Here is a 140,834-nt window from a genome sequence, read left to right as displayed (position 1 = left end):
ATGATAAACATGAAGCTGTTGCTTGTTGAGGAACATTGTTCTTTAACCACATAGTGACAGGCCTCAACCTTTACTCCTTTTGGAACATTGTGGAACCTGTGTCTTCATGCAACAAGAAAAAATGTACTTCAGTATGTTGTTTTTGATTTGATAGGGATTCTTCAGAAAAATTGGGATGATTCCTTAGAAACATGTCTGTGTTGAATAGATTCGATCTTTACCTCCCTCTCACTCCCTCCAACAGGCAGGAGGCAACAGCAGATCAAACTTGTCAAAATATTCTTTGCAGGTTTGGAACTTCACATGCGTGTGACTCAGTCAAGGCCAGGGCACAGCACAGCCTTGACCTCCAGGCTTCCCACATTCCAACAAAACAACAGCAATCAACGCACACCGAAATACACACATACACCTGTGTGTGGGGTGGGGTTGTTGGCAGCACCTGTCAGAAAGTGACAGAAGAGAGTGGGCGTCTGTGTTTGTGCGCTTGCATGAGTGTGTGATTGTGGTTGGAGGGGGAGGGCTTGGGTGTCTGAAGTTTGTCTCCAACTCTAAAAGGTTTTCCCCTACAGGCCTTCAACAACTGCACAGCTTAAGAACCCGGGGAAAATGAGGAGAAGTCTTCTGCATGACTTAGCCTCGCTCCGACATAAAATCCCATAATGTGCCTTTTTTTTCCTTCTTCATGCTTCATCAGCAGGCTAAATTAAGAAGCATTCTCTGGTACAAACTCAAAGTGGATTAGCGGATAATTGCAGCAAATTGAATTTATGTCACCCGCCTATTTTTTTTACAGCCTACTCCAGCCTAAAAGGAACTGTACTCTGCACCCAGCACTTGGCACTCGACACGCCAACAGCAACGTCAGCGAGGTTTTTTTTTAAGCCTGAATTTTTTGCTGCCCTTTCCTTCACATCTTCAAAATTAGCCTCTGGCACACTGGCTATTTCCATTGGCCATTACGACTCTGGATTGGTGGTCACATTTTTTTACACAATTAGGTTCCTATGGAAACCACCAGCTCAGAAAGGAAGATGGACAATTAGCAATGCTGCACACAGCAGATTCATTCAGGTATTGCTGGGTCTCCAGCAGTGTGGAGGCAGATGGGGGCTGAGAGGGCACTGAGGAGGCTCGTCCTTTAAGAGTGAAAATAACTCAGAAGCTCGAGTGCTGCATCATACTTGGCGTGGGGAGCTTTAGCCAAGGATTTTAAAGAGCCACTGTTCTTGCTTTTTTTTTCTTTTTTCAGCAGCAAAACCCACGCAGGCAACCCCTCTGACAATTTATAAAACATGAAATAAAAAATGATCCAACCACATTCAATGCAGCACAAGCTAGAGATGGACTGCCTGCTGTCACTGACGTACCCAGCTGAGCTGAGTGAATCGTGTCTCAGAGAGTGCTTGAGTGACAGGCTGATGGCTCAATCATGTTTTACATTTTCTCCCCAGTTTTATTCTATACTATTTAGGCACTGCTCCCCCAGTTATACGATGTTGCCAAGCTGAGAGAGTCAAGGCTAACACATGCTTACTCCAATATATGTGAAGTCAACCACAGCTTTTTTTCAAACTACTGCTAACTCAATAACATTCATTCATTCATTCTCTGTAAGCGCTTATCCAATTCAGGGTCGCGGTGGGTCCAGAGCCTACCTGGAATCATTGGGCGCAAGGTGGGAATACACCCTGGAAGGGGCGCCAGTCCTTCACAGGGCAACACAGACACACACACGCACACACATTCACTCACACCTACGGACACTTTTGAGTCGCCAATCCACCTACCAACGTGTGTTTTTGGACTGTGGGAGGAAACCGGAGCACCCGGAGGAAACCCCACGCGGACACGGGGAGAACACACCACACTCCTCACAGACAGTCACCCGGAGGAAACCCACGTGGACACGGGGAAAACACACCACACTCCTCACAGACAGTCACCCGGAGCGGGAATCGAACCCACAACCTCCAGGCCCCTGGAGCTGTGTGACTGCGAAACTAACCTGCTGCGCCACTGTGCCACCTAACTCAATAACAGCTGATCATATTATGTTAGACAACAGACATAAGGCACAGACTAGCACTGCATTGGAGTGATGGATTAAGTTCCTCCTTACCACACCAAGAAAGTGATGCTATGCTGTTGTTTCACTTTTGACTGCTTCTGTAAGGGATCATCCACAGTGGATCATGCACCAACCCGGCTAATGATCCACACAGAGGGCTTTTTCATTGAATGCCTTTCCTAACACAACCTTCTCATTCCATCCAGGCTTGGGATTGGAACCTTAGTCTCAGTGGCTGAGCAGCAGCAGCCCAGTGAAGATGTGAATAGCATATTATTAACCGTCCTACTTTTATGATGCGAAACACATCGTGAATATATTTGTAACTCACTCACATTCAGCAGGACTAAGGTTCTACACAAGGGGGCGCCATTAGCACTCAAAAAGATTTCTTCAAAGTATTATACTTGACGTCAACAAAAGCATCAGATGATTCAAGTCAACAAAAGAGGGTGATTATGATGATGGTGATGTCAGTAATTGTGGTAATGTACGTGCCCTGTGTGAAAGTCTGAGTATGTTGTTGCATGGCCAATATCAGAGGTGAGTACAGGTGAGTGTTTTGTGATGAAGACACCCTGAAACTTACAGACGTATAGAATGTATGAGAGAAAAAGACAGAAGGGGAAATAAGGATAGTGAATTGGGGGGGGGGGTATTTACTTTGGAACCTTTGTATGTCTTTAAAGAGCAGCGTATTAAAAAGCTATTTTTTGGTTACAAAGAATGAATGAATGAATGAATGAAAGTTTTACTATAATCAGAAATATCTGTGAAAAGCAAGGCATCTGCTAGTGAGACTTGCTAATTCAGAAGCTAATGTAAATGGCTACATACAAGAGACATTATAGTTCTAGGTACAGCATGAGAATACTGTATGACATTAATGATATTTGCAGATGCATACATCCAACGCACTTCCTCAGTCATTTTGGCTGAGCGTAGGCCTGCTGTGGATGAGCAAACATCACAGGATTGTTGCTCACATTATTGCGAAGGTGAAAGAGGACTGTGAAATGCTGGCACATTTAAAATCCCGGATGCTGTCTAGAAGCCAATATTTCTCACCGCTCAATAGCGTTTAGGCTCATTTTGCCATTGGCTCTGCGGTTTAGCTGTCACACGTTGAGGTCCAGCAGTGATTATTCCAAAGTGCCACAGGCTGGCTCCATAGGCGTGAAATACGTCGCTCCGTTTGGCTTGTAACAACTGTTGTTTGGAAGGTCGGCCAAAAGCTACCAATTCAGCGGGAGATCTGACAATGCATAAATATAGAAGGAAAAATGAGAAGAGCTTCTCAAACTTCAAAGCAGACAAGAACAGAATTACAATTCGATACTGTGTGTCAAATTCAGACAGATTTTCAAATCCACTTTGTATTTGGCATTTCTAAGCCACATTCTTGATAGTATCTGTCTGCTTCTGAAAACTATGTAAAACACAACAACAAACAGTTGTAACCCCAACGGAAGACTTGTGGAAAGGCAAACAAACGGGGCTTGTTACAGCGAGAGTGAAGACGGTGCTGAACATTTTGAAATGAAAGTGCATTAAAAGGTGAATTTAAGAAGAACAGCTATTAGGAAAATGCCCTTAAAACAGAATATTAAGCAAAGCTGAGGTGTACAAGGATTTTAAGAGATTTTGCAGGCTCCTGAAGGTTTACAAAAGTACATTTCATAAGGAAGGGATCAAATAACGTGTTTCTGCATTTTTAAAAATGTTTTAATTTAATACAAGTTCCACAGAATGAACAAATCACAGCTTTAAGTTGTTTTTCTTTTTTTTTTTTTTATCATTTGACATACTGTCCCCAGTCTTCTGGCTCTGGGTTTGTATGTGCTGCAAAGTGTGTGACACTTGGATGTTTCCTTAGGAAGAAAATTAAATGGCTGCCTTAGCTTGTCGTAATCTGCCAAAAAGCGTCGCCCAAACCATTCCTCTTAAACCCCATAATTAGTCACGGTATTTGTTATGGGTGTTAAGCAGAACAGAGAATGTTTTCCCTTGTCAGCTTATTAGCGTGCAGTGAGCTAATGTCACGATTCAAACACCCCTGGCTCGTGGTTATACTGCGTGGGCTAAATATGACACTCAACCTGATGTGAACTCATTTTTTAAAGGCGGGGATTTCTGAGGAAGGACACCCACTCCTGATGCTTGGGATCTGTTGCTGAAGCTGTTGTATCTTCCAGGGCAACAGGGGGCACCACCAGCATGAAGCATTGCAGGGATTAGGCTACAGTTACAACATTTTTGGCAGGCTAGCAAAGCCCTGCTTTTCTGAACAATGCCTCAGGCGCCTGATGATAAAACCAAACAAATGATCTGTGCTGTGTGCTCTGAAAGTTTAACCCTTCATTCACCTGCTTCAAGAACAGAAGTCATTTCTGAGGTCAAAAACTAACCTCAGCACAAAAACAGTGCACTGTATGCTAGTTAGTGGGTTGTGCAGCTTAAGGCAAAAACATAAATTGCTTCCTGCGAGATATATACAGTTCACTATTTGAGTTTAGAAGTTATTTTGTTACCTGCCTAAGAAGTAGCAAGTCATTTGAGATTCCACACATTGATATTCTGTCAAAATTAATAGTGCAGGTTAGCGCTGTTATCCGCTTGGTACTGGGGCAAATTGGTGTGGGGATGTGACAAGAGTTGATTTATACGTCCACTCCTTATTAATTATCATCACATTTAGCTTTTGGGAGTATTTTAGGCTCTAAACCCACTGTAACTGTGATCAAGATTAAATAGCTACAGCAGATGAACCAGTGACTGAATATATCACTGTCATGGTCTGAAAAATAAATAAATAAATACATTATCTTCATTTTCATGAATATTTAGTTCACTACATCATTTGAACACATAAACAGTCCTTCACATTATGTGAAGATTTCAGGATAAATGGACCAATAGGAATGCTCCAAAATTACTCTTTGAGTTATTTTTCTCTTCTCCTATAAAGTTACTGTTTTGAAGATACATGTTTTAACTGGGTGGCACGGTGGCGCAGCAGGTAGTGTCGCAGTCACACAGCTCCAGGGGCTTGGACACAGGTCCCTGTGTCCGCGTGGGTTTCCTCCGGGTGACTGTCTGTGAGGAGTGTGGTGTGTTCTCCCTGTGTCTGCGTGGGTTTCCTCCAAGTGACTGTCTGTGAGGAGTGTGGTGTGTTCTCCCTGTGTCCGTGTGGGTTTCCTCCAGGTGACTGTCTGTGAGGAGTGTGGTGTGTTCTCCCTGTGTCCGCATAGGTTTCCTCCAGGTGCTCCGGTTTCCTCCCACAGTCCAAAAACACACATTGGTGCCCCCTCCAGGGTGTATTCCTTCCTTGCGCTCAATGATTCCAGGTAGGCTCTGGACCCACTGCGACCCTGAACTGTATAAGCGGTTACAGATAATGGATGAATTAATTAATGTTTTAGCTATGGACTGCAGAGAAATCAATCAGAATTTTAGTGACACAAGAAACAAATGCCATTGTGACTGAATCTCTACACAAAGTTGTGTGATGAATGTGTTTGCATTTGGCTTTTAATATTAGCAACATGAAATTTCCTTATAGTGTATTTTCTTTTTTAGTTTTAATGACTATATATTCACAATGGCCTCCTGGAGTTGGTCCGCAGCCTTGTCAAATTGAATTCTCACCTCTGGCCAGTGTTGCTGCACTAATTTCTGTGTTGTCAAATGTTCCTAAATCTGTACGTAAGGACAGGTGGTGCTGGATGGTGTTATTATTTCCTGAAATCTTACAGTACAGATGCTGCTGTATTCTTCTGCACTGATAATTCCAGCTCCTTTCAGTGAGTCACACTAATTGGCTCAGTTTTCTAATATGTGCTGGCTCTTCCGGCTCCCAAATGCCTCTTCTTTTAGTAGCACTGCCAGTTTTTTTTTCTGACAGAGTTAGTGATTGACTGTTAATCCCTTAAACTTATTAACAACATAATATCATTTTGCATAATATTTGCATTTTTTTTTACCCATGGAGTCTGGGATGGTGCTCCAAGACACCATAGGAATCAAATATGCAAATAGGATTACGAATAATATTTTGTTAATTTGTTCATTAGAATGAATTCAAGGGATTTACGGTCAATTATTGCTAATTATGTTGGATAAAATATGAATGCATGAAATTAAATGGGACATTTTGGACATCTGGACAGCTACCACAGAGCTGTTTACAACTAGAAGCTGTTCCTGCAGCAAAGTGGGAACTCCCTACTGATAAAATTAATTTCAGAAGAAACTTGACTGAAGGGGCGGCACGGTGGTGCAGCAGGTTAGTGTCGCAGTCACACAGCTCCAGGGACCTGGAGGTTGTGGGTTCAATTCCTGCTCCTGGTGACTGTCTGTAAGGAGTGTGGTGTGTTCTCCCTGTGTCTGCGTGGGTTTCCTCCGGGTGACTGTCTGTGAGGAGTGTGGTGTGTTCTCCCTGTGTCTGCATGGGTTTCCTCCGGGTGACTGTCTGTGAGGAGTGTGGTGTGTTCTCCCTGTGTCTGCATGGGTTTCCTCCGGGTGACTGTCTGTGAGGAGTGTGGTGTGTTCTCCCTGTTTCTGCGTGGGTTTCCTCCCGGTGCTCCGGTTTCCTCCCACAGTCCAAAAACACACATTGGTAGTTGAATTGGCGACTCAAAAGTGTCCGTGTGTGTGTGTGTCTGTGTTGCCCTGTGAAGGACTGGCACCCCCTCCAAGGTGTATTCCAACCTTGCGCCCAATGATTCCAAGTAGGCTCTGGACCCACTGCGACCCTGAACTAGATAAGTGAACTGAAATGAATGAATTAACTTGACTGAAGGCAGCATTGTTCATATATCATGATATATTAAGTTAGCTTCCATTGTTCATCTAAAAGCAGTGTCCTGAATTCCTACCCTTCGTATCAAACTCTCAGCTGTAATCAAAACACTCCTAGTTTTTACCAGGTAACTTATCTAAGGAAAGACTCATCAAAAGTCTGACCCTCCAGAGTCGTGACTCTCGCAGGAAAACATTTATTTAACTGTTTCTCAGAAGTGCTGAGCAGAGCAGGAGCAGAGAGAGAAACAAAGCAGAGCTGACTGCTAGTTCAGGATTAGCGTGCGTAGGTGAGCGAAAGCAAAGATTGCCGTTTATTATCTCCGTTTCAGATTTGACTTTGAGGGGAACTTTTTATTCTGGCAAACTGTCTGCTCAAGTGAATAAGTGCATTAATTGGCAAACAAACATATACAAGATACTTTTTGCGCAGTTAATAACAAAGGCATCACTACATGTCGTGTAGCTATTATAGCTAGCTATGAGTAATGGGTGTGTAGTTGTGCAAATAGCGATACAAAGTATCAAGTCAAAAAACATATACCTGACCCAGAGACCCCTTGGTGAAATTTTGGGGCATTCAGTGAATTTATACACACCTGTGGACAGGCATGTTCAGTTGTGCACACACTGCTTATATAATCAGCATGGTGCAGCTGCACATGAGCCCAAGGTCACCATGCCCAATGCTAATTGAGGGGTAGAAAGAAAGGCCTTCCACTGTTGGGCTGTGGAGCAGTCTTCTGGAGGTATATAGAGAATATAGCTCCAGATAATACCTTTGGGATAAATTTGAGTCGCTTATGTGATTCAGAATTCATTGTCCAACATCAGTACCTGGCCTCACTAATGTTTATGTGGCTAAATGCTATCAAATCTTCACAGCAGTGTGCTTAAATCTACTTTCCAGACCTGTAGAGGCTGTTTCTACAGCAAAGAGGTGCAAACTACCCTCTGATCCCCTTCACTTCAGAAGACAATATTGGATTTCTAGGTGTCCATAAGTCTTTGGCCATAGAGTGTAGCTACTAATAGCATTAGTAGTGATATAAAGGGTATAATGGAGACTAAGGGCCTCACTGAGACTGTCTCATCAGCACTCCTGCTATTAAAGACAGTTATATTGTGCTTTTGTTAATTACCTAATCATTTTCATATGGAAATCCTTTGTTTATTTTTGCCCATAAGGTCCTAGTTATGCAAATGCTTGCAAGAATTTATCAGGTCCCAGTTTAGTACCTTATCTCTGCTGTTTTTCTTCACACACTGTAGCCCAGAACATCTCAAATAAGCGCCGACAGCAGAGCTCAGTCATTTAGGCCAAAGCAAGTCTTCCTCTAATGATAAGGTCTATGACAATTGCTACTCTCCAGTTGGTGGGTTATGCAGCTGAAGGCGTCCTATTGTTCTGCTGGAGGAGAGAGCACTTAGATAGGCCACGTCAGCCCAGCCAACTCTAAATCCATCTGACAGATATTCCACTTTCATTCAGTCTGGACGGTTTCTTTTATGCACAGTCATATGCGGAATGGCAAATAGATTCTTCAGACACTTTTGTAAGTGTTTACGTCCAGTTTGGCAGGGACAGGGGGCCAGAAATTAGGTTATCTATGGGCAACCGAGGGCACTGTAGCTCATACATAGCATTGTTTACTGTGGGATAGGCTATTTCAATGAATAAAGCACAAGTCCAATGTCATTTTGTTCTAAAATAATGTATTGTTTCTATCAGTATTCACTCCATTCAAAAAGCCATTCTTTTATTGCCTTTCGGCTGTTTATTTGACCTTCTATTGTGTGCGGTGGGTCAATCCATTGTTTAAAATTAGTGTCTGTGCAAAACATGCATCATGTGCTATTTGTGGTTGAGCCTTAGGTGGCCAAAAGCATGCCATTAGCTTAGCGTGAGGACCAAACCTCCCACACAGTTGCTCAAATGTGCTGTACGTCCAAGTGTTAGTATTTTGTGATGTTCATTCATTGTGTACACCCACTATAATCTCCACAAAGAAGCATGGAAGGAAATGGAATTCTCTGGAGCACCTCTACATGAGTCTGAGGTCACCATGCTCAATGCTATATGTCAGCTAGAAAGGTATAATGGCCATAGGCAATGGGCTGGGGGACAGGGGAAGTGTGTTCTATGGAATGAGGGAGCTGGAGTGATGTTTATAATCAAGACCGAATAGCTGATTGCTATGAAGTCCTCACAGAAATGTTCCAACATATAGTCTAAAGCCCAGAAGAGCAGTGGTGGGATAAAATACCTGTTTTTACCCTTAATACTGAATGAGCAGGTGTCCAGTAATGTTTGGCCATGTAGTGTATCTCGTATGATATCATATAGCCCATTAGCAAAGATAACAGATCGCAAACTCGTGTCCTTCATGGGTAATCATGCTATTTGAATATGCCGTTTCTTCATGCTGAAATAATGCTCCAATTTGGTCTAACAAGAGCAGGCAGTCCAGATAACAGACTGAGATTGAACATTTCCATGGAAACAGAGAATGCACAGAGTCCAGCTAAAATAACATCTGACCCCTTTTCAGTCATTTGTACAGTTCATGCAGGGCCACAAATAGCCCTGAGTCACCACAGCCGGACTCGGTGGGGTTTTAATTAACCCTAGGCTTTCTGAGGATAACAATAGAGCCAGTTAAGGTCAGCAGGGCAGACATGTCAGACATGCTATTAAAGGGTCCCAACAGCTAATGCTCCACAGGGGAATTGATGAAGCGCATGTTAGAGGTGCCGGCAGGCCGGCTCATTATTAGTCATTAGGTGAAACACTGGCAGAAATGGATGTGGAGCTTGATTAAATGCCACACAGAAAAAAAAGTACTAATTCGCTGGGCACCACTTTGTGAAATGGAAGCTTTCTGAAGCTGTTGGACCAGGCTCTGTGATGTGTCTCCCTCTACTGGACAGAACTGTGCTTACAGACAGGCTTAAAAAAATTAAAAATGTAAATAAATAAATTTTATTGTAAATTTTACCTTAATAATTCATTGTCTGTGTTATATTAATCAGAATTAATAAAAACATTTTCATTTTTATAATTTTCAATTGTAATGACTTTTAACCATTTCTAAAATTATGTTCGCTCCCAATTCAATGCAGAACATACAAAGCTTTTTAGCTGATGGTGCAGTGTTGGAAATAATAACCATGGCATTCTAATAAATAGTGTTAAAAATGACCCAGAACAAGTTCTGTCCACATGAGAATACCAGCGGGAAGCCCTCGGGGCCTTCCAGGCATTCAGTAGCTGCATTGAAGGCCTACCAGGTTAACCAACAACATATTTTGGAACTGAAAATGGAATGGGTAGAACCAGTTTTGCAAAGAAAAAAAAAACTAGAGGTTGTACAGACTGACTTGAAATATGAATGTTAGCCAGTGTATTTCATTCAGTTGTTTGAAAAAAAAAATGACAGTGTCTCTGTGCTAAAGCTCTCAAGTCACTTTTAAACTGCTTTATATAAAATATATTTTTGAATTTTTGAATATAAATTGAAAACAGTTCATGTATTTTACATATTATCTTCAAAGTTTCACGTTGCTTCTAGAATGTAATGCCAAATTGCTAATATTAATCATGCTAACATACTGCTTGAATTCCCGTAGAGATGCTAGCAGATTAGCATAACCATAGAGGCAGTGGTTTTAACATTTATCAGGCCCTTATTGCCTGGTTCACCACTGGATCCTACATGTTTTAGCTAGCAAAACAAACCGTAACCAACAGTCAGTGCTGTTTTTGCATCTTCTACTGAATATTCTGGACTCACTAATGTCCCTGCCTGCTTTAGGACATGTATAAGTGGCTTTGTAGCTATGTATATATGCCACTTTATAATTACAGCCTCTTAATTTTCTGCTACTCTATGTCACACCCGCATATTATGGAGGCTTTGCGCCAGCCCACAAATAAGGCATCTAGCTCAGACCGCATACTGTACCTTATAAAGCTTTTACAATACCATGAATGGCCTGTACATTTTGAACATTTTTGTTTTCTTCCCTTCCGTGTCATCTTTGCTAGCCTGCTAAGAGGACAACAAGCTTCTACCTGAGTATGTTACTCTTAGCTTTAAGCATCTTTCAGTTTCAGACAATTACACAGAAGCCACAAGGACTACAAATAGTATCATCTTTTTTCAGTATTCAGTGTCCACACTTTGCCTTTATTAAAGCCTCCATTCACTATTCTTAGTAACAGTTTCTTGACAGCTGCACATCATTTTGGACACAGAGTATTGAGATCTGAACTCACAGTGGAAGTACAGACAGAAACACCTGTTGATTTTTTCACATCTGAAGCCAGTAAGGATCTTGAGTTTCTCCTGTTTTTCAAAGATGACACTCGGACAGGTTTGGTGGTTGCCCAGTATTGCATGGTTGTTAGGGGTTCCGTGTTCTCCATATCTTTGAAACATTTAACTTCTAAGCCTTACAGAGCAAAGCAGCTTTACTTGTGATTCTCAGGAACAATGTTGTCACTATGATATACATCTTAATGTTCAGTGCTAAAATAAGTCTCATCTCATCTCATTTTCTTTTCCGCTTTTCCATTTCAGGGTCATGATGGCAACAGGGGGACATTGCACCGCACGCCCACATGATCATCCCACGTTGCCATTTCGGGCTGAGCCCGGCAGGGTTACGTGGGCTGCCCAGCCACCAGGCGCTCACCGTCGGACACTACCCCCAAGCCTGGCTCCAGGGGTAGGTCCCGGTAACCCACTCCCGGGCAGGGTACACTGAGTTTTAATGTGTACTCATAGGGATGCTTTTGGATCATGTTTGTCTGGATCTTCACTCCAGATCTGTTTGACATGGGAGACCCTACTGGGAGCTAACAGCTCCCGACGACATAGCCCTGGAGGTCATGAGACCACACAAGCCCTTCTGCCACGACAAGGCCCTGATCCAGGAAGGGGCTAAAATAAGTGCACTACAAAATCTCAGTACAGTGCTGTTCTTTCAGTGTGCATGTCTACAGCATTCATATTGTCATCAGCCTCAGACAGGTTTCAATCCAAAAGCTTGTGATTAATAGATACTAGCATTTTAGCTGATTCTCGTTGTTGGGTTTCTCACTAAGGCACAACATAGAGCATTAACGCTGTACCACTCACAGCCTCCAGGTGTCCTTCTTTTCTGTAATGACATGCTGAAGTATTTGTCATATTCACAGCTGTTGTTTTCACCAGTAAAATGACAGTGAGTTTGTTTAAGAATTATGAGCACTTCCACTTTAATCTAGCCAGTGTCTTCTCTGTGAAAAACACTAAAACTGTGCCCAAGTGACTCTTCCCAGCTTTGTGGCCATATCTGAAAAGCAGTCAACAAATAAATCAATTGAACAAATGTAGTAACACTTTTATTACACACTCGTAAACTCACAATACACAGACGTGACGATTTCTAAAATTGAAAACATTTAAAAACAAGTGACTCCAGGATAAAAAAAAGAAAAAAGAACAAACACCGAACAGTTCACAATCGACATAAGAGAATATAAGACATTGTGTGAATAGCTGTATACAAAATAGATAAGGTCATTGGGTAATAAGTGCTCATAGACAAATAAGGCTTTACACATGAGGAGTGCATGCATGACAATCTGTGTTTGGTTGCACCCATTGAGCTTGTCTCGCAGAGATCATGCAAAACACTGCTGTTTTTAGTCGTCCTCCTGTGTCCCAAAGAGGTTTGAAAGTCAGAGTAGTGTTCTTTCCAACAGAGGGTCCATATAAATCCAAAATCAATTGCTACAAAACCGTGTAAACATAGTAAAAACCCATTTTTACATCAGCACCAAAATAGGGTGGGTTTGGACATCCTGGGCCATCTGGAAACAAAATGGGTCATATTCTGAAGCTCTTGTTTTAGTCCAGTTTCAGCTGATGCTTACTATTCTTTCTCAATGCTCCCTATTCCCTAGGTAGTGCACTACATAAGTAATCATACAATGACTACTACACTAACTACATGTTAGTTAACGACATATGGTATGTCATTCAGCTTTTGCTGTATACATATGGCTTTCTATTACACATAGTGTGCACTACTTAAGTGCACTTATTTCATGACCTACATATGGTTAAGGAAGTCATTTTAGATTCAGACAGAGTTTGCAAATTCATTTTTAGTGGGTTGCTGTGTAAAATGTTTGGGCGCTCCTGGTCAGATGACATGTTGTTGATTTTAATATGTAGTTCACCGGCTGAATTTATCCTATTGGGGGAAAACATGTGAGGTTTCATATTTTTCCAATTTGTAATCTCTACAGATCAATAGAACTAGTTGAGATGAAGTCACGGTTATGTTTATGTTTCTTAGCTGTGGATGGTATGTTACTAATGTTTTTTTACATGTAAAATCAACAACACATGCCATTTTACTACGGATGCACAGAATTAGGTATAAACCACTATTTGGTTAAAGAAGCTTAGTTATTTCATAGTCAACACAGTGCTCTACACAGGTCATTCGAGATTGAGCTTCAGTGAGGAGTTTTATGTGAAACTGAGAAAAAGATTGGCTTTACCACTGGCATACAATCATGTACAATAGTTTGGGTACACCTAGTCAGATGTCATGTTCTGTTTTGTTGAAATGAAAGTAAGTCCACAGCTTATAAAGAGGACTCATTCCACCACACTGTAATGGACATTTTGTGTATATTACGCCCTAGGACTGGCGCCCCCTCCAGGGTGTGTTCCTGCCTTGTGCCCAGTGATTCCGGGTGGGCTCCAGACCCACCGTGACCCTGAACTGGATAAGTGTTTGCAGACAATGAATTAATGTTGCTCTTGGGCCTCCCTTTAATGTGTTTCATTTTTACAGCACTGTACTGAAATCCATGGAGGGGTGCTTTCCTACCCTCCTCCAAAAATGACATAGTGCAGTTTCTGCAATGCTGAGCCCAGAGTAGCTAGGGCAGATGCTATATTCTCCCTGTTACAGTGATGCATCACAATGGTTTTGAAGCTGTAATTTTAATGTAAATATATTACACTGTTCCCTTAAATAAAACAAAAGATAAAAGTCATATTTATGGCATATTTAATATTTATATCCTGTTGGTTAAACAAAAAGGACCTAAAAAGGGAAGTGTATTCTCTGTAAAGTACGTGTTCCCTTACTTTCACTTAAAAGGATCAATAAAACATGAAATTTGACCAAAAGTACCCAAGCTTCTGCTGAACATGCCCCCCCCAATCCACACAGCCTCATGTCACCTGAAGCCCCCAAACCTGGATCCCACCCTAAAAGTGCCCCCTCAGTTTTTTGGTAGTGGCTCTGGGAGCCCGTGTCTTTCTGCTGTAAGTCAGTAGATCAGTAAGCCTGAACCTGGGTGGGCAGCAGCTGGCAGCCGTTATTGACGTGGTTCAGGACCCTCTGCTTGAGCTGCGCCACCTGCTCGCGGAGGACACTGGCGGTGGACGCGAGCTCCGTGTTCTGGCTCTTTAGCGTCTTCACCTTGTCCTCGAGTCGCGAAATACGCTCCAGCTTGCGCTTGCGGCACTTGGACGCAGCGATGCGGTTGCGCAGCTTTTTGCGCTCGGCCTTGATGCGCTCCTGAGTGTCCATGTCGATGGGTGACAGCGGCGGGCTTTCCCCGAAACTCTGCACGTCAGGAACCGTCTGCGGCTCGTCCTTCAGCGGCTCGGCGGATGGGGCCGGCGGCGGTGGAGGTGGAGGTTGATGCGGTGGCGGGGGGAACGGGATTGTGTCCGTGCTGTAGTTCACCGTCGTGCCGTACGTGCTCAAGTTCGTGTACACGGGCAGGTCCAAGCCCGCGCTGCTCGTTAGCAGCCTCCCGCCTAGCGCGCCGGCTCCGTTTAGCTGGTTCTGCTTGTGGAGATCCTCTAGAGCCTTCACGAAGCCCTCGGCGAACTCCTGCTCCTCGCTGACGGGTTTGTTAACGTTGCTGTACGGGAACTGCGGTGGCGTGGGCGTCGTGGACTGTGCTATGAGCCGCTCCAGCTCCGGGGATGCGAGTTTCAGAAGCCCCAGTTCTGCGGAAGCGAGCATGGCCTCGCCGTCCCTAAGCTCGGGCTTCAGCTCGGAGCCAGCGCTCTGCTCGTCCGCGTTTAGGCTCATTTCTTTCTTCATTTCGGCGCGTCGTGTGTCTTTGTTGTGGTCTTTGGGGTGTCCCTCTCCTCCTCCCTTTAACCCTCCGTGTATCTCTCAGAAGCTCTCCTGGACGGAGGGTTTGTTTTTATTCCCCACTGGACTTCCTCAGAAGCGGGGAAATGAGCTCGTTGTCCATTTAGCCTTCTCCGAGTCAGAGAACGGCACAAACATTACAAAACTGGAACAGAAACGAGTTTCTGCCTTCCTTCTCTCCGGCTTGAAAACAAACCTTTCGAAGCTCCTTTCCCCGTCCTTTCACTCGGTTCGTGACTGGCTCGTGTTCACTGAGACGCGCTGCTCTCTCCGCCGTCTCCTCGCTCTCAGCCTGGGCGGAAAAATAAGGCATTTGCAAGTTTTTCTCGTTCACGAGAAAAAAATTTCCATTATGTCACTTCGGAGCGCGCAGATTGGACCAAGATGACGTTTTCCTCCCGCCTCATTTGCCTAAGAGGGCGTGGCTCGAGTCCCGTCGCTACGGAGACGGGCACAAACTTCAAAACAGTGCGGGGCATTGTGGGGTGATGTCATAAAGGAACGTAGAACGCGCGAGGGTGGGGCTAGCGCTAAAAGGTACACTTTTTTTCCAGTGTGTCGGATCGATTGACTCGGCTCATCAATAAGAATAGATTCTTTCAGCTCCTGCTTGTTGTAGCGCTGCAGGTTGTTGTTTTTGAAGTTTGTAAAACTATTAACAACCTACAATGGTAAAACTAACACACACACACACATAACCATATGGCTTTGATGACTTCATTTCAGATGATTCTGTACTGACTGAGACATATCCCAATACAGTAAGTAAATTAGTATGTTGAAAGTAAAACTATGTAAGATTTTGTATTTTTGCTTCTGGGCTCCACGTATAGTTGCAGAAAGCAATACAGCACTTTCTTTAAATCAAGGGAGAAGGTTTCCTGCCTGTATCCAGATGTTACCTAGCGCAGTTATGCAGTGCTGAGTAGCAACAACAGCAGCAAATTATGCGGCTCCATTCTGGGTCAGTTGCAAGGGCCTGATGGTATGCATAGGAAGACCAACTAGAAGGGAGCTGCAGTAGTGAAGCCTTGAAATGGTGAAAGACTAAACAAGCACTTTGTTAGCCTCGCTAGAGAGAATAGGTCAAATCCTTTGAATGCTGTAAAATAGAAAAATGCATGAAAGTGTCAGGTTTGCAACACAATTCAAGAATTATAGCTACATAAAATGTAACTTGCATACTTAATTTGGAGTAAAGCTGAATTAAATTAACACAACACGTAATATAATAAAAGAATCGATTCAAAGAATCGACTCGTTCGCAAATGGCTCATCACTAGGTAGGAGGGGCGAGAAACCATGTCTGGATGGAAACGTTCCTATATTCCAACATGTGGAGGTTTTTGGACGTCTGCAAATGAAAAGAGAGGGGGAGGAGGCACATAAAGTGGCGGAGGAGAGAGAAGGAAGGGCAGAAAGAGTTGTCTGGTTGGAAATGTTACACTTATTCCATAATTGTGAAGGTTTTAGGCGTCTGAAACTAAACTCCCCACAATGGTTTCATTTCTAAGAACACAAGTGCACACGAAAACCCAAATTGATCTGTTAATAGCTACATTAACACCTACCTATTCCTGACATCAGCCTTCAGTGGAATTGCCAGTAGAGTGAAATGCTCTGGAGAATCTGCCATTCTCAATACCAAGCATGGGCTAGAAGAGTAGCCCCACCCCTATCCCAGCACTGGGCTGTGGAGCAGTGCAACTGTGTTCTCTGGAGTGATGGAGCTCTACATCTGGGATTAGTTGGAGTGAGTTTGTGATCCAGAACTAATCATACAACAGTTGCATTTTAGGAGGCTTTACAATTAGCACCCATACATTTTAGCATTAGGTTTAATCTGAACTTTACACCTGTCAGACGTAGCATGTTTAGGTGGAATCTTATAGCTCTTCCACTGTGTGAATGTGATAGTTATTAAAATGAACTGTAAGGAAGATTAATCTCAGTAGTATTCATTACAGTGCTGGCAAAACATTTACACATGTTTTAAAGAGAATTATCACTACTAATTGCATTAATAAATTAAAATGAGATATAGACAAAAACATATATATATATAATTGCACTGTGTGATGTCCTGCATTGCGCCCAATGATTCCAGGAATGTTCCAGACCCACCAGAGCCCTGATTACAATGAAGCAGTTACAGAACATGAATAAATGAACAAATGTTCCACAACCTTGACATTACATTTTTTTCAGATACTTAGTGTCACTTTCAGTGGGAGCATCATATGTGCTATCGCCAGGTGAACTGCACTTAATGCTGTCGTCTCTGAGAGATAGGAGAAAATCAAGCTCCAATCCTTTCCAGTCAAACCTGTATTCACAGACAAAAGACACGGGGAGAATACACTGAACTCCCGAGAGCTGTGCAGCAGCTATATCAGTGTGTTGCAGCAGAGGTGAAAAAGTCTGATATTATATTTAGTTAATGGATTTGGTGCAGTTTTCCATTTAACAAAATACATGTGTATATTTTTCCCCTCCTTGACTGTTTACTTTCTATTAACGATAAAAATCTGTGTGGCTAGAGTTCGCCTGGGGCATCAAATTTCCCATATTTGCAGGTGCAGAAACTGAAACACACCTACTGATATTTATCAATGGGGACTCAGCCATGACACCTTGAAGATGTGAATGAATCACACTGCTTGCCGTGCTTGCCTCTTTCAGTTTCCATAAATAACCGTGCAGTCGGGGAAAGTAGTGGAGGGCGGGAGGAGGGGGCTGATGTGACGTCAGGAAACAGTGACGTCCGTGGACCGTCTGCAACCGAGAGGTGCCAGCATCATCTGTTGCTATGGTAATGCTGACATCGGGTCTGACGCAGGGGAAGCAGGTGAATGGTGCGGAGGAGGGAGAGATGAAAGGAAGAGGGAGGAGGAGGGGGAAGGAGGACAGGAGCAGAGGATGTGGGAGACTGTAGAGAAAGAGGATGCGTAGGTGGCAGAAAACTGATATTTTTCCCCCCGCTGGCATCATTTTAGCCTTGGAAATTATAGTGCGTAGGTGTAAGGGGAAAAAGGGAACAGAGGAACGGTTTCGAAATATAAAAATGCAGCAGTTCCGATGCCCAGATAGTGAAAGTCTGTTCATGCATGATGACACTTAATGTCACAATATGTACACTGATGAACCAAAACATTAAGATACTACAAGTGAGATGGAGATTACATTGAAAACTGGAAGTATACGTTACGTTTGTCCGTCTGTGAATTTCAAGTTAAACCTTTTCTTATTATGATTATTATTATTACTTCATCCAATTTTCTGCTTAGTTTTGTCTTTGCTAACTCCACCTGTTAGCTTGTTCTCCCCAGTTTCACGGTTGTGTTTTAAGCTAGCAGGTCAAAGGCTAGCACTTGCTTCATTTGAGATACCGGAATCCAAGCAGCTTCTAGAATCTGCTGCTAACACAATCATAGAGCAGCTGCTGAAAATGCTTGGAAGAAACCACTATCTGCTATCAGCCACTATCACTATCAGAAACTAATTTCAGTTGTGGTAGCTAACACGATGACTGATTAAGGTGGAGATACAACACAGGCCAGTGGTGCTCTCTTGAACTCTCAGATTCAGTAGATGAGGCATCACTGGAAATCAAACTCTGATTCTTGGCCAAACACTTTGACATCTGTGCCACTCTGTAGCATGTTTCCTGTTACTTTCCTAAGCTTGAGGAACCATTTCAAATGGTATGCCTGTGGTAATTGCATATTGCAGATGCTTCAGATAGAAACTAGTTTTACAAACCTAAAGTATGCCTTTAATCCTGCAGGTCAGAGTCAACAGCCTGTTTCCATTAGACCTTGTGTCTGCAGCTGGATGAAACCAAAGTGTTCAGTGTAACACTGTTAGCCCTCTCTCTGGCCCCCTCTGAGCTTATGGCCCCACTTTTTTTCGCCAGTTTTCAAAATGACTCACACATACACACACACAAGGCCTGAGGCCAAAAAGCACAGAGGTGATTATATTCTGTGAATACCACAATGGGAAGCCATTTCCCTAAAAAATGAATTTACACAGGGCCACGGGGCTCCGGAGACCAGCAAACACAAACAAGTTAGAACCAGATCTCTGCTGAGTGTTGTCATTAGGGCCAGCGGCTCATGATTTTGATGATCTGCCTCTGCCACTCACATCAGGTCGTTGCATGTTTTTCAGATTTGTGGTTGGAAGGAGCTGAGGGATATTTATTGCCAATCATTCTAGCTAGAATAAACAGTTCTCTATGTTCCTGCTGACATTTTATTTCAGCTGCATTCCCACGTAGGTCATTTGTTTTTGTTTATCTTCTAATGACGCCCACCAAAATATATTTGCTCATTAACACCGATAAGATCAGTGGCCTATGGAAAAATAACTTTTAATTACTTCTATAGAATAGCTTTCCTTCATGATATGACCTCTGAAATCTAAGCAAGGAATATGCAAATTTAGCTCCCTGTAATGTTAGCCTCTGGGTAAGTATTAACAGGGCCATATCTACGTTTTCCTGTTTGTTATCCGCTGGGGTCAGCTTCTTGGATTTGTAGTTTTATGGAACAAACACAGTTATACAATCTCTCGGTGTCTCTTACCCTGTCAGATAAAGGTATGTCAGAGGTACGTTATTGGTCACTAAAGGTACAAACAGTGAAAATGTACCTTTAAACGTTCAAACAATGTAAACATACTATTAAAGGCACAGCAGTTGTTTGAAAGTCCACTCGTGTTCCCTAAATGTACATTAAATTCTCTTTCATCACAGAACTGTGTAAAATAAAGAACATAATATTAGTCCTGTGTTCTCCCTGTGTCCGCGTGGGTTTCCTCCGGGTGCTCCAGTTTCCTCCCACAGTCTAAAAACACACGTTGGTAGGTGGATTGGCGACTCAAAAGTGTCCGTAGGTGTGAGTGTGTGAATGAATGTGTGTGTGTGTGTGTTGCCCTGTGAAGGACCAGCGCCCCCTCCAGGTGTATTCATGCCTTGCGCCCAATGATTCCAAGTAGGCTCTGGACCCACCGTGACCCTGAACTGGATAAGCGGTTACAGATAATGGATGGATGGATATTAGTCCTGGAGATAAAATGGTGAGTATGAAATCAACACAATTGTAAAATCTACAAGTAAAATAGAATAAGGTACAACTAAGTTCCCTAATTAAAGCTATAGAATATGTAACCTTGAGGGTACCACCTCAGTGATAGTGTAGAATTAAACAGCTTTTTTTTTTTGTTCCAGTGTATTTTAATATACTGATGTGTCGTTTCCTGAGCTGCAGCAGCTGTTGTTGTGGTACAGTTGTGTAGTATATAGTATGTGTGCAATTATTTGTCATTCTACAACGTACAAGGAATCTTATCTTCCGCATTTAACCCATCAGTGGCAGCGAACACATACACACACTAGTGCACTAGGGGCTGTGAACACACACCCAGAGCGATCGGCAGCCATCTCCGGCGCCCGGGGAGCATTTGGGGGTTCAGTGCCTTGCTCAAGGGCACTTCAGCCATGGATGTTCCCACCGGTCCTGGGGAATGAACCTTCCGGTACCAAGCCCCGTCCTCTAACCATTAGGACAAGGCTGCTTTAATGTTGTGTAGTGTAGTGTCTCTGCCTGATACATATTGTGATAGGTGTTTGGGGGCAGGCGCAGCAGGTAGTGTCGCAGTCACACAGCTCCAGGGGCCTGGAGGTTGTGGGTTCGATTCCCGCTCCGGGTGACTGTCTGTGAGGAGTTGGTGTGTTCTCCCCGTGTCCACGTGGGTTTCCTCCGGGTGCTCCGGTTTCCTCCCACAGTCCAAAAACACACGTTGCAGGTGGATTGGTGACTCGAAAGTGTCCGTAGGTGTGAGTGTGTGAGTGAATGTGTGTGTGTCTGTGTTGCCCTGTGAAGGACTGGCGTCCCCTCCAGGGTGTATTCCCGCCTTGCGCCCGATGATTCCAGGTAGGCTCTGGACCCCCCGCGACCCTAAATTGGATAAGCAGTTACAGATAATGGATGGATGGATGGATGTTTGGGGGCAGTGTAGAGTAGTGTACTGTGGGGTTCAGTGTTGTAAGATATAATTTACTAGTAGTGTAGTGTCTCTGCTTATGCTGCAGGGGAAGCCATGTGGTGCCGTGTGCTGTGGGGTGGTGTAGCGTAGTGTAGAATTTTGTTTTATAGTTCACAGTATAGTGCAGCGTAATACACTAAAATGAAGTGTAGTGTCATTACTCTCCTTGAGTGGCTGTTAGGTGTGTTTTGGGTTAAAGTTATGTCAGAGACAAATGTTACGGACAATTAACTTCACATATGCATCTCATCTGGGTAAAGTCCAGGGACGTTCTGGGGTTACTGTGCATGTGAAAGGGGCTTAATTTTGACCATTTATTGTTAAATGGTGTGGTGTATTGTTGTCTAGTGTATTATAGTGTAGTGTTGTTTGGTGTAGTGTATTGTTGTCTAGTGTATTATGGTGTAGTGTTGTGTAGTGTACTGTTGTGTTGTCGAGTGTGGTGTAGTGTATTGTTGTCTAGTGTATTATAGTGTAGTGTTGTGTTGTCGAGTGTGGTATAGTGTAGTGTTGTCTAGTGTATCATAGTGTAGTGTCGTGTAGTGTACTGTTGTGTTGTCGAGTTTGTTGTAGTGTATTGTTGTCTAGTGTATTATAGTGTAGTGCTGTGTGGTGTAGTGTATTGTTGTCTAGTGTATTATAGTGTAGTGTTGTCTAGTGTATTATAGTGTAGTGTTGTGTGGTGTAGTGTATTGTTGTCTAGTGTATTATAGTGTAGTGTTGTGTAGTGTACTGTTGTGTTGTCGAGTTTGTTTTAGTGTATTGTTGTGTGGTGTAGTGTATTGTTGTCTAGTGTATTATGGTGTGGGGTTGTGTAGTGTACTGTTGTGTTGTCGAGTTTGTTGTAGTGTATTGTTGTGTGGTGTAGTGTATTGTTGTCTAGTGTATTATAGTGTAGTGTTGTGTAGTGTACTGTTGTGTTGTCGAGTTTGTTGTAGTGTATTGTTGTCTAGTGTATTATGGTGTGGGGTTGTGTAGTGTACTGTTGTGTTGTCGAGTTTGTTGTAGTGTATTGTTGTGTGGTGTAGTGTATTGTTGTCTAGTGTATTATAGTGTAGTGTTGTGTAGTGCACTGTTGTGTTGTCGAGTTTGTTGTAGTGTATTGCTGTCTAGTGTATTATGGTGTGGGGTTGTGTAGTGTACTGTTGTGTTGTCGAGTTTGTTGTAGTGTATTGTTGTGTGGTGTAGTGTATTGTTGTGTGGTGTAGTGTATTGTTGTCTAGTGTATTATAGTGTAGTGTTGTGTAGTGGACTGTTGTGTTGTCGAGTGTGGTGTAGTGTATTGTTGTCTAGTGTATTATAGTGTATTGTTGTATAGCGTACTGTGGAATGCTATATACTGTAATGTGGTGTAGTGTCTCTGCCTGAGCCGCAGGGGGCGCTGCTGTGGTGTCTTCTATGGGGCGGAGTGTGGAGGAAGAGTAGCAGGAGGAGTTGATGGGAGTTGTATTGTTTACAGAGCTTCGCTTCGCCGCTGCTCTTCTCTGTTGAACTTAATGAACCGCTGTCTTTTCTCTGAAAAATAAACTCCCCGCGGCTCGGCATGGCGGAGAAGAGGACGGTGGTGGTGACCGGTAAAGACAGCAGTTTTGTTGGGGTTTTCCCGTGAAACTCTTGAAAGGAGCTGAGTGAGAAAACAAAAGACTGACTTGGTGCAGCTCTATTTTCTCCAGAGGAGCTGGTAGTTTAATGACAACTGTCTCTCTGCCATTGGCTGTTTCTGAGGGTTTTTTTTTTTTGTGGTTTAGCATAAGTACGTGGATTATTATTGTAGAGATTTGCTGTAAGAACTGCTGAAGAAAGAAAGCCTTATTTACACTTTAAATATTTAAAGCAATCGGATTTATTAGTTGTAGTTGCTGACACTTGCTGTTGTTGAATTAACAGTTCCGTGTTTTGTCGATTTTCCAAATGAGTTAACACCTCCTCTACAGGGAAGAAACTTAAATGTAAAATGTCGGTTTATTTGCTGTGTTTTACACAGTGGAATTTGTGGAATGTGTGTAAAAGGTACACTACCAGAAAGACAGCTCACACAATGACATTATACACTCATTGTCCCATTATCGGCTCTTCTCACCATGTAAGTGAACTTAGTAGTTCTACAATTACGAATTGTAATACATTATTTGCTCTGCATACTTTGTTGGATGTGGACCCATCCATCCATCCATTATCTGTAACCGCTTATCCAATTTAGGGTCACGGGGGTCCAGAGCCTACCTGGAATCATCGGGCGCAAGGCGGGAATACACCCTGGAGGGGGCGCCAGTCCTTCACAGGGCAACACATTCACGGACACTTTCGAATCGCCAATCCACCTGCAACGTGTGTTTTTTTGGACTGTGGGAGGAAACCGGAGCACCCGGAGGAAACCCACGCGGACACGGGGAGAACACACCAACTCCTCACAGACAGTCACCCGGAGCAGGAATCGAACCCACAACCTCCAAGTCCCTGGAGCTGTGTGACTGCGACACTACCTGCTGCGCCACCGTCCCACTACTCAGGACCCTCACATTACAACAAACAGGTTCTATACAGTAATTGTATCATCTGGAATTATGTTTGGGGATCAATAATTTATCATTTTTATCTAATTGTGCATTACGGTGGTTGTAGAAGTTTAGAAAAAAACAATAAATTCAGTAAACAACCAGAAAACGCTTAGAAAATCAACAAAGCACATCATTTGGCCAGGGGCATGCAGATCATTCCACACCACTTCATGTGATTAACCTTCGTTCAATTAAAAGTTACTGATTAAATCTGTGCTGGAGGCTGGTTAAGATATCGCTCTGCAGACTGTAAGGGGACAGAAATGTTCAAAAAACGTGTTGTGTGTTTTTGGAGTTTATACAATACAATATACTGTCTGTAAGGTTTATTTTCTGCTTCTGAACTTTGAACTTTGCACTTTTACACATCAGTTTGCACACAATGAGCAAGACACTTCTCTAAAGATCACTCAAAAACATAATGTGAAAGTGCTTCCCTGAATTCCTTGCCTCCTTTAGCCCATCCTCTTGCACTTGCACTACTGTGAGCATTACATTCTATGAATATTTACAGGTACTTTTATGAGTACTTCCATTCTACAAGTACTTATATATACGTACTGATGTGTGCTTACATTCTATGAGTACTTATGTGTACTTCTAGGAGTACCTACATTCTACAAGTACTTAATTTTATGTGTACTCGCATTCTGTGGTAATGCATGTAACCTCCTAATTCCACGGTACATATCAGTACTTTTATGCACTTCTCTGAGTATTTACATTCTAACAGCTCCTTTGTATGTAGGTTTATGAGTACTTGCATTCATGTATACTCTTCAATGTATTGTATTGCTAGGGAAAGATTAAAGAAAAAAAATACAGATTAAAATATAGTTCAGTGTGAGAGCCTTTCTTTACTGTATATATGACAACAACCCTTGAACTTTGATTCAATGTATAGCACTAACAACAACTCATATTTTTTGCAGGTTTTGAGCCATTTGGAGAGCATGCTGTTAATGCAAGTTGGGTAGCAGTGAAGGTATGAAGAAACAGCAGAAGTAAACAGTGTTCAAGAACCATGTATTATGAACCAAGAAGTGTCTTTCTGCAGCTTGGACCCATATACTATAAGAATGATATACTCTAGATTATTTTTCCCTGAGGTTGTAGGGTTATTTGTAGCGCTAAATTGCTTTAACAAGATCGTTTTTAAAGTTTGCCAGATAATATTTTCACCGGGCCAGAAATGAAGATGATACAAAAGGCAAGGGGGCCTTTCTTTTAAACCGTGTATTTACTTGTGAATATTTGTTTCAGATCACTCTGGGTAAAGGTAGTTAAAATGTCTGGTATAGGATGTGGTGTAAGTTATATTTTAAACATACATACATAAAGTCTGTGTGGCAGAAAATGCTTGCAACTGGGTTGTAAGGAAGAGAAGTAGAACAATTTAAAATATGCATTGTCATGCAAACTCTGTGTAATTGTGACACATGCAGATGGGACGTGCATATTTTGCTCAAATGACAGTTTACAGTGTCAAGTATTTTAGAACTTACAGAAAATTGTCTGAATATTTTGCATATTACTGCCTTCTTTGAAGCGTTTGTATGTGTGTTTGTCTGTGTTGGCCTCAGGAGCTGGAGAAACTGGGTTTGGGGCAGCATGTGGACCTGCATATCAGTGAGGTTCCTGTGGAGTACCAGGCCGTCCAGAATCTTCTGCCATCGCTATGGAAAAAATACCACCCAAAGGTGCCGGCCCACCCATGTGATGGACACTTTCACTCAGTGCATTTAACTCTGTCAATAGGCAAACTATTGATTTCACATTCACATACCTAATCTATCTGACATGTTTATGCAGAGGGAGGATATGTTTAGTCTGGAAATATTTGAAAACTGTTATAAGCTGGTATTCTGTACTTTGGTCTCATAGCGTTCCACTTCAAATCTAAATGATTTATAAAAACAAAACTAAAAATACCCGTGAACCGCACTGCATACATTTCTATTTTTAACTTTACCAACTCTCACTTTTGTGCTCCAAAGTTAGTCGTACATGTCGGCGTTTCTGGAATGGCTACCACGGTAACACTCGAAAAATGTGGGCATAACCATGGTTACAGCCGCCGTGACAACTGCAGCTTCTATCCTGAGTCGCAGTGCTGCATGGAGGGAGGACCGGACTGCATCCACTCTGTCATAGACATGGACTCTGTCTGTAAGAGAGTCAACTCCTCAGGCCTCGGAGTCACTGTGTCTGTCTCGAAGGACGCAGGCAGGTATGGAGTCAATGCCAAAGCTGTTAAATTCTTAAACTGTATCCACAACCTTTAATTCCCTTATGCTTATAACTACACATCTTATACACTGAACGATCACTGGATTAGGAACACCTACCTTGTATCTAAACTCATTGTCCATTTTATCATTTTCACAGTCCATACAGGAGCTCTTTGTAGTTCTCCAATTACAGACTGTAGTACAAAGTAGGTGTTCCTAAACCAGTGATTGTAGTAAAAGAAATAGCATTAGTTACTTAATAATTAAAATTAAAGTGGAGATACTGTACCCCTTTTCTTAACACCGTTCTCTGGATCTTAATAAATCATCTATTAGGCTTTTTTTAAATGACCACAAATGAGAATGGGTTGGTAGGTTCCTGATCCTCAATTCAATATGAACATGTACTGAACAAGTGATTTGTCTCATATTATATCCTCTTAAACAACAGCTTTAACTACAGAGTCTGATTGGTTGGAAATCTTTCACCACTGAACAGTAATGAAAAGCATTTAACCTGTGTTGTTTTATCTAAAAAGACTATTTATCGGTTAGCCAAACACTTGTTTCTAAGCAGATTACCACTGCAGTTTAGTAACAAATTGCTTAGACAAATTTGTCAAAGGGTTAAGAGGTTAAACTAAAAAAAAAATAATGTTTTCTCTTTGATCTACTGCTGTAATGCTCCAGACACACATCTCTGTCTGGAACCTCTATCTGATGTCTGCTCTATTTTCCTCAGGTACCTGTGTGACTACACCTATTACACATCTCTGTACCTGGGTCAGGGCAGGTCAGCCTTTGTTCACGTGCCTCCTCTGGGGAAGCCCTACAGTGCAGAGAAACTAGCCCAGGCTCTCAGAGCTGTGGTGCTGGAAATGCTGGAACTGATGGAGCACAATACAGAGAAGCATCTTTGCCAGCACAGTCAATGAGGGAACAATGAGGGTGGGTCCCAAACAGCTCACTCACTCACTCTGTAGTGTCTGTGCACAGGCAGGAGGTTCGACTGTGTTTGATGTCAATATCTCACACTACATTGAGAGTGCTGGGTTGATTTTGACACAGCCCACACACCGAAGCTTACTGTTGCTGTGGCCAAATGAGGGCAAACGGCACTTTATGGGGTGTAATCAAAAGATGCTGAGATGCGGTGCTATGTATAAAAATAATTTTTGAATCAACGTGAATGGAGAAACAGAACAACTTTTCAACCCACGTACATTATGTATATAACATTCACTCCTCTGCAGCTTTTAAATATACCCCAGTCACAACCTGGACATTTTGGAGCTTCTTTGCATATATTTTTGCTGTCAAATCCAAACCTTGTATTACCAGTTGTTTTAAACCCAGTAAAATTAGAAGTAATTTATGATGATATATTTCAGAGTGAAATGGTATTAGAGGTGCTCTCTAAGCTAGCTGAAAATTTTACTTGATAATAGATGATTGTGGTTCTGGGAGAAATTTTTTGATTAATGTTATTTTACCACTCAGAAACTTACTATCTGTATTGAACCCATCTGTGGCAGTGAACCCACACACACAAACACACGGGAACCAAGCACAACCCCACACATGGATACCTTGGGGTTAGGTGCCTTGCTTAAGGGCAGCCATGGATGTTGAGGGAGGTGAACGCCCTGTTTCTTCAATCATTTGCCCCCATTTCTTCTGCTGTCAGGAACCTTACAGTTCCATGCTTGGTTCTCTAGCCTCAAGTACCCCATAAAGTCCATATAAAGTCCATGTCTTTTTGGCATAAGCTGCTTTGTGATGTCACAGATACTCAGTAATTACAAAAATGCCCCTAGTATAAGTGGTTTTGTTTACAACTTAATGATTATGCAGAAAATTTGAAAATATGTGAAATTCTCTGTGCTACTTTCTGAAAAGTACAAATCTATTCTACGTCCCCTTAAACCTTGAGAGAAAATATGGAGATTAAAGGTTTTATGACAGCCGCTGTACAAGTGTGGCATGGTGTTTTCACGCCGCATACTATATTAGTAGCAATGCTAACACAATGTGAAAGAAAATGTTGCATTTAGATTAAATAACCTAACACGTTTGTGTACTCTTGCTCATAGGGCAGAAATACTAGATTGTACAGAGTCTATGTTAACATTACAATATGATTATATCTGTCTATAGTGTAGCTGTAGCATTTAAAAAAAAATAATGTTTTACAAATGATACCTAAATAGTTATTTGTAATCAAAGCACACACTTTGAAAATACTGTTGCCTTCTGAATATCAAGGTCTTCTGCCAACATTATGAACAGCTATCTCTTCAGGACTATTTTCCCAGTCAGACAGCTTTCTGTGAAAAATGATACTGTGAAATCAGGGTTGAAAATATATAACACATATAATCCTTTTTTTTGTCGTCTCTCACTGAACATTTCCAGAGATGATGTCTCTAGGTCATATTCTACAGCATGTTATCACTGTTTGATCTCTGACAGTAACGCAATAGAAGAACACCAGCCTAGAGTTCTGAGTAACATTTATACTTTTCCTTTCTTGATATCCAGCCAAACTGGACATTAAGTACAACTTATTAATTTTCAGGAGATATATAGCAAATAGGTTACTAATATAGTAATAAAAATAGTAGGCAAAGTAATGGTAAGCGTAAGAATTCTAAAGATTTATGAAAATCTGACTATAAATATCCACACATTGTAAAGACTAAACTTTGGAATTGTGAGAAAATTTCTCTGCAGGTTTTCTTCCAAAACTCCGCAATCCTCCCAAAAAGAAAAGATGCTTTAATCAGTGTGAGCAGAGTAATACTAAAAAAAAAGTGCATTATGCTTAGCCCTTTAGGCTTGTGTGTAACTTTCTGTTTGATGTGTGTTTTTCTGTGATTTTTTAAAATTTTTTTAATCCCATTTTCACTGAAAATGAAACAAAGGAAGGTGGTCTCTGATTTTGCACAGTACTGTACGTGGATGTGAAAAGACAGTGACAGTATGACAGGACTGTAGGCCTGTAGTGTGCCTGATATCAAATTTTATAAATATATAATACTTCTGGAACTTAGAGTTAAAAGAAACACTTTAAGTGGGATCATTTAATTGTCTTTTTTTTTTAAGTTTTTTTTGTTTTGTTTTTGTTTGTTTGTTTGTTTTTTCCTTAAATAAACACTGGACCAGTCAGGTGCTGCGAAACCGATTGCTCTACTTTATGATGTCTGTCTACAGTTTTTCACATCATTTCATGATTAACCTGTAGAGTGGTTAGTCATGTATAGCTGAATGAGAAGCTTCACTCAATTATCTGGATTTCTGCAGGTGAAAAATGTGATCCAATCTTCATCTACTACATGAATGAATAAAAACACTTATATAATGAGTACTACAGCTTTTTTATTAAGGAACTTCAATTTACAACGGTAATAATTCTACTCTTCACAACACAAGCTGACTTAAAAGTTCTATTACTTGGGAATTAGTTTTCTTTACGTTAATTAAATGGATCCTGGAATTAGCCGTTCATAAATCCTGAAGTGTTGCATTATGAATATATTTTTCAGTGTTTATTAATGCGTTTTGTTGTCCCTGTGTAGTCAACTTGCGAATAAAAATATATTGGCATTTGTCTTTGGTTACACAGGACCTCCTGACATAGTAGTTTACAGAAGACCAACTTATAGCTAAAATTATTGACCATTAAAAAATAATAATAATAAATAAAAATTGATAATGGCCTGAATTTTTATGTGCTATTTTATAAACCTGGAAATCATACGTGTGATTGACTTTGCTTTTAAATTATAGCTACATTTGGATAAATGAGTTTAATATTTATGGTAGAAGAGTAATAAGAATATTTTATAGTCTTCATTTAGATGCTAAACTTCTCTTCTTAAAAATAGCTTAGACGCAACCACACCTTGGCTTTCATTCAGTGTGAATGTGTGAAAAAAGTGTTAATGCTTTGAATGCTTATTCTGTTCTTCTAGCTTATAAACAATACCACAAGGACGTGTTAAGAAGGTTAAACACTTTATTTTACCCCGGAGGAGTGTTTAACGGTAACCCGTATTTTTTAGTAAATAGAAATTGATTCTAAGAGATTTTTCCCTGTTCTCTCCTGTGGATTTATATTCGGTCGAAGAAACTAATTGTATCACCCATCAACTTCTTTCAAAAAAACGTGTGCAGGTTTGTGCGGACGTCACTCCCGATCTGCGCTCCACGTGTGCGACTCCTGTGCTGCTTGGTGCGCACGTCACCGATTCGAGTGGGAGTTGAAGCGAATGTGCTTTCATTTGAGAACCGTCGCTTGCGACCGAGTTTTATACGAAAACAAGATCCGCGAACGGTTACGGATTCTGTGATTTTTCGGAGCATTTTCACGGCGTTTGTCGTTAAGAGACTGATCCGGAGGGCAGCCGTGGGCCGTTGGGGATTATAAACAGAAAAGAAGATGAGTGTAGAGGCGTACGGGCCGAGCTCGCAGACGCTCACCTTTCTAGACACGGAGGAAGCGGAGCTGCTGGGAGCCGACACTCAGGGCTCGGAGTTCGAGTTCACGGACTTCACTCTGCCGAGCCAAACCCAAACCCAGGGCCAGACCCAGAGCCAGCTCGATAACCAGGTCATTCTCATGCATTTCTGCATTCTATAGACACATAATTCGCTCCCCATTTTAACCCGTAGCATGCTGAAGCTAACGTTAAAGTTGGCGTCTTAGAATGTTGCTTTCCACCTTAAATAGCACAGCAGTCGTGGGCGCTAGAACGGAACCGCTGCCTTGTTTAAGGTGGAACTGAAAATTCCAACTTCAGCTTCACAGGTAGCAACAAGCTAACCAGGGTAACTTGGGTCTTGATCAAAAATAAAACGCAACCTCAGAAACAGGCATCAGTAAACTATTTTTGTATTCGTTTATATAAGCAAATATATTTGGAAGATGACGATTAATCAGGCAACGTGAGCTTCTCCAACGCTGGCTTATCTTGTTTATTTTACTGTGTGTTAAAATACAGCGGTTTTAGCTAAGCAGCGAAGCTACAGGCTAATAGCTAAGCCAAGCGGTGCCAGTGGCTCGATCACAAATCGCTCCCACCTCACCTCGGAGTGCGCTGTGTGGGAGAGTGGGGTTATTTTGATCGTCATCGTGATATCAATTATTTTGATAAGGTTGTATTAATTTTCATGGCATTCTCCAGTTTCGGTAACTTCATATTTAATTAAATATTATTGGATGTAGTTCACTGTATAACAACATAAATCATGTTTATTTTTTTACACCATTTTCTCCATTGTATGTCTATGTATACACCAAATCAGCCATAACATTATGATCCCCTTCTTGTTTTTACATTTACTGTCTGTATTATCTCTCAGGATAATATTGTACTTCTATAATGACAGCCAGTAAGCCACCTGCTGCTCTGTATACTTTGTTTGCATCCTTTCAGCCAGTCCTTCAATGGTCAGGACCACTACAGAGCTGGTATGATTTGGATGGTGGGACATTCTCAGCTGTAGTGAGACTGATGTTGTGGTGTTGTGCTGGTATAAATAGATCAGACACAGCAGTCCTGCTGGAGCTTTTCAACACATTGTCCACCCCCTGTCCACCCTGACAGTCGCACACAGCTTGTAGATGTTATAGTCAAAGCCAAAGTAGCTCATCTGTTGCTGCACGGTTTGTGTTGGTCGTTCTCAAGACCTTCATTGGACACAGGAGGCTGTTGGCTGGATGTTTTTGGTTGCTAGACTATTCTCAGTCCAGCAGTGACACGGGGGTGTATAAAAACTCCAGCAGCACTGTTGTGTCTGATCCAGTCCGACCAGTACAGATCACACTAACACACCATGGTTGTGTCAGTTTCTCTGTAGTGCTGAGAATGATCCATCACCCAAATCCTACCATAGACGAACAGGGTGATGGGATAAACAAGGGATGCAGAGCAACAGATGGATTACACTCTGTTACAGTATAACTACAAAGTGCTCATGTATGATCAGTGGAGCTGCAGGGAATTTACAGTGAGCGTAGACATCAGGAGGTGGTTGTAATGTTATGGCTAACCTGGATGCACAGATATTGATTATATTGGTATCGGCAGTTACGTTAGTTCAGCAGTTCAACGTTAAAATAATTTCTATTGCTGATACTGTTTCTACATACTTCTGTCCACAGTGCTACAATATCGGCATTTCATCTGTTCTACTGCTTTTATAACATTTCTGCAAATACATATCTGTTCCCATGTGGTTTTCATATATATTTTCAAATATATACGTTAAATATTTGTATAATTTCTTTGCAGATGTATGGGCAGCCCTTGTCATGATATGTTGACTTTCAAAGTGAAAATCTGCTGAATCTTCTTTATTTCTAATGTTGGCTGAATTGAACACGCTGGAGTTGTGTACATTTTAAATGTCCAGTTACACAAATTGAGTTCATGTATATAAATTGTAGGGATATTATTATTATTATTTTAATATATTATTTACAAAAAACAAATTAAGGTTGTTTCCTGGAAAAGAAAGTTGACGTGTGTGTAGAAGTCAGTTTCACGACCTACTACGCAGTGCACTTATGTAGGGAGTAGGGGACAGGGATCCATGTGAAAGATTAAGATTGAGCCAAGGTAAATGGCGTAGCTAACGCACTTAGCCTCGCCAAGCACAATATCAGACAGAAACACAGCTGTAGTTCCATTATTCTCACCGATGTTACTGACAACCGCCTGCTTCCTTTTCTGCTTTAAGCCTTGTGCCTTTTGAATGTGTTTATTTATCAGTCACTTTGGTGAAAGTTAACAAAACAACCACTGCTCAAGCTGAGTAGCGCACTGAACCAGTCACACTGAGCTATATCTTTAAAATATCCACGTATTTGTGCATTTTTTGGAGCCTTGGTTTAACATTCCCTTCTCTTTGAAGGTGAACGGACCAGATGGGGTCCTGCAGAACGGGGAGGATGCTGTGGGTAAAGCCAGTCAACTCTTGGCTGAGCTGAATTTTGAAGAAGATGAAGAGGACACTTATTACACCAAGGATCTGCCTGTGCATGCCTGCAGGTAGACAGCACTATAACTATATAACAGCTTCCCCTTCTCATAGATTTACTGTAAGAAGGCTTTTGTTGTAAATCTAAATGAGTTATGTTTGAACTTGTAATTTTACACTAAGCTTTAGTTCGTCTCCACTCTTTTGATTTAAAGACACTGTTCCCTATTTTGTTAGTATATAAATATTTAAATCTTGGATATACCACGGGATAAGCATTTACAAATGTTATATTGTTATAAGTAAAAATGTTTTTATAAAATAGGAACTTTACAGAAGGAGGTGAAAACTTAATTAACCTTCAGTGAACGTTATTGTTAAAAGATGTTGTTCTAATTTATTTTGAAGCATTCTATTCTGTTGTTCAAATATTGTAGAAAACTAAATATCAACAGAACGGAGGTACACGTTTGTTGGTTTGGTTATTTATTTATTTATTTATTTATTTAGAGACAGTGAGGATAGCTAATGTATATTTATTTGGTAATGCTGTACACTAGAAATTAAATGCTACAAAAAGTACAAGCTGCTGCCTGCCTCCTCACAGGCATTGTTCATTGTGACGAGTAAGTAGCATTATCAGGTCAAAACTAACCCTATGTCTATTGTGGCAACGTATATTTATTTCTGTCTCTGATTGGTTCTTTGGCAGACCTGACATTACATAAGTCTAGGTTGTGCCCAACTCAAATCAATCAAGGAATTTTTTTTATGATCACTCTGCATTTTTCTTTTTCTGACACTTCAGAGCAAATATATTACAAAAGGTATTGATAATTGTGAGAACTTAATTATAAAAGTGAGTGAACAGTTGGCTTTAAATATTGCCCTAGAGATTGTAAGAATGCATTATAAACACCGTCCAGCTGTGTATAGATTTATTATGGGATAGAGTGGACCTGTGAGCAGTAAGAGGTTGTCATAATTTTACGAACACCTGTAGAGTAGTGCTAACACGCTCTCTAACACTGGAGTTATGCGACAGAGAAATAAGAACTTTTGTTTACATTTGAACTGGCTTGGATGGTCCTGAATTGTTAATTGTCACTGAAAGACGTTACGTCTAGGATGAGAGATCTTAGGGTTAAACCTTCACCACCAAAACAAACTCTGTCCAAAAGTTTGTACACGCTGCTTCTAAATTAGTGGATTCAGGTACTGACAGGTGTTGAGGTGTGCAAACCTGGCTTTTAGTTAATCTCTGTAGAAAACCCTGGAAGCAGCCACATGAGTCGCCATGCCTAATGCCAAGTGTCTGCTGGAAGGTGTTAAAACCCCCAGCATTAGGCTGTGAAGTAATAGTGCTGGAGGGACTTTGTGAATAATTCTTTTATGACTAAATGCAGTTTAATTGTTCCAGCAAGTTCCCCCATCTGGTTTAAAGATTTCTGAAAGAGCAGAGTCTGTTGCTGCAGCAAAGGGAGGCTAGATTTGTGAAAGTGTTCACAATTTTTTATTTATTTATTTTTCTGAATATATATTTTGGATTTTTACTCCTGCGTTTTTTTATTTATTAAAATCGATACACACTTCCCTACTGGTTTATTATTTAAAGTTAATTATTTCTGACTCTCCTCTCTTATGGTATACATTGACTCATGGGTTCATTAGACTTTCTATTCTCCTCACAGTTATTGTGGTATCCATGATCCTGCTTGTGTAGTGTATTGCAACACCAGCAAGAAATGGTTCTGCAATGGTCGCGGCAACACCTCTGGCAGGTAAGCTGATAAGTTATTTGAGTCACTGTTATACATAAATGTTATCAGATTTCACGGCTGTATAGTATTCCATATCTTATTTATTTCTGTTCGATTCATCTACGTCCATTCTTTTATAACAGCCATATTGTCAATCACTTGGTGAGGGCCAAATGTAAGGAAGTGACCCTGCATAAAGATGGGCCTCTTGGGGAGACTGTGTTGGAGTGTTACAACTGTGGCTGTCGCAATGTCTTCCTCCTGGGCTTCATCCCTGCCAAGGCTGATTCGGTTGTGGTGCTGCTCTGCAGGTAAGATTATTGGCATCCTTTTTTTTTTTTTTAATTAATTAAACAGTTTTAAGTTATTGCAGTAAGGTCATTTGATTTATAGCTTATAACCTTTCAGCTTTAACACTGATGGAAATAAGGTCTCTTATAACAGTGTTATGTTTTGCTCAGTGTAAAGAAGAGGTAGAGGACGGATCAACGGCTGTTCACCTTTAAACGTCTCGTTTTTAAAATAAATCGATTTTGACCCAAAGTGATGACGAGTTTCATAGGTGGTTATTTATTTGTTTAGGCAGCCTTGTGCTAGTCAGAGCAGCCTGAAGGACATTAACTGGGACAGTTCCCAGTGGCAGCCCCTGATCCAGGACCGCTGCTTTCTGTCCTGGCTGGTGAAGATCCCATCTGAACAGGAGCAACTGAGGGCACGCCAGATCACTGCTCAGCAGATCAACAAACTAGAGGAACTCTGGAAGGTACAGGAGGCTTCCATCCACAGCTGTTGGGGAGGAGCGTGTATTTAAAGTGTTTCTAATCAAACTAAGTTTCCAGAAATTATGCCCAGAGATTTGGGGTGAAGATCTCCTCTGTATGTCACTGATGTGTTTTTGAGAAATATCATTAGCATCTGCTGATGTATGTGGTGTATTTGAGTGATCGATTTGAACTGGAGATAAGAATTTCATGATTGATTAGGAAGAACATCTCATTGAAGTCTTTGTGGCGCAGCTAGGTTCTTAGTAGTGATTTCATTCAAATTTATTAATTCATAATTCAAGGCTTTGATATATTAATAATCATTACTTCCTTTTTAAGTGGTTACATTTTGTCTGACTTACAGGAAAACCCTACAGCAACTCTTGAGGATTTGGAGAAACCTGGTGTGGATGAGGAGCCTCAGCATGTGCTGCTGCGCTACGAGGACGCCTACCAGTACCAGAACATATTTGGTCCACTCGTAAAACTGGAGGCAGATTATGACAAGAAGCTCAAAGAGTCCCAGGTTTACAAATAACTGCCTACGCTAGATAATCTTACCACATTAATCGTTAATTTGCTTATAAAACTGTTGTAGTATACGTTTTTGAGGAGAGAATGGTTAACAGTTAATTAATCAGAGTGAGTAACGTGTTAATTTCATGTCGTCTTTTTTTTTTTTTTCTTTTTAGACCCAAGACAATATAACTGTCAGGTGGGACTTGGGACTGAATAAAAAGAGGATTGCTTATTTCACACTTCCCAAGACGGATTCAGGTGGTAATATTTACTTTCTTCATCCTCTGTGTCTACCAGTGGTTCATATCCATCCCATCCCCAACTCCGTGCCCCATGCATCCTTCATCGATGTATGCACGGATGCGTCCACTCGTGTGTGTTTTTGTGTGCGCGTGCGAGACAGCACACCTGTTAGTGTTTGTATGAATGGGTTTTTGTAAATATTTGTTGTCACTGTGTATGTGATGGATATAAGATCATTTTTGTGGTAACTATAAAATAGAAAACATAATCTAAGTTAAAATTCTTTTCTAATTAAATGTACTGTATATGTACAGATATGCGACTGATGCAAGGGGATGAAATCTGCCTGCGATACAAGGGAGACATGGCGCCTTTGTGGAAGGGAATTGGACATGTTATCAAGGTCCCAGACAGTATCCTTTCTGTGTATTCCATCAGAGAAAGCCACTGAATTTGCAACAGAACATGGCTCATGCAGAAGTATTCAAACTAGTACTGGGCGATAAAAAGATATAGATATGTTTCATGATTAATATTTGCCAGATAACGATGATAAGCTTTGGGTAATAGAGCTCAATAAACCTTCATTTCTATTCCCAGGTAACACAGCCAGCTGCACACAATCAGACGCGTATACTCATGCTATTACAGTAAATGAACAGGCAACTGCATGAACGTGAGAATTATAGGTGTAAATTTATTTATATATATTCATTCATTCATTCATTATCTGTAACCGCTTATCCAATTTCATTCTCACCATTTCATCTCCAGGACTAATATCCATCCATCCATTATCTGTAAGCGCTTTTCCAGTTCAGGGTCGCAGTGGGTCCAGAGCCTACATGGAATCAGTGGGCGCAAGGCAGGAATATACCCTGGAGGGGGCGCCAGTCCTTCACAGGGCAACACACACTCTCACACATTCACTCACACACTCACGGACACCTTTGAGTCGCCAATCCACCTGCAACGTGTGTTTTTGGACTGTGGGAGGAAACCCATGCGGACACAGGGAGAACACACCAACTCCTCACAGACAGTAACCCAGAGTGGGAATCGAACTACCTGCTGCGCCACTGTGCCGCCTTTATATATATTATATTTATTTATTTAATATACATACAAGCGCAGAAACTTTCTGTCGTGTGCAGAGAGAACCCACTGTTTTTCTTCACTCGGTATATTTTCCTCCTGGGAAATGTTTTCCCGTTACGAGAGCACTGTTCATTGCCTGGCGTTTTACACAAAATTATTTTCTCCACTTGCAAATTTTTTATTGGTTTCAATGCCATAGATCAGGCTGCTTCTCTTAAATAAACACTCCCAAGGGTGGAACTTTTTCAGCTTTGCACTCAGTGATTCTGGATAGGCTCTGGACCCACCGTGACTCTGAACTGGATAAGTGGTTAAAGACAATGCTTTCCAACTGTTACAAGCACTGATCTAAGCTTTCAAATGAGTTAAATGCAATATGTTTATAGTTCAGCACTTGGGAGTGTTTATTTATGAATCTATTATTTTACACTCTTCTTAACTTATCTTTTTACTCTTTCTGCTTCTTTAAACACCTGAGGTGGTAATGCCCTAAGAATGTTTTCATGACACAAGACATAGATATCATTACTTTTTTGTGGTAAGAAAATGTTCCAGTGAAATCTTTGCTTGTGAATTTGAGTAATGTGCATATTGTATAATGAACATTTGGTGTATTCAGTCTACATGTTTAGAAGGATGTCCTTTTGTCACCATGTGACAAAATGTTAATATTGTAATTGAATTTGGAGATTGATCAATACAGAAAAACGTATCGTGATAACATTTTTGGCCGTATCACCCAGCTCTAATCCAAACTGTGGGGCATGCCCTGCATGTACAGTGTAAAGGAATTGCTGTGGGTCACAGGTGAGATTCGAGATCACGATCAAACAATCAAATGAAGTGTGTTTTCTTAAGAATAATTTTGAATACCCCTGGGTTAGTGAGTTATTTGTGCTTCCAAAGAGGTCCTTATTAGTGCTGAACTCTATACTCCCAAAATAACTAAAGGAAAAATAATTGGAGTGAGGCAAAGGGGGAGAAAAATAAAACAACCGTACTCATTATAGGCTGAATGTCAGAAACAATTGCCTTTAATTGGCAAATGTGTTTCTAAGTTTCCTTAAACAGCTGTTCTCAGACTATGGAGATGAGATTGCCATTGAACTGAGGAGCAGTGCAGGAGCTCCTGTGGAGGTGCCCCACAACTTCCAGGTGGATTTTGTCTGGAAATCAACTTCCTTTGACCGGTTAGTAGGAAATATGATGATGATGATTTAGGGTAAAATATATTTGGATTTATATTATTATTATTATTATTATTTTAAACTGTTCTGTGTTCTGGTGTCTTATCAAGATTTTTCCACAGCTTTTTATATTCTGTTTAATTCGTCAAATGAATGTGCCTTTTATAAATATAAAATATTTATCACATTTTTTTGGTAGCATCATTGGTCATCAGTGGTCCTTTCCCAAGCAAATGTTTACTTTGTGTTATAGCATGCAGAGCGCCTTGAAAACATTTGCAGTGGATGAGACCTCCGTGTCTGGCTACATCTACCACAAGCTGCTTGGCCATGAAGTGGAGGATGTGATTATTAAGTGCCAGCTTCCCAAGCGCTTCACTGCCCAAGGCCTGCCTGACCTCAACCACTCGCAGGTAGCCACCAGTATATACCTTATATACTCAATATACCTTCATTTACTTTCAGTGTTCGAATGAAAGGCAATTTAAGAACAACTGACCTTTTACTACATTGTCTAGCTCTACGTGAAAACAGATGTGCTACATATAGAGGAGTTCTGTATATCATTTATCCTTAATCCAATTAGACCTTTCTGTCCCTGATAGTGAAACAATAATGTTTGTTTTGTTTAGGTGTATGCTGTGAAGACTGTGCTGCAGCGTCCTCTCAGTCTGATTCAGGGTCCTCCAGGAACTGGCAAAACTGTCACCTCTGCGACCATTGTTTACCACCTGGCCAGACAGGGCAATGGGTAAGTCAAATAGCCAATGGCAGGAGACTGTACTTAAGTGTACATATAAAGGTGATTGTTATACATTAATTTTTAGACTCCTGTTAAGTTTTCTGGACTTACAAGCTGCAAGTTCAATGATGCACTTCACTCATCATTCAGTAAATGCATGATTAACCAAGAGTACACGGTAAAGTGAATTGGTGCTCTTAAAATAGAAAGTGAAACTACCACCTGTTTGTGTTATTTAAGACGGGCTGTACATTTAAAATGCTAACCAGTGGTTTATTTCTATTTACCAAAAAAGAATTATAAAATGGCTGTTTGTCTCTGTATATATAAATGTAAAAAAATTCAGAAATATATCAAACTTTTTAAGATGGCAAATATTTATAAATATTCTTGATTATATAAATTGTGATCACTACTTTGCTTTCTGGTTTTCAGACAAACTTGATCCCATTATCTTGTGTCTGAAGCTGTTGTAGTCTGCTTGCTAAGCTATCTTACTACATATGGCTAACAGATGTTAGCAAAACACAAAACAATAATTATTTTGACAAATAGTTTTTTGTTATATACTTTTTTTTTTTCTTTTTTTTCTTGTGGCAGGCCAGTGCTGGTATGTGCTCCCAGTAACATCGCTGTGGATCAGCTGACTGAGAAGATCCACCAGACTGGGTTGAAGGTAGTGCGTCTGTGTGCTAAAAGTAGGGAGGCTATTGATTCTCCAGTCTCCTTCCTTGCCTTGCACAACCAGATTAGGAACATGGACAGGTAAAAACGAATAAAGCTAACCTCTTTATGATAACTGAGATAAAATGTCAGTCTCTTGGAACTCTGTTTCTGAAAAAGGTGCAAAACAGACATTAACAAGGACATATTTGTTGTTGATAGATCAATTAGAAACGCAAATGCTACCAACAAAAGTGTTTGTATAGCCCTGCTTCTGTTGTAAGGAGAGTATAGTCGCAGACCTAATAAAGTAGTTTGTCTATGCAGTATGCCAGAACTGCAGAAGCTGCAGCAGCTGAAGGACGAGACTGGAGAGCTGTCATCCTCTGATGAGAAACGCTACAGAGCCCTGAAACGTGCGGCTGAAAGAGAGTTGCTCATGGTACTTTTCATTCCTCGTATGGACTCATTCTTCTCTAAGTAACACATGCCAGTGGTCTGAGACAAGAATGAAATTTAGCACTGACAATGTAAAGAATGCAGCACAGAAACAATGTAATCTATGTATTTTAATGATACTTTTCTTGTCGTTTCATAACAAGTGAATTTATTTGAGATAAACCAATATTCTACTAAACAGAAAATGAGTCAGGTGGTAGTTGGCGAGGTGTTTGTCCTTGTAAGCATTGTGTTCTTGTATTCTCAGACAAGGCACAATAGAAACAGGGCCACCTTTTATTTCTCTTGACTGTTGCTCTTTCTTTCTGTTTTGCAGAATGCAGATGTTATCTGCTGCACATGTGTTGGTGCAGGTGATCCTCGCCTGGCTAAGATGCAGTTCCGCTCCATCCTGATAGATGAGAGCACCCAGGCCACTGAGCCAGAATGCATGGTGCCTGTAGTGCTGGGGGCTAAGCAGGTACTACCCCAAGGTGTCCATTCATGTAATGCTGAGTAACCCTGGCTTGGCGAAACCTTTTTAAATTGTGTTCAATTTAAAGAAACTTCCACTTATTTTATTTTCACAAATTTTCATCTTCAGCTGATCCTGGTGGGAGACCACTGCCAGTTGGGCCCAGTGGTGATGTGTAAGAAGGCAGCTAAAGCAGGCCTGTCACAGTCTCTTTTTGAGAGGCTTGTTGTGCTGGGCATCCGGCCCATTCGTCTTCAAGTGCAGTACCGTATGCACCCTGCTCTCAGCGCCTTCCCCTCCAATATTTTCTATGAGGGATCCCTACAGAACGGAGTCACTGCCGGTATGTGCGCTTTTTAGGTGGTTAATGTTTTGATGCTTCTCGCATCTGTTGAATGTCTGTAATTTTATACTGTCTTCCCTTTCCACCAGCTGATCGCATCAAGAAAGGCTTTGATTTCCAGTGGCCTCAGCCAGATAAGCCCATGTTCTTTTATGTGACCCAGGGCCAAGAGGAAATTGCCAGTTCAGGCACCTCCTACCTCAACAGGTACACCATTAGCCTTATTTGCTCTTAAAAAGAAAAGCAATGCCTAACTGGAGAGGTGGTGCTGACAACATATTTTTTAGGACTATTTCTGAACAGTAGTTGAAATTTCGGTTGAGGATGAAAATGCACATGTGCCCTGTCTATTTAATATCTATTCTAATCTATCTAATGTCTGGAGAAAATAGAACTACTATTATACGTAATATATCAAACACCATACAAGATGCACATGCCTTCTGAGAACTTGTAACAAGATATGAGTTTGTGTGGGTTGTTCTGTGCAGGACTGAGGCTGCAAATGTGGAAAAGATCACCACTCGCTTGCTGAAGGCTGGAGCCAAACCTGACCAAATTGGCATCATCACACCATACGAGGGTCAGCGTTCCTATCTGGTGCAGTACATGCAGTTCAGTGGCTCACTGCACACCAAGCTTTATCAGGTACATGCAGACCTTGCATGAGGACTTACTTATTGAACTCCTTCATAGTTTACAACAGGAGTATCTATGTGATACTTCGTAATCTTATTTTGTCAAAATAATCCCCCATCCTGCCATTTAAAAACAATTCTTCAGAATTAATCAGGTATTGTTTGTAATGGTAGATGTCAGAAAGCATTATGCTTTTACCTTGATTCCTGGCAAGCAGCAGCATATTTGTACAATTATTACTGACTGGTCCCATTTGTTTTATGTTTCTGTAGGAGGTTGAGATTGCCAGCGTGGATGCTTTTCAAGGTAGAGAGAAGGACTTCATCATCCTCTCCTGCGTCAGGGCCAACGAGCATCAGGGCATTGGCTTCCTTAATGACCCACGTAGGCTTAACGTAGCCCTCACAAGGGCCAGGTAACACTTTACCCAATGACACTAATAACTGACCCATTGTTTTCAAATATTTTTAGTTTTAAATAACATTTGCCTGTATGTTTCTGTGCTATTAGGTATGGTGTGATTATTGTGGGGAATCCTAAAGCTCTGTCCAAGCAGCCACTCTGGAACCATCTTCTGAACTACTACAAGGAACAGAAAGTTCTTGTGGAAGGACCCCTCAACAACCTGAGAGAGAGTCTGATGCAGTTCAGCAAACCTCGCAAGCTTGTCAACACCATCAACCCTGTGAGTATCAATTTACAGATTTGCATCCGCACCAAGCAGTTCAGCAACTTTTGTGCCTTGTGTGAATTGATTCGTTTTCACTCTGGAAACACACTAGTTGAATTTTGCTCAGGGAATGTTTATTTTCAGCTGTTATAGATTTACACACCACTTCATTCAATACGTCGGGTGCAATCGAGCGACTTGCACAGGGCAAAATCATTTTCCACCTTAATATATGTAAACCTTATAACCCTTAGTAGGTTGCTCTTCTTACAAACCCAGAATGTGGAAGTGTGTTGCCCTTAGAAGTCGTCTTATCTGCATCTGTGTTTTTCATGTAATTCAGGGAGCACGGTTCATGAGCACTGCCATGTACGACGCCAGAGAAGCTATGATACCTGGCTCAGTGTACGATCGCAGCAACACCGGTAAGGAAGTTCATGTTCATTTCACATTTTCATTCCAGCATTGAACCCTTTTGATGCTAATAGTGCATTAATACCCTCTCACAATCCCAATCATTCTGTTCTCATTTTGGTCTTTTGTTTGGCCCTTATCTCGCTCTAATGCAAAATAAACAAGTTTATGTTGGAGTTTAAACAAGTGTGTTTTTTTTTTTTTTTTTTCTCAATTTATTTACTTTTTGTCTTTATAGGACGCCCATCAAACATGTACTTCCAGACTCATGACCAGATTGGGATGATTGGTGCTGGGCCAAACCCCATGGCTTCCATGAACATCCCCATTCCGTTCAACCTCGTCATGCCCCCCATGCCCCCACCAGGCTACCTGGGCCAGGTTAATGGCCCTGCTGCTGGTAAGACAGTAAACACAACACAAACAAGCAAACTATTTACATTTTTTCCCCATGTATGAGTGAGTTACATGGCTATTCTATGAGGAACTTCACATCTAAAACCAAAGGGCAGAATATCCACAAGTGCAAAAAGGTTTCTAGGTCTCAAAATAAGGCAGTGAATCTTTCTCCAGGTATTGTTCTTTAATAATAATTTAATAGCCTTTTTAAAATTGAAACATTTAGCATGTTAATACTATAGAAATCGAGATGCAGCTGTCTTTTACTAAATAATAAATTATTTTGAGTCACTGTAATTTTATTGCTGATGTGAATTTTTCAAAAATTACTACTACTTTTTTCTGTTTAGGTCGTGGAACTCCAAAGGGAAAGACTGGCGGACGTGGAGGCCGTCAGAGGAACCGCGGAGTGGGGAACCATGGCAGTGGACAGACCAACATGACTAGCAGCCAGGCCAGCCAGGATCTGGTGTCTCAGCCCTTCTCCCAGGGTCCTCTAACCCAGGGGTATATCACCATGAGCCAGCCCTCTCAGATGAGCCAACCAGGCCTGTCCCAGCCTGAACTCTCCCAGGTATGCAAAATAATTCTAGTACGTTTTCCAGGAGAATGTGTGTGTACAGTGTACACCAGTATGTTTTTTCCCCAACATGTTAAGATGAAGAACTATTCATTGTCTATTAACATGTGCAGAAGTGAGTTATATTTAGAGAATTTTAACTTGTTTTGACTTGCAAACCATCAACAAAACTTGACTGAGGGGACACATTTTTACATCAGACCGTGTAGATGGGCATGAGTTTGTATTGACAAACATGCTATATTTTTCCATACAGGACTATTCTGAGAATAATGATTTTTGTCTCATGGTCTCTTGCTTCTTCTTTGCTTAACAGGACAGTTACCTGGGTGATGAGTTCAAGTCGCAGATGGATGTGGCACTGTCCCAGGATTCTACTTACCAGGGTGAACGGGCATACCAACATGGAGGAGTTACTGGACTCTCTCAGTACTAGAGTGTAAGAGAGTGCAAAATAATCTACCAATTTAATGGATTAATAATCTCATAGAGGAGATAAGATGAATGAATAATATAAAGCCTGATTTTAGATTACGAATTTCAAACTAATTTGATGTAACTGAACACTTTACTTTGGGAAGCTGTGCGAAATGTAAATAAAAGCAGGATGCAATGATGTGCAAAGTATTTAATAGCTATATTTACAGGAACACCCATTAAGTATTTTTACCTTAAAATTACAGCGTCATTGCTCCACTGAGCTGTAATAGGGAGAATAGAGCCTTTGTCATTATTTCTCCGGGCTCAACGCTGCACTGTGTAACTTTTGGAGGACAGTGCTGTTGTAATCCATGCACATTTGTGGATTGGCGTTGTTTTGTTTTGCTAAAATAAGCAAGGCCTTCCCTGAAAATGACAAGTCTTAATGGCAGCATGTTGCTCCATAATCTGTAAATATTGTTCAGCATTAACGGTGCCTTTACAGCTGTTGAAGTTGCCCATGCCATGTGCACTGATGCACCCCTGTCACAATCACTGAGCTTTTAACAAGCCAGAAGGTCTCTCCCCTCTTTAGCCAGGAGGCTGCAGCCATGATTCTTAAAAGGAATTAAAATTTTTACTTGTTCGGTCCAGAGATGGCGAATCTGCATCCTGTTTATATTTGGCTTATTCTTTGCATAATAGAGTTTTATTTCACGTTTGTGAATGCGAAAGTGAACTTTGTTTACCAACAGTGATTTTGGGGGGGCTTTCTGAGCCCATGTAGTGATTTCCGCTACAGAATCGTGTCTGTTGTCAATGTTTAATTCGCTGCAGCTGAGGGCATGAAGATCATGGCCAGCCAGTATTGGTTTTGGGCCTTGTTCCTTGCATATATAGATTTCTCCAGATTCTGACATCTTTACTCTTGAAAGACTCAGCCTCTCTGAGATTCTCACTTTAAACCCAGTAATTGGCATATCATTGCATTCTGCTTGCTTTTACACTTTGTATTGCATCTGGACTTCTTTGGAACTGGGATTTGTATAATGCAAAGTCTGAGAAACTTTTGTTTGACACGCCTGGTTTGGAGGGAACTTAATACCTATTTATGATATCACTGTATACTGTGTAGTGTAAGTGGACTGGAATGTTTCTGGCCCATGCTGTTAACGGGGCTTGTTGAAGCCTTTTCTTTTTGAAGTCATGAATTTGATAATGATTGTTATATTAATCACATGCTCACCGTGTATGTCAAGGTGAAGTTGCTGATGAAACTCTTATTGTGTCTTCAGGTTGTTGGAACGGGAGCTAGGCCTGTGCTGAGCTTAGTTCGTCAGCATTTTAAATCTGGGTAAATATAAAAAAAGAACAAACATGGATGCCCGTTTTCCACTGTTACAACTGAAGCACCATGGTGTGAGAGCAACAGGAGAGAATCAAACCAATCACATGAGTGAAAAAAGAGGGAGAAAAGCAGGACAGGAAGAGAGAACGAGAGTGAGTGGATGAGGTAAATCACCTCGCCACTCGCTAAGGCTGGGGAAGGAGGAGAGAGGAGGAGACGCAGCGTAGGAGGAGACGATGTGGGAGGGATAACAAACGAGATCTTCGATCTGCAACTCCGCAAAGTCGAGGCGCCTCCTGGGGAGCAGGGGTCCCTCCCCTGCCTTCTCTCGCGCGCTGCCAGGCTGCAGCCGGCCGCCGCAGACCTCGCTCTGCCACCCGTGACGGAGAGAAGACGAAGTTCTCTTATAAAACTACCTGCAAAAAATACCAAGCTTGCTCTGTCGTCTCCAAAAGCTGAAAGAAGGGGGTGACGCCTTTAAAAAAAAAAATAATAAAAATGATTTACAAAAAAAAAAACGCTTTATAAGCAGCTGATCCTGGGAAAATTTTCCCTTCAAAGTTGAGATCTGACGTTCAAGTACTGCCACCGGACATCTTTAAGAGAATGGGGAAATATTCAGCGGAGAAAGGAATTGTGGTGTTTTTTTTTTTTTGTTTGTTTTTTTTTTTATTAAAATATGGCTTTGTGTTTAACTTTTTTTTTCCCCCTCCCCCCCTTTTTGTGTGTGGTGGTGGTCTCATCTCTGAAAATGGTGCTAGTAGTCACTGAGCAAGATTCAACTTAACTTTGAGGAAAGTTTTCTGCCTGAAATCTGTGGAGTAGTGGTTCAGAAATCCAGAACCTGTGAGAGATGCCACATGCTCTCTGCTGCGAGGCTCTGCTCTAGGTGGTTCTCAAATGGAAGGGGGTCTCTAACAAATGGCTTTGGGATTTATTTTTTTTTTTCTTTTAATAAACAAAGACTAAAGGTTTGTATATGGAGAGTAGAAATGGAAGGGCTACAAGATCTGAAGCTTTCTTTTCTTCCCCCCTTCATTTTAAGTGTTTATTTGTTGAAGTCATGCAGTTGAACAGCGTTTGTTAACCTGCCGGGTTTAGACGTGGCGACTGAGCAGCTTGTTGATTTCTCCATAATGGGATCACATAGCAAACTTGCAGTCACAGGTCCACCAGAATACGAGCCAAAAAAATATGCATAAAGCCTGAGTGAAAGCCGCCAAGGATTCACCTCTCGCCCAGACACCCCTCGCTGGAGTGCAGTAAACCGAAGTCAGGGAGGTAAAAGAGTTTGAGAAACATTTAGAGAGGGATCTGAAGCTAAGGAGATACAGAACTTTGCTGTAGTATGCAAATGAAGTTATGGCAGCTGGTCCTCATCGTGTTCTGTTAGGGCTTCAGGACTGTGCCAAAAGGCGGTATGCTTCCTCCACAGGCGAAATTGCTTAAAATGATCATTTTAATTTCCTCCCCTCCTTAATCACCCTTCCTGCTTCATGAGATATAGATTAACAGATGTTAATATCTTGCCATTGGATTGAACTGCTTGTGTAGAGCCACGTTTGTGAATTGGCCCGTGATGGCTGAGAGAAAGTGGGAAATGAAGCCCAGAAATGCAGCGTTTGCGGTTTGTTAAAGGAGACGTTGAACGAGCAGACAGGTGAGATTCTCTCTGTTTGTGTGTGTTTCCCACAAGCAGACTGAAAAGAGGCTGCTGCACTCTTGTCTCTTGCTTAAATTTGGATGCCAGTGTGCATAGACAGTAGTGTACTGCTACGGAGGTGTTGTGTATACCTCCTTATTAACTGTCCCTCTTTTGTTTCGTGATTAGTAGTAGTTTTATCATTATTGTTCTGTTTCTTGAAGTTCCTCTTTATTTCCTCTTCCCCGCCCAGTCTTTGATTTGTTAGCACAGTGCGCTTATTTCATTCTGTACAGTCTTTCTGAATGTGAGGTGTATGGCATAGGCTCCTCTCACCTGTTAGAATTCCTCACAGTCCACGAGAAATTTTCTTTTTGTTTTTCTTTCTTTTATAAAGTTCTACTCAATTAAATCTTTGCTGCAGTTCGACTGCAACAACCCTCAATGGTCACCTTGTCATCCTACAGAAACCAGGAATGGTCATTCCATGCTTAGTAACATGTTTTCATTTACTTTACTTCAAAACCCCTGAACAGGAAAACTTTACTTCATTGTTCATTTTAAACTTTTCCAGTTTTCTTTGCCTGAGAATAAATAACCAGTTTCACTATTTGCAAAAAAAAAAAAGGTTTTAGCATCTAAGTTTTTCACAGCTTGTGTGCCTAGTGCTTTTGTCTTATTGATAGTTAGTACAAATGGGGAAACTTGCTATCTACCCTCAATGTAGACTGTAAATCCGAAAGATCAGGATATTGAATATCCGGGAAACTGAATGTCCTAAATATGCCTTTCTCACATTCTTTTAAAGAAACCATTTCCTTTCGTAGGATTGAATTAGTCTGGATTCCTTTATTTGTGTTCTTTTGGCTCTGAAAAATTTTGTGAACATGTCAGTAATTCAATGAAATTTCTTCATATGACATGGAATACAGCTAAAATATAAATATTATATTTATATATTTACAAGATGAGAACCCCATCGACAATAGTGGTTGTTAATTTATTTGGGTGAAGGAGACTATTTGTTCACCTGGATGTGATGCATCTTGTAGCTGTGAGGTGACTGGCTGATGTTCCGAGAAATTCAGACTGAAAGGACAAACACTGAGGGTCCTAGCACTCACCCGAAAGGCAAATTACCAGTGACAATTAATTAGAGGTTATAACTCAAGAGAGACAAGATTTTGTTTGATGGAAGGGTTTTGTCCCCCTGAAAATGTGTAATTCTTGCAATGCTACAAAAAATAAATGTTGCTTAATTTTACACAAAGACTGGTTGAGTCACTTCATGTAGTTTCTAACACGCACTTATTGTTAAAGCAGAAATGTAAAGGTTTCTGTTTTTGAGAAGAGAATGGTAATGTGATAGGATTTATTTTCAAATGTTAAAAAGTGTGTCTTTGTGGGTGTTTTTTCTCATACGCCTAGATAACTTAGTGACTTCATCGTCATTATGTTAGAGACCATTGTAATCGAATTGTGGGAAGGCTTCTGACACGTTGTGTCCCTGAAGTGGATACGTGATTACAGGTAATGAAATGTAAAATGTCAACTAATGTATTCACTACGAGGAAATATGAAGCCTAAGCTTTGTTGGTGAGAAAACCTAAGCTTTTGTGTTCTTGTTTTGGTTTACAATATCAGAACATTCCAGAAAAGCCTGCCAGTTCTTTAATGTGAACTTCTGCTCGTAAGAAGCATCAAAAGCTGTTTTTTGTGATTTTTGTTTGGCGCCCCCTTGAGGAGGATTTTCTGCCTGCTAAATGTGAGTTATTTAGAAATATGGTCGTTAAGCTGATTTGCGTTCAAACTATATGGTCTGTATCCATTTTTTAATTATTATTATTGTATCAGGTCTAAAATCAGCCCACATAATTTGTTTTTTAATCTAAACCAACACTGAATCTATTTAAGTTGCTTTTATCCACTCTGAATTAAGTCATAGCTAATGTAGCTAAAGTTAGCATGTTCTTCGTTATCTTTGTGTCATGTTTTCATGAGTACTAGATAACATATTAGTAGGTGATTGAAATAAGCGTCATCAAATGAAGTGTAAATTAGGACTGGGTCAGTCTTGGTCTACATGTTACTGCACAGTAGCCTACAGATTGGTTCTGACGCTGGTTAGTGTGGCAGTGCGCTCTTTGGGACGCGGCCCAAGTCTCATTAGCGCGTTGTGCAGCCCTACAGCCAGTGCTATTATCCTCATGAGCACAATCGATGGTAGGGGAGAGTGGGTGGGGGGGCATTAGAGGGCAGGAGGAGTACGGGCTCGGGCCTCGGACGCGGTAATGTGCATTTGTTGTTGGTGTCCGTTAGAGGGCGTGCGAGTGGCTTTAAAAAGCGGCGACAGACCCGCGGCGTTTAGGCTCAACGCGACGCTGAAGCCGGGGACGGGAGTTGAGAAGTACCGCGGTGCTTCGGGGAAGAGTGGGGAGAAAGCCGCAGTTTCACACAGCGGCGGTTTCAGCGGGGAGTAGATAGGAAACCCCAGCGGGGAGACTGCAGAGGACCGCAAGGTTACTGAAGTACAGCCGAACAAAAGAGGAAAAAGCTCGGAGAAGTCCTCAGAAGATGAGTACTGAGTGTTTGTCTCCACACCGCGGCTCTGGAGGAGCTCTGAAAGCCGGGCTGTAGTGTGAACTCTGTACGTGCAAAAGGGGACTCTCCATGCACCGCCGACAGCAGTGAAATTCTCCTCAGGAGAGAGAGTGTGTGGGGTTTTGGGCTCTGCGTTTTTCTGCAGTTTCACTGTGGTGGTCCCTCACTGAGGCGGGCGAGGGAAGACCTGGCTTTTACAACGAAATGGGGTAAGTGGCTTGGTCCAGTCGCAGTCAAAAGTTTGGGCACGCCCTGATCAATGAACCTGTTTTGGTGGTGTCCTGATAGAAAATGACTTGAAGACAACTTCTACAGGAAACAAACTTGAGGAAACTTGATGGGGGAGGTTGCACATTGCTGAGTTGAATATTGTGGGGAACTAAACATGAAAAAGGTGCCATAACTTTTGCGCAGGCCTCATTTTTATCAGCACTAATTGTCAATAGTGTTATTTGACCAGGGGTGACTTTATTTTACTGCTGGACCAAAGTTTCTTCTGACTTCAAGGTTATCCTTGGAGCCCTGATTTATTCAAGAGGGGCAGATTAGGCCAATCATAGGTTAGGATTTTTGGGCGGCACCCAGGGTGGCCCATGACCCCTGGAGCACTCCCTCTGGCCCTGCCCTCATCCAGCCTAATTCTAGTGAACGGTATAAATGTCTAGGCAGTGCTTTGCATGGGGTGTTGTGACCTTAGGGTTTTGTGTAGCTTTCCAAATGATCCCAACCTCATAGTCAGTGTTTTTTTTTTCCTGTGGAAATGTGTTTGAATGTTAGTGATGGTCAGACGTAAAGAAGCAGATGTTTCTAACAACATTTGAAGAAATAGCCTAGGTCTTGAATAATAATGCTGTTCTCTTGTTCAGCTTCCTACTAATGCGTTTCGAGTTATTTTAGTGTGGATTAATATTATATAAAAATGTTTTTGATACACCCAACGTAAATGATGGTTTGATTTAATCCTGTAAGGAGTTTGACCATGTAGTCAAGCTTTAATATCATAATAGAATATTTATTAGGGCGGCACGGTGGTGCAGCAGGTTAGTGTTGCAGTCACACAGCTCCAGGGACCTGCAGGTTGTGGGTTCCATTCCCGCTCCGGGTGACTGTCTGTGAGGAGTGTGGTGTGTTCTCCCTGTGTCTGCGTGGGTTTCCTCCGGGTGACTGTCTGTGAGGAGTGTGGTGTGTTCTCCCTGTGTCCATGTGGGTTTCCTCCGGGTGACTGTCTGTGAGGAGTGTGGTGTGTTCTCCCTGTGTCCATGTGGGTTTCCTCCGGGTGACTGTCTGTGAGGAGTGTGGTGTGTTCTCCCTGTGTCCATGTGGGTTTCCTCCGGGTGACTGACTGTGAGGAGTGTGGTGTGTTCTCCCTGTGTCCATGTGGGTTTCCTCCGGGTGACTGTCTGTGAGGAGTGTGGTGTGTTCTCCCTGTGTCCATGTGGGTTTCCTCCGGGTGACTGACTGTGAGGAGTGTGGTGTGTTCACCCTGTGTTCGCGTGGGTTTCCTCCCACAGTCCAAAAACACACATTGGTAGGTGGATTGGCAACTCAAACGTGTCCTTAGTTGTGAATGTGTGTGTGTGTGTGTGTTTTGCCCTGTGAAGGACTGGCGCCCCCTCCAGGGTGTGTTCCCGCCTTGCTCCCAATGATTCCAGGTAGGCTCTGGACCCACCGCGACCCTGAACTGAATAAGTGGTTACAGATAATGTATGAATGAATATTTATTACACATGTTTAAAAGCCTGCCAGGTGCTCTATATGAAAATGGGTCATGGATAGATTTTGGTCTATGGCACATTTGGGCAAACATTCAGAAGGGACCTTTCAAAGTGTGCTGGCATAAGGGCACAGTGAGTGATGAGTGATGTTTTATTTAGTGAGATATACCACAGCTGTAGCTTAACTATAACTGACAGTAATAATCCTATTTTGCTGTATTTTGACGTGTTTTCAGACATGTATGTGCGTAATTGTTTTCTCTTGTATTTTCTGATTGCAGAAACGGTTCCAATCCTGGCCAGTAAGAATGTTTCCGTCCCACAGAGAGAGGTAAGGAATCCTGTACTTCCTACGTTTTGGTTTTGTGTCCTCTCTTTGATGCTTAGGTTGTGCTGTTTCAGTTGCTGATGAACCTTGATGAAAAAGGCCTAATTGTAAATTATTCAGAACTACACCATTTTCACTCTCCAATGCTGTCAAGTTAAACTTTTTGATTTGACTTTAATTGTGCGGTGAGACTAAAGCAAACTCCTCTATTTTCGCCTTTTCAGTGTAAGGTACTTACTCTGCTGTACTCTGCTTTTTTTGCTTTTCCATTAGACAAATTTGGTACTTGGAACTGGGTACTTTTAGTCCCTGCTCGCTCAGGGTTCAAATGCTCCTTGGATTGGTAGACGACAAAAGAATCCAGAGAGAGCTTGACGATGAAATAAGGACGTAAAAACCCCTAATGCTCTGTCTGACCTGATGTGCAGAGCTGTGTTCAGTCCCAAACAAACAAAAACACGACAAGTAAACACTTAAGTTTACCAGTGCCGTTGGTGTGGTTTCCAAAGCCCACGGTTCCTGTTAGACACAGAGTTTGTCACCAGTTACAATTCAGGGGTCAGGGGGCATTTTCAAGTTAAATGGTTTTTATTGTGATTTCAACAATACATAGTGAAACAAAATTTTCCTCCAGGACCAAGGTTCTACAAAGAACAACAAAGTACACGTGTGTGCAATGACTCAAGACGATTCACAATAAATTGTAATTGTAAATTGTAATGGGGAACCAACCTGTACTGGGACGTGTAGAGCTGATCCGAGTCAAGTATGAAATATATAGTCTGTGTGGGGAATCTGAGTGAGACAGAGTGTGGCCTTCTCTCACAGAGAATTTTACATGGGGTTTAAAACAGAATGACACTCTGCCACAATGAAGCCACCAGCCGCTGCTGCCTTTAGCACAGGGCCACATTCAATGTCTGGTTTACACCATATTTATACTGTCTGCACTGTAAGTTCAGTCCCCAGTGAGGTGTCCAATGAAGCATAGTTGCCCTCACACTCTCTGGTCGGTTGACCCTCCACCTCCCCATCACTCAGAACAGTGCTAGGAAAGGTGGTTGTCTATTTGCTTACGTAACAAACGTAGACATTAAGTATTCTCCTCCAAGCATGTTGAGCTGCCTGTTGAGAGTTTGAGAAGAATTGGTAGCTGTTTCACGTGTATCGAAGGAAGCATGTGCTGCCTTTACCTTCCGGGACTAGTGTATTATCACGTGATTTACAGGAGACCTAACAAGAGGGTGGAATTGTCAATGACTAAAATAGGGGTCTTTTGACCATGGAGGAGAACACTGTGGGGATAAAACTCATAATCTGCTTATGATAGAACCAGCATTTAGACTTTTGCAGCACTCTGGACCCCAATTTAATGATGTTTAATTACAAATGTTGTATTTTACTTCGTTTTTTTACTGTAGAAATGCGACGTCAAATTAGGATAATTATTTGGCTCCTCTTGTGACCTCCTGCAGCGCGCCAGGAAACCATGCCACCCTACTTTGAGAGCTCCTGCTTTATGCTATTGTTCAGTATTGTGTTCACTGTTAGTCACTGTAAGTTAGTTTTCCTCTGTCCTGTCCTGCACTTTTGTATTGTTGTGTTCTATGAGCACAGTGATAAAGATTTTCATTGTTGTTGTTCCATTATGATAAATGATGTTGAACTGATTTTATATTTCATGGTGTAGCAGCTTCTGAAGACCTTGGAGAGTTTAGACTGGTTTAAGTTGGAACAGATGGACCTTACAGATAGTGTTAGTGTTAATTAGATCGTTTTCCTCTGAGCTGTCAAGGTGTAAGGAGCGCTTACACACAAGTTTGTCCTATTTTCTGCTTCTGAAAGCTACCATTCGTCCTTCAAATGCACTTTCACTTCACACACACTCACAGCTCTTTACGAACCAGCTGTGTCCCTAATATCAGGCGTCACACTTATTGCAAAATCACCTAATCACAATTGTTTGGTCGGATCACAGTAATTTAAACTGGTTACTTTTATGGCAAGTTAAAAACATAAATAAAAGGAAACCAATAATTAACAGTGACAGTTCAGACAGAACATGATTAGAGGGCATTGGTGAGTAATGTTTCTTTAATTAATGTTTGTTAAAATAAAGAGGGCAGCAGAGAGTAATGTTTGTTTATTTGATGTTAGTTAATAACACAATTAGAGGAAAGTTGTGTATTTGTTTTGTGTTTTTAAACATCTTTAGAGGGCAGTAGTGAGTAATTATTGTTAAATTGACGTTTGTTAATACACCTGGGGGGGGGGCAGTGATAATTAAAGCTAGTTTAGTTAATGTTAGTAACACCTATAGGGGGCAGCAGTGAGAAATTTGTTTATTTGATGTTATTTAAAAAATGCCTGTATGGTAGGCATTCACTAGCATTATTTTCTTGCCTTATTTAACCATATTGCATTGTATTGATTTGCTCACCATGTGCACATTTCTCTAAGGCCATGAAAAGTAAAGAACCTGCTGCACTCCAGTGAGAACCAGAAGAGGTTCGGCCTGTCAGCAGCTGACTGATTTTTGGAGGTGCAGAAAAACTCCATGATCACTGTGTTCCCATCAAAAACTGAAAACACGTTTTATTAGAACAGGAATGTTAATAAAGACAGGGGGTAGACACACTAAATGCTAATTGAATGCTGAAATGCTATGTGATGCTAGAATGGCATCCTGATAGTGGCATTGCAGTCATATATGGAATGTAACTTGTGGCCTAAAGCTAGTACTAGCATACAATTGCTAATTGCTTGTGTGTATTAAATATGCTGCCAGCTGCTTCCTTTCCAGCGGCACTAGAGTCCTGCTCACATTTTTCCGAACAGAGCAGCTATAAAAATCTTCATCAGGAGGATGCAGTCCTTGTACAGTTTAGCGATATTTGCATTGTTAGAAATCAGTGTCTCTGACAATAAACCAAGGAAAACTGGTAGGAAAAGTAGGATTTTCTTAAATCAAATTCTTGTACCAGCTGAAGATGTCCTTATTAAAACTGAAAGTACATTACAATGAAAGTTTCAGTGAAAATAATTTACTCCAATCATGGACCTGCTTAAGATGAAGCGATTACAGAGGTCGAATAAATTAATTGCAAATACATGGGATACACAAAGCTGTTTCACTATTTGGACAAGCCTTCAAGAGACTTTGTTTTATTTATTATTTGTTTGTTTTCAAATAAATGTATAAATAATTCTATAAAATAAAAGATTTTATTATTCATTCATTATCTGTAAGCGCTTATGCAGTTCAGGGTCGCGGTGGGTCCAGAGCCTACCTGGATTGTGCGCAAGGTGGGAATACACCCTGGAGGGGGCGCCAGTCCTTCACAGGGCAACACACATTCACTCACACACATGGTCGCACACACACACACACACAGACACTTTTGAGTCGCCAATTCACTTACCAACATGTGTTTTTGGACTGTGGGAGGAAACCCACGCAGACACAGGGAGAACACACCACACTCCTCACAGACAGTCACCCGGAGGAAACCCATGCAGACACAGAGAGAACACACCACACTCCTCACAGACAGTCACCCCGGAGGAAACCCACACAGACACAGGGAGAACACACCACACTCTTCACAGACAGTCACCCGGAGCGGGAATCGAACCAACAACCTCCAGGTCCCTGGAGCTGTGTGACTGCGACACTAACCTGCTGCGCCACCGTGCCGCCCTATTTTATTATTCTTTAAAATAAATCAAATGTCTCAATTATAAATTTTCTGCTTCCTTCTACAAGTTGATTGCTGTGAATTAAAACTGAAATATCTCTTGAAAATGAATAACTCGTATTTAATGACTATTTTGACAGGAATTCTAAAAGAACTTTAGAATGATTTTTGCACACGCTATAGGTGTGTTTGCGTGACCGTGTGAATGTACATGTTTAAAACTGTATTTTCTGCTCTACTTTCTGCATGCCAAAGCTGCTGGCCAGACCACAGTAGGCTTTCAACTCTACTTACTGTCTTTGGCCGCCTGCTGCATTTCCAATCACATTGACTGGCTGCCCTGATGTCCAGCTGCATTGTCGTCCTCATGCGGTGATGCTATTATGATGAATATAAACACATCTGAGGCTGTACCCACATTGTTGAACAAAATAATGGGATTGAATTTTATATTTCCGGCCTCATTGTGAAATGTGTTGACACCTTACTGACCAGCTGAGGAAAATATGTGCTGACGTGTCATACAAGTGCCTCACAACTATAGCTTGCAGTCTTGCACATTTTATCAGCATTTTCATCAATCAGTACCGTGCATTTTTACATTAGGTTTGCCGGTTCAATTCCCAGGACTGGCTGAAAACCCCCTCAAAGTGCTCCGTGTGCAGAGGATGTTGACAGACAACCCCTGACCCCCTTGACTGACACACACAAAGACCAATCACAAGTTTGTCCTTTTTTTTGGCATGACTCATGGAGGCAGATTTTCACATCGAACCAGTAGCAGAGCCAGTACAAAACGATACGGGGATGTACAGAACACCAATCAGATGCAACTAGCGGTTTCCTCACAGTGAGGCCAGACTCTCCGTCAGTTTGTAGGTGAAGCGTCTGTGGCTGAGACTAGAGAGAAGCAGATGGGGCAAACAAAGTGTGTGTGTGTGTTTGCTTGCGAACACGTGTGCGCGTCCTTCTCCCAGGAGAGACTTGCATGTGGAATTCTGGGAATCCAGGCCTTGCTATTCCCGGCTGCAGTGGTGAGGTGGCGTCACTGGGACGCTGCTGGTGTTGAAATCTTCCCACACATTTGTGCGTGTTGCAGTTTTTTTTAGAAGCTTTTTATAACAAGAGTTGTACTTGTGACTTAGTTAATAATATGTTTGTACCTTCTGTTGTAACGCTGGTAAATACTAAAAAGACCATTCCTCCATTTAGAAGCAGAACCATTTACAAGAAGGTATAACTAACTTCTGAGAGTGAATTTTAGAGGTGTGCAAAAATAACTCTTCAGATCTTTTTGAAAATGTAAAGGTCTGTGTCCTGAAATCAAGGGAAACTTTAATAAAGGCAGTGTGTCTGTGCATTAATGCTGCCTCATGTCCTGCTGGAAATATCCCAAATATGAAATGAGTTATATTTACTTGTTGGAAACAGATTATTCAATGAGCCCTGACGTTCAAAGTTAGAAGCATGTCCATAACAAAACATCATCGCGCAAAAACACTAAGAAGGTGGTAGCTGCAGTGGGCGGAGTTAATGAGCCGGACACTGGTGAACATTTCAAATCCAGCCAATCATGTAACATATTTCAGCTGTCAACATTTTTCATGGTGTCCGTTGCTTTCAGACCAGGAGCCTCTTCAGTGCATCTTGCGGCTTCATCATTTTGACTTCTACAATCACTTCCGAGAAGGGCTTGAAACTAGCGTAAATACTGATAAATGCTACGTTTAGTTATGAGGCCTTTTATGAAATCTCCTGTCCCATATTAAGTCTCTTTGGTCTGATGATTGCACATGAAGAGTTTGCAGTTAATGTCCGATTTGACTGGTGATATATGAAGGCTTCTTTGTGTGTTTTTCATGGCATCTGTAACTATTTCTTTGTTTCTTATAAATCTTTGAACAGTAGTGTGTGTCGGATTGTTGGTCAGTGCATTACTGTGTCTGTTCCGCACAAATACACACCAGGGTCCAGAGGTCAGTTCTTACATTTATAACAATAAGATCAATTTTTAGAACCTAGAGCTATTAAGTGTAATTTGTTGAATGGGAAGATTACACTGAAAGTGCTTCAGTTGTATTAGAGGCACACAGGCCTCAGTCTGGAATAAAGGCTGTGTGAATGATTTAAGTTAGAGCCGACGGCAAGGTTTTGTGGCTGACTGCAGAACAGACTTGAGCTTATGTGCCCACATTGTTCAGATCTCAAAGAAGTGCACAGAAAAAGCATTCATTCATTGAATGGCCAGCTATTGGTCGTTTGGACAAAATGACACAAGGCTCTTGACCTAAACGTACTTTGAGTGTGTTGTAATGCAGGACAAATAACTTTAAAGAAGGACACCTAGATTTCTTTAAATACATTTGAAATAAATTGATTCAGTCAGGGCACAGTGGCACAGCAGGTAGCGTCGCAGTCACAAAGCTTCAGGGACCTGAAGGTTGTGGGTTCGATTCCCACTTTGGGTGACTGTCTGTGAGGAGTGTGGTGTGTTCTCCCTGTGTCTGCGTGGGTTTCCTCTGGGTGACTGTCTGTGAGGAGTGTGGTGTGTTCTCCCTGTGTCTGCGTGGGTTTCCTCCAGGTGACTGTCTGTGAGGAGTGTGGTGTGTTCTCCCTGTGTCTGCGTGGGTTTCCTCCGGGTGCTCCGGTTTCCTGGATGATTCCAGGTCGGCTCTGGACCCACCGTGACCCTGAACTGGATAAGGGTTACAGACAATGGATGGATGGATGATTCAGTCAGGGGTTAAAAAGCAGTTAGATTCATGTTTTTAGAAAACACGTAAAAGCTCATTATTTTATTCATTTATTCATTCATTGTTCGGTAACCGTTTGTTCATTTCAGGGGTGCGATGGGCCCAGATCAAACCTGGAATCACTTGCAGGGCAGCGATCATTTTATAAACATTGTTTTATACTTTACAGTTGTTAAAAATGGCAGATTGCTCTGTAATCTACTTTTGTATTTGTACCTGTTTCAGTTCATTTGCATTGTGGCATTTTTCCAACATGGCTGTGTGAAATACACTGGAGACCTTTAGCCGAAAATTTCAGTCTTCACGAGTCACTGGCGGAGATTTGCTCTAAAATCCAGTGGTGGCTTCTTTGTCAAGTCCTGACTAGAGCTGTCAGTGGGACAAAAGTCTCATATCTCTGTCCATTTCTGAAAAGGGTATGAAGATAAACATTAATCAGGGCCTAAAGACTGTGAACAATGATATCAGGAGTGTCTACGTTTCACTCTTACGTTTCTCTTTTTTCCCTGATTCCATTAGGATGGTTCCATTTCCATCTCCTTCACCCAGCGGGGATCCTCTCTTTATCTTCTGATGTGTGGCAGCTTACAAACGACCTGACATTTCCCAGTAGGTCCAGGCTAATCCCGTTCCCTGTTGTCATTCACTTTTGATGAGCTTTGAAACTTTCCTAGTAGAGGTGGCCAAAGCAACACTCCAAAACGGTATGGCCCTGAGACCTTCAAATATTTACTCTGTATCCAGGATACCAGCGTAACATGGTCACACCATCCTGAGACGAGGAATAAGGGCATGAGTAAACACGGTTCTGCCCACCATTAAAAACAGAATGTGACTTGTTTTTGTTTTCCTCAAGTAAGATATCAGTTTAGTTTATAAGTGTTTGAATCAATTTTGACCTTCATTTTCATGACTAAACTTAAACCATTTATTTATTAACTCAGTGTAGTTAATAAATTATTTATAAAAAATTGCTTAATATGTTTTTACAGGGCTGGGAGTCCCAGAGAGCAACTGCTGAATTTACAGTTAATTCCAAGCCTGACGAGCGGTTCAGTGACATGGCTTTAGTGGCAGTTAAAATAAATACCGTGGCAGGTCATGTGTCTAGAATGAAGTTGGCATCATCATATGATGGGAGGGGAATTGGTGGGAAAATTTAATTTCCTCTGCACGTTGGGAACGGCTTTGCACTGGAAGTCAGTGACACTGAAGGAATGTGTGTTCACTGTGATCATATGGGATCAGTATCTTTGTGTCAGAGATGTGTCTTTGCTGAAGAGCTGAAGCCTAGACTCTCAAACGGAGCACAGCGTTATAATCATCATTACATGGCGGGCAGTGTGTCCAAAGTGGTCCTCACTCTAACACACGTGTCAAACTCAAAGCCCGTGGGCCAAATGTGGCCCGCCGTATGATTTGATGTGGGCTGCAGGAGCTTAAAAGATCAGATTGACTGCAATCAAGTGGCTTAATGCCGTCGCTTCACAGGCAACATAATCGGCATTAATTGTGGGAAATGGAGTTTATGGTCAATGCACGCTTTTAGACTTAATTATTAATTCTGTCACTAATTCTAAAGCGTGAGTTGACCTTAAACTACATTTCCCACAATGCATGGCGATTATGTTGCCCGCCAAGTGACGCATTCCACCACTAAATTTCAGTGTATCCTCTTTGATGTGATTTTTTTCAACAAGTGGAATTAAGAAATAGCTACAAATATTGATCCCAAAATGTCCTGGAAAAGAAAAATTAATGCCAATGGAAGACAGTTTGAAGAGAGATGGGAAGGCGAATACATGTTTGTGCTTCAAGGAGAAAAACCTGTATGTCTTTTGTGTTATGAGGTGGTGGCAGTTGTCAAGGATTACAATTTACGTCGCCACGTTGACACCAAACACGGAGCTCAGTATGTCAAAGTTAGCCTTCAAGAAAAGCAACAAATTGTACAAGAATTAAAAGGCAAACTGCAATCGCAGCAGAATATGTTCACGGCCCAAAACGACGGAGCTGTGAAAGCTAGCTTTATTGTAGCTGAAGAAATCGCTCGCGTGTCTAAGTCTTTTTCAGAGGGTGTATTTTTGAAGCAGTGTGTGCTGAAGGTCATAACTTGTGTTTGATGATATTTCTCTTTATTCACTTTGATAGTTTGATCGTTGATTGATGGAGTAATGTGTTTCTTAATCTGACAAATTAACAAGATTTATGTTGTTAACAGAGCAACAAGCAAACATTTTTATATCTATGCAAATATTTATAAGTTGAATAAGTAATAAATTCAGAGGTATTTAACATTAAGGAGTAATTACATTTATTCTACATTACATTTGGTTATATTTAATTACATTTATACGGTCTTACAGTTGCATCTGGCCCTTTGAGGGACACTATTATGCTTATGTGAAAATGAGTTTGACACCCCTGCTCTAGCATGTCATGGTGGGCACCGTGCTGCAACAGCTTTCTGCATCCACTACATTAATCATATACTGTCTACTCTACTACTTCTCGAGTTTAGTTATGTGATTCAGTTAAGATGAACTTTTTTCACTAATAGTGATGTTCAATTTCATTCTCACTGATAGGTTTAGATGATTGGTTTAACGTTCACTCTGTGGTTTTCTAGAATCAGTGCATATTGATCTCTGTACATTTAGGGCAGTTTTCATTGTCACCAGAGGGGTAAGAGAAGGCCTTAATGCATTAGTGTGTTGGATCTAGTGGTGTTTTTAGCAGAATGGTCTGTCACCCAGTGACTGTGACTTAGCCAGTGTCATTCTAATTAAAAGAAAAATGAACCCTTGCTATTACTGTCTGATTAATGTGTCAGTGAAAACAATGCTTGGTTGAAGCATCCAAAATCCTGAGCAAGCATCTTCCTCAAATTCAGAGCTGTTATTTATGTATATAATATGAATTAGATTTTCAAACCTAAAAGAGGTCATTTTTAATATTTGTTTAGTATCTACACCACTCTGCATTTTAATGTGTGATAAGTAGCTTCTGAAGAGTATAGAGTAGATGAAGCTAAACAGAGTGGAAACACTGACCGTTTTGAATAGAATGAGGTTTTCGTGGTTACCCATTTATGGAGATGCGGTTTATCCATGAATGATCCCAGGGCATTAAATATAGGCTTCTAATCTCATGGCGACTGAGGCAATCACAGCCATAATTTACCTTAGCACTTAGTATGTAAATTGGAAGTATCTCCTCACATTGGAGAACTGTGTGTTTGTGTGCATTAGACAAAATCTTTGAGGAATGTGATGAGTATATTGTTATCCTGATAAACTGTGTGAAGAGCCTCATGGACCTGGCTCCTAATTCACTCACTCGTGTTTAGCAGGTTGAAGATTCTCCACTAGGGAGCATGGTTAGTGCTCAATATAGCACTTGATTCTTCACATCCGTGACAATGTGTTCTTGTTAAATGTGGTACTGCTGAGATGTATGTCCTGTTCTTTTGCGATCGCACTTATCGTACTTTGTCTGGGTTATGATGGTCTCAAATCACCTTTCTTGTGTATTTCTTTCACAGGGAGCAGCCCATCTTCAGTACACGAGCTCATGTGTTCCAGATCGATCCAGCAACTAAACGGAACTGGATTCCAGCCAGCAAACATGCCGTCACCGTCTCCTTCTTCTACGATGCCAACCGGCATGCCTACCGCATCATCAGTGTGGGGGGCACCAAGGTGAGCACTTTCAAACTGGAGATTTGATTTTCTGGCAAATGATATGCAGCCTGTGGTGAAATAACACGATTTGTTGTTTTCTCACAGGAAAAAGAAATTAGCATTCTGTTCGGCTAACGTTAATATAGCATTTTGTGCAAATTAAATTTTGAACTTTCTGAGAAAGCAGAATCAATCCCACCCACCATCTCTTCGTTTGCTGATGTAATGATTAATTAGCGTCAGTTTGAAAAGAGGCTAGCGTTGACCCTTCCTGCTTCTTAAAGGCTGTTGGTGTAGTAAGACTGAGAGTCGTAATTAGTTGATGGGCAAAATTAGGACAAAATCCAAGGTGTAGAAAAAGTGTTGATGTCAGTTCTGAAGGCTCTAACTGCTGTTTTGCACCAGTGTGTCCAATCAATGGCTGTTGATTGAGTGAATGGGGCATGTCCAGGTTTAGCTGAGTAGAGGCATAGTGCAGTGATGAGAGAGATCCTTGGGGATGTAGGTGTTGATCAATGAAGAAAGACACAGCTGGCGTGGAGAGCATATTCACACACCATGAAGGGGCAGGGGCTCAGCTACTGCCATCCGCCGGGTGAATACAAATTGGGGCTTTTTTTTTTCTGTGTAATGAGGATGCATGGAGGGTATAGGACAAGGCTTGACAGAAAGCAGTAGCAGTTTGCTTACTTTGTTAGAAGTAACTGCAAGAAATGTTGGATTTTCTTTTTTTAACCAATGGTATTTCACATGACATTTTCAACTTTTTCCGCTCTGAATGAATCATTGTTATTTGCCAGCTCTTAAAACCTTTACTTCTTAGTGTTCTTTATTGTGACTTGAAATTCCTGGCATAAATGCCTGCAGTGTATTTTGCAGTCAGTTCCAAAAACTCATATTACAGCCATTTTCAGATAAGGATTATAGCTCCATTTGTTTTTGCTTTTTCAGTGAAACCCCCTTCACAGATGTACAGTTTTAATCTGATGTCTGGTCACATATTTAATGAAATAATTGTGAATTTAAGGCTTTTTGTTTTATGGAAACGCATGCATGATCTCTGCAAGGTTATTTAGCCATTGTTTGAGTAATTATTTGTGTGCAAATAAGAGTGCATTCAGCCAGTTAATTAAAAAACATCCAGTTAGGGCTTTCTCCATAGCCACAAAAGGGTTATTCACAAAGGAGACCAACTGAAACGGACATGGCTTTAGGAATACAGAAAATACTACAATCAAATAAAAAATCACCTGTCAACTGCGATGGCAAAATAGAGGTAACAGTACTCACAGCTTCCTTTATGAGTCATAGAATACAGAATATAAACCTATAGTTTAGGAGCAGACAGTGTTATACCAAGTGGGATAAATCATACCACAGTTTATTGTTTTTTTACTGTTGTCTGAACTACTTGACCATTGAACAACAATGTATCATAACAAAGAGAGACTGAGATGGATTGAATAGGCAAGCTAAGAACTGCCACACCTCTCAGCCCTCTATAAATGATACTTCCCTCATGGAGCATCAGGAAAACCCCCAGAACAAACCTGCAGTGAAGTTGGCAGTAGGGTAGACACAAATTATTCAGCATGTTTGTTTATCAGAGGAAAACATGAAAAGGCTTTACTTAAGAATGTGTAATTCAGCAACACGCTCACTTGAGAATCTAAAGGGTAGAATTAATTGAGATTTTTAGCCATAGCATTACATTTTATGCTAACTCATCTAAACCGTAGCTTCTGTAGCTTAAGCATTTCATTATAAGGCTTCACACCCTGCTATGAACCTCCTCTTTGATACGGTACAAGGAAGTTTTGAAGTGTTTTAATATTGAATAAGTTGTGGAAATGAGGGAAAAGGTCAGCGTGTGTATTCTAGGAGCCGCACGGCCTCCAGAGCTGCGGTAGCTCATAGATTACACACACCTCCAAACTGACCCATGTTGTTATTCCATTCCACCATGACCTCATACGTGTCTATTTCTCCCAGTTTTCATCCGGTCACTCTGTTAATCTACTCACATGACACCGGTTCCCCCTTCACTAGAGGAGTCATTAATGTAGAGACAGGGAGACCTTTATAAGCTGCCAGAGCCCTCTCATTTCCTGGCCATGCTCCAAACAAATGTAAGTGTCATGGACTGATCATTTATTTTATATAAAAGGTCAGAACTGCAAGCACATTTATTATACATTTATTATGTGTCATTCATTATACAAAGGGCGGCACGGTGGTTCAGCAGGTAGGTGTCCAGCAGGTAGCAGTCACACAGCTCCAGGGGCCTGGAGGTTGTGGGTTCGAGTCCTGCTCCGGGTGACTGTCAGTGAGGAGTGTGGTGTGTTCTCCCTGTGTGTGTGTGGGTTTCCTCCGGGTGACTGTCTGTGTGGAGTGTGGTGTGTTCTCCCTGTGTCTGCATGGGTTTCCTCCGGGTGACTGTCTGTGAGGAGTGTGGTGTGTTCTCCCTGTGTCTGTGTGGGTTTCCTCCGGGTGATTGTGTGTGAGGAGTGTGGAGTGTTCTCCCTATGTGTGTGTGGGGGTCCTCCGGGTGACTGTCTGTGAGGAGTTTGGTGTGTTCTCCCTGTGTCCATGTGGGTTTCCTCCGGGTGACTGTCTGTGAGGAGTGTGGTGTGTTCTCCCTGTGTGTGTGTGGGTTTCCTCCGGGTGACTGTCTGTGTGGAGTGTGGTGTGTTCTCCCTGTGTCTGCATGGGTTTCCTCCGGGTGACTGTCTGTGAGGAGTGTGGTGTGTTCTCCCTGTGTCTGCATGGGTTTCCTCTGGGTGCTCCTGTCTTCTTCCACAGTCCAGAAACACACGTTGGTAGGTGGATTGGTGACTCCAAAGTGTCTGTAGTGAGTGTATATGAGTGTGTGTGTTGTGGACTGGCGCCCCCTCCAGGGTGTATTCCCGCCTTGCGTCCAATGATTCCAGGTAGGCTTTGGAGCCACCGTGACCCTGAACTGGATAAGCGCTTACAGATTATGAATGAATGAATAATTATACAAGAGTATTGTGCTACAGATTATTGAAAGCTATAATAACTGATAAAGTTGGGGGGTGAGTGGGTTTTTAAAAGAACAGCTGAGGAACCCATTTGTGAATTCTACAAATTCCCTACACTGTGAACACCAAATGCATTAAATAATTTGTGTGCAAGGAGTGTTATCATCTGTAAACCAGGAATGCCCCACCTGTCCAAGCTTGTTGCACAATCTATATTAAAAAGAAACATTATCCGTCGCAAAAGCCTTGTTATAGCAGTATATTTTTCCTGTTATCATACAAACTTGATTATGATCTGAAAAATTGCATTCACTCTGCCTCCGCAGGCTATCATTAACAGCACAATCACACCCAACATGACGTTCACTAAGACTTCCCAGAAGTTTGGCCAGTGGGCGGACAGCAGGGCTAACACTGTTTACGGCCTGGGGTTCGCCACAGAGCAGCAGCTTCACCAGGTAAACAACACCAGCGCATGCCTTAATAACGCTTCACCTTAAGAGACGCGGGGTCCCTGTGGATGATAATGTTGTCCTGATTAAGATTTGTCTGAAGGAGGATTAGCATTGATTGGAACGATATCACGTATCATGTATATACGCCTCGGAAGTAAAGAGCACTCGGATAAGATTGGCTTTTATTGCACATTAAAACACAACATGATTTGAATAATCTCCTTTATGCAATTATCGCACCATGAAGAAAGGAGCAAATTTGATTTCCGCTAATAACATTTAAAGATGATGCATTTGCCCAAAGTAACTTATGATATGAAGGATGCCGGAACAGTTAGAAGGCGCTGGTGAATAGGCTCATACTCGTGGCTCTTAGCCTCATAGTTTTTGATAAATCCTGTTGATATTAATAAAAATGAATGTGTTCTCATCTGTAAAGTGGATATTATCGTTACAGTTTTCCGAGCGCTTCAGAGAGGTAAAGGAGGCTGCTCGTATGGCCAGAGAGAAATCACAGGACAAGATGGAACTGACCAATCCTGCCCTGAACATCGCAGCCCCTCAGGTGGGCCCCCACACAAACACATACTGATAGAATCACTTAAAAGGGACACATTTAAAAGATTTTTCTGTGCATGTGCACATTAATTTGGAGCCTACCAGACCATAAACGATGAGGACCTGAGTCAGGAAACATGGGATTAGACGAGCTGCCCCCTCGTCTGAGTATATTCAATCACAGTGCCAGACGTGCAATTATGTGAGAGTGCAAAGTTAAACCATGCAAAACAGGCCCAACGTGAGTGGAGAGATGAGAAAACCAAGCCAAATTTTGACTAGGGAAAAAAATATTTTGTGTGTCTTGCTTGTCATTGCTGCTTGCTTGGGGGTAAGAGGTGTGTGGCTCATTATCATTTAAAGGAACAGACTCTGAAACTGGTCATTCTGCAGAGGGCTGTTTACACAGAGGGAGAATGCTGCTGTGGGCGTTGATCCTTGTGGTATTTTGAGCAAAGCCCATCTCAGACGTTTTATTAAGACACCAGGAAGCTTGTGGAAAAGGGATGTAAATGCATTATATTTTACCAATGGGCATTTTTCATACAGCTGATTAAGCAGTCATTGTTTATTGCAGTCAGTTGAAACTGTGTTCATTTTGCTAATTAACCTAATTGGGGTATGAATCATTTATAGATGTATTAGATGTTTTTAGTTGTATTTAAAGGCATTTAAAGGTGTCATAATGTTTTAAAAAAAACAATATCTGAAAATCTACATATTTGAAGTAAATCTAGTTAAAATATCAACAAAACATATCAGAACTGAGCATAGAGAGAAGTCCTTGACCTCACTCTAAACTGCAGTCCCAAGAGCCTCCAGAGCATTTCCTCCTCCTGCTCTTGATGCACAGAGAAGGAGTTAACTGAAACTCAAGCCCACCTCAAGAGCACAGGAAAGTGAAGGAGGGATGGAATGGAGAGCAGGAGAGGAGAGGAAGCAGAGAGAAAGATGAGCTGGGTCATTCGTCTCACTGGGAAGAGAGAGGAGAAATAGGGCAGCGATAAATTTATCCATGCAGTCCTGTGCTTTGGCTTGCCGCGTCTGTCTCCCACTGAATAAAGCTGTTCGGCTTTTCAGGTCAGCAGAGTGATTGGGAGCAATTAAACCATCAGCAGGTTCCAACGCTACATGAATAACACTCATACTCTTTAACCGAGTGCCTCAGGGCTTCCCATGTGCTCTCCACATCTTGATTGTTTCCTACAAATCTGCAGCTTAATGGTCCTGTTTCTTGGAACTTGGTGGTGTTGATCTATTATGAGAAAACAAAAAGGCTTAATTGCACCGATACACATGAAAATAAAAGTGCCACAATGGAACAGTACCACAGGAGAACCTCTCAGTGGATATACTTGAGTATATGGGGTGTGTGTTTGTGTGTGTGTGTGTGTGCAAATCCACATTCCCTATTAATAATCTATATGTTGGAAAATACAGTGTTAATGGTCTTTTCTTAGGATTTGTGTGTTTAACTTGTTCCCTCCACAGAAGGCTGCAATTGTACCCCCTACACCACACAAACCACTGTAACCCAGGCCTGTACTGAAACAGATCAGCTTTCTCAGGATTAGCCAAATGTTTTTTGTTTCGAGAATATAATAAATAAGTCTTTTGTTTGTCATATTAGACTTATCAAATGTTTTATCTGTTTCCTGTATAATTTATTTAGACAATTATCTGCTGAAACCTGTAATATACTTATCTCTTCAACTTTGTGTATCATTTAACTGCTTGTCTCTCTCCCATAATGCTTTCCCACTGGGTTTCTGCAGTTCTCTCAGGTAAGACTGATTTGTATTGGCAGAATAAGGAGCACGGATAAATTTGATTTTTATATTTCAGTGCAGTGCGGCTACTCTGGGAGTAGGAATGAATGAAGTGCATATTGTATAAGCCTGCTCTGGTAGAAACAGGGAAAAACAGCTGCAACCTGCTTAAAGATTCCAAAAAGCAATAATAAATATTGAACAAAGTCAGTATTGTTAATGTGAAATCACTAATTGAGTGGGAACAGCACCCCCATGTGGAGCATCTTGACACTGCTGATTGTGAGTGAGTGAGTTGATTAGTTTAAAGCTAGGTTTATGCGCTGATTTGTGATAACAGGTTTTATGGCCCCAACTGATCCATAGAGTGCACATCTCGGCTTCAGTCCAAGTCTTTAGGTTATATTTGTGACATAGAACATATTTTCTAAACAAACGCCCACAATGCTGCAAAGGTCTTCATTTCTCTGTTCTCTCTGTTGATCTGTCTTGCTGTCCTCTGTATTTTAGTCCTGTTGTGGTGCAGAGCGCCTGGACAGATATCAGGCCTGAAGGCAAAGGAATAGGGGACAGAGCAAAGAGAAGTGTTGCTTTATCACACAGAAACAGACAACCAGACCATCCAGAGGGGCTTCAGTTTCACTCCCCACCCAGGGAGAAAATGCATGATTCTCCAGCGATTGTATCTATAATTAAACAGAAACCCCTTCACTTCTTTACTGTTAGCTACTACACTCCTATACTGTTTTAATATACTGTGCAGAAATCAGAGACCGACTTACATCTGTTTTAAATCAAATACGTCATTGGCTATAAGCTTTACTTAGTTAACCATTAGCAAAAACCTATTGAAAAATGAACACAGAAGACTAAACTACATTTCATAACGTTTTTCTGTATTTATCTGCTGTTATTACAGCATGCATTGTATTCAAGGGCCTTGCTTGTGGTTTCTCTAAGGGATAATTGGTGAGATGTTTGATTTTCTACCTGGTCTTGCAAGGTTAAGAGTCCAGTTGTTGCTATATACTTTTTATCTTTTAGAAAAGTCTTTCCTTACTCAATTGAAATCATTTGTATCTAATATTTTCAGAAATATCTCCAAAATTATGAGTGCATTTTAATGGCTTTACTTGCATTAATTGCATTTGTGGTTTCAGAAGTGTTAAAGTAAATTTAGATTTATGAGCTGGTCTTTGTGGCGAAGTGCTGAGAATCTGCAAAACTGCTGCGAGATCTGATAAACTCATAGCATTTATCATTCTGCTTTGCTGGGTTTGTGTTGTTGGTTTATTTAATTACATTATCTGAACATGGTAATATTTTCACAGCAGCAGTAAAATTCAGATGTCATGCTCCATAATTATGTTAAAGCAAACCCCATATCATGATAATTATTCGCACTGTGCCTGGTTTGAGGTCAAGAGGTTTCCCATAGAGATGCTACAGGCATTATTGTTATTGATGCATTTGTTTGTTTCGGTACATCGTTAACAGTCTTGTTTTAATGGTCATGATAATGGAAGTCAATTAAAAGTCTGAGTCTAAAAATACTGCCCCCTCGTTGCCCTTGGATGGCAGTGCACAAAGGTATAGACTATCTATACAAGCTAATGATAATGAAATCAGTTGAGCAATGAAGTAACGTTACACCACAGTTTCTCTGAGTAAACTCTGATAACACGTACAGATTAAAAAAGTTTTGAAGTACATAATAAATGAGTATTTCCAAAATTATGATTGACATGCCTCTCGATGGTGTGGCACAGTGGTGCAACAGGTTAGTGTCGCAGTCACACAGCTCCAGGGACCTGGAGGTTGTGGGTTCGATTCCTGCTCCGGGTGACTGTCTGTGAGGAGTGTGGTGTGTTCTCCCTGTGTCTGCGTGGGTTTCCTCCGGGTGACTGTCTGTGAGGAGTGTGGTGTGTTCTCCCTGTGTCTGTGTGGGTTTACTCCGGGTGCTCCGGTTTCCTCCCACAGTCCAAAATCACACGTTGATAGGTGGATTGGCAACACAAAAGTGTCCATAGGTGTGAATGTGTGTGTGTGTGTTGCCCTGTGAAGGACTGGCGCCCCCTCCAGGGTGTATTCCTGCCTTGCGCCCAATGATTCCAGGTAGGCTCTGGGCCCACCGCAACCCTGAACTGGATAAGGGTTACAGATAATGAATGAATGAATGCCTCTTGGCGAATCACGAACATAAACACAAGCCTGCAGCCAAAAAGTGTTTGCAATAAATACGTCAGAATTATTAGAGAAGGAAATGGTGGAAAGCTCTGACATGTGCAGGACAGTGGAAGGGTTGGGACCCACTGCATTATAGGGTATGTGTCCAAATGTATGTATCCACCTGTGCATCTAGTGTTCCTTCTCAAATACAGTTTGTTAATAGGGAACTGTCCTGATGTAGCAACTTTAGCAGCCTCTACTCTTCTGGGAAGTTTTTTTTTAAACGTGATGTAAGAACATTGGATTTGATTGCATTCAGGCATGAGAGCATTCCCAAATGTCCTGGAGGGAACTTCATCATGCTGGAGAGCACAGTCCTACTGTTCCACAGCCTAGGGTTGGGAGGCTTTTTAATATTTCTAGCCCCTACTCTTCATTGTGCATGGTGACTGTAGGGTTCAGAACAGTCTAGTCTATTAAGAACGTTTTCAATGGAGATTATTCCAGCTATGTATTTGCATCTTTGTTGGAGAAGTCATGATGATGTTTGTTTGTCTAAATATCTGTGTGTGTGTCTAAATATCTGTGTGTGTGTGTCTGGTGCATATTTCAGGATCTCTCGGATGAGCTGCAGTCTCCTCCGGTGATGTGTGTGAACGGCCCGGAGGACAAGCTTTTCCGCAGCCAGAGTGCAGACATCACCCTTTCATCAGAGAAAGAGCGCATCAAGAAGATGTTGTCTGAAGGGTAAGAGCAGTGATGTCATTTATACAGTCACATATACAAAAGTATGTAACTGTTAGGTAAGTCAGCACTGTGCTGGATCAGATGTCCTACCTGAGACAAAACACAACAGTGCATATGGTGAAGTCACCAGGGCCAGGACTGCAAGGGTTGCATCCCTTCTCTAAAGGGCAAAAACTATGCATTGTCTGCCACATTTTCTGCCCAGTTTCTGTTTATTAATTGAGTTCAAAACATAACAAAAAAAAAACAAAATTAAAGCATCAATCCAAATTCTTGCCTAGGCCATATTTTGTGTTTTATTTGTTATAATTAACAAATGTTTTGCGGTGAGGTTTTCGCACTGTTAGGATAGGAACATGTATTACAAAGGGTGTAGCATTTTGTTTTTGGAACTGATCTGGTGAAATGAGATTCACCTTCAGTTTTCTATCATCTGCAACTACTTCATCCTGATTAGGGTCATGGTAGGTCCAGGGCCTACTTGAATTCATTGGGCACCAGGCAGGAATACACCCAGGGCACTATCTATCACAGCACATCACACACCCACTCACTCACAGTTCCCCTGTTTGTTTTGTTTTTTTGGACTGTTAGAGGAAACCAGAGCACCTGGAGGAAACTCTTTACAGACAGTGACCCGGGGCGGGGATTGAACCCAGGACCCCACGTCTCTGCAGCTGTGTGGCTTTGACACACACAAACTTTTATCATAGTTCTCTAAAACTGGACCAACCCTGAAAGGTTTAGGAAGAAAGAATCCATTTGTGGGTGGAGCATGGAACGATCAGGCACCTCAAATAAATAAACTAAACTAAGTTGCTGGAATAGCAAGCCCAGAGTAAGGTCCAGGCTTTTTCTGAAATATTTGTGTGGATAAAATCAGAACCATGTGCTGCTGTTAATGTCGACAGACTGAAGAATTGATTGGAAAATCGCCCACACGTCTGTTAATGCTAATAAAGACTGCTCCAGCTCATTCGCACTGGAAAGGTGTAGAGCCATGTTCAGGGTTATATGCAGTCATCATGTTGTCATGTGAGCAGTTTTTTTCTTTATTAAGTCATTCATTCTACATATGCCACTATTTCTTTCATGTCTGTTTTGTCACATGTATCGGGCCCAGTCAGTCAGACCACACTCAGGACCATTCACATTGTTAGCCCAGGTGGCGGGAGAGCGGAGCAGCCATTACTGTGTTGAGTCATACATAAGTGCTCCAGTACATTTATGAGCACACACGCGCTTTCTTTCAGCGGCCCTCTCCTGTCGCCTTGCTTTTGTCCGTCCTTTATTGCCCAGTGGTTCTCTTTTCTAACGAGGGTTGCTATGGTGAGTCTCCGAACACTCTCCTGCCCTCTCGCCTTCAAAATATCAAGAAATGAAGGCTTGCATAAGGGGAAAGGCCCCCTTTATCCGACAGAATAATATACCCAGCTCATTCCTGGAACATTGTGCCTGGAAATGAAATGACATCTTGATTCACCATCAAGGCAAAGTGAATGACTATATGCAGTACTGAGCAAGTAAAGGGTCAGCCTTCATTTGTTTAAAATGGCTATAAAGAAAGTTATTTATTTATTTTTTTTAGATAGTTGTTCTGAGGAAATCTGATTTTATCGACTTGCATAAGGAAGAGGGAGATACAGAAGGGTACATGGAAAAGTAACAGGTGTTTCTAAAACTGGAGAAACCCGGACTCCTAACAGACTCCGCGCAGGGCCTTGTTGCAAGAGCTTCACTAAAGCTCATGTTTGAGAGAAAGGAGAAAATCAAGCTTCTCTCTTGCTTGAGATCTTGAGAAACCACAGGTTTCAGTTCATCCTTCGACTTGATAAAACAGCTCATTTGACTTCATTACTCAGAAGAGGAAATAGCAGAAAAGAAGAACATTTGAAAATCAAATAAAGCAGCTGCTTAATGGACTGTTGGCACTAGAGTCCAGATCTCATCGTCTCTGAAAGTGCTCAGGATTATTACTTGAATCATGAGAAGCAGAAAATAAAAACCAGCTTGTAAAATGGGAGATGAGATGTCCTTTTTGCTTTCTTTGAACAACTAACAAGCAGGTCAACAGAATATAATAGAACCTGTTCTGAAGGCATGTGGACTTTTTTAGGATCTTATCAGAGTTTTTTGGGGGTTCATCTATACTGTTTACATTCATTCATTATCTGTACCCTTATCCAGTTCAGTGTCGCAGTGGGTCCAGAGTCTACCTGGAATCATTGGGCGCAAGGCGGGAACACACCCTGGAGGGGGCGCCAGTCCTTCACAGGGCAACACAGACACACACACACACACACCTACGGACACTTTTGAGTCGCCAATCCACCTACCAACGTGTGTTTTTGGACTCTACTCTTTACAGTATGTTCCTTAATGTTTTTAATATAATTAGTTATTTTATGTTGGTCAGAAATGGTGGCACGTTGGTGCAAGAAGTAGTGTCATTATCACAAAGCTCCAGGGTCCTGGGATTCTAGATTCAGTCGCCACCTCTAGACTCCTCTGTGAGCTGTTTTCTCCCTGTGTCCGCGTGGGTTTCCTCCCACAGTCCAAAAACACACGTTGGTAGGTGGATTGGCGACTCAAAAGTGTCCGTAGGTGTTAGTGTGTGAGTGAATGTCTATGTGTATGTGTCTGTGTTGCCCTGTGAAGGACTGGCGCCACCTCCAGAGTGTATTCCTGCCTTGCGCCCAATGATTCCAGGTAGGCTCTGGACCCACCGCGACCCTGAACTGGATAAGCGCTTACAGATAATGAATGAATGAATGAATGAATATTGGTCAGAAATGGTGGCATGTTGGCGCAAGAAGTAGTGTCATTATCCCAAAGCTCCAGGGTCCTGGGATTCTAGATTCAGTCGCCACCTCTAGACTCCTCTGTGAGCTGTGTTCTCCCTGTGTCGCCATGGGTTTCCTCAGGGTGCTCTAGTTTCCCCCACATTCTAAACACACATGTTGGTTGGTTGTGTTTAAGCCTAACCTCCTTCTCTGCCCATTCTGCAGCTCAATCTGTGAGATGAACCTGGAAGCTGAGTTGTTCACCCTCCAGGATAGCAATGCTAAACTAGTGGCAGCTTTACATGAGGCCAATGCCAACGTGGAGCAGTGGAAGAAACAGTTGGCGGCCTATCAGGAGGAGACAGACAGGCTGAGAGAGCAGGTGAGACAGTCTAACAAACACATTGCTGAAAGAAAAGGATACACAAATACTTTCTGTTGATATCAGTGGTCAGATCAGATCAGAGCAGTGTGATAAGGTACTTAATTTCTACACTGTTCTAAGTTCAGATATTTATGTAGGTAATGTTTCACTAATTTTCAGCACTTTGTTAGAATTTAGCCACAAGGACATTAGAGTGGTCAGATACAAATGTTGGAGGGTTAATTTTAAATCATGAACACTACAAACACCACTCCAACGCATCTGGTGTGCAATATCTATTACAGTCGGGTAAACAAACGGGTAGAAAATTATTACCAAAACGGAACACAGGCATTTCATTACCCTCTAGTGGGTAGGAGTGGTCAGACACCTCATTGTCCTTAAACTTGAGAATGTATAATGTTATGGAGAAGCTAATTTGCCTACACCAGAGAAACAGTAGAGAAGCTCAGGTCCTCCAGAGATGTCACGGAGTGGTCCTTTCACACACGTAGCACACAGCAGGAGATATTCTGTGTCCGACACATTCTTGCAGTGGGAAATGCTCCATGGGCTTTAGGCATGGGGCAGCGCCTGTGCTGAATTTACCTGGAGCCTTTACTTGGGGACTAGTAAAATAAAGTCTGGGATGAATATTGTAGGTGTAGGTGTAGGTATTTACACATACAGCTCTGGGTAAACTCCAAACTACTCTGGGTTACCGTCCATGTGTGAAAGGGACTATAGTTATTATAGTTGGAATGACACTACAGGTCAGTTCAGTTACATTAATTACAGTAATTACAAGTTTAGAAAACTGAAACGAAAGTGGACAACACGTCTGACTGATATCCTGTCCATTTATGATCAGTGTCTGTGTCAGCATGGTGGTAATATATTAAATTGAATTTTGCACCACTGTTATAAAAGCACCCTCCCCTCTCTCACTTTCCAGTCTATTAAATATCAGTATATTTAAATGAAGGCAGACATCCAAAGCTGCTTTACCGAATCTGAACTGACCTCGACTTATGAAACTCCATTAACAGAGAAGAAAAGCCCTTCACCAGAGAAATAATTTAAAATGTTTTAACATTAATTCACAGAATCCTCTTAATCATGTCCAGACATGCGTGCACGTGTTCATTTTGTAAATGGAGAGGACTGAAGATAAAAATACCAGTGATGTGCAAAGGCCATTTATTTATTTATTTGTGAAACTTCATCTGTGACCTATTCTCCATCCTCTGGGAGAAAGTCCATTTACCAGTGACACTGATAGCAGCAAATAATCTGCATTGCATCTCAGGCATCCTGTTTATGATTTTTTTTTATTCCAGATTCCTGCCTGTAGCTTGTTTTAATATGGTATATCTCAAATATTATCACATTAAACCTGAGAGAGACATATTCTTAACTTTCTATGTTAAAATAAAGGGACACGATTTCCATTTATTTTTAATTATTTAGTCTAGGGCTGGGCAATTAATCGAAATCAATCAGAACTTCTAATTGACATAATCTTGTCTAAATCGATTACTTTTATCCTGCTACGTCCCCACAGTGTGTTCATGTACTGTCCCTTTAAAACCACACTACCACGCAGAGGCCGACCAAGTGACTCAAGTGGCTAGTACCAAAGAAAAACGCAGCGTCTGTGGTTTGCACATGCTCAATTTTGACTATAATTAAGATGAGAGTGCTCAAAAAACTAGCGAGGAACGAGCTCCCAGCAACATTCGAAAATGATCCCATATTTAATACAGGAGCGTATTTACAGCACAAGCCTCATCACTGAACTGTGGGAGTCAAAAATACAAAAATAATCGTTAATTAATCGTAATCGTGGTAAAATGCACAATTAATCGTGATATTGATTTGAGTTCATATCGCCCAGCACTAACTTAATTAACTGTGAGGCACATCTGATGATTAAAGGAAGCTTTAACAATGAAAGATACATATACAAACTTATGTAAGGCATTTTTATAGACTCTTAGTATCCAGACAGTAGCAGACTTCACACCTCTCAGTAATGCCCTTATTCTCATGAAGCTGATTGGGTGTTCAGTTGTTAAGTACATGTGAGTGGAAAGGGGAGGAAATCTTGTTACTCAGATCCATAACTGCATTTCTTGTTGATCACAGACATTCATAAAGCTGTCAGAGAGAGGTTTCGGATTACAGATAAGGTTCATATGGGGTGTTGGTCCAGATAATTAGATCATTTGCTTGGAATCAGACAGGGGCAGGGTGTAACAGCCTTTCTGATTGGTCCATGGCTGGTGGTTGTGATTGGTTCCTCGTGGTGATCTCCAGTCCAGTCTGTGGTTAGAGGTATTTCTGCTACAGTCTAGCAGTGGGCAGGAGGCTAATGGTTTCCCGTTGAGTTTCTGTGAAATTGTATCCCCTCTAAGCCCCAGGTGAACATGCCTCTAATGTGGTAAACTCCTTTAAGGCCCGATAGTGAAGGAGCCCAGACTCTGAGTCAGCAGAGGAAACACAGACAGTGATGCATTCTCGACATGTTCGCTTAATTGGGCTGTGGCCTCGGATAGACCTTCAAATAGTGTGCTTCATCTCCGGTCGCTGCTAATGAGAAGGTAGTGGTCGTGACATCATTACACAGCACCCAGGCCACTTGTTCCAGCTTCTTCCAGCGTTGTCGTCGTCTTCTGCTCTAACTTTGTTCTTCTGGGTGTTTTTTTTTTTTGGGAATACTATGAAGTATCAAGGGCAGAACAGGAGTTTGTGGTAGAGTGAGCAAGGCTCTCTCTCTCTCTCTCTCTCTCTCTCTCTCTCCAGTATGATACAGGCTACCAGGTGGTTGAAAATGGTTCATGTCTCCTGAGACTAGAGAGAGAGAGAGAGAGAGAGAGAGAGAGAGAGAGAGGAGGGTTTGTAGGACAGCTACATCCTACTTTCTATGGCCTACTTAGGAGAAATGAAAAATCACCAGGGGGAACTGGCAGCCCCTCATTTGGGGGATTTTTTTTTTTCTTTTTGCACTTTACATAGTTAAAAATAAGCCAGTCCCTCTCAAGACTCTCCATGTGGCTTGGACCTTTGTGTGATGTCCTCTTCATTTTTTTCTTCATCCGTTCTGTTGATTCAGTGTAGTATGTGTTCGGGTGAACACCCTGCAGAAAGGTGTTGAGGTCTGAATGAAGAGCGTGACTGTGATGACTGTAGAGGATGAGAGAGTGGGGGCATAATATGATAGAGCAAGAGAAAAAATGATATAGTACTATCAGAGAGAGAGACGAGGGATGGGGAAAACAAAGCAGGAGAGGAGAGAGAGAAAGGTGAGAGTGGATAGAGTGATTTGCTGGTAACCTTTTTGAGAACAAAGACGGAAAAAACGGAAGAGAGCAAGGGAAGGTGGAAAGGAAAGAGAAAGAGAGAGAGCATGCAAAAAAGAAGCAAAAGTAAAGGAAAGAAGACAGAACATATGACATGGGGGGGCAGTAAAATAGGGCAAGAGTCACAGAGAAACAAACAAGACATGGGGGGGTATGAAAGATGGTGAGGCCTAACGATATTAAAAGGAATGGAGTGATTTATTTGAGACAGAGGGAAGAAAAGACTGAGAGATTGAGAGAAAGAACAGACAAAGAGAGAACAATGGCACGGCCTGAAAGCATCATAAAAGGGATAAAGTGACAGGTTGCTGAAAAGCTTGAGTGTGAGAGAGAGAGAGAGAGAGAGAGAGAGTGGTGAGAGATTCAGGGAAAGAGAGAGAGAGAGTGGTGAGAGATTCAGGGAAAGAGAGAGAGAAAGGTGGAAAGGTAGGCGGTAGATGGACAGAAAGAGATGGCAAAAGTATGAAGCCTTGGCTGCTTTCTAGTCTTTTCATGGGCTGTGCAGACAGCAGACAGAAGGCCTTTAATGTCTGCGTCCTGGCTTTGGGTCATCCACTGAGATTGACCCCTCCCCTGGGCTCTCCCCTCCGTACAGAGCAGAAAAGCAGCCAGAGAGGACAGGGCGGTTTGACAATTATGTAATCTTTTTTTAATCACATAGAAAAGCTTAAAAAATGGATGGAACGGTGCTTTGGGGCGTAATGTCCACCCCCTCCTCTGCTCTGTCCTTCACAGACTCACTCTGCATTAGTGAATTAGCGAATGGACACGGTTCTGTCGGCAGGTCGTCTCTGTAATAAAAAGAGAACACTACAATAACACAACAATACTGTCTTTTTGTGTTTGAATTGGCGTGTGTGTTTGTTGGTGTATATGTCAGTGTGTGTGTGTGGGGTGGGGGGGGTAAGGCGGCTACGACTCATTAATTTTCCTGCGCATTTCTTCCGACTTTTGTTTGAAGGAGAGTGCTGTAATTCTAACTATAGAATCAATGCGCCTGTGTTCTGCCCTGAGGGTGGAGGGGGTGACACATTTCCTCACCAGCTCTAAGAGGGGTGTAGTAGAGTCAGCAGTTTTCTAAAGTGAAGTCCAGGAGACTCACACACTGACAGAAGGTCACGTGAGTCGTAGTAGCTTTTATTTGATTGCAAATGATCCTGAAGGTTTCAAATATGTGTATTGAATTATTCCATTAAGCTGCTGTTAATCTACAGCCTCTGATTAGTAGAAATATGTTGAGATTAAGGCTGCACCGTGGTGCAGGTTAGTGTCGCAGTCACAAAGCTCCAGGGACCTGGAGGTTGGGGGTTCGACTCCCCCAGGTAACTGTCTGTGAGGAGTGTGGTGTGTTCTCCCCGTGTCTGCGTGGGTTTCCTCCGGGTGACTGTCTGTGAGGAGTGTGGTGTGTTCTCCCTGTGTCTGTGTGGGTTTCCTCCGGGTGACTGTCTGTGAGGAGTGTGGTGTGTTCTCCCCGTGTCTGCGTGGGTTTCCTCCGGGTGACTGTCTGTGAGGTGTGTGGTGTGTTCTCCCTGTGTCCGCGTGGGTTTCCTCCGGGTGACTGTCTGTGAGGAGTGTGGTGTGTTCTCCCTGTGTCTGTGTGGGTTTCCTCCGGGTGACTGTCTGTGAGGAGTGTGGTGTGTTCTCCCCGTGTCCGCGTGGGTTTCCTCCGGGTGACTGTCTGTGAGGAGTGTGGTGTGTTCTCCCCGTGTCTGCGTGGGTTTCCTCCGGGTGACTGTCTGTGAGGTGTGTGGTGTGTTCTCCCTGTGTCTGTGTGGGTTTCCTCCGGGTGACTGTCTGTGAGGAGTGTGGTGTGTTCTCCCCGTGTCTGCGTGGGTTTCCTCCGGGTGACTGTCTGTGAGGAGTGTGGTGTGTTCTCCCTGTGTCTGTGTGGGTTTCCTCCGGGTGACTGTCTGTGAGGAGTGTGGTGTGTTCTCTCTGTGTCTGCGTGGGTTTCCTCCGGGTGACTGTCTGTGAGGAGTGTGGTGTGTTCTCCCTGTGTCTGTGTGGGTTTCCTCCGGGTGACTGTCTGTGAGGAGTGTGGTGTGTTCTCCCTGTGTCTGCGTGGGTTTCCTCCGGGTGACTGTCTGTGAGGAGTGTGGTGTGTTCTCCCTGTGTCTGCGTGGATTTCCTCCGGGTGACTGTCTGTGAGGAGTGTGGTGTGTTCTCCCTGTGTCTGTGTGGGTTTCCTCCGGGTTACTGTCTGTGAGAAGTTGGTGTGTTCTCCCTGTGTCTGCGTGGATTTCCTCCGGGTGCTCCGGTTTCCTCCCACAGTCCAAAATCACACGTTGGTAGGTTGATTGGCGACTCAAAAAGTGTCTGTAGGTGTGAGTGAATGTGTGAGTGTGTGTTGCCCTGTGAAGGACTGGCACCGCCTCCAGGGTGTATTCCCGCCTTGCGCCCAATGATTCCAGGTAGGCTCTGGACCCATCACGACCCTGAACTGGATAAGCGCTTACAGATAATGGATGGATGGATGGATGTATGTTGAGATTAAATAAAAGTTATATAATGAGTTGCTTAACAACCTCATTATTGACACGCAGCACTCAAATCTCATAGATGATCAGAAATGGACTTACAGTTTATTCTCAGGTGAGAGCTATAGAGTCAGAACAAGGCCCAATATTTAAAACCAGTAATAAGATTGGATTAATTAAAAATCAGAATCCAGACCCAAGGTGGTGATGCGGGTGTTCACTCCCACACAGCTCCTGACGTCCTGGGTTTGATTCTCACCAGCAGGTTGGTGTGTTTTCCCTGTGTCGGTGTGGGTTTCCTCTCACAGTCCCAAAAGCACATGATGGTGGATGGATTGGTTTTGTGAAACGGTCCACAAATGTGTGTGTGAGTGAGTGTGTGATGCCCTGTGATGGTCTGGTGCCCTGTTCAGGGGGTGTAGACACCAGCCCTACCACAACCCTGATTAGGATGGAGTGTTTTCAGAATTGAGTGATAAATGTCAGCTGTCATTTGCCAAGATCTTTTTAATGGTTTTGTAAACAGAAATGTTCAGTATTTAACCATCTTTTTGTATTTCTCATGTATTGTTTCCAGTGTGAGAAGTTTTTCGCTTGAGTTTGGGTCATAGGACGTGAGGGCATCTAAAAACTAAACAAAAAAAATGTGTGTGTGTGTGAAGGTGGCAGAATTGGAGGCTCATGGAGGTCAGGGCCCCAGCGATTTGCTGAAGGATGAACTCACTCAATCCTTGGAGGAACTGGAGGCCTTACTCAAGGCCAAAGATGAGGTGAGGACTCAGAAGAGCCAGCACATGAGAGCTGCAGTGACGGTTATTTCTGTAGTGGATTAATTGATTGACTATTATTTGATTAATTTTGCCGTTTGCTTAAGAATGAGCTGTAAAAAAGCAGAAAAAGAGCACAGACCAAGGACGGAAACATTTTACCACAGTCTCTCCTCTTTTCATCTGTCTGTATTTGTTCTGCATCAAATAGTACACTTTGGATACAGTCCAATGAATATTCTATTAACCCCCCCACCACTTTTTCATCTCGTAAAAAAATGTATATACTTTAAATCTTAAAACTTCAGACGGGTTAGAACCAGATTTTGATCTCTATTTTAACTCAGGAAATCCACATTCTTCAAGCAAAGAAGTCCAACTTCCATGAGATGGAGCAGGAGCGAGAAGAAGCCATTCACAGACTACAGGTGAATACATATCTGCAGTAACAATAACACACCGCCATCACAACCTTTCTCATTATTAACTGATCAGCCTTCATTCAGTGTAGTCCACTTTTAAAATCCTGCTTCCTATGATCCAGATAGATCTTATGTTAATAGATTTTCCAAATGTTCTTTGAGATAACTGTAGAATGAATGCATTTGGACTAAAATGAAGGTGACCTCTAAAACCACTGCGTAAGAAATCTCAGATGTGATTTATCGGCAGTCCCTAGCTGGTCTCGACAGTCTGCAGCTCTTGTTCCTATCCTGTTTACAACCTGATTGCAGAGTGTATGACACTGATTCTCTCAGGAGCTTGAGATGAGGAACGTAGAGCTGGAGCGGAGAGTCCAGAGCGCCGAGCAAAGCCTCGCCTCCACGCTGGAGGACCGCGACCGCACAGAAAACGAGATCCAGAGGGTCATCCAGATCCTGGACGTCAAGATCTTCGACCTCAACGATCTCCGACAGGGTCTAGTCAAACTGCTGGAGAAGTAAAGCCTGAAGAGTGACCTTCTGAATCACCTGCAGGAGCTGAGGAGAAGGAACGTGAGCATCCAGAGCTCAGCCTCAGCCTCTGAAAAGTAATGAGGGCAAGTCAACCAGGAGGCACCCATTTCAGCATGTAGTGTAGCTATGCTTTCAGCTAGAGAACAGAAGAGGCTACGACGTGCTACGTTGTGTTTTTATATATATATATATATAATTTTCTTTGCTGTTTTGTTTTGTTTTGTTTTTTTCTTGATTTTTCAGTCTGCACTCGGTGGCAGTTTCCATTAACAAATTAGCAATAATTCAGTCTCAGTTTAAGTCAATGTTAAGTTAATAACGACTGGGGGGAAAGCACTATTTTTGATACAGTGTGTGGAGCATGGCCGTAGTAGGATTTATAGAGCCAGACTAGAAATAATATTAAGTTGCATTTGCATTATATTAAGTCATAGATATAAACTTATTACAGGTGGTAGAATAAAGAATTGTCACTCTTTTAGAAGCCTTTCTTAAATAAATGGCACAACAAATGGCTGTCTATAGATGAGCACAAATAGGGGATACTTTATCTGCTTTAATACGTTTTGAGATTCAGATTTATTTGAACTCAGTGTGTGAATGTACCATTTGGATGCAGTTTCTTTACTCAGCAGAAATGCAGTGCTGGAGCTGGACACTCCCGTAAAACCAAAGACCAGTGGAACGGTCACCAGTCCACAGGGGCAGCACTGCACGGTGCAATCCCGTTTGTTTGGGGAATATTTTGTTATAGCAGCGATGATACTGTGTGTAAGTGGGGCTGTGGAACCAACAATGTCATTAATTCTCAAAATGTAATAACTCAGTAACATATTAATAGACTAAGGTAACTTGATGTTTTACATAGATTTATTAAATTTGACATAATTAGAATACAATGGATTCCTGGAAACGTAGTAATGTGCTCTTAAAATGATAAATGTAATAAATTCCTTAAGTTATCAAGTCAGGAACTGTATAAAATCTTCAGACAATTACATTATTGGTTCTACAGTGATGCAGAAGATATCAAGCTGCATTTGTAGAAATTTAAGTAGGAAATGCACAATACTTTTTTATTTCCTGATAGGTTCCTGTATGTTAAGATAAGTAAAGGTTAAGAACCATTTTCACTAATTCAGGAATGCAAGCTTTGGCTGGGACAGGTCTCATTTTGCAGTGACTTGCTTTTGCAGTTAGATAATAGGGCTTCAAGCATTATGATGTCATAGACGTGTGTGACCAAGGTTGTGTATCGATTGTAGCTTCAGAACCATGCTTTATGTATCTATTAATGTGAACTGTATGTGATGGTGAATTGGCTTTAAAATGTGGAGTAATACGTTCTGTTCCAGTGTTAGAGGGCCGGGCACCAAAGCATACAAAATCAAGTCTTAAAAGGAAGTAAATCATAAATTGCAGGTTTTAAGTAATGCCTGCGTTTAACAATCGTCTGCCACGTCAGTAGCTGTATGGAGTTAGCGATCAACTTAGAACAGTTGTCAGCATCATAAAGACTTTTTCTCTGCTTTGTTGACCAATGTTGTACTTGTAAGGCCTTAATTAAGCACAGGCATAGAAGGTGCAGGTGCACATTTCAACAGTGTAGCATGTTTTTCAGACTGTGGCCTGGGATTCAGAGCCAAGTGGAATTGTTTCTTTAGCACACTGTGCACTATAAACAAAAAGCATCCAGAGAAATATGAAATTAGACTGGTATATACATTATTTTCCACTTTTATGTCGTTTTACACTTAAGCAGTAAATCTGCTCTGGCCTTGAATATTATCAGTTAACACCTAAGGTCTCAGTTTCTACACTGAACATGTGCAGTTTCCATTAATAAAAAAATAAATAAACAAAAACTGACTTGTGAAATTCTTCCATGTGGTCAGGGGGAAAAAAGCAAACATACAGAAGTGAAAATTCCTTTAACATTTTATTGTTAATAAACAATCCCCTCCACTAAACAAACATCTCGAAGCGCATTAGTGCTACAGTTTACTTCAGCTTCTTCTTGGGGCGCAGGTTGTTGGTGTGTCCGCACTTCTTCTTACGACAGTTCACGGCACGAGGGTGAAGACGTGCATAACACCTGAAACAAAAAAGAGCAGTCAATTGAAGTTTCCACACAGAAAGGAAAAGTCTAAAGAATGTTTTGTAGCAATTAAATAAAACTGCTCGTCTTACACCTATTTAAATGATAACCGTACATCCCCCTACAGAGAAACAAGCAGCAATGTGGTACATTTTGTAAATTCTAATGAACTTATTTCAAATTTAATGTGTTCTGGGCACAAAAAGTCCTCAATACTGTGTAATAAATAAATAAATTGAAAGAATTCTACAGAAATTCAAGATATAAACCCAGGGGGGTGCTTACTTGCGGCAGATCATCTTCTCACAGTTGTATTTCTGAGCCAGCTGCCTGAGGGAAGGCTCGATGATACCTCCTCTCAGACGCAGCACCAGGTGGAGAGTGGACTCTAAAATGAGCCAAAAAATAAATAAATAAGAGTCAGCAGAGTAACCGCATACTGATACCAGAACATCATTCTCTGCCTAAAATCTCACTGTGACAAAAGTTGTTTCTTACAATTAGCATCAACCAGATTCAACAATCAGCTGGTTCTTTGTAGCACAGTTTATAATCAAGGCCTCAAAATTCACTTAGCACCCAATAACGTGGACTGAGATTCCGGATCAGAGGTGGTGAATAAAGTATGAAAGTTAATTTTAAAGAAGTAACCTCTAGGAGTACAGTTTGTATCCACAAAGTTACAGATTTCCGTACAAATAAACCCACCTTTCTGAATGTTGTAATCTGAAAGTGTGCGACCATCCTCCAGCTGTTTGCCAGCGAAGATCAGACGCTGTTGGTCAGGGGGGATACCTGAAGGAGGTAACAATACCACATTAAAACAAAGCAATACAATAAAATATTTAAAAAAAGATTGATCAAAAAACAATTCTCTCACCTTCTTTGTCCTGAATCTTGGCCTTCACATTTTCGATGGTGTCGCTGGGCTCCACCTCGAGGGTGATGGTCTTCCCAGTCAATGTTTTCACAAAGATCTGCATTTTGCTGCAGGGAAATATGAGAATATGATTTATTCCTACGAACAAACTGTTGCAGTGGTATGGGATTTTAAACAGTTGGGTGGTGTGAAACTATAGCTCCAACCGCTACTGTATACAGTTGAGCATGTTAAACATCCTGGCTCCAGTGTACAAATCTGAAAACCACTGCATTTCTGTTGGACCTCTAACCTGGAAGATGGATTCAAATGGTCGTTCTTTACAATTAGTACAATTTAGATGAAAGGAATCTTCGTTAAAAATAGCGTGCTTTCCTAAATAAAAGCTGGTTAAAAGTTCAAAATTTGAGGGCTTCAGTCTACTTCAGAAAACCTATTTGGATTTATCATCCCTTGTTCGGTTTAAATGTAGTTTTTCTCTTGATTTCAGAAAAAAATAAGCTTTTCTTAATTTTTTAAAATTATTATTAAATCAATTCTATTTTGAGCTGTAAATCATGCTCATGTTTAATTTATTGGTACATTTCATGTCACTGAAACAGAGACTTAACAGAAATAATTAACACAATCCAAACATCAGCTCCTTAAGATGAAAACTGAAAGCTTAGCTTCCATCAGAATTAAATCTGAAAAACCTTATATTCCTACAGATTTAAGTTGATTAAAGGTGTTCAAATAAAAAAAAAAAGTTATTTGAGTTTGTGCTCAATGCTGACAGTTAGATACAACGTATTAAATGGTGTATCTAAGTGGTCTATTAATGTCTTCCAGAACCACACGAAACTTGGCTGTTAATGAGTGTGTGTTTCGGTGACGGTTAAAGCGCAAATTAACAGTATTAATTATATTTGTCGTTAGCAAGCTGCTAACACATGGCGTGTGAGGAGAGCGCTCGGTTACCGCAGATTTTCCTCGGCCCCGAAATAAAACTAACTCCACACAGATTCCAAAGACCCGGACAGAACGACCACAGATGTGTTTAATGACCTATGCGCTACCGAATAACTGTCAAAAACGCGCTGTAAAAGGTATATTTTCTGCTATTTTCTGGAGTTAATTTCTCACCCACCCCGTCGTTGCTGGCCTCGGCGGAAAAAGACCGACAGCTTCACTCTGCCTCAGTCTTCCCTCCTCTTCCGCCGCCGGAGCCCGGGGTACTGCCCTCTGCTGTCGTGGAGTAACAGCAGCCATAAACACTACAGACTGGTTTCTTGATAGCAGTACATATGAGTGAAAAATGTGCCTTTCTGCTAAAGGACCACAGTATCTTAAGTTTTCAAAACTGGAGCTAAAAAGATGAATGATCCCTCCAGTGAAAACCAAGTTTTATTTTGTTAACATATTTGTGTGCTGTTTTAAAATCAGAGGTCATTTCACAAGCAGAATAAGCAGTCAACATTATGTCTGAGCATAAACTTGCAGTTTCCCAAAGACAGCCTTAATGGGCAAATTTAGACTGCTAAGGTTTCTTACCTCATAAACCAGAGGAACCAATCCTGTCAATTCATGGGGCTGGGCTTTTTAACAGCAGGAGAATGGCAGACGTTTGGGTGAAGATTGAGGTGGGAAGTAATTGCATCTACTTGAGTACTAAATAAAAGCCAAGGAATAAAGTTACAGTCATATGTAAGGCATTAGTGTAATCGTCATTATTATTTATTTTATTGAAAGGAATAATAAATAAAGGAATAACAACCACAGAGTGCAGAACACCAGAGCGGTCCTCACTAAATAAACAGGTGCTCTCTTGTTTTAGACTTCTTCATCACTAATGTATGCAGTATTTGGGATTGTGTAAATAATGAAGCAGAAAATGCAACCAACTTCTAAGACTGTACTTTGCAGTTCTTTGGAAACCTGGAAAGTCTGATTATCAAAGCGGATTCAATAAAGAAAGACAAAAGGAATTTAATATTAAGTTACACTCCTGTGTAATTATTATAAGTAAAGCTTTTTACAAAATTCTAATTTTCTAAACTTCTTCCTAAACTTTGAAAATGAATTGTGATCATCTCTTGCAGCTAAAAATTGATTGAGACCGTGGGGAAACCCACACAGACACGGTGAGAACACACCACACTGTACACGGACAGAGCACCCACTTGCCCAGTAACCTGGAGCTGTAGTGCTGCACCTCAGTGAGATTTAACAATGAAATAATTTTATAATCTTGATTTCTTGGTGATTTCCGTGCGCCATCTTCTGTCCGAAGGTAAACATTGCATGTTAGGAGACGTTTCATTTTTATAGCTGCTTTTACAATTAACGCGCGTCTTTGTCGATTATGGGTGTCTTTTATTAATATAAAAAAAAGAACGGAAGAACACGATTCAGGAAAAAGGGCTACCGTCCCTGGGTGGGCTCGAACCACCAACCTTTCGGTTAACAGCCGAACGCGCTAACCGATTGCGCCACAGAGACATGGAAACAAACGGGAGTATGTTTCACTCTTCACGCTAATTGCACCTATCAAAGTGACCGTTAGAGTGCAGTATAGCACTTTCCTGTAAAAGTCTTGGACATTTAATGTATCCAAATGTTTGTGGATAGCAGTTAATCCAATCTTTTTTCGAAATAGCTAGTTATTTCCGTTTGCTGAAGTAATATCGTCTGTTGTCTGGGGAAGATATTTGACCAGGTGCTGGAACAGCTCTGAAAGGATTTGGCATTGAGAAATGAGAACATTTAATGATGTTGAATAAGTTCTTGACCAGCTTCAACTCACCCTAATGGAACAGAATGGGGTTCCAATACAAAACTACTTCATTTTTTTCAGTACGTACGAATCTATAAATATGCAACTAGTCCTTCCCGGTGTCTCACCTCTCCACTGTTTGAGCCCTGCCTTCAATAAATTCATAGGATTGGTTGCTTTGGTTTGAAATAAGCAGCACTGGCTGTCTGAATTCGTCTGAGACTGTCCTTGGAACACTGCAGTCTCAAAGCGAAAATTCTCACCTATTTATTTCTATCTAGTTTATAACGCATGACATGTTAACACGGTTTAACACTTCATTAATCATATGAAAAAAACGTATTGTGACGTCCTGTTGATTGTGAACTCAGAGCCCACATGTGGTTTTTGGGCACAAGGCAGTAACACACCCTGGATGGAGCAGCAGTCCATTACAGGCCTCTAAAAAAACCTTTACTACTGATGGTTTGTTTCTTTTAGTGAAGGACATTCAGAGGGTGCTGTTTCAAATATTTTATATTACAAATAAAATATATAGATAGCCACACATGTAGCAGAGAAGTGATATGTACAAAGAAAAAATAATTCATGAAGACTCCTAACCTTATAAGCAAATATATTAAATATTAAAGAAGTCAGACTTCTTGTGTATTTCACATTGTTCGGTTATAATAGTGCCTCCTAATCTTGCATAATACAGATGTTTGTACAAGCAGTAGCCATGTTACACAGCTGCAAAACATGATCTATGGGCTGCAACTCATTTTTACCTAGAACAATGTCTTGCATAAGATAATGGCTCTTGTAGAACAGTAACTTCAATGAGTGCGTAAACATGCACAAGATAATCTGATAAAAAAAATCAGACATTGGCATTTATCCGTTCCACTTTACCGACACTTCAGTAATCTCATAAACTGCAAATTCAGTTTGTAAAATCAAATTCTATTTGATTCTTTCGTTAATCAGATTTCTTCTAAATATGGGATGTGCACCATTACATGCTGCTTACAAATCTCAGAACTCTGATTTATATCTCTTGCTAGATTTTGTATTAACAATTAAGTGTTTTATTTATCCAATTCTGGGTTTGCACATGTGCTGAAAACCAGTTTACTGAGCTAAATTCCAGGTTTATCATATTCCTTGAAATTCAATAAGTGCTTTGATCCAATCTAATAATTTGTGGCATGTTGTCTTCAAGTCAACAATAATCAGATAACTGCCAAAATCCGATAATGAAGTTATCACTATTGTGCATGTAAACCCAGTCAATGTCTTCTTATAATGAGATCTGAAAAAGCATTTGACAATGTTTAAGTGAAGCCTTAGTTACACTTTGTCTCTTTCTTTCTCGTGAACAGGTGCTATCTGCTTTTGGGCATTCTGCTGCACACGTTAGCTCTCTGACTGGCAAGGTTGTTAAGAACACAGCTAGAGGTCATCATGGCCAGTTTGGAATCTAGGACAACTTTTCTCTTCTTCCAGGATGTCTGGTCCTCTTCCTCCTCTCCATCATCCTCAGCTTCATCTTCTGCCTCGCTTTCATCATCACTGCGCTCATCCTTGTCCAGCTGCCAGTGAAGAGGTTGAAAATCAGAGTGAAAATATGTTTCTAAAGCTGAAATTGAATATTTTTTCTTACTTTTAATTTGGCTTTATTACAAATTCCATTATCAACAGGTACTCTACAGTCATCATTTTAAATTCTCTTCTGATGCTTGTTTTTTTTTTTTTTTCAAAATAACTTACATTAAATGAAGGTACTGTAAGGTAGAAGAATTTCCCAGCAGTATGGGCACAATTTATATTGAGTGTATGAGCACAATAAAGTACGACCAACACCTCTACGGCCTATACACCACTTTTGGACACTGTTACACACCTTTCCCAGGAAGAGGAACTTGTAGATCATACGCAGTATGAGCCAGGCCCAGAATATATGCAAGGCTTGTAAAATCAGCAGCAGAACATTAAAAAAGTAATAACCCATGAAGGGTTCAAACACCTCCATTGACAACACCAGAGTGGTGTAGATTATCCTAAAGAGAGAAAATTAGACATTTTTATAAATTAATCCAAACTACTGTAAATCGACAATGAATTATTCATAAAAATCTTCAGTAATAACGACATATGTACACATATGCACACTGAATGAAAAGGACAGTGTCAAAAGACATTAATTTAGAATGTTTGAAAATTATGCACTTTTAATAAACCAAAAAATATTAAACATATTTAAATAGTAAAGAAAAGTGTGAGCTCATGTACAGGCTAGTGCCATTTAAAGTGTTTAAACATGTATCAGTATCAAATGTTTGAGGATAAACGAGATAGAAGTATTACTTGCTAGGAAACACAGCAAGGCGGGTGACCAGAAACACCACAGCAAACACTACAAACAGCGAGTCACAAGTCTTCTTCCAGCTTGCATAGTTGAACATCTTTGCAGACTGTGAAGAGCCACAAAATGGTTTTGCTAAATTGTATAAATGGTATTTCTCAATGTTATGGAATACACAGGGATCAACCTTTAACAGGACAATTCACAACAGTAAATGTGGTGATCCTGAGCTACTGGAAATTCCTACCTCCAACAGGAAGTCTGAGGAGTCATGGACAAGCATCACCAGAGTGCCAACCCGGATATAGTTTGCACAGTACGAGAACCCAAGCAGAAATATAGTCGCAATGTGATGGATTATCTGCTCTTTGAAATCCTAGAATGGGCATCATTAAGGAAAATGTGTTAGGTGTGTTATAAGCAGTCATTTAAAATATCATCTAATACTTAATCAGTTAAATATCTAATATCAAATAGATATTAATAAATAAATTAAAGTTGATTTGTGTGCTGTGACTGAGTACTAAAAGCAGGGAGCTTACTTTTCTCTTGACATCTACTGAGACACAGAGCAGCAGGGACCAGTAGAAGCCCAGCTCTATCATGTAATACCAATAGTGGACTTTTTCAATAGGCTATGGGCAAAGAGAGAAATACAAAGTTTAGGTTACACAGTACAAACCCCTTAATTAGTATGATCTTCATTAGCTTGACTTCAAAAATATACTTTGTTTGGGATTTCTGTAAATAACAAGTGTCAGAATGAAATTTGAAAAGGAAATTCAGCACCAGTGATGTAAACCAAGATAAACACGTGAAAGTGTTAGGTGAAGACTAAAAGGACAAGTATCATGACATGTTTCACATGCACATGTGTGACTGCACTATTTCTCTCAGTATGTGAGATGTTATCAATTTGTATACAGTCATCCCTGGAATTTGCATGAACAAAATAATTTTTTTCGTAGGGAGGTGTCGGTTGATTCAGATATTCAATATTTCTCATGTACATGACATTTATAAAACGTTGAAATACATTGTCCTGGATTAGCAATAAACAGAAATATAACATTTATTTGTAGGGACTTGCAAATTAAATTAAATGAAAATCACAAATAACAAATACAGATATAGCTGTGTGTACGTTTGTACGGCAGCGTGCAGCTGTGTTTTTGTGACAGGCAAGTGCACCTGCAGTGGATATCCTCTCCAGCATTCTCTCTGGTCCCAGAACCAAGGTGTCTAAGAGGCAGAAGAGAAAGAATGTGATCAAATAATCACCAAGAAGATGGACAAATCACAGTGACAGCTGTAAGAAACAGAGTTTCCTAGGAGCTTGTTAGGGTACAAAAAATAGTACTTAAAAAATGTCACACTTGTAGCTATCACAGGTTTGGATATTTTTGCTAGATTTAAGTCAGTTAGTTCTAAACCATTGCTTTCAAGGTTGAGCCTCAAAACCATTGGTCATCATTGGTTATCTGTACTGCACATATTTTAGTTTTTGCTCTGCAACTACAAGGCTTAAGTTGCATTGTAACAAGTAATGCAAGGTTGTAGTCACATTGTGCAAACTGCATGTTTATAATATCCCACACTTGTCTCAGACAGGGTTCTCCATTATAAAAGTGAATTGAGATTGCTTAAATCCACACTTTGATGGAAGTTTGTGATTATTTATCTAATTTCTTTTAAAACTAGTACAGCATCAAGGAAGTTGCCCCTGAAACAAGTCTTAAGAAACACTGAAAAGCTTACCTTGATAAGAGATGCAAGTCCGGCAGTGAACGATATTAGGTAAAAGACAAATCTCCAGCTATAAAACAAAACAAAACAAAACAAAACAAAAAAGCCATATTAATTCTACACCAAGTAGCCATGACCTTGAAAAGTTTGGTTGTTCATTTTTGGCACTGATGATATTGAGAATACAGGAACAAGCAATGAAACGTTTACCCTACAAATCAGCATCATAAAAAGTGCATGTCTAATGCTGAATTTAGACTCAAGAGCCATTGTACACAGTTGAAGGTTTTACATGAGGAAGGGTGGGAGAAGTAGCAGACAGAACCAAAATTAATAATGTATTTATTTTATGAAGTAGCCAACAGTCTGTGAAGTAAGGCTTTTGCTGTAATGCAAATGCAGTGTAAATCATATGCAAATCATCTCAAACAAGCTTACTTTCAGCTATTTACTATTTAACTTTTAAATACTGAATGATATACGATAAAAATAGACACACTACATTTTCAGTATTTTCAGCCACTTTTAGCAGCACTCAGCCACAGTTATTTATGTTTTTATTCGCCAAAACTGTATTTTAAATGTTACATTTATAAAAATCACATTTACAGCACCTTAAATTGATACATTTAATTTTGGTGTTCATCATCATTATCATCATCTTCTTTTCCGCTTTTCCATTTCAGGGTCGCGGTAATTTTGGTGTTGTATATATTTAATATAGATTTTCACCAAACAATTATTTCATGTTAGTATGTCTAAGCTATTCAGAGTGAGTTGTCGAACTCACAGTAAACTCACCTTGCCTCACAGAACTTCTTTGTGTTGCTGGGTCTGTCCTGGTTCCTGCGATGACGAAACCAGACCTCTACTTGTTTTTGGGTTAGTCCACTCTGTTTGACCAGACTGCTGACCTCACTCTGAATTATACAGTCAAGACAAATAAAGAAAGTTTAGTTTACACAAGGTTACTTTTCTCTCTAAGTTTGAAAATTCCCTTTGTAATAATCAAATACACAGTGTAGGTACCATGCTTGTTGTGACAGTTAAAAACAAGGAAAATATTACACAGTGAAAAGGGAAATAGCCACACATCCCTCCTCAGAAACATGACAGGTCACGCACGAGGAAGTATTGGTCGTTTTGCAGATCCTGTGATATGCACAACACATACCGTGACACAAAAAAACAAAACAAAACAAAAAACAAAACAGACCAAAGTGCAATTCAGAAGTGGCCTCAGTTTAACTAGTGTGAATGAAGATATGGTTGATCTACGGGGGCAAATTATTATTTGAAGCTTAGAGTAGCAAAACTACCAAAGTAAATCTGAGACAATTCTGAGCTCACAGTAAAACACAGTGATTTTTAAAGGGCTTATTTGCATACTGCAACCTCTTGTGCTATCCGTTACAGAACCTATTTAAGCTCTATTAGGATGAATTTAGTTTATGCTGGAAGCTGGTGTAATTTAATTGTACCACAGAATGTCAGTAATTTTAAACATGGATTCACACTGGGTATCTTGATGTAAATGACATAGTTTGGTGTGGCTACACGATTTACGCCGTTACATCAGAGAACACATGCATAATATGTTAATAACCTATGTGGTGTGCTACTGTGTGGCACACCACATTGGGAGTAGCACAGTGGGAATACTACTTGTTTTAATTTGAGATTTTATTTGTTTATTACAGTAACACAACATAAAAACCATAACAATCAATGTGTGACACTGAAGAGAAGTTTTATGTGTTATTCTCTATTTAAACGAGCATAACCGTTTTATGATTCACTCATGAAAGATGCTTTCACTTCAAGCAACATGGTATGTTTATTGTAAAGAATTCACAAAAAAAATTAAAGGTTTTTACATGTTTTCTACTCTTTTTTAAAGTGAAGGCAAAAAGTAAATCAGCAGGCAAGTCCCATCGCTGAATTTAGGCTTAGATTTCTTATCACCTACGAATGACTCCTAAACATTACAAAAGTCCTACAGTAAAATAACAATATGCCATTTACCTAGGTAAAACTAATCCCATCTGAATAGGGCTTAAGATTTTATATGGATAATAAAGTAGAGCAAAGTTTGATAATGTTGTTGTTTCCTGGGTGACAAAAGCTTGCCTTAACTATCTGTAATTGGAGTGGAATTGGTGGAGCTGCTATTTTGGTTCAGACCAAAGTAAAATGCGAACTTGACTGTATCTATAATGCATAATTCAAAGCTGGACATGGCAAAACTTATATCTGGAGTAAAAACTTGGTCAAGCACAAAATACACCTAAAAGCTGAAGAACGTACTGTATTGATAGCATGAAAGCTCAGTCTCCTGGTGAGCATTAATGTGAAGAACTGACAACTTGTTCAGCCTGTTCTGATAAATATACCCTAGTAATCCAGTGTGGAGCAACACCTTCAGAAATGCAGAGTGTATTCTGTTGTTATCTGATTTTCATTGCATAGCGCAATATAGACAAGGAGATATTAATTTCCAACCAGTTGGTTTTAATTAATGGAATAATTTTAACAAATTAAATAAACAGCTCATGGAGAAGCCTGAAGATCTGAACATAAATGTTAAAATAGTTGAAGTTAGGTCTATTCAACATCATATTCCTATTAAAGGGATATTTCTGTTGTTTTGAAGTGGGTTTGTAAGAGGCACTTGTACTAGATTTTATGAATCCCTTGAGAGAAATTAAGTTGTCTGAGCTGCCAGGTGCTTTTAAAGACAGAGCTATAATACCTCAAATGATGGAAGAAATGTGCAAGTTCAGTGAAGTATGTTAATACTTTTTTAACGAGTCATAACACAAAGGCCAATAGAGGTAACAGTTCAATAATACCAACCAACACACACTGATGTATTTTTTGCTCATTTGAGCCTTTTACTAAACTAGGGAAACTTATTTTTAACTACCAATGCAATGGGACATTATTTAATGTACCTGTACATACCCTACATGCGCAGGTTTGATGTTGGGTTGTTATAAGCTGCTAATTCTGTGTTGGCAAACACTGCTTACACTGCATTATAAAGATGTTGCCTTTCTTGTACTTGAAGCCGAAGTGCTCCTCAAATATGGACAAGGGTTAATTTCTTTCCAGAGCAACTCAGAATTAGCCGTGTACTTGTACATGTAAATTGACTTGTCTGATTTGTGCCATGCTTCACATTATTCCCACCTCCCAGGAACCAGGAACCAACTTTTCAAAACCCTGTGGGTCCACAACAAACTGTAACTAATTGAATACAGCTCACTGAGAAATGATGGCGTAACCAAAACAGAAGGAACATGAATGTTTTCCAGGAAGAAGTAATGCAAAATTAAGGGGGCAACCCATTCTTTGTTTTTGAACAATACACCTTTTGTGTACTTGTGCATGCTGTGCTTTCCTTAAACTCACCTGTGCAGGATGTCTGCTGTGTTTGGTGTAAAAGGTCTCCAGGCTTGGAGCAGGTGAGACTGATAATCGTACTCTGTCTTTCACTCCTAACAGCCTACTTAGAGGGACAGCCAGAGTCCTAAATAATTAAAAAAGAAAAAACAGAGTATTGGCTATTATCTGTTTTTAGTGTACTAGTATTAGGCTATGTAATGTAAATGCAGTGTATAAAAATGTATTAATTCAAATGATGTACGAATGTAAGTATTTATAACTGATTTAAGGCTACACCAATACAAACTGTCTGGGCGGATAACAATAAACAATAAACAGCTTGCGATTATGACATGAAAACTGAATTTGTCTGTATGCTCTTTAAAACAAGTTTGCGTTATAATCTGCAGAGTACGTGCAGTGACAAAAGGGGACAAAGACTTGAAAGATTGTAGTATGGTGTGCCATCCAAATGACCACAAAAATTATGAAACTCCATGAGCTTGTGTTTGAAAAACATATGGAGCCGTCATGAAATAAATATTGGTAACACAAAAACACCTTTAGGAAATACACAAAGACACTGCTGGAGTGGACTGGCCACCCAAGAATCCAGACCTCAACATCTGAATGTATTTGGTATTGGATTGTGAGAACAAGAAAATGCACCCAACTCCTAATACAAAACTTAAGAGGTGTGAAAAATATCACTGCAGATTTCTCAGGAAAAAAAGTCTTTAGAAAAGAATGGAGTCTTCAATAATATTGGAGGGTTTTGTGTGTGTGTGTGTGTGTGTGTGTGTGCATGTGTGTACATTAATATTTTAATTAGACCCTGGGAATATGAGAAGGATCAAACATGGGTGAGAGGGACAAATTCATCAGCTGACACTTCTGTCCTCTCAGGTTACTATAGCCATCAGCAGTCATAGCATCACAGCAACAGTTATATCTTACATAAACACACACACACACACACAAGCACACAGACACGCTTACTGTACGCCTGCCTGCTGCTGTTTGTTGATTCAGTGTCCCTTCCCTCTTCCCTCTTCTCTCTCCCTCTCCTTGTCTCTCTTCCCCCCTGTAATCCCCTGAGCTCTGGCAGAATCACACGACCCGCAGACCCGCAGCTGCTCTTCACAAAGAGAACGGCTGCTGTTACACTGCAGCAGACGTCTAGCAGCCAAAGCCAAACAAAGAACTGATTTATTATGGTAATAAAATACCTATGTACAGTATTAGAAACACTATACTGGAACATATGAACAGGGGGTGATATTTTGAGGAAAATATTTAATTGCAGTTTTTCTCAACAGTATAGCAACTATGACTGAAATACAATTCTCTTCATAAATCCCTTAATCAGACTACCACATACCAGAACATAAAAACAGACTGCCCGTTTACGATCTCTGTCTTAGTCAATTTAAAGTATTTTAATATATTAAATATCTATCAACATGCACCAGTTTATCTACATAAAAGGAGTGCTATATAAACTAAGCCACAGAGATACAGGAGTATTATTCAGTTGCTAAACGTATTATCTAGTAACTGCAATACGTAACTCATTTTAACATAATCTATTTATTAGGCTGAAGGATGTGGTCTTTGCAGTTTAATTGATTAAATGCTTAAGGCTCCAAGATCTAGAGTTGTTTTAATCACTAATTGAAAACTCACACAAACATCCACCCATTGTGCTCACCAGGGGTTTAACACCTCGGGGAGCCTTTAATCCTCCAAACCCCTTGATGAAATCAAAACAGTTTTTTCTTGGCCTCATAAGTGAATAAACAATTTACATGAAATGTAGAATGTGACCGTGATTTTTTAAACATATACTTAATGTATTAAAAATGACACTGCTATAGTTTCTGAATACAGTCGGCTACTGTACATTTTCCCTCAAGATTCCTGTATTTGCAGTATATATCGCATTTGTGTCCTGATGTGCACTCTGGGTTAATTATGTATTACAACATGCATAGATGCAGGCAAATCTGAAAAAAGCTACTTAGCTCACTCCCAGCACCAAAAAGACTTTTTGATGCTTTGGTTGGAACACAAATCTGATCATTAAAATATTCAGAGAAAGACTGTTCAAAACAAACAGAAAACACATTCACAAAGTAATGTTTTACAAATGGCTTTAAAGATCAGTTAAAAATAAAATAATTATTAGCTGATCCACTGCATTTGAGGTACAGGGAAGGTGTGTCAATTGTATTTTTCTTTTCAGATTAATCCTTCAGACACAGCTTTAACTGAATGGAATCTTCTCAATACCAAGTGACCCAATGATCCCATAGTAAAATTGCTGTTACCTCTCAAAGGCCCAGCGCAGGGCAATAAAGCCAAAAGCCAGAGGCAAAGAGATGAGCAGGTGTCTGGGGAGTGGAGAGTCCTCCATCTGGGCCATTTCTATCCAAGTGATGCCTGGAGGAAGCCAGTACTCCTGCCTCCAGAGCCACTCGTCAAAGAGCTCCATACTGCAGCAGAAGAAAGATGTAAGTTAATCTATCAGTCAAAGCACATCCTGAGGTAAATGCTGGACTAAAATAGTTGATAGAATTCGTTTTCTAGGTTTATGATGTAAAAAACACAAAACCCTTGAACCCTTGGGTTCAAGTCCAATCTGGGTGGAGTTTCCATGTTCTCCCCGCATCTGTGTGGGTTTCCTCTGGGGTCTCCGGTTTCCTCCCATAGTCCAAAAAGCATGGAGGCTAGGTGAATTGGCTTCTCTAAAAAATGTCCTGGTGTGTGAAAGAATGAATGTCTGTATGTGTGTGTGAGTGAATGTGTGTTTGCCCAGATATGGATTGGCACTCTATCCTGGGTGAAACCCTAGTGCCCGATGCAGTCTTCCAGGTGGATGGTCGTTCCTGGTCGAGAGTACGCTGTGCGCGTTTGGCTGCCGCTTCTCGTCAGTGAGTGTGTGGATTGAGTGTTCTGAGCAGTGTGGATTGTAAAGCATCCTTGGGTGTCTAGAAAGGCGCTATATAAGTGTAACGATAGATAGATTAGATAGAATAGATAGATAGATAGATAGATAGATAGATAGATAGATAGTGTCAGAACTTCCCTGTTTGGATTATTTTGCAAATAGCACATGTTTTATTATATAACACTGGACCACTACACAGACATGGTGTGGTGTTCAAAGTAAAACAATTGAGTATCACTAGAAGGGCCCATTAATTGGGTATTTACTGATTAATGGCATAGAAAATGAAGATATAATTTGAGTGAAATGCCCTACCCTACAGTACAGACAGCAATTTTACTGCAATTTGTTTTTAGAAGAAATATGGTAGCTTGTATAGTACAGGACAGGACAGTATCCAGATCTAACTTATTTTGTGCATAGAGTTCTGTGTAAAAAGTCGGAGACCAGTTTAGTTTGTTCACTTTCATTTGGAAAAAAATGAAATTAATAAAAACTGAAAAATAGTGGTTGATGCTTCTGTGTAACTATGTGTTTACTGTTAAAATTGTATTCTCAACTTGAGGCTAAGGAATTAACAACACATATCTAATTAATTACATTTCAACATGGACTTAGTATGACATTAAAGAATAATGGTCTCTGTTATTACCCGGCATTGTAGCTTTAAGAGCAGAAATAAGCCCCCAGCATCATGAGAATAAATGAGGCTCCCGTTTGTGAAGGTTATGCTGGTTTCTAGCCTGAAGACGTTGGCGCCATTAGGATGTCGTTAACGCACACTGACGTAGCTTGTCAGTTTGCAGCGGCTTTTACCAATCTCCGCAGCAAAGATTCATCTCGTCCCATTTTCCTCATCTCTAAAATCGGTTATCTGTATTTAGAAATACGTACATACGACCCAGCAGTATATATTCACCTTCTCCAGTCTAGGCCCATCGTTTTTCATTCGTATTATCGACGGAGAAATATCAGCATCCAGTATTTACCTGCTGTTCTGGTAGCAACGGCCGTTTTTCGATGCCTCCTCCTCGGTGAATATGTTCTGAATAGTCGGAGGTGTGTTTTAAGGCTGGAAATTATCCGACTGTGTTTAGCGCGCCAGAAATAAAAGCGGATGATAACCCCTTTCTCTCAAACACCTGCCCTCCCCACAGATTTCCATACAGTCGTTTCTAGGAAAACGGGGTGAATCCACAGCGCATTTACCGTCCAGCGCTCGCTGTATGACTCACCAACCAGCGCCTGGAGTCGACTCCAAAAAGAATATTTTCTCTGACTCCTGGCATTCAGGAATTTCAGGAGTCGACTCTAAAGTTTTGGAATCGACTCACGATGCTGGGCGGGACATATTCATGAATAGTATAATTACTAATAGAAATTCAAGGTAAATATTCATTCATTCATTGTCTGTAACCGCTTATCCAGTTCAAGGTCGCGGTAGGGATAATAAAAACAGCAAATAAAAAAATATAACTGCCTTTACAATAAAATATTACAGTTGGAGGAGAATTAGCTAGACCATTAAGAAAATATAATGCATGGCAACTAACTGCGTAGGAACAATGATCAGAGCTTAAAGTCATGGGGACGAAGTTAATTCTCATACCTTACTTTCTGGACCAACATTCTCATTCCAACTTCATAGTAAGTTGTGGCTAAACATTACTAACATTAATAAAGACACCACAAGCAGGGCTACGTACATAATGAAAGCAATACTATTTATTTATTCTAGCTGTTTTGTGGGAATCAAATGTATTTTTTTAGTATTGACAGTTGGAATCGATACAATTGATTCACGACACTTGAAATCGGAGTGCACATTTTTCGAATCGAGTAGTGCAAGATGTGTGCGTCATTTGCGCGGGGAAATAGTTAACACAAAACTTGGATGTGTGCATTTTAATTGTTTACTGATTGTGAAATTCTCCCTTGGAGCATCTCTCACCCTCCCAGTGGGGTTGGTGTCCTGTTACCTCACTGGGTGTGCCATGATATGTGAATGAGAACAAGTTGCACACCTCAATCACGTGTTTTACAAGTTTAGCCAAAAGGTATCAGATAAAGCAGATAAACAATGCGTTATTACTCAGACGTATGCGGGACATGAGGAAAGTGCACATATGCTCACTCACTACGTGTTGTTCTGTGATGGTCTGACTGGAAACCATGAAAGTGTGAAGCCTGTTGTGCTTTTTGTGATTTCATGGATAAAATAGTAAAACTGAATTTGAAAAGTTAAAATGAATACAGTGATTTTTGATGTAAATTAGTGGGCACTACATCTGATTTATGTGCAGAAAAACAGTGTTTTATTTCACTGCCTTGGTAACCACTCTACACTAATTAATATGAGACATTATTTGCAAGATTCCTAAAACTTAAGCCTACTTCTGTAATCTGATTCCGTAACAGAATATTTTAAATGGTGACATTTTCACCTTGCCTATGAAAGACTGAGATAGTTTAGGGTTATGCCCTTTGATTCTGACCCATAGGGTTCTGACCCATCCAGCAGATACAGAAAATTGTTACTTTAGTTTTACTTTTAATTAATTGATTTGTAAATTACTTAATTACATTATGAATTATTAATACATCAATGATTTTGAAGTAACCTCAAGTCACTTCTGTATTTAGGAGTCTTTTTTTTTTTTACCTCAACCATCACTCATTGAACCCTTCCCTCCTGCAACCTGCAATCTCTGACTGTTCTTTCACACACACAAAAAAAGATTGGAATCCAGTTTCCTATTATTTGTCACAATCATATGTCGTCACTAGTTTGGTGTGTGCGTCCTAGTGTGTCCTATGTTATTAGATGAATGAAAGACAAGAGTGATAGTTTGTAATGCAGCGATAAGCAGCAGACAGTCTTCAGATAAAATCACACTTTCTCTCAACTCATCACACGGCTTTCATTCCTTCATGGATTCCTGACATTAAAACTGCCTTCATTAGGCTTGTCTTAATGTGTCTGGGTATGTTCACTATGGATCATGCTGTACAGCTGTGATACAGATGCATTTGCATATTTGTCTTCAACCATCCATCTATCTTTTGTCATTTATCGTGTTAAGATATTAACTCATTGCTTAGAAATTCAAGATTTAATCTTCTGCTCACAATTACAATTCATTGCTGGCTTATTTTTTATTATTTCCGCTAGAACACACAGCATGAATGTAACCTTCACCTGAGCCAGCCTTGTGTTTTCAACTTCCAAAATGTTAATCAGCTGCCCACTATTATATTCAGACATTTCCCACACACGTTAGCCAAATGGCTCTCAGCCAGTGGTCACAGCTAGGAGGTTAACACACTGTCCTGATTACCCAAATGTACTTGGAGCATCTGCGTGAACAGAAGAGAATGTATTAATCAGGTTGATTTAGAAAAACAAAAACAAACTGTTGTCTCAGACCAACAGTTTGTCCAAGTCTTAGCTTTGAATTACGTAAACCTGATTTTGGTCAGACTTTTGCTTTAAGCAGGAAGATTATTTTAAGATATCATATTTTAAGACATTGTCCTCAGGATGAAGACTGAATTGTGCCTGTCACACCATCCTACAAGATCTGTGTAATGCCCTGCAGGGTGTAGAGTAGTTTTACATAGCAGAGATGCACTCAGTGCTCAAGGCCTGTGTTTATTGTTCCTGTTAGCTGAGGCAGAAATCAGTGGAGTCTGGCTAATGACTGGCAGGAGAGGGCTTGTACATTCTGCCAGTTGGGCTTCATTGAAACTCACACGGGAAATTATTACATTGAGGTTATTCATCTTTGTTTTCTTTCCCTTGACAACCGAGGCCTTTGTTCCATGCAGTTCCATAACTGCATCTTTCAGTATGTAGCGCGATACTGCTGAACAACTAAGAAAAGCCAAATAGTTGTACTTTCTGTAAATTATATATCACGTTTTTTATGAACGTAACATTCTGTATTTTTAGAGGTTTCTCACACTTCCATTTCCATTGTCTGTTGCTTATGCAACTAAAGTTTCAGTCAATAAAGCTAATGTCCATGCTAATGCTAACGCTGCTAACAATTAATGAAAATATTTTGCCACTAAGCCTGACATAATGAAAATGACGTGATGCCGACTGGTGGCTTTTAGCTTCCATTCTAGGTTAGTACCTTTAGCATTTGTGGGATATTATTGTAAATTACTAATGCCTAGGCCAATTCTGTGGTTTTCTTTTTGAACAGGGATGACACCAGGGGCCCCTGCTCACCCACTCTGCGCCCAAAGGGGGACACTTTGTCACTGTGACCCTGAAGTGTATTAAGTGGATTTCTGTGAGTAATTTCCACCAGAAGAGGGGGCTAGCAGTCTTGATATCCATTTCCAAGGCACATTTCACACAGGAAACCGTACAACATGGAGTTGCTGCTCTTATTTAAAGGATTAGTTTAAGGAAATTATTTGAGAACCCATTCACCTGATCTGTTCTAGAACGTTATAGAGGACTATGATGCTTCCATTAAGCATTTTGGAGTGCTATTTTAGGAAGGAAAATCTTAGTTAGATTGATATCAAATGTAAACCCTAAGGGTCGGTATGTACATAGTAGATACTGAATTATTGATAGTGGTTACTGAGTAATAAGTCTTATTAACCATAAGTTGCCAATTGCCAACTGGCTCATGATTATACATATATTGTGCATGTTCAACAATAATGCTCCAGTGTCAGAGCAAAGTGCTGGAAAACCTCAAATTAATATTTAAACGATGCTTCAGTGAAAATGAAATATATTGGATGTTGGAAAATGGGTACACTGGCATTTTACAGTAAATAGATGTATTGAAAAGTAGATATATCTCACATCTTAAACATGATCAGATACTTACATCCCTGAAATTTACTGCAAATCCACCTGTAGCATACTTGAGTGCCTTTTTTAAATGTATTATTCGTTTATGAAAGCACAGAGCCTTAGGCTTCTACCTTGGTTATCTTAAGCCCACTTGAAATGCTAATACATAGATGATGAGTCACCACTACCAGTGTGTGGCACCTACCTGAGTGATTTTTACAAGTAACTAATGAGCTCTGCTCACCCCCACTGTGATGGATCTGGTAGCTGTTTATGTAGCCCATTCATCTCAGGGGATCTCACGTCATGTTCATCGATAGCTCACCATTTACTGCTGTAAGCAAATGCGCAATCAATGACTTTGTCTTGGATACTCTTGTTTATGACTACCCATAACGTCCATGGCAGACTAATGTTTAATTACATTGCTGTAGTAAATGATCAGCAAGCTCCCACGTGTTAAAAGTAGACTGATTGAAACCACAGGTTTAATGCACAATTAATATTCAGTTAATAGTGGTATTGTTGAATAAGTGCTATAAGTGCTTGATCAGTCAGTGTCATACATCATAACTAACAGTTATGTAGTTATAAATAGAAGAACTGAAATGTAGACACATGCTGGGCCCTTAGGCTTTATGAAATTGATTACCAATGTTATATTTTTAAATTAAAACTATGAAAAATGCTAATAATACAAATGTTAATGATCAGAAAGTTCATCCAAAACATACTGGCCTTGTGCAGTGCAATAAACAAGAATGGAAAGATTAATATTTCTCACAGTCAAACCATTTCAAAATGCTTTTATTAACCAGTAATGATCTATATTTGACTTATATATACTAATGTTCAATAAATATATTAGCTTTTTTTATAATAACTACAATAAACACTGTAAAACGCCTTCACTTCAAACATTACCTGCCCTGTGTTGTTGTACATGCATGTACGTCACTGGGTACATAACGCTACCTTCAATTATGCGTAAGGTGACACAGGTAGGGGGCTAAAGCCTTGCTGAAGAAGCGCAGTGTTTGCTGGATTTAGATCCAGCTTCTCTCTAATACTCCTGAGTCAGCTCATTAACACTGAACTTGCCTGCTTCATCAGGATTAGGTGTGTCAAAACACAGGGACTTTCCCTTTGTACATATTTTATGTACATGTCTGGTATATTAATATTACATGGATTAAAGGCAAATGCTGCTTTGCATGTATTTTTCATTCAGTATTGATTTAATCTCAAGATATTTAGTCGCTTCAGATTAAAGGAAGGAGACATATGGTCCAGGGTTTTGAATGTTTATCTGCAGTACATTAAAGTAAGAGGAAATGAAATAGTGAGATTTGACTTCCTCCACACAGCATATGGGCTCATCTGTAGGATGAGAATGAATACCTTGTAATGAAACTGAACATGAGGCTGAAAGAATATGACCTTGTACCATTCTTCTCCTGTAAAGCCTAAAGTATTAAAGTATAATGTGTCTCCTTTCCTTTACCATCAGAAAGAAGCACTAGAATAGATGAAGAGATGAAAGCCTCAGCTTGCATTTTATCACATCTGCACTGCTCTGGTTGAAATACTGTCCAGGTAATAAACATTGATTAAATTATGTCCAGTCCTGTGATATTTAGGAATACAGGGTGCTGATGTTTCTGCTTGAAAATGCTTGATAAGCAATGTGAATTTTCAAAAGTATCTTCATAGTCATTGCTTTTTTACTTGGTACAGACAATAATTGTCTATTTTATCAGAAAACACCTACAGCTACGGTCTACCTCATCCATCACTGGAAAAAGCTAATCAAGGGGCTACCTCTTACCAGATATTATTTGTGTCGAGGACCATGCTCAGCACATGGTAGTAGCTGGCAGTGAGTGTGGTGTAGGTATACTTTCAGAAAATTTGTCAGTGTGGTGGTACCCTCAAGGGTACATATTAGTACCTTTAATTATGGAACATAATTGTACCTTCTATCATAGTTATAATTATAGATTTTAAAATTGTGTTGACTTCATACACTCATCTCCAGGACTTATGTTATGTCCTTTAATGAAAGGTTACAAATATTCATAAATATTCTTTATTGTAAAAGATTATAGGCAAGTTTCCAGAATTTGGGATTGTTGTCAAAAGCTAAATCAAATATTAAATTCTAACACTAGCTGCTAGCTTGCAGAAGTAATTGTGAATCACAAGGCTGACGTGAACTAAGCAGACATTTGGTCCTCTACCATTCAGTGTGTGTTTCTGCAGCATCTTTAGCTGATTTTCTACATTGTGTAAGAACTTCTTTCCGCAGGCTGTCACAGTTCAGAATCCTGTACTGCTCCCACCCACATGCACTGGACCCTTTCACTCTTCCTTCATAATCCCTTATGCCCAACCAGTACATAGTAACTAGGGTTTTTTTTTAAGTTGAAGTGTTATTTTTAATAACATGGGGTATTGGGAAATGCAATTTTGTCATCAATCTGACTATTTACATGGCGAAATAACAACAAATACTAGTTTAACTTGATGAGCTGCCAGAAAATCGTCTACTTTACACAACCTCTGCCTTACTTTTTAGCATCTTCTAAAAAAATAAAAAACTAGTAATGTTATAAAAACACTGTAATATGAAAGGAATATACATATATATTAAAAATCTGCTAAATTAATTGATTAATGGATGAATGAATTAAGTTTTTTTAAAAAACACAAATTGCTAAACAAATTTGCCCAGCACAAATGTTAAACGTTGGCCCCTTGGCTACAAGACCTGCTTATGCTATAGTTTCTGTTATAGTTTCCAAATTTACACCTAAAAATTGAATGAACAAAGTTGACAATGGACAAATTTTACTGTATCATTTTCAGCCACATACTGTAGATACAAAACAGAAGGAAAATCCAACGGATCAAAAAGACAATACAAATCTGTATCTTGGTTAGCTAAGACAACATTAGCAACATTCTAAAAAAAAAAAGAGCTGTAGAATTTTTTGTACAAAAATATAGCTTTCTGACATATAAAGGCACATCGTCTGAGGTTATCAATGTCTCTCGTATTAACATCTAGTGATGGAGGGCACAACCACAGGTGGTACAAAACATTCAGTCTCCTGTAACAAAACAATCAGGTTTATAGCAGCTAAAAGCTTAGGCAATCAATTTTACAGTAAATTTTGTCATTATACAGTACAACGAATTCTTAATGCCCTAATCAGATCATCTGCATGGAATCCATGAACAGCTAAAGATAAAGTTACTTCTGCATTCATTATAAGAAAAGAAATATATCAAACACATGCTGATTAAACAGGGTATAAATTCATTATGCAATATAGGATTTATTTAACAATCATTAGAAACATGTAGAAAGTGGTGAAAATCCTGGGAACATTAACCCTAATATATTAAATATGTACATTGAATCTGAATACCATTTAAATATCATTTGCATATTCAGAAACAAACAAGAACTGGCTACTCCCAACAACAGCCAACTTTGATTTAAAGGAATAGCTTGACCAAAACACACTTCATAATAACAGCCTCTGTTGCTAACACAGAATACAATGTAATATTAATAGGTACGAATTAGAATGATTATATAATGCAAGCTTTTATAGCTAACTCTAAAATGTCCTTCCCATAATACTAGATATTTGGACTATGGATTCTTACTCACAGTGACTAACTAAACAAACAGTACCAAATTTAGCACGATGTAATTTCCATAATGCTAGATTCTGTGGCTATTTCTGAATACAAACTTGTGGCCACCAGTTAGAATCATAACAATTACATAATGTGAGTATTAACTTTCTTTTAATTTCACTATTTGAAATATTAGCTTTTTTGCCCAAGCTATTCTTTGAATAGTATCTGTTCCAAATTAGCAGCTATGACTTTCTGAATTAGATCTCCATTGTTGACCACAGCAAAAGTGAATGTTTTTTTTTAGCTGAGCAGCTTTTCTCTTTACACCACAGCACTTTCAAACTGCCCTCTTTCCAGACGGTCTTTGTGATCCCTCCAGGTGGATGCAGGCATGCTGCTGTAAGGATCCAGCAGGATCCTGAAGCAGCGCACAAGCAGGAAGACCAGGATGAGCAGCAGAAGGCCAACAAAACACAAGGCTGTGCTCTGCTCTGTGTCTGAGGCCAGGGGAAGCCCTGCTGTGGCCCCGGAGCCTGCAGCTGGCCCCATGGACTGGAGCTCATAGTCCAGCAGCGGAGCTCTGCTCATCTTACCCAGGTAAGCAGCCACAAGGTCAATCACTGGACGGTCAGCAGGTGCCGAGGCGCTGGACATCAGTCGTCAAGGTTACTGAATCTCCAAGCACTGGGTAGAGCTCTTCACAGGAATCTGAAAGTTAAACAGAAAAAAAAAAAAACTTTATTAAAATGTATGCCACATGGCAAAAAAGTTCTGTGGAAACTTGCTTATCTAACATATTTTTTTTTATGAAATACATAATATTCATAGGTTTTTGCTGCAGTAACAGTTTCTTCTCATCTGGGAAGGCTCTAACCTAGATGTTGGAACAGTTCTGCAAGAATTTGATGGCATTCAGCCACAAAAGCATTAGTGAGGTCTGTTACTGATGTTGGATGATTTATTTTGTACCGCAGACTACTGCTACTTCAACTCATCTCAAAGGTGTTAAGTGAGCTTTATCCATCAAGAGAATAGTGTTTGACTGCTGTAGCTCAGGGCTGGTGGCCTTCATACCCCTCCAGCCAATTCTAGTGTCTACAAATTTTTGGATACAAGGTGAATTCATATAAACACTAGTGAGATAATGGACATACAGTTGAATGCTCATTGGTGGCAAATGGTTGTCTCACACATGTACTTCCTCGGGTGTTCTCTTCAGTGGAGCAGGATAATCCTCACCTGGAGGGATGACAAGAGCAAAATGAAGTCAAGCAGACAGAGAAATGATTCTCTTCCAGGAGAAAGCTTGAGGCAAATGAAAGGCACAGATTTCTTTAAAAGTTGCAAAGCCCTCAATCAATATCCACCGTATATAAGACACAAGCAATGCTGCCTAATAATGAAGCTTAGGCGAGAAAAGAGGAGAACATGTATAGCATATAGATGAAAGCACTGTAGACTTTACATTTAGACTGAAAATATGACTTGCACAAAGTGTATAAAAACAAGCTCTTGAAGGGGACTTCCACTCATTATTTAAGTAAAATTTCATAGTTGTTTTAGAGAAATTTATAGACTCTACTTTGTTTACCACAGGAGCAACAGGAAACGGGTTGCAATGTCTATAATGCACTCTGGAAAAATTATTCTACTTTAGGGATTATTGATGAATTCTCCACTATTTATGAACTCAAAAGTATATTTTATACCTAAAGCCTACAGAAGTAAACCTATACCTGCAGAAGTATTATAGTTCCAAACAATTTGAAATAGCTTTCAGCGAACCTGCCAAGGGTTTTTGCTGCTTTGTACCCAATGAAGCTGAGTAAGTTCGAGAAACGAGCACAACCCTGATCAGGAATTAAGCATTTGCAGAAAATGAGTAAATGACCAGGTGGCATAGTGCAGTAGGTAGTGTTGCAGTCACACAGCTCCAGGAGCCTGGAGGTTGTGGGTTCGATTCCCGCTCCGGGTGACTGTCTGTGAGGAGTGTGGTGTGTTCTCCCTGTGTCCGCGTGGGTTTCCTCCCACAGTCCAAAAACAAAGTTAGTAGGTGGATTGGCGACTCGAATGTGTGAGTGTGTGTGTGTTGCCCTGTGAAGGACTGGCGCCTCCTCCAGGGTGTATTCCTGCCTTGCGCCCAATGATTCCAGGTAGGCTTTGGACCCACCACGACCCTGAACTGGATAATCGCTTACAGATAATCAATGAATGACCATACAGTGATGTAATGTTAAAAAATTCTGGAATGTTTTAAAATACATTTATGAAAACATTACAATTTGGTTTTTCTGCTACAAACACATCTGCAACATTTTCATATAATTATTTTCTATAATGTGGCTGTTAAACGCATTAAACACTTTGGATACGTTGGACGCCTGGTTCCGATCAGCCCTGTGACCAACTCTGACCTAACTGAATTATATCATGGTTGGATCTTGCTTTATGGAGAAATGTTGCAAACAGTTCAAATTCCCCTTTCAAAGTATGTACCTATCTGTGAGTGTGTATTTGAGAGTCTTTTACTAGCAGCTTTTTCAGATACTTTTCCTTATTTTTACTGGATTTCTTGTAGTCTCTGTAGTTAATATATGAGAGGAACACAGTTTACACTCAGCAGATTTTACTCCAACTGGCCTCTCCACCGTCTTCCCAGAGACAAGTTAATAGGCCGAGGTTGAGTTAAAGCCAAAAGGTTTTATCTAACAGAGCCAAAAAAAGAGAAAAGATCATAAAGTCTCGAACAGTACGCAATTATGAAAATGCAATTACAATAATTCTGTCTGAGAGACTTTTTTTGGGAGAGAGAGCAGAAATTTAACAGAGTCATTTATAATATCAATAGAAACTTTGGATTTTTATTACATCCAAGACTAGACCTAGTACTGTCTCACAACCCATCATTTATTCCAGTTAAGACGGAGACCTCTGGTCTAAAGGTTAAAGAAACTGGCATTAGACCAGATGGTCACCATGTCGATTGACAAGACTGGCAGCAAGGGACAGCCCTGTCTCCTCCCTCAAAACTTGAGTGAAGTGCTCTTGATCATGGCTCCTAACCCCCCCCAACTGCTCCCCGAGCACAGGGTGAGTGTGTGAGTGTGTGTGTATGGGATGGGTTAAATGCCAAAAACATAATTCCATAAATGCAGATAACAAGTGTAATAAATGCATGTTAAAATATTTTTCATATAATCTTCAAATTTCAAAATGGTTGCATTTTCTGCATCGCATAGTAGACCCAAATACACTGAGTAATGTTGAGGTCTATTTTTATAACAGATTCTTCACATACCTTCAGACCCATAGTGTTTAGATTCTCACAGTGAAACACATTGACCCTATTCCTGTCAAAAATGCAGTGTATGCTTAAATGAGCTAGAACTGCAACTGGATATAGTTTAAAGTAGTCTAAGCTAAATGAATAAAACATTTCTTTTTAATATTTAAATGTATTATTGCATATCCAGAGCTCAAAGACAAAACAAACCGCTAAATTATACTTACAGACAAAATAATTAGGTCAACAAAAAATCACAGACAAACAAACAGTGCAAAGACAAAAGTGCAAATTCAGTATCAATCAGAGGCTTAGAAACAGTCCAAAACAACCACAGGCAATCACAGAAAAAACAGACAAAATAATTAGGTCAATAAAAAACAACAGACAAAACAAACAATGTAAAAACAGACAAAATAAAAAGCTCAAAGCAGATCACAGACAAAACAAACAGCTTATTAACAATCACAGACAAAACAAACAGCTCAAAGAAAATCACAGACAAAACAAACAGCTCATTAAAAATCACAGACAAATCAAACAGCTCATTAACAATCACAGACAAAACAAAAACCTCATTATCAACAAGAAAGACAAAGCAACATTAATCTAATGTTGACTGATACAAGACAACAAAATAATCTGAAGATTTATTGATCATCACAGGGTCATCACCCCCACATTCATCACTGTGCTGCAGGCGTTTCCTTTTCTCACTAAGTGCGTTCACATCTGCACGACCCTCAGAAATGTGATTATTATTATTTACTGCACGGACGTTTACGGACTGAGTGCTGAATATAAAACGCCGTGTAAACGCCGATCTGCACGTGAATACGCTCTACTCACCGCTCACTCCCTCTCGCGCGCGCTCGCACCACCCTGTTTCCATTTCGCCGTCTCTCTGATGCGCACGCTCTGGCTGCAGCGCGAGCTTTACCACGGCACAGCGCGCACCACGTCCTATTGGTCTGCGGCACGCGCGGAAGGGGAGTCTGTCGAGGAGCTAAACCTGAGAGTGGGATTTTATATAAGGCATCATCATCATCATCATCATCATCATCATCATCATATTCCTCGTCATCATCCTCTCCACCCTCTTCATCCTCCTCATCACTACTTCAACTTTCTTCATCTTTATTCTTACATTATTACTACTTTAATCTTTTTGTGCCCTCATTCTTATCATCACCCAGACAGCGAGCATATATCAGTCCACTGGCATAAAAAGGCTGGCACACCACTGACTGTAGACCACTGCTGGTGCACCATCGGACCACTCAGATTATTGTCCTGTACAGGATATAACTCATTTATAATCTCCTCACACAGATTTTACATTCACAGAGACTTTTATTCTGGAAAACAAACTAATACAAATATTACCAACAACTATGAGAGATATGAGAGATATAATAATGAGTATAAGCCTGATATAAAATGATTATGCTGAAAATGTTGGCACTGCTGATTAAAATTATTTACTAATCTTATTTATAAAAGATAACAAAAAAAACTAATGAAGGAGAAAAATGTAAATTGGACTGTGAATGGAAAAGTGCTAAAATGCGTGTATTTTGTCTAAAATTGTCACAGAAAACGCTGTGCACAACACTAGCGGACCTCCAACTTTGCCCTCAGTGGATCAACAGTGGTCCGCCGTCTCCTTGCTATCAGGGCAGTTTATCTTCATCATCACCATCATCATCACTTCACCTTACCTTCATCCTCTCCATCATCTTGATCACTGATATACTTTCATTCTTATCCTCATCATTACCATCATCTTTATGACAATAGTGTGTCATAATCCTCCTCTTCATCACTATACCCCAACTTCATAATCACCACCACTCGTCTTCACCATATTTATTCTCCTCTTCATAAACACTTGCCCTGTGATGGTCTGGCACCCTGTGCAGTGCATGTTCCTTTGCAGAGTGATTCCAGGTAGTTTCCAGACCCACTATGACCCCAATCATACTCACTATAAAGTGATCTGAGAAATGCAAACATTCATTCATTATCTGTAACCGCTTATCCAGCTCAGGGTTGCAGTGGGTCCAGAGCCTACCTGGAATCATTGGGCGCAAGGCTGGAATACACCAGTCCTTCACAGGGAAACACAGACACTCACACATTCACTCACACCTACGGAAACTTTTGAGTCGCCAATCCACCTACCAACGTGTGTTTTTGGACCGTGGGAGGAAACCGGAGCACCCGGAGGAAACCCACGTGGACACAGGGAGAACACACCACACTCCTCACAGACAGTCACCCGGAGGAAACCCACGCAGACACAGGGAGAACACACCACACTCCTCACAGACAGTCACTCGGAGCGGGAATCGAACCCACAACCTCCAGGTCCCTGGAGCTGTGTGACTGCGACACTACTTGCTGCGCCACCGTGCCGGTGTTTCAAGAACTGTTCTCAGATGAGGAGAATATCATCAGTGCTGCTTGTTTATCTCTATCAAGGGTAACATACTGTAGAGGTCTTTAAAGAGGTCATATAAAACAGAAGCGACCTGATTTTATTACTCATCTATCATTAAATGTGATTCATTTAGGCAGGAGACATGGATTAGTGGAACGGATTAGTGTGAGACTGCATAAAAAAAAGACTTTTATTTTTCCACATACCACAGGATTCTAATAAAGCTACAGTTCTGGACCCAGTCCTAGAAATAAAGTTGAGCTCACCAACTGTGTTGTTGTATTTTTTTTTTTTTACCATTCCTCTATCCTCATATCTCATATACACTACACTGTAATCTTATCCCTACTGCCCATCTGTTGTGCAATCAGACTCTTGGAACGACAATAATTCATTTATCACAGATCCAGATATCCTGAGGAAACACAGCATATAATTTCATATAGAGCACCATTGTGAAGCATATGTTTATAATATTTGTTTATCGGTGCAGACGGGTCTGTCCTGACATTGCTGAGATTTGATTGAGCTACAGCTGGTCGAGCCTTAAACTCTGAATGATCCCCAAAACACTCTGACATTGTTGTCTGTGTCTGCTTTAAAGTGGGCCATGTACAGAAAATCAGATTCTATCTCTGCATTTGAAGAATGTGAAAGTGAAAACTGTTCAAATCCAAAGCTTATGAACCCTTACATTCTGTACAGGGCTGTTTAGATGAGATGTTTGGCTCTTGGTGGTTTTCTAACTGAAGCATGTCACAGATGTTTCAGCATGGCCCTGGCACTTGTAGAAAAGTGGTAGAGAAAATGCTCTTTTAATGTTCAACCTTTGCTCAAATAATTATCAAATCTGAAAGATTGTCATCATCAGCATCTATGACAGCTTATCCAGTTCAGGGTCGCAGTGGGTGCAGAGCCTAGCTGGAATCATTGGGTGCAAGGCGGTAATACACTGTGGAGGGGGTGCCAGTCCTTCACAGGGCACACACTCATGGACGCTTTTGAGTCACCAATCTACCTACCAACGTGTGTTTTTGGACTGTGGGAGGAAACCGGAGCACCCGGAGGAAACCCACGTGTGACTGCGACACTACATGCTGCGCCACCGTGCCGTATACTAAATACATTTTAATAAAGCTGACGTTCATCCTCTTCCATCAGCAGTCACTCTCACTCCTTATTGCTCCTTAGCAGCTCAATACAGAATTACAAATGTGGGCACACTGGGCCAACATTAGCTAATCTAATTGAAATGCCAGTACTAGCGGACCAATAGAAATGGTCCAAAAATCTAATGAGGAATATCTTACATTGACTTACAGTACCAGTCAAATGCTTGGACACAGCCACTCAGGGAGGGTTTCCTTTGTTTTGGACCATTTTCTACATACTGTGAATGTTGAGTACCAGTCAAAAGATTGGACACATCTACTCATTCAATAGTTTTTCTTTTTTTTTTTCCATTATTTTCTACATTGTAAATGAATATGGAAGACATTAAAACTATGGAATACATATGGAATTATGTAGTAAAAAAATGTTAAACAAACCAGAATATGTTTTATACTTTAGATTCTTTACCGTAGCCCCCTTTCGCTTTGATGACAGCTTTGTACACTTTCGCCGTTCTCTAAATCAGGTTCATGAGGTCGTTACCTGGAACGGTTTTCAATGAACAGCTGTGGCCTCATCAAGAGTTTATTTGTAGAACTGCTCAACTTCTTAATGTGTTTGAGACTATAACTTGGGCTGTGCAGAGGTAGGGGCTGGTACACAGTTCTATACAGTGACCCTATTCCACAGTAGCCCTATTCCACCAATGACTAATGAGATGATGTGTCCAAATGTTTGACTGGTACTGTACATTGAAAGTTGGGCATGTTTTTAACACTCATTTAGAATTTCTCTGTGAGAGGACTGTACATATCCGCTTGTTAAACCTGACTAAAATATTTCACACTCCAGCCTGGGCTTTTATCACCATGAGATATTTTCATTTTTACAGTGATGCAAGGGTTTGCAAAAATTCAGGCCATTGTCCAGAGAATTGTGCCTCCTCCGCTTTAGACTCACTCTGAGCTGCAAAGGGCCACTCAGCATTTCACTGTTTCAGTCACAGAGGGAATAATACAGAAACACACAAATATACAACACAATACTGCTGCATCTGCAGCTTTCTCCAGTTTCTCTTCTGACACTTAGAGCCTAGAGTTACTGTCTTACAGTGGAAGGTTGTACTGAATCACACCCAAATTTGAAAGCTGTAAAGAGCTACTACACTCTAAGACCTTTTTTTTACATCAAAACTTAATTGTGTTGCTTCATCATAAAATAAAGCTTTTTGGCTTAAAACTAAATTATATCTTTCCAAACTGTCAAAAATTCACTTTTATTGCAGCTATGCTTCTAGAGCTCCCCTCAGCTTCAACCCTGCTAAAGGTGTGCATGACGTAGATCTGTAGTGTGCAAATTAGTGAGCCAGTGTTAACACCCCTCCCTCCCCTTACAACAGCTCCTCCCCTTCAGCTCAACCAGAGCTGGAGTTAGCTGATGCTAGAGGATGTATTTACCTTTAAGGCCTGTTTATCAGATGGTGACAGTTTTGATAGGCTGCTAGGTCTTGCATGATATTTAAGACTCTCTTTTACTTCTTGAATTCTTTGCCTGAGCATTCAATAAATAAAGTGCGGTTTCTGATTTTGGCACCAGATTGTTCATCTCAATTCTGATTCTCGTTAGTTGAAGCACATTGTTTTTTAATTGCATTGTGTGAAAGGGCTGTTGAAATGCAAAGTGGAATCATTGTATCATATGTCTAAAAAACTCTGGCCAGACATTAATCCCCAGTGACATATTAACATATTAAATATTAACAGGCATAATCAAATGGGGGCGGCACGGTGGCGCAGCAGGTTACTGTCGCAGTCACACAGCTCCAGAGACCTGGAGGTTGTGGGTTCGATTCCCGCTCCGGGTGACTGTGTGTGAGGAGTTGGTGTGTTCTCCGGGTTGGCGTGGGTTTCCTCCGGGTGCTCCGGTTTCCTCCCACAGTCCAAAAACACACGTTGCAGGTGGATTGGCGACTCGAAAGTGTCCGTAGGTGTGAGTGAATGTGTGTGTGTCTGTGTTGCCCTGTGAAGGACTGGCATCCCCTCCAGGGTGTATTCCCGCCTTGCGCCCGATGATTCCAGGTAGGCTCTGGACCCCCCGCGACCCTAAAAAAATTGGATAAGCGGTTACAGATAATGGATGGATAATCAAATGGATTAAATATGAATGTTATTCATGTAGTTCACATAATTCAAATTTAATGCATGAAATATTAACCATGTGTAATATATTGAATAATATATGGAATTAATATTCTATAATTCAAGTAATGAATTATTAAGTGCTATTAGACTGAACCGTTTAAAAAAGGGAATTTCACCAGTTTTTCAAAAAATTTTTCATCACGGGCCAATTTCTCAATCACTGGAGTCACAAGAATCAAAGTAATTCAGAGTAATTGGATGTGCAATTGACTCACTGTAGAGATACTGATTCAAGACTCAGAGGCATAAGAGACAGTGATGGGAACATATCCAGTGCCTTTGGGATGAACTGGAGTGTTTGTGATCCAGCCGTACTTGACCTCATTAACGTTCTTGGGGCTGAGATCTTCACAGCAATGTTTCTATATCAAGTAGAGGCTGTTGCTGTAGCAAAAAGTGGTCAAAGTACATATACATACCCTCGGTTTCTTGAACAGGTGGCCACAAACAATTGGACAGGTAGTGCAGTCCAAGACAAAATAGTTTAGACTTGAATTAAAAGAAGTGGAAGAAGCTGCTTCCTTAAATAAAGAATTAGCCTGGTTCTGAGAGACTAAGTTGCTCAGAGTGCAGACTGAGAGCATGCAAGGACTTCTCCGTCTGCAAAAAGAGCACCAGCTTGCAGCTCGATTTCATCTTTTTCTCCTTCCCAGAAGACCAGAAATGCTACATGTGCCAGAAAGAAAGTTGTAAAAGCCTTAATGATGAAATACATCAGGACCTGCTAGTTGCTGCCATCCATTATTGTATTACAGTGAGGAAATAATGCTCCTGATATTTGCTTAATGCCAATTCGCACTGCACCATCTTTGGTAGTAAGCCATTACAGAACATTACTGAACTCTTTGTGATGCAGCCTAAATGGATTTATGAAATTATGGATGATACTGAGGATGTTAAAAGCCTTTCTTTTTCACTTGAAATGCCTGGAAGACCCCTTACAACTTCGAGGCAAATCTCTAAATCTCTATATATTGTCTCAGAGCAGCTTTCATCAACTCCATCACTGGCTCAGAATGCAATGTTGAGAGATACAGACTGATGAGTAACACATATTCTTAAGCCCCTGAGAGGTCCGTGTCACCACAAAGCAGGGAGCTAAATAACAGCCCAGCACGGCTCCAATAAAGGCCTAGACTAACCCATGGATCATCGTTATATTATTATCTCACAGGAATACTGCAACCTTCAATGTGATCTGTGTTTGTGCATCTGTGGCATACAGACAACCAAAGAAAATAATTTCGACATTTACTTACAAAAAAAATCAGTTCAACACTCATTCTTAATGAAAGCAAAAGGGCAGGTGCCTCAGCTTAGCTTCTAGTGTAAATGAGCCCTGAGGCAGCAGCATTTCGGTGCAGGTAATTCTTTTAGAGACACGTGTACACAAATTACCTAAAACAATAGAATAGAAATGACTTCCATTTCTAAAAATTCATCAGCTTCACTATCCATAATGGTGCACTCTGTATTTCTAAAATTACATACTGAAGTTCACCACCACAGACCAAGTATTATTTCTCAGCACTGCAGACACACTACTGTGTTAGTGTGTGGTGGACTGGTCAGGTGGATCAGTCACAGCAGTGCTGCTAGAGTTTTTAAATACCATAGTGTCACTGCTAGACTGACAATTGTCCACCAACCGACACTGTGTCTTGCCAAAAAATGTTTACATTTATTTTAGCAGGAAAGTACTTACTTATGAACTAAATCTATGCAACTGGTGCATTGGTTGAAATTCTGTTATGAAAAGCAGTTGGGCAGAAAAAAGACACCTTTGCTACATATACTTTAGGATTTCTTTTACTGTTTGCAGACACATACATAAAAAACCCAAAACAAATTAAAATAAAATCCTGACATTGTTTGAAGTCATGGTGGTTGATGTTTAGAATAAAACCAACAAAAAAAAAAGACATTACGCTTTAAATAATATGGTGCTCCAAGAGGCTGGGCACTATGCGACGCTAACAACATTCTGGGTACCGAAGGACACTATTACAAAATATTCCACACTCCATTACTAGAGCTTCCTCTTCTGTTGTAACAGCAATAAACACACTTTTTGTGACAAATAACTGAGGGGTTGAGACGTAAACAAAGTCATTAAGTGTGTTTTGATGGTAAACTGGAGTTTTCTGAAAAAAATAACCCTTTCATTTACAGAAGCGGTTATGTCTCAAATGGTTGTATGTGGTTAACTCAAATATAGCCATTTTTCACACCATTAACAGCAACCAGTGACCTACGTCTTCGGAGCACTCATAGGCAACGTTGATATTGGTAAAGTACAGGTGAATCCATATCCCATAGGTTTTAGGTCAAAAAACATCTCATATAATAAGATCCGGCAGCGTCAGACATCTCTTCACCAACACTCTGAACACGTTTGACTCAGCAAGTTTCTCTAGAACAGAGCACTTCACATCGACTCCGTCTGAATGATTTTGTTCAAGATTTTCATTTAGCATTTCATTAAACAGCAAGTTTGAAAATCAGTTTCCCTTTAAAGAACAAACTAATGAGACAGGTTCAGAACAGGCTTAGAGTTTCTTTAGGATGTATATAAAACAGTATTAAAACCACAGCATATTTTTCATTAAACTAAAACAGTCCTACATTTTTCAATTATAAATAGTTTATAGTGAAATTAAACATATTTAATCTGCCAAAGTTCTGTGCATGGCAAAGAGGAAACATTGTCTTCAGTGCATTACTCTCGCTCCATCATTAGAGGGGAAAAGACATGACAAGTTTTTGGGGCTTAAAGATATCTCAAATAATGATTTTATCAAAAAATGTTTCTCCATTTAATGATAATCGTTAATGAATGAACTTATGAATAATTAATATCTAGTAGACTATGACTGATCTTAGGGTAAAAACTTAGAGAGAACACAGACCTAGTTTACAGACCTAACCTGCTTAGATTTCAACAATGTATAATAGAGGAGCACAATTAAATGCTGTGCTGATTCAGTACACTTTATATCAGAAATCAATTTTGATTTAAACCTGTGGTCAGTCATGTAAGAGTCAATAGCACAGTCCAGTGCCTGTGACCCTAGTTACTGCAATCTAATGAACATCATATATTCAGCAATGGATTGTTTTCTGTTTAAGTCCTGACCAAATGCACAGCGTACAAACCGATCACCGTTTTTTCCTTGTAGAAGACAACAGATCTACATGATCATAACAACAGATCTACATGTTTAATCCATGTTCCTTTAGGGGTCTTTACAGCCATAACTAGCATAACAGACATTCACATCTGTCTGACAAAAGTTAACAAGTCCACTCTTTCCCCCTAAAGCTTTAAAAATCTTTGGAATCGTTTCCAGATTTCAAACTTAATAAATCTTCTTTCTCCCTATTATTCAGCCCAGAGGTTTTTCAGAGTTAGGAGAAATCATGAGAAATTACGAAATCATGCTTGGCCCCACAAGACTCGCAAAATGTCTAGAGTCATCTGACCCACTGCAGATCTTGTGTGGGTGTTAAGCAACAAATAAGAGCTGGATATTTGCAGCAGCACAAACACAAAATGCCTTTAGCTGTTAACCAAAGGCGCGTGGGATCTTAGGGATCACAGAAACACATCGTTCAATGGACAATGTTCATAACTGACTGAAGTGTATGTCTGTGTGTGACTATATCTCTGTGTTAAGGGCAGTTTCTCTCAGAGCACTTGCTCAGTGCTGGATGCAGACATATCCAGCAGCCTCCAGGCAGCGTGTGGGTTGAGCTCCTCTTGGTCCCTGCATAATGCCCACACATACATCATCCGCAACACTTTCTCCTACACACACACACACACACACACGACAGTAGAGCACAGTATTAGACACTTATAAGTCACCTTATATTTAGGCAAACAGTTCACAAGTTACCATTCACCATCAAGACATTTACAATACTTTTTACATTTACATAAATATTCTTCACACCTATTTTAAACATGGCTTCTCCATGTGTGAATCTCTACAGAGTATCTACTGGTTCATTCAGGGGCTCATGTGAGCTGCACTTTATAGAAAATAACAGGTCTGATGTCTGCTATTAATAAGTATGAAGTACAAAAAGTATAAATGCTTCCAACTCACAGGATCTCCCTCCACCACTTGCCCTTTAGGGCCCCGGATCACCATGACGACCTGCGCCTGGAAGGTGATGATGAGGACAGGTCCTTGCTCCATGATCTTACCCATCGCCAGCTGAGAAACACCCACACAGAAAAAACAGAGAACAGGAACGTTACTACAGACATGTAGCACCTTTGGTATACATTGCTTGTGGTGTATGAATTGGAAACCCATTGTGCCTCCTGCAAAGCTAGTGTGCTATTCCACTAAAGCTCTGAAAGATACAATCAACCACAGAGTTGGAAGCTATATGTAAACAAATTACTCTAATCAGGCACAATAGACATTACTGATGCAGAACCACCGCATTATGGTGGAAGTAAACTGCTTTATGATGAGTGTGTTTACTTACATCAATGTTGTCAATGTCCAGGATCTTGGACTGGAACTGGAGGCCCATGGCTATGGCCTGCTTAATAGGGTGCGCAAGCTGACTATACGTCTATAAACAGACAAGGAACAGGACAGACTTTAAAAACAGATTCAAATCCACAATCCATGTGTGGTGTGACCAATTTAACAAAGCTGAACTGATTTGAATACAATGTTATTGTCCAACAAAAGGTAGTTTATCCATAACATGCAGTGTCCAGGCAACACACATAGTGCCTGGTGTTGACTGGACAAGTGTTCTAACAGAAACTGCACTTCACACAAATATACACACACCAATTTAAACTGAACTGAATTAGAATGAATAATTTTTCAAAATTATTATATTTCATTTTGCTAAAAGAAAAATAAAGGGCATAAAATCAAATGCATGAAGGTGATATTCAATATAGAATGTAGAAATGCTTGAAAAACACCACAATTTTTACTTACCGCTTCATAGCACCAATCTTTAAGAACATCCAGCTCCCCTCTCATTATTGCCTGAGGGCAGGGAAAGAGGTTGAAAGTCATTATTTTAAAATATGTTCAATATAATTAGCGTCAGTTTTACTGATTACTCCAAACAAGTGAAAATATAAGTGTATTTTAATTACTAATTCCACGGCACAAGTATCTGAGTACACAAACTTCCAAAAAAGCAACTGCTGTGAAGTGCCTTCAGCTTTCTGTTTAAAAGTAAAGCATGTTGATGCGAAATTAAACCCCAGCAGCAAGAGAAGAAGGTGGTGCCTCACCTCTAAGATGTTGGGAATAATATCTCTTTCACACTGGCGGAGGAAAGAGTCTTTATCAAAGTTAGGATCCGCTTTCAGAATCTCTGTGAGCACCTCGGACATCTCTGTCTTAGAGAACAGACCACCTGTTCAGCACAAACATAAAATCATAAACACACGTTAACAGAGAGATTTGAACACTGTGGCAGTCAAAACTCATTTAGAAAATGAACAGAAGTCTAACAGTTCTCCATAAAATGTGATTCTTTTCGTAGAAAATAACAGCCAGATGTTTAATTAATGTATATATTTATCCAACTTATGGATAATACAGAAAAGCATTTGACAAATAAATATAGCAAATATAAATAAGAATTATAATATATTAACATATTTAGTTTAAGATTATTCGTACTATGATGTATAATAATAATAATTTAAATAAAGTACTGAAAGTTCTTTTTATATATGTATCTGAACTTGTAAATGTGCAAAATATAAAAAACTTGAGTCTTCACTTTAGTATTCCTTTAAAATAAAGTTATTTTTAGTTTCTAAACACTGGGTCAGGGAGGAAAGAATTGTGTAATTTACCGACGATGTCAGAGACTTTATCAGTAAGAGCCCGTGAGGCTCTGATGAGGGCGTTATCACTCTCATCATATTTCATCTTCATCTCAAAGAATCCTACAATATGAGAGAGAGATAGGATTAGAATACACAATCAAGAACACATTGAAACTGCTGTTATGTCTAAAAACAAGAGCTGTGCACCCTCTAGTGTAAGAATTGTGAAACTGCTTATACACGTCGGAAATCATTCTTCATTATTAATTCATTTTCTGTAACCACTTTATGCTCATAGTCAGTGAGCTGAGGTGGGGTTTGAACCCATAAACCCAGGACTCATGGAGCGGTGTGTGACAGTAACGCTACCCGCTGCGCCACTGTGCCACGCACGTTGGAAAACAGAATGAGAAAAAAAAGTGAATCCTAAGTTCTTACGGTTAAACACCATGTTGTTATCTTTGAAGTCTTTCCACTGCTGGAACCACTTGGAGTCTTTGTGCAGGACAACTCCTGTCGCATCTCTGTAAATAAATCCACATAAAAGATCAGATACAAACTACAAAGCTGTCATTAAGAATAAATGTAATAATTATATAGAATATATATAACTAATGTTTTATTTTTAAATGCATGACTATCAAATAACCAGCTGCATTAGAATAAAGCAAATATCACTTCAGCTGCAAACACCGAGGGGGGTCTATTGTCTAGGTTCAAAAGCCACATGAATGTCATTTCTATAATTTTCCAGAGGGATTTTATTTATGTTCCAAAGGAATAAATAAAGCTGCATCCAGGATCTGTTAACTGTCTCTGACTGGAGATTTAAAAGTATGTATCAACTGGTTGCACCTTGGAACCCATTATTCTAAAGGTCATTAAGTCACAATGCCCCTTATGTGCAATTTACCTCAAGCAACTTCATTCACTTTAAACTTACCTGTCACTTTTCTATCAAATGTAACTATTGCAGTGGAAATATCAAAACATCTACTGCAGGTCTCATAAAAAAATAAATAAATTAAAAACACCCCATACTCATTGGCCTGAAACACTCTGGCCTGGTTCTCAGCCTCTTTAAAAGAGAACTCGCTTCTTTTCCGCAGCTGTGTAGGAGCTCGATACGGTCCACCCTGCCCCACATCACCCATCTCCTTCTTTACTGTCTCCATGCCCTGCAAACACAAGTAAACAAAGGAAGCCAATGATTTAGCAGCTACATGAACAATCTTGGTCGACATGCTCAAAGCAAAGTGTTGGCTAGAGGGGTATAAAGCACTTCCATTCATTCACTTATCCGCTTATCCAGTCCAGGGTCGCAGTGAATCCAGAGCCTACCTGGAATCATTGGGCGCAAGGCGGTAATACACCCTGGAGGGGGCGCCAGTCCTTCATAGGGCAACACAGACACACACACATTCACACCTACGGACACTTGAGTCGCCAATTGACCTACCAACGTGTGTTTCTGGACTGTGGGAGGAAACCGGAGCACCCGGAGGAAACCCACACAGACACAGGGAGAGCACACCACACTCCTCACAGACAGTCACCCGGAGCGGGAATCGAACCCAAAACCTCCAGGTCCCTGGAGCTGTGTGACTGCGACACCTACCTGCTGCGCCACCATGCCGCCCTAAAGCACTTCAGGTAACGTGAAATAACAAAATGGCTGGTCTATAACAATATGTCCAGTCATCAGTATGGCATTGTTAATTAGAACATATGTAGGTGAGGTAAAAGAGAGCTCTCTAACCTGTGAAATGACCTTAAAGGCACTGGTCTTCCCCAGGGCCTCTCCACTCTTGGACACTGACTCAGCTGAGGTTCGTGCCGATTTGGCCACTTCTTCCACTCCCTCTTTTATCTTCTTCCCTATATCAGAACGACCCACCTCCTCAAATCCCTGCAAACACACAGATCGACGGACTGTGAGCCAAAGTCAATATACTTCACCAGTCTCCATAGAAACTTATGCTGGTAACTTTCTGTTTTTGAGAATAATAGTGATCTTAAAGGCAATTAAATAACACACATGGAATTATTTAGAGCATGAACATAAATATTTTAATTTCTAATTCAATTATTAAAAAAAAAATCATTGTTTTTCCTTCGTTCAAACTTGTCATCAGTGACTGTATGAGAGATATTATATTCTGCCAATTGCTAATACATTTCAAATTTAAAAAAGTTAAAGATATTTTCATAAACATGCTCTCAATGTCATCAGCTTATCCTCAAACAGATGAATCAGGAAATTTCAACACAGGAAATGTCCAGCTCAGTGTTTTCTTCAGCAGCATTAAAAAAGGTGACCATAAGCCAAATGTTTTGCATAAGGTCACATGACAGCACGCAAAAATATAATGCATTTGCATGTTCACAGGGGACTTCTACTGCACTTACTTCTTTAACCGTCTCTGATAAAGACCCCAGAGTCTTCTTCAGTACCTCGGAGGTCCGCACTGTTTCTGATTCAATGTTTTTCTGAAAACAAACAAGAAAAAAAAAAGAAAAAAAACACAGATGTTGGGCCTGAAATCATTCAAATACTCATAGCAACAACATGCTTTACAGGAGACAGTGGCGCCAATAGAATTTGCATAGCAGCAACAACAAGGTTGCTTGTAATCTTTGATTACATTAAAGTTAATGATTTGATCAAGCACTGAGCTAAGACTTTTTTTTTTAGACACAGGTTATACTGAAATGACATAAAATGAAAGCAGTCCCCTAATCACCAAATAATTGTTTTTAAAAACATTAGCAATATTTCTTATATATATTCATAAGACTGCAGTGCAGATAAGAGCACCACTCTGGCTGCAGATATGAATAAATCCACAGGTGTCAACAGTGCAGCTTTCTATATTGAGAAGAGCACAACTTCATGAGTGTGAAAGAATGTGTAGTGGTCAGAAAAGTCAGAGAAACGGGTGTGCCCAAAATTTTGATGGCTTTTTTTTTGTAAAATCACTCAGCTGTTTTTGGGAAAAGAGACTTGCTCAGCAGTTCGACTCCTCTTCCTGCTGGGAACAGGAAGCAGGAAGCTAAGGGGTCACTTGAGGCCACTCACATATTTCCTCCTGGCCTGCTGCAGCGCTTCGGACTCCTCCAACTTCTGAGCCTCCTCCCTGAACTTCCGGATATTTTCCTTCATTTCTTTGCTCTTGCCCAACTCCTGCTTCACAGAGTCCAGAAACTCACCCAGGAAGGACTTGCGCCCACCAGATGCATAACGCTGCTGTGGAAGACAACAGGGAATCAATATATTGATTAATATGACTCTGTACATTTAAAGAATATCCAATGCAGACTTTAGTGTGTTTCTCAGAATCACAAACTTGTAGGTCATTACTTACAAGTCATATAAAAGATCATATAAAATTGCCCAGAATACAAATCAGTGTGGGGCAAAAACTGTCAAGAACAAAAGGAATGTGGTGCACTTGTTGCTGTGTGCAATGCAAGTATGTTTCTTAAAATTGTTTTATCATTAAGACTTCAATATTTTATAAGTATTTCACATAATAATTAGTTGTCACCACTTCCACATTGTAAGCTATTAGGTGAACTCCCCCAAAACACACATCACACTAGCCAGCCTTGGGAGGGGCAGAACAAGCAATGGCTTCCCCTGCGACAATAGGTTAAATAGACAAGCGTATATTTGTCTTAACAGTAAAACATTAAAGCCATCCCACGTTTTGGAGGAGAGGTAAAGCAGCAGAGAGTGAGAAACATCATTGCTCTTTTCTACCAACATTAGGAGCGAGATTAGGCCGGTTTGTGACAGGCCACACATGTAGCGGTGGTTAGTTGAGAAAAATACAAACTGAACTTTTCCATTTTGAGGGCAAATCAGTTTAAAATAAATTACTTTTTTTTTTAGAAATTCACATTTAGACATTTACTTTTTCTGCAAACTCAGTATGGTCAACAGGTACCACAACACTAACATGTTCTTTAAGTTTATTTTAGCCAAAAATGTATTTTGTGGCTTACAGTTGGTCCTAAGTGTTAATTAGCTCTGCTCTGGACCCCCCAGGACCCCCTCTATTTCACAACTGAATTGAACCACTGCTTCATTTCACACTGCCATCAATGCAATATTACCAGACAGCCCATGTAACTTAGAGGTCAACTTAATTTTAATTGAAATATACATTTAAAATGTTAATTTTAGAATTTTAGAATCACAAAGGGGGGGGGGGGGGGGGAGTTGAGAGTCTATCGAAACTTCAGTGTAGGGTGAACAGCAGGAGAGCCCAAAAGTCAGTCATCCATCAGTGTCATAAGTACAAAACACTAAAACCTCAGCTATGAATACTTGACTACAGCAGCACTTACAGGATAAAACTGAACATTAGAAATAAAATGATGACTTACCTGTAGAGCCACTACCTGGCAGCCCAGGACCCTCCCTGTGTTGAAAGTTAAACATGACGCTGAGAGAACCCTGCTCCTCCTGAGCAACAGCTGAAAGACATCATACAAATTAATTCACACTCATTCACTGCTTTTAAATTCAACCTAATGACCACTCCCCTTCATTAACTGCCATTGCATGGGACATTCTCAGCGCTGCAGTGACACGTGGTGTTGTAGTGTGTTGCCCTGGTATGAATGGATCAGACACAGCAGGGCTGCTTAAGTTTTTAAAACACTTCAAACTAGATTACTGGTCCACCTTGTAGATGTAAAAGACAGATACATTAGCTCATCGGTCATTCCACATTTGTGGGGCGGTCTTGGTTGATGGACTATTCTCAGTCCAGCGGTGGCACTAAGGTGTTTAAAACTCCAGCAGCACTGCTGTGTCTGACCCACTCCTACCAGCACAACACACAATAACACACCACCAAGACCACCACCACGTTAGTGTCACTGCAACGCTGAGAATAACCCCCCACCCAAATCATGCACGCTCTGTGGTGGTCCTTAAACGGTCGTAACCACTGAAGAACAGGTATGCAAAGCTACAGAAGGACTACGGTCTGTAACTGTATAATTACACAGTGCGCGTATGTGCAAATATACCTTTTTAATGTTCCGGCTGAGCCGCGTATACAACTTAAGACAGAAATGACAACGAAAGAAGCTGCAATGCGGTTTTCATTTAAAAAAAAAAAAGATAAGCGACAGAAACAAAAAACGCCTTCAAACCTCTGAAATAGCCTCAGTCTGATACTGTTCTATCGCTGAATTATTTCAGAAACCCTGGTCTAAAAGAGCGTACAAACGACAAGAACAGAAGGAGAACCCTCACCTCAGAGCACCTGCACAAGGACGCCGCCATCTTACCGTGAACTTGCGTCATGTTCTTGGTCAGCTGATGCTGTACGTCACTTGAAGGAGGCGGCGCCTCACTGCTCACAATCCTTTAAAGAGCCCATGGCCTGTTTTTCTTGCATATTACTGTTGCCCTTGAGGTCCACTTGTGACATTTGTGTGGTCTTCAGTAACCAAAATAACCCTTATTCATATATACACGAACATTTCCCTTCTTCTCTATATCCATTTGTATTAAACAGGCTGCTATTTGTTTTGTTTACAGACTAACATTAATGACCACTTCTAAATGGCTGCTCTACATTGTGTTTAATAGAGAAAATAACAAAACGGTTAGTTTTTGCTATGTTTCCACATAGGGACAATGGAAGGAATACATTATCTTTTAAGTATTATACTATGAATTAAGTAATTTATTTATTAATGAATTGATTATCGGTAACTACTTAATCAGAACACACTCTCAATGGGGCATGAGTCTGTCGTGGGGCATTACACACACACACACACACACAGAAACTGTGCACATTTCGAAAAAACAAGAAGATAAAGGAAAAATAGTTTTTCCATGCTACAAGACCTTGAATATTAATAACAGATTAACAGAATAGCAACAATGTGCAACCTAGCTGGAATTTTAGAAATAATTAAATGCTAATTAAACTGTAATTCTGTATTAAAATGATTAATTATGTTTTCTTTAGGTGTAAATTTATTTTCCCTTTAACAACACATGTCATTTAAAACAGGGGTCCTAAATGTTGCATATGACTGTACTTTTATATCAGTTTAAAAACTCCAGGGTCACAGGGTCACGTTGGGTCTGGAGTCTACCCAGAATCATTGGGACACATGAAATGCCAGTTCATCACAGGGCATCTCTCACACACATATATATGGACACTCTTTGTAAAGCCAGTCTACCTACCAGCATGTGCCGTGCCATCCTGATTCAGCTTTGAAAACATTTAATAACTAGCTGATAATGTGACTCATGCAGGAAAATTAAATTACAGTAGAGAAGAGGAAACAGTTTTCAAACTGCATAATAAATTTGATATTGTCCTGTTCTGTTATCTCTCGCTTTCCGCATTTGATAAGATCACCTTTGTTCTCCTTGGTTGTGGTTTATGCGGTCATATTGACACTGGCTGCTCAAATAAATGACTTCATTAACAAGAGCACAAGAACAGCACGTGACTAATGAGTGTTCTAAACAACTGATGTCAGCAAAGTACACAATCCAGTTTCAGCTGTGTTATTAACCTCACCTGACTTTTTTTTCCCTATGCTATCATATTAGTCTAGTAAGAGAATGCCATATAGGGCAATGTAGATATATGAATATGGAGTCACCCCAAAATACACTTCCTTTCCTGGTACTCTGTGGTAGTTAACGCTTCACACATGACATTAAAAAACTTTGCCATTTGAATGGTATCTTCCAGCACACACCGTAAAGCCCAAGCCTGATTCATATGAGTTGCCTTTTTAATGCTGTCTTTCACCATAAACACACCTTCATTTCTAAACCTCATTATATCTGAGCAGTAACTCCTCAGGTCAGTGTTGTCTCATCACACCCTTCAACAGCAAGTGACTGAGTTAATCTTTAGCATGAAAGCCAACACCCATAATAATGAACTAACCATGCAAGCTCTGACACTACAGCCAGAGATTTCAGGGGAAACATTAAAGTGTCAGCAGAACTGTGTGATTTTTAAAGTAGCGACTCAGGCCAAGCCATATCTGCAGTTGTTTGGCCCTCAGTCTAGGGCTTGTTCTTTATTCTTTCTTTAAGTAACTGAGAGCAGTTTCTAAGCCAAAAGGTTAAACAAACATGTCCTTGTTTATTAATTAGTAAATGTTAATTTAATGTTTTGAGACGTTTATACCATTCCCTCCACAAAGAGTGTGAACACAGTCTGTTACATCAGCAAATATATGTGCTATGATTACACTAAGCCGTGGGCAGAAATGAAGGACTGATCTAATCACCCAAAAAGGCTATGTTTTAACCTTCGCCCACTGTTAGCTGTGCCATCATCAAGGACTGAACTTGTGATATTCTTAAAACAAGCCCCAGAGAAATGCTTATATTAAATACAAATTCAGTCTGATAGGATACATTATGTGAGACATCATCAGAGGTCTTGTCCCCTGGTAGTAATATGGAGATCACACACTATTGAAAGATTTGCTCTGGATCATCAACAACACCCCAAATAATGATTGATTGATCACTGTAGATCACTGTTATTAGGGGGTTTTATCCCTCTTGCTGACACTGGGATATTGACTCTGATATGTGTGAATCGTTTTTTTAGAATGGTTATAACAAATTTTCTTTTTGAAAAATGATGCCACAATTGTTTGATCAAGTTGTGATGAGCTGAATGAATGTTAGCAAAGGACGCACTTTAAAGTACTAGCACTGTCTAGATATAAGATGTCTTAATACTATTGGACAGCTGTATACATTGGGAATATATACATGTAAACATCATTACCACTGCTGCAAGCAAGCAACCCCCCTGCTTCCCGTTCCCTGCCTGTAGTGCAGCGGCATGTGGAGGGCCCCCTGGCGGACGGTATGAGCACATTCCCCGGGACTCCTCCCCTTCTGCAGAGTCGAGAGATCCCTCTTCCTGCGGTCAGCTCTATGTGACAGCCAGCACTGGCGCATTGTCTCCTTTCCCATTAAACTTTATTTTGTTTCCTTCCACACGGCTCCATTTCGCCCGGCGCTCGATACGAGGTCCCCAGCGCTGCGAGCTTCTCCTCGGACTCAGGATTCTGGAACATGGGCAACAGGGACGATGAATACGATTTCTTGTTCAAAGGTAAATCCTGAATCCTGGGGACTGCATACTGCCTTTCTGGTGGGGTTAAGGGGGCTTCATAATCCTCCTGTTGTCTCCCGAGGCAAAGGAAACAACATCGTAGGTTTAAGAGTACGTTTTCTTGATGGTAGCTTGTGAAATGCCCTCTAATTTGCACCGGCTTGCCACATACGTATCCTGTATGCCATCACTGCCGCCGTGCCCACAATAATAGCTGTCATTGCAACACAGTAACGGACGCAGAGGCATCTATAGGCACCGACATCTATCGACGAAACATCTGTTTCTACTTGTTTCTTGGGCTTGGATGCTTTCGAGGCCGGGTGTGTGGATGGGGACGAGGCCAAAGCATTACACTGAATAAAGAGACTGCAGAATACAGGCTTGTACTCTGTAGAGGATTGGTGTGGTCCGTCCATCACAAATGACCCACAAAAGCAGCACGTTTCTAGGATTCTTTAGACAAGGAGCTCATGAACCTCAGCAAATACATACATACATACATATAGTGACCTTTTTAATTCAGCCTATTTATTTTTTACACGTATCAGCCCAAACGACGCTGGCGCATTTTAAATGGAAACATGGGCCACAAAGAACACGGTTTGGAGAAGAAGGAGGAATAGTGTGACCTAGTAACGAAGCCATATCCACTATCAGATTTTACAGGCTTCCGTTAGAAGTGGGTGATATGGTATCGTTACCGTGATGTCATTAAATTCATATAAATCATTCATATGCATTCTGAAGGATATTTCTTTTTATATAGTTAGTCCTTATTGTCACGTTTCAATGAAAAGGGAACTGCCTAATTGTGTTTAGCACTGTACAGTATTTGAAATGGTGAATTAAAATGACTGCACTCCTTTTATAATGAAAACTGAATTGTGTGTAGCAAAATATCAAAATGAAGTGTCTTTAATATAGATATTATTATTTTTTGCCTATATCACCCACACCTAGCTTCCATTAGAGAGGCCTGAGAAGGCCTGCATCATTGTATTTTCTCCTTGAGCTTCAGCCTTGGCTTGCTGACAAATTGTTCCACTAGAAGCTAAACACCAGCACTCATCTTTCCCTCAGCTTTTATCTGTTAGCATATCACTGAAATAAAAGCAGCTAAAAGGCTAATTTCTCACTTGACCAAAGAGAGAAGGACAAAGTTCTGCTTAGCAAACATACAAACAATGGGATTTAACAATAGGAAGCCCTCTTGCTAGCTTAGCCTAGTTGTGTCACATTCATTCTTATTAATATTCACATTAATTTGACAAATATCAAAGCAAGATGGAGTCTTCTGTGTTTTTATGGCAATTCATCCCAACATAGACTTCCAAACTGCATGTTATTTTACTTCAAACTCTGTATGGCCAAATATCTGTGGACCAGTGCTCACCAAAATATTCTTCTAAAATCAAGGGTATTAATGAATAGTTTATCAACTTTTACATCAGTAGCAGCTCCTACTATTCTAGCATTGGAAGACTTCTTCCAACCACAGGACCGTTAAAGAAGGCAGGTGCCAAATTGATTAGTTTTGGATCATAAAGGACATTCCAGCTCATCCTAAAAGTGTTGAATGGTGTCATATCACTCCAGAAAATGCAGTTCCTCTACTCTGCAGCCTGATACTGGGGAGTTGAGCATGGTGACCTTATGAATATCACCCAAGTTTAGTGAATGGTATGTCATAATAATAAAGTCCTTAATTGTGCATTCATTAATATATTACATATGGCTGCGTAGTATTCAGTTTTTGGACTGAAATGCAAGAGTCCTTCATGGTGCATGATTTGATGATGATGAGACTTGAACTTGCTGCTTTTTGACTCCTTTCTTGGGGCCTTTTACAGTTGTTCTTATCGGAGACTCTGGTGTTGGAAAGAGTAACCTCCTGTCGCGATTCACACGGAATGAATTCAACCTGGAGAGCAAAAGCACAATTGGGGTGGAGTTTGCAACCCGCAGCATCCAGGTGGATGGCAAGACGATAAAGGCGCAGATTTGGGACACAGCCGGTCAAGAGCGCTACAGGGCCATCACCTCGGCGTGAGTACACTAGTTGACCATGCTGATTTCCTTTTGACATTATTTTAGCAAGCTTAGGGTGTAAGGAGCTAAACAAAATGGGTCATAGTCACTTCCATTTGATGTAGCTTAAGGAGGCTTAGAAGGGGGTGAAAGGAATACTCCAATGGTTTTCAGCCTAATCTGTACAATTTAAAACGAGTGTCCTTCCACAGACATGAAATTTGGCATTGGAAACACACATCATAAAAGTCAAGGGAAAGCTGACCTCTGTAAAAAGTGTGTTGAGTATGTGGGTGCTCCTATCTTCTTCTAAGTAAACTTAAAATATTATTATACACACAATCCTAGCCATGACATAGCTCGAGTTAGTTCATTGTTCATTAGAATGACTCAGATCAACTCATTCACAGGGGAACGAATATTTATGTCAGTACACATTTCTAATAGCATAGTCATAACAAGGGTGAAAATGTAATCCTAGGACCTTAGTTTTCTTAGATGACATTGAGGTCATCCATTCACCCATTTCTCAGAACGTTTATATTCTCAGAGTGTTTATATGATTATTTAACCACACCACAAAAACCGAATCAGTAAAATCAGAAACTACATTACCCCCAGCTTAGCTGTGTCTGTGATCTTCATCTTTAGCTACTACCGAGGAGCTGTTGGTGCCTTGTTGGTGTATGACATTGCCAAGCATCTGACCTATGAGAATGTGGAGCGCTGGCTGAAGGAGCTGAGGGACCATGCTGACAATAACATTGTCATCATGCTGGTGGGCAACAAAAGCGACCTGCGCCACCTGAGGGCAGTGCCCACCGACGAGGCTCGTGCCTTTGCAGGTACATCCAGGATGGGAAGTAAAGAGTAGAGAGAGTATGAAGAGTGCATAGAGGGTTCAGGTTGAAGGGAAAAACAGATAATTTTGCCTAAATCTTAAGCTGCAAGCAGCCTGGATTTCCCCTGGTCTCTACAAGCAAAGGTCCCACTGTAATCTTGACTCAGTCTTGAGTTCTGCAAAAAGATCAGGGTCAAATAAAATTTTACTGTGGGTTTCAGTGGAATTTTATAGGTTCTAACCTATATTTTGTGAATGTAAATTATTGATACAGTTAAACACACAAACAGCGACTTTTTCAAGCTCTGCCAACAGAGCAGTGGACAAGCTTTTGAGAATGTTTGCAGTAATCTCATTCAAGGCCACACAACTCAGAATACACGTTTGAATGTACTACATTTATGGTGGGTTATGAATTTTAAATATTTTTCATTTTCTTTGTCTTTAGAAGGCCACAGATGGAATACATTTCTGTTGTGGTGTTACTGAGCTAATGTTAGCATGGTGGCAAATCCATCATTGTTGTCTCAAGTCTGTCTAGTTTAAACAGGAAACATAACATTATGTAGCGACTCTAAACAAAGTTAACATCTCTCGCAAAATTGAATGGGACTTTTGTCAACACTCTGTAATGCTGTGGTTCCCACACCTTTTCTGCAGTGCCTCCCTATTGTACATGAGAATATTTTTGAGCCCCCTGACTCTGACACACACATACACACACACACATACTCAGCTAGAATTTACTTTAAACACTGTAATTCTACACTGTAAACCTACACCTTCTTGTTGAACAAAACAAAAATGTACAAATCACCATTATAACGGAATTAAAACAATGCATATCTACTTTAATTGCCTTGCGCTGGGAGTGCACCCCCCCCCCCCGCAACAGTTTCCCCACTTTGGGAACCACTGCTGTAATGTTATCATTGCTGCCATTAGCAAGCAAGCTATTAGCTTAGCTTCTTTTTGTGATTTAGCATTGATCAGTCCTGATGTAAGGGCTAGGCCTGTTGCCAAATTGGTGATGCATCAGATCTAGGCGACAGTATTGCCAAGTACTCAAGGATAAAATGTTTTCAAAGTAAGACTGAGTCATTAAATGCTGAGTCATAGTTTTAAGGAATTATTTTTTGCTTGTTAGACATTTTTCATGTGTCTTACATTATGATCTACATATGTAGCAATTCTAATGCCACTGCTAAGGGAAAAAAGCCCAGCAAAAATCAGTATATACGTTAAGCTAAATACTAAAAGAGAGTTTTATTATATGTCAGTGGAAGGCTAAACATTTTGAACACAATCTCAGCTGTGCAGATTTTGCTGGTGCTGTTTTGAAGATAACAGTTCTGTTTCTCTTTTCCAGAGAAGAATAATCTGTCATTTATTGAGACATCAGCTCTGGATTCAACCAACGTGGAGGAGGCATTCAAGAACATTCTAACAGGTACACGTGTCTCCCACCCACCCCCAAAATGATAACTTCCCTTTTTACTGTTTGGAGTGCCAAATTATTTACTCCCACTCAGAAGTGGGGGTGTTAGTATTGCTCATGCTGGCTAGCAGCATCGGTCCAACCCCGTGCAGCAGTCATTCTGGTTTATGTTAGGTTGTAAAACCACTGTAAGTCATCTGTCAGAATGTAGTCTTGTGAGAGGAGTATGACCCATTATGCACTGGAGCTTAATCAGTCAAGCATGTATAGGTCAATGTGCACATAACTGCTATTCAAGCACCTGAAAACAAGTAAAGCAGTAGGGGCTGGGTGTCCAACAATATTACAAAGCCATTACATTAGTCTACGCATGTAATAAAAGAGCAACACATCACATTTCCCTTTACGAACTAGCGCCTATGGTTCAAAGTCTTTTCGCAAGATCTTTAAGACATTTCAAAGCATAGCAGCATAAAATAAAACAGAAAACAAGCTAAAGATTAGTTGTAACTCACTTATGATATTACTCACATGCTCTCTAAAGTCTGAACCCTATGTATGACAGTGATGTACAAAACAATTAGCATTAATAATCCAGCTATTTCATTAAATGCCTTTGTATATGTTCATTTATGTGCCTCCAGTGAACTATAACATTTATGACATGTACAGTGACATTCTGTGTAACCTTTAAACAGCATTAGGAACAACATCAGTATGGTATCTTCAAACAGCTGTTACCTAACAGGGACTGTGAGGATGTTGATGCTGTGGCTGTATGTGTAGATAAATAGCACTTAGACAGGACTTTGCTATGAAGATTATCTGAAAATATGAGACTTCTATCCTCATGCTGCCCATAGCCAGCAGTATGATCAATGAGCTGATGTCAAAGAGTCTACCTTAAGACCAAAACAGTGACCTAGCTTATTGAACCAGGTTGCATGTAAGGATTACTCATAAAACTGTTATCCAGCACACAGCAATGGAAGATTTGTTTTACTTTGCTGGAGCTTATGGAGGATCGTGCTCTTGTTTGATTCCGCTGCTCCTTTCTTAAGATCAGTAGCTTAACCTGAAGCATGGTTATGGTCATACCTTAGGCAAAACAAATATTCCAAACTGTAATTCATTTGCTTGCCATAGATTTTAGATAGTGTGACCAGACGTCCTCTTTTACCCGGATATGTCCTCTGTTTTAGACTTAAAAAAATGTCCGGGCGGAATTTCACAAATGTCCGGGATTTTGTTTTTCTAGAGTTTACATAGAACTTCGAGAAGCGTTTCGTTCACAAACTAGTCCCGCCCTCCTCTACTCTGATTGGTTCGCTTGAGTGAGAAGGGGGCGTGGTGAAGTAGCCTAAAATCTTCTGATTGGACGGTCTGACTGTAGAGCTACTGTTATTGGTCGATAACCTCTGTAAACATTTAATTGGTCAGTCTGCATGTCAGTAGTCGCCCCCCCCCCCCAGTCACTCTATTTTAGAACAAAAAAAAAAAAAAGGAAGCAGACATACTGTGTCCTCTAAGGAAAATCCACCTAAATTCCCCTAATATTTGGGCTGTGTGATGTTGAGGCTATCATATTGCAACAAATTGTGGTCATACTGACTTGTGATACAACAGAACATTGGTAAACACTGGCAATATTTTCACATGATATGTTTACGGATTATTTTGGGGAAGAAAAGCAAAGCTGTGAGGACCACACACAGAGCACAGAGTGTGGTCTGAGACTGGTTAGGACACTGGCAAACACTATGGAAATTTCTGTGATTTTTCAGACTCCTGAGTTCATTATATCGTTGCCTTTATTGGTATCACATTGCAGACATCAAAGCGTGCAAAACATCCCATTGTGCAGCCCTCCCTTTACAGGTTTTTCACTGCTGCTGTTTTCTGCTATGTACATTTACACTTTAGTTTTAGACTCAGTGGTACTAAAGTATGATATCTAACATCAGCTGTGACAGTAACTGTTGAATGAATTAACTGTGCATATCGATGCTGACAAATAAAAATATGCATCTCCAAATTAGTTCATTTACAGGGGAAAGAAAAAACATTCTTAGCTTTCAATAGATGTCAGTGTAAAAAGATATTTTGGAAGCAGAAAGGCGCCCTTCCTGGGTTATTCTGCCTTGCGCCTAGTGATTCCGGGTAGGCTCCGAACCCACCACAACCCTGAACTGGATAAGTGGTTACAGACTATGAATGAATAATGTCTATGGGTCCTTTCATCATGACATTTTTACACAATGTGAAGGACAGCTGCTGTGTTCAAATGATGTGAAAATTGACAAAAATGGAAATACATGTCTTGTATTGGACAGCGCCTACATATTTATTAAAGGAGTAGCCCATAAATATGGGCGGCACGGTGGCGCAGCAGGTTAGTGTCGCAGTCACACAGCTCCAGGGACCTGGAGGTTGTGGGTTCGTTTCCCACTCCGGGTGACTGTCTGTGAGGAGTTGGTGTGTTCTCCCTGTGTCCGAGTGGGTTTCCTCCGGGTGCTCCGGTTTCCTCCCACAGTCCAAAAACACACGTTGGTAGGTGGATTGACGACTCAAAAGTGTTCGTGTGAGTGAATGTGTGTGTGCGCGTGTCTGTGTTGCCCTGTGAAGGACTGGCGCCCCCTCCAGGGTGTATTCCCGCCTTGCGCCCAATGATTCCAGGTAGGAATCCCACCGTGACCCTGAACTGGATAAGCGCTTACAGATAATGAATGAATGAATGAATGAATAGCCCATAAATATGCTAAAATTGCTAACAAAGAATGGAAGCTAGTAACCATTGCCCTTGGGCAGAAGGACAACCTTTTATCTGAAAACCCCAGCAAGTAATCTTTTAGGAACATGGTCTCCATCTTGAAATCCGTCATACTGGATCAAGGGCAAGTTTTCCAATGGGAAGGTGGTCATGTAACATATCAAAGAAATAAAAGGGTGTCCTACGAAATTTGACTCACCCTGTATAATGAACTACACTGGGCTAGGTAACAGATATGGAAAGAATTCAAACATGGCGCCACACATCAGTGTCGTATTAGTAGCAGGACCCTGAAAGATTTACTTGCTGTTTTGGAACATTAACATTAACCTTCCTTTGTTCACTCTTACAGAGATCTATCGCATCGTATCACAGAAACAAATCGCTGACCGATCGGCCCACGACGAATCACCGGGCAACAATGTGGTGGACATCAGTGTCCCGCCCACCACGGACGGGCAAAAAGGCAACAAACTGCAGTGCTGCCAAAACCTGTAACCATGACAACCAACCATCAGCCCCTCCTTCCCCCCACTTCACTCATCTCCGAATCTCTCTCTATGTGTCGTGCCACTATGTTCCCTCAATTTAATTGTGTAATATATATATTTTTTTCTTTTTGATAGCTTCTCAACTCTCACACACACACACACATACACACGCAGACATACACATATACATTTATACAACACAGACACACACACACACACTACTGCCATGAAATAAAATTTTACAGTATCTAATACTAGTTAAGTTTGTTGCTTTTCAGTGTGATGAAACAATGGCCAAGCTTAATGACCCAGATCACTCTGCTCTTAAGAAACACTCGTACACAAACTGGAGATCTGATCTTTGATTTCTCACTCACTTTTAACCCAGTCTTAAACAGAATGCCCCAAAGGGCCAAGTCAGTATTTGACTGATTTTAAGTACGAACCAAAAGTCACCAACAGATCCTTTACTCAGTTTCAAATCTAGCATCTATGAGTGGAAGATGAATGTTGAAATAATGCTCTATCATTGCCTTTAGTGTTTGTTTTAAATGAGGATGCAGATTGCAATGAGTGGGGAAATCCTCTTAAATCCCCCAAAAACACTGCATCATGTGACGTCTATTAGTCTTGGGCCACATTACCATATTATGGTCACACAAAACCAGAACTATATCACTGTATACTCATTATAGAGGCATCAGATAAATACCAGGAGAAAAAGCATACTGGATTAAATAACCGGGATTCATTTCAGGCTGAAGAATGAAGGAAAATCACACACCATTAACATTGCATTTCTTTAATTCCTAACAGGATTCAGACAGGTTATGACCAGACTGAAGCAGCTCTTTACAGTCTCCTACAATTAAACTGTGGACAAAAACAAAATCACATTAATATTTTGCTGTAGTAAAATCAGAATAATAACAATTCATTACCTTTATGTGAACTCTATTTTACTCAATGCTTTAAAAGCTAGAAGGATATAAAAAGAAAACTGAGATGAAATTTAATTACTACCTGAGTGTATGTCCCTCAGCCATCTCTGCACATACTGTGACTTGGTGTTTATTTCAGAGGAAGAACCACGTGCTGCCTCATATCTGAAAACGAAAAGCGGGGAAATTTTGGACATTATTTAGTTGGGAATTCACAGACAATGCAATATGAATAACTGGTATGTGTCAGAAATCCCCTCGTGTAATGTAGAAGTGGACACTTCTCTGTGGTCAAAACATATCATGTAATTTGCAGATGTGATGTGTTCATTGAAAATATTTTAATTGACACAATTTACAAAACATGACACCACAGAATACATTTCCTGGTTTATTCTTGACATTAAACTCCTGTATCTGGATGTTGTCTGTGTACACATTTAAAATGTAGTTATGATCTGAATATATTTGTATCTAGCTCCTGGTCCCAAGGTAGTGGAAGATGCTTTATGATAAGACATACGTCTGTGCGTAAACACATTAGATCGATGTGTGTTTCAATGGCTTGTCCACTATACGCCTCGATGTCACATTTTTACTACTATTCCCATCTTTTAACTTTTGCTGGGAAGATGGAGAATGACAAGTTGTGGAGCACAAAACCTTATTTGAATACTGTGTGGGAAAATGAGATCTGATCTGTACATTTATTTAGGTCGAGAGGAAAATGTGCTGTGTCCTGATTGTATGATTCAATCTCCATGATCAGATCATGGTGTTCAGATATTGATGAAGTGCCAACAACTTCTACAACAGAGATTTAAAATGTAATCACAATGCCAGCCTCTGGTCTGAACCCCCTCACTTGTGTTACCTGGGAAAATACTGGGTCTCGCACGTGTGAGGCAGAGGGCAGAAGGTGGGCATGTCTGAGCTTTGGGATGTGTCCAGAGGCTGCTCTTCACCGTCTGGGATAGAACCTGTTACTGTGGGGCTCTTTCTGTAAGCGGGCGTTTCTTTCAATGCAGCGTAGACGTGACTTGACGTGCTCTCCTGTATCAACAGCAAAAGCAATGGAATACAACATAACTACAGAAATGCAAAAGATAACAGTCCAAAAACCTGTTCATTTGACTGTTGGCACACCATGTACCGGGACATAACAAATATGAGTCTCCGATATGAATGTATGACAGTATCAGGCAATATATAACAACTCCACTTGATGAATGGCGGACGGTAGTTGAGCTAATCAATACTTAGAAGACATATTCCATGCAGAAAAGAGTCTTTAGATTCAAGTTTCTAACAAAAATTAAAATATGTGATGAATCATGGATAATACGAGCTAGGTAGGTAAAAAAGAGCCAATATGATGGACTGGGCACATGGTTGGTATAAACAGCCACGTTGCACAGTGCAAATAGTAGTAATGAGGTTCCTGCTGAATAAAAATATGCTTCATTTAGCTGTGTCTCATTAAAAATACAGAAATAATCACGGTTAGATGGTGATGGTGCGGTTAAGATCCAAATATATAAAATATGAATCTGTAGGTCCAGCTGGTAACTCAAAAACCTGTGATGATGTAAATAATGTTACAGGGTTTCCCCAGTATCAAGACCTAGTATTTTTCATTTTGTACAGTCTCTTCTCTGGCTCACTGTGTGACAGGCCTCACCCGGCTGTGTGTGTGGTACAGGAAGCCTGCAGGTGCCTGATAAGAGCAGCCAATAACCAATACTGGGTCATCTGGTGGTGGTTCTGCTTCAGGGGTTTAGTACAATCATATCTAAAGGCATCACTGGAAAACTACATTCTGATGTGGGCTCTGACAGTATGTAAAGTGTAAATGGTGCCAGCACCCAGCACTTTTGTATAATAGATCAAGAGGGTTACTGCTGTATTTGATTTGCTTAATTTATATGAGTCTATGTAATCCATATAGTTCTGTGCAAAAGTCGCAGACGTCCAGTCAAAGTTTCATTAAGATTTTAAATTAGGTACATTTGTTTGCACACTGATACTAATTAAACTGACTGTTTTGGTCATTTGAAGCAGTAATTAAATTAAATATATGTTAATGATGTGCTCCCTCTATTTATTTACCAGTTTTCCAGGCTTATTTTTGCAGCAGTCTGCCCTCTGCTGGCCTGCTCTTTGCTCTGAAGTCTGGCTGCATTGCTGAATGTCTTCCTCCAGGTGGCTCTGCATATCTACAGCATACCCCTGTCTCTTTCTGAGGCAAATCAGTACCTTGCTGCTTTTCTTCACTGCCTTGCAGCTTTCCTTCACTGACCGCCTGGTGTATGGGTGAAAGATGGATCTCCTTTATTTTTAGCAAGTAGGGATTCCTAACTCAGGCATGACAATATGGCTCTATTCATACCTGATTAACCCTCTAAATTAAGCACTGTGGCTAATCATGAATTAATAAACAGAACATTTCATACCTGAGGTCTTTTATAGTTGCCTGGAGTTTATGTTCATACTTCACGGATCCATCGAGCTCTTTGTTCTTGTTCATGGATCTCTCCAGCAGCATTTTCTTTAAGCCTATGACTAAAACATAATGCAGCACAATGGAGAAAAACTCAAGCCACAAAAGGTATAACAGATGGCCCTGTTACCTGTAAAATCCACCCCATTGCCATGCTATACATTTATATATACTATTAAAAAGACTGGAACTATATACAGAGATATATAATAAATCTGTAGTAATTCATATGCAACAAAAAAATCATAACCTTTTAAATCTGGACAGCTATACACCTGGAGACATGTTTACATGTAAGTTACTACTACCTAAAGTTATCCTCTTGTGGTTTTCTTTGTTTTCTGAGCCACTGTGCAATTGTGAGCAGTGAACAAATATGTGTAAGATTCACTCACTCTCTGTTTGCAGGCTCCTTTCCCTGTCCGCTCCCTGCTCTCTGCTTTTGTCTAAAGCCTGCTGTAGCTGCTCTGTCTCTGCTCTGTAATCTGCTCTGGCTTTCTCCAGTGCCTCTGTAGCTTGCAGCAGCTTCGCCTGGAACTCATCCAGAGTTTTCTGAAACTTTTCCTTGCAGTCTGTAAAAAGCTTTAAGAGCGTCCTCATTTTCTGGTTGCTTTGGGCCTCAATTGCCTCCTCATGTTTCTTCAGAACCTCTGTGTCCTGCTAAGGTCAGAAAATATTATCTCAAATTAAAGGGACACTTCTGCCTAAAACATATATTCAAAACAACATTGGGTATAATTTTGAATATTTGCTCATGTGCTCCCCCTA

General features: G+C 40.6%; 9 protein-coding genes and 1 non-coding gene across 14 annotated transcripts; 4 read left to right on the top strand and 6 right to left on the bottom strand.

Moving 5' to 3' along the window:
• Window positions 1-12,254: 12,254 nt before the first annotated feature.
• Window positions 12,255-15,369, bottom strand: LOC136678160 (transcription factor JunD-like). The gene has a single exon (XM_066656076.1). It carries the CDS (start codon window positions 14,999-15,001, stop codon window positions 14,222-14,224), a length of 780 nt encoding a protein of 259 aa, XP_066512173.1. The 5' UTR covers window positions 15,002-15,369; the 3' UTR covers window positions 12,255-14,221.
• A 7,171-nt stretch (window positions 15,370-22,540) lies between these two features.
• Window positions 22,541-29,195, top strand: LOC136678161 (pyroglutamyl-peptidase 1-like). The gene is made up of 5 exons (XM_066656077.1): window positions 22,541-22,680; window positions 24,597-24,649; window positions 25,248-25,364; window positions 25,662-25,894; window positions 26,638-29,195. The coding sequence occupies exons 1-5, from the start codon at window positions 22,650-22,652 to the stop codon at window positions 26,828-26,830; spliced, it is 627 nt and encodes a 208-aa protein (XP_066512174.1). The 5' UTR covers window positions 22,541-22,649; the 3' UTR covers window positions 26,831-29,195.
• A 967-nt stretch (window positions 29,196-30,162) lies between these two features.
• Window positions 30,163-48,472, top strand: LOC136678837 (regulator of nonsense transcripts 1). 2 transcript variants are annotated; one of them, XM_066656993.1, is made up of 24 exons: window positions 30,163-30,507; window positions 32,814-32,950; window positions 34,571-34,660; window positions 34,783-34,950; window positions 35,222-35,402; window positions 35,768-35,929; window positions 36,096-36,180; window positions 36,480-36,578; window positions 38,345-38,453; window positions 38,704-38,863; window positions 39,083-39,201; window positions 39,793-39,957; window positions 40,183-40,297; window positions 40,631-40,774; window positions 40,898-41,111; window positions 41,201-41,318; window positions 41,603-41,759; window positions 42,023-42,165; window positions 42,261-42,435; window positions 42,764-42,845; window positions 43,073-43,234; window positions 43,584-43,807; window positions 44,130-44,252; window positions 45,529-48,472. In XM_066656993.1, the coding sequence occupies exons 1-23, from the start codon at window positions 30,337-30,339 to the stop codon at window positions 44,247-44,249; spliced, it is 3,300 nt and encodes a 1,099-aa protein (XP_066513090.1). In that variant the 5' UTR covers window positions 30,163-30,336; the 3' UTR covers window positions 44,250-44,252; window positions 45,529-48,472. The 2 variants fall into 2 exon arrangements, with proteins under 2 accessions (XP_066513090.1, XP_066513089.1); XM_066656992.1 differs by having other exon boundaries at window positions 36,096-36,183.
• Window positions 48,473-49,628: 1,156 nt separating this feature from the next.
• LOC136678174 (homer protein homolog 3-like) lies at window positions 49,629-83,298 on the top strand. Its single transcript, XM_066656102.1, has 10 exons — window positions 49,629-50,033; window positions 51,821-51,870; window positions 61,863-62,019; window positions 65,330-65,461; window positions 65,916-66,023; window positions 70,568-70,701; window positions 73,710-73,866; window positions 80,350-80,457; window positions 80,802-80,882; window positions 81,213-83,298. Exons 2-10 carry the CDS (start codon window positions 51,848-51,850, stop codon window positions 81,396-81,398), a joined length of 1,086 nt encoding a protein of 361 aa, XP_066512199.1. The 5' UTR covers window positions 49,629-50,033; window positions 51,821-51,847; the 3' UTR covers window positions 81,399-83,298.
• A 38-nt stretch (window positions 83,299-83,336) lies between these two features.
• Window positions 83,337-85,568, bottom strand: LOC136678175 (ubiquitin-ribosomal protein eL40 fusion protein). Of its 3 annotated transcripts, none has more exons than XM_066656103.1 (5): window positions 85,518-85,568; window positions 84,389-84,495; window positions 84,217-84,303; window positions 83,794-83,896; window positions 83,337-83,505 (listed from the first exon to the last, which is right to left on the bottom strand). In XM_066656103.1, exons 2-5 carry the CDS (start codon window positions 84,489-84,491, stop codon window positions 83,412-83,414), a joined length of 387 nt encoding a protein of 128 aa, XP_066512200.1. In that variant the 5' UTR covers window positions 84,492-84,495; window positions 85,518-85,568; the 3' UTR covers window positions 83,337-83,411. The 3 variants fall into 3 exon arrangements, with proteins under 3 accessions (XP_066512200.1, XP_066512201.1, XP_066512202.1); XM_066656104.1 differs by having other exon boundaries at window positions 85,514-85,534; XM_066656105.1 differs by lacking the exon at window positions 85,518-85,568 and adding an exon at window positions 85,349-85,369.
• A 1,227-nt stretch (window positions 85,569-86,795) lies between these two features.
• trnan-guu (transfer RNA asparagine (anticodon GUU)) lies at window positions 86,796-86,869 on the bottom strand. Its single transcript has one exon. It is a non-coding gene; the product is annotated as a tRNA-Asn (tRNA).
• Window positions 86,870-87,703: 834 nt separating this feature from the next.
• On the bottom strand, window positions 87,704-98,776 carry LOC136678462 (ceramide synthase 2-like). Its single transcript, XM_066656515.1, has 11 exons — window positions 98,563-98,776; window positions 96,954-97,118; window positions 94,651-94,768; window positions 92,038-92,156; window positions 91,249-91,306; window positions 90,682-90,732; window positions 90,033-90,125; window positions 89,738-89,866; window positions 89,493-89,599; window positions 89,029-89,185; window positions 87,704-88,717 (listed from the first exon to the last, which is right to left on the bottom strand). The coding sequence occupies exons 2-11, from the start codon at window positions 97,115-97,117 to the stop codon at window positions 88,511-88,513; spliced, it is 1,203 nt and encodes a 400-aa protein (XP_066512612.1). The 5' UTR covers window position 97,118; window positions 98,563-98,776; the 3' UTR covers window positions 87,704-88,510.
• Window positions 98,777-105,936: 7,160 nt separating this feature from the next.
• LOC136678463 (cortexin-1-like) lies at window positions 105,937-110,304 on the bottom strand. The gene is made up of 3 exons (XM_066656516.1): window positions 110,182-110,304; window positions 107,204-107,288; window positions 105,937-106,757 (listed from the first exon to the last, which is right to left on the bottom strand). Exon 3 carries the CDS (start codon window positions 106,701-106,703, stop codon window positions 106,371-106,373), a length of 333 nt encoding a protein of 110 aa, XP_066512613.1. The 5' UTR covers window positions 106,704-106,757; window positions 107,204-107,288; window positions 110,182-110,304; the 3' UTR covers window positions 105,937-106,370.
• A 6,592-nt stretch (window positions 110,305-116,896) lies between these two features.
• On the bottom strand, window positions 116,897-126,295 carry LOC136678879 (mitochondrial import inner membrane translocase subunit TIM44-like). 2 transcript variants are annotated; one of them, XM_066657054.1, is made up of 13 exons: window positions 126,189-126,295; window positions 125,309-125,398; window positions 123,996-124,163; window positions 123,326-123,406; window positions 122,676-122,825; window positions 121,958-122,094; window positions 121,355-121,440; window positions 120,944-121,036; window positions 120,371-120,495; window positions 120,066-120,116; window positions 119,593-119,682; window positions 119,202-119,312; window positions 116,897-118,897 (listed from the first exon to the last, which is right to left on the bottom strand). In XM_066657054.1, exons 1-13 carry the CDS (start codon window positions 126,237-126,239, stop codon window positions 118,778-118,780), a joined length of 1,353 nt encoding a protein of 450 aa, XP_066513151.1. In that variant the 5' UTR covers window positions 126,240-126,295; the 3' UTR covers window positions 116,897-118,777. The 2 variants fall into 2 exon arrangements, with proteins under 2 accessions (XP_066513151.1, XP_066513152.1); XM_066657055.1 differs by lacking the exon at window positions 126,189-126,295 and adding an exon at window positions 125,960-126,178.
• Window positions 126,296-128,828: 2,533 nt separating this feature from the next.
• On the top strand, window positions 128,829-136,793 carry LOC136677845 (ras-related protein Rab-11B). Its single transcript, XM_066655518.1, has 5 exons — window positions 128,829-129,054; window positions 130,908-131,103; window positions 131,737-131,930; window positions 133,296-133,376; window positions 136,487-136,793. The coding sequence occupies exons 1-5, from the start codon at window positions 129,015-129,017 to the stop codon at window positions 136,630-136,632; spliced, it is 657 nt and encodes a 218-aa protein (XP_066511615.1). The 5' UTR covers window positions 128,829-129,014; the 3' UTR covers window positions 136,633-136,793.
• Window positions 136,794-140,834: the final 4,041 nt, after the last annotated feature.

The sequence above is a fragment of the Hoplias malabaricus genome, chromosome Y (assembly GCF_029633855.1).
Source record: "Hoplias malabaricus isolate fHopMal1 chromosome Y, fHopMal1.hap1, whole genome shotgun sequence".
NCBI classification, from domain to species: Eukaryota; Metazoa; Chordata; class Actinopteri; order Characiformes; family Erythrinidae; genus Hoplias; species Hoplias malabaricus.
This window is presented reverse-complemented; position numbering and strand designations above follow the sequence as displayed.

What these genes read in the sequence shown, in the direction of transcription:
- LOC136678160 (XM_066656076.1), bottom strand. Translation starts at nt 15,001, where the DNA reads ATGAAGAAAGAAATGAGCCTAAACGCGGACGAGCAGAGCGCTGGCTCC.
- LOC136678175 (XM_066656103.1), bottom strand. Translation starts at nt 84,491, where the DNA reads ATGCAGATCTTTGTGAAAACATTGACTGGGAAGACCATCACCCTCGAG. An exon ending in AGATTACAACATTCAGAAAG is followed by an intron (nt 83,897 to 84,216) that starts GTGGGTTTATTT and finishes GGCTCATTTTAG; the next exon opens with AGTCCACTCTCCACCTGGTG. An exon ending in GAGAAGATGATCTGCCGCAA is followed by an intron (nt 83,506 to 83,793) that starts GTAAGCACCCCC and finishes TTTTTGTTTCAG; the next exon opens with GTGTTATGCACGTCTTCACC.
- LOC136678879 (XM_066657054.1), bottom strand. Translation starts at nt 126,239, where the DNA reads ATGACGCAAGTTCACGGTAAGATGGCGGCGTCCTTGTGCAGGTGCTCT. An exon ending in GCCAGGTAGTGGCTCTACAG is followed by an intron (nt 124,164 to 125,308) that starts GTAAGTCATCAT and finishes TGTCTTCCACAG; the next exon opens with CAGCGTTATGCATCTGGTGG. An exon ending in TATCAGAGACGGTTAAAGAA is followed by an intron (nt 122,826 to 123,325) that starts GTAAGTGCAGTA and finishes GTGTGTTTGCAG; the next exon opens with GGATTTGAGGAGGTGGGTCG.
- LOC136678462 (XM_066656515.1), bottom strand. Translation starts at nt 97,117, where the DNA reads ATGGAGCTCTTTGACGAGTGGCTCTGGAGGCAGGAGTACTGGCTTCCT. An exon ending in ACAGCAGACATCCTGCACAG is followed by an intron (nt 92,157 to 94,650) that starts GTGAGTTTAAGG and finishes TGTATAATTCAG; the next exon opens with AGTGAGGTCAGCAGTCTGGT. An exon ending in CAGTAGATGTCAAGAGAAAA is followed by an intron (nt 89,867 to 90,032) that starts GTAAGCTCCCTG and finishes TGCCCATTCTAG; the next exon opens with GATTTCAAAGAGCAGATAAT.
- LOC136678463 (XM_066656516.1), bottom strand. Translation starts at nt 106,703, where the DNA reads ATGTCCAGCGCCTCGGCACCTGCTGACCGTCCAGTGATTGACCTTGTG.
- LOC136678161 (XM_066656077.1), top strand. Translation starts at nt 22,650, where the DNA reads ATGGCGGAGAAGAGGACGGTGGTGGTGACCG. An exon ending in CAAGTTGGGTAGCAGTGAAG is followed by an intron (nt 24,650 to 25,247) that starts GTATGAAGAAAC and finishes TGTTGGCCTCAG; the next exon opens with GAGCTGGAGAAACTGGGTTT. An exon ending in GTCTCGAAGGACGCAGGCAG is followed by an intron (nt 25,895 to 26,637) that starts GTATGGAGTCAA and finishes TATTTTCCTCAG; the next exon opens with GTACCTGTGTGACTACACCT.
- LOC136677845 (XM_066655518.1), top strand. Translation starts at nt 129,015, where the DNA reads ATGGGCAACAGGGACGATGAATACGATTTCTTGTTCAAAG. An exon ending in ATACGATTTCTTGTTCAAAG is followed by an intron (nt 129,055 to 130,907) that starts GTAAATCCTGAA and finishes GGCCTTTTACAG; the next exon opens with TTGTTCTTATCGGAGACTCT. An exon ending in CGAGGCTCGTGCCTTTGCAG is followed by an intron (nt 131,931 to 133,295) that starts GTACATCCAGGA and finishes TCTCTTTTCCAG; the next exon opens with AGAAGAATAATCTGTCATTT.
- LOC136678174 (XM_066656102.1), top strand. Translation starts at nt 51,848, where the DNA reads ATGTTTCCGTCCCACAGAGAGAG. An exon ending in TCAGTGTGGGGGGCACCAAG is followed by an intron (nt 62,020 to 65,329) that starts GTGAGCACTTTC and finishes CTGCCTCCGCAG; the next exon opens with GCTATCATTAACAGCACAAT. An exon ending in AAGAAGATGTTGTCTGAAGG is followed by an intron (nt 70,702 to 73,709) that starts GTAAGAGCAGTG and finishes CCCATTCTGCAG; the next exon opens with CTCAATCTGTGAGATGAACC.
- LOC136678837 (XM_066656992.1), top strand. Translation starts at nt 30,337, where the DNA reads ATGAGTGTAGAGGCGTACGGGCCGAGCTCGCAGACGCTCACCTTTCTA. An exon ending in TAGTGCTGGGGGCTAAGCAG is followed by an intron (nt 40,775 to 40,897) that starts GTACTACCCCAA and finishes TTTCATCTTCAG; the next exon opens with CTGATCCTGGTGGGAGACCA. An exon ending in ACAGAACGGAGTCACTGCCG is followed by an intron (nt 41,112 to 41,200) that starts GTATGTGCGCTT and finishes CCTTTCCACCAG; the next exon opens with CTGATCGCATCAAGAAAGGC.